Source organism: Apodemus sylvaticus, chromosome 3 (assembly GCF_947179515.1).
Source record: "Apodemus sylvaticus chromosome 3, mApoSyl1.1, whole genome shotgun sequence".
NCBI lineage: Eukaryota > Metazoa > Chordata > Mammalia > Rodentia > Muridae > Apodemus > Apodemus sylvaticus.
This window is the reverse complement of record NC_067474.1, coordinates 113840717-113962935: the sequence shown is the minus strand read 5'-3', so window position 1 is coordinate 113962935 and position 122219 is coordinate 113840717. Positions and strand designations below refer to the sequence as shown.

Genomic DNA, 122219 nt, shown 5'->3' with positions numbered 1-122219 from the left:
GACGTAGTGGAGTCTGCAGCACGGCAGAGGCACAGGGTGGCCTTTTCCAGGTGCCAGCCAAGCTGCCAACCTTGAAAAACTAAGGTGGAGCCCCCAGTCAGCCTCCATGCCGCATGTCACTTGCATGTGCATTTGGCCTGAAGATGGTTGTAAAGAAAGGTGAGGAACAGTGAATGTGGTAGCTGTGGGGGGGAGGGGAAAAGGGGAGGGGGCAGACATGAGACCCAAACCTGCCATTGCCAGGGCTGTATTCAGAAACTCAGACATATGAGGAGAGTAGAGGGTGTCTGTAGTCACCTCTGCTCTCTGTTTCTCTTCTTAACTTTAAGGTCAAATTGGAAATGACACTTTTAAGAAAATTACGGCCAGGCAGGGAAGTGGTTACATATTTTAATTCACTGGCTTAGTTAAGATTGTTTTCTTTTTTATTTTTAAGCATATGCTTCCATTTTCCTTGAGCTGGGACAGCCTCGAACACAGGAAGCATTCAAAAGTATGCAAGCCAGGCCTGCTGGTTTAGGACTGCGTTCCCACCACTGGTAGATAGCAAGTTCAAGGACCCTGAAGAACATTGAGACCTGTGCTGAAATAAAAGGTGAAAGAAAGAAATGAAGGTGGGCACTGATATGTATTGATATGTACTGGTATGCATTAATATGTATTGATATATTGATATGCATTGATATATATTGACATGTGTTGATACGCATTGATAGATAGCTCAGTGAGAGCCTGGCTCCAGGTTTGATCCCCAGTACGGCACATTTAAGTGTCAATGGAACATACAGAATAGGACAGTGCTGCTATAGTATGCACGCTACCTCATTCATAATTGAATTTGAACTCAGAGCTGCACACTCCAATCCTATTCTAGGACTAGTTGTGTCTCAGTCCCTGTAACCATGACAACAGATAACTTCTCTAGCTAGGTCCCCAAGGCCTTCTCTAAGGTTGTCATATCCATCTTTCCAGGTGTAGGTGAGAAGTAAAGATCATTATCAATCAGGATTCCCCAAAGCGCTGCATAAGACATTGTAACGCTGTATCACGGCAGTTGGTAATCATTAGAAAGTGTGAGAATTATCTTGACAAAATACAAAACATCACCATATTCCTGTGCACAGACAAATAGCAAGGTGAGGCTGGTGAGATGGCCCAGGGGGTAGGAGTGCTGGCTGCCCTGCGGAGAACTTGGATCAGTTCTTAGAACCCCCATGGCAGCTCACAGCAACCTGTAACTCCAGTTCCAGGAGATTGGATGCCCTCTTCTGGCCTCCATTGACATCAGTCATGCATACAGTACATACATGTAGGCAAACACTCATACCTATTAAAAATATAAATAAATATATTTTTAAAAGTATCATCAAGCAATGTCACACAGTAGCTAGGATATTGAAATTACATTCTATTCTAGCCAGTGTAATACATTTGTCATATATTCCAACATGCAACCTTTTGAGGTGATACGATTATCACCCGCAATGAGCAAATAAGGAAACCAGCAAATGATTGCAGTATCTTTCTAAAGAATTTCCAAGTGCAAGAGGCCACATTAGCACTCAGACCTGTTTCATTCTTCATATATCCAGATGGGCCAAATTCTTGTCTTCCTCCCACAAACCTCAATATTTTAATACTTGAAAATATATTATGTCTCAGTTCCTATTTCTCCTTTATTTAATTTTAAACAGGGCTGGAAGTACTATACAAAGCAATGGCCTGCATTATTTTTTTATTCTAAGTACCATATGACCGGACACATTATAGTCAGGGGAAGTAGGGATCAGCGTCACCTTCAGGGGTGGGAGAGGAAGTTGGAGTACCAGAGTCCACCACTCTGTGAACTTGTTAGTGATGTAACCAGGACCAAGGTCTGGGTGGCTCAACTTCCAAGTTGAGTATTTCCTGAATTCTTTTTGGGAAAGGTGTGAAGAGAGGCTGTGAACCCAACACATTAGCCAAATCGGGTATGCAATGAAAATTCATATTTATTGAGCACAGAACATTGCTAAGGTATTTTAGTGACTTTTTATATTTTAACTTATTTAGCAAAGTTATTTTGAGCAAATAATATGCCTGTGCCTATTCTTCATACATACCTGGCAAGTGCCTGGTACTTAAAAGTACTCAGTTATATTTGTTCAAGGAAGTAAAAGTTTATAATTCGCAGGAATATTTCTTCTTCTCTATTTTTCTAGGAGAGAGGGAGAGAAAGAAGAGTGGAAAGAAGGGGGGAAGGGGAAGAGAGGAAGAGAGAGGAGAGAGACAGGGGCAGAGAGAAGCAGAAGAAGAGGAAGAGAAAGAAAGAGAAAGAGAAAGAAACAGAGATAGACAAAGAGAGAGAGAGAGACAGAGACCCAGGAATACAAACAGACCCCAGGATGAAATGATCTAGACTGGGCCAACTTTGCTAAATGTATTTCAACTAGGAAAAAAGGGGTGACAGGGAATGATACAGCATACTGACTTGTGGTGATACTCCCTAGTGAAATGCTCCTATAGCCACTACTTTATCACATCAGGCATTGCTAATGGATCACAGCAGTTTCCCTGCTAATCCTGGAGTGCTCCCAGTGACTCCCAGTAACTTATAAGAATTGATACATATACTGACATCTATTTGTCATCCCTGTTAGAGAAAGGCTTGTCTCTGTGGCCCTAGTGGACCCAGAACCACTTTAAGCTGTTTGTTTATTTTTTGACTCTAAGAGGTCAAGAGGTTATGATCTCTATCCTGTGGGGTCTGAATAGATTATTCAGAGGCTGTGAACCCCCTCAGATACCTTACAAATAATCTTGGCACTATTGCTCAGAATAAGTTAAAATGGCCTTGCCCCTGAAAGGATTGAAACAGAATGTTCCTAAAGCTTGTCTGGGTTCTACATCTGGCTTTTATACCTACACAGGGCTAAGAAGAAGAAGACCTCTGACACAAACCTCTGGTGTTCAAAAACTCAAAGAAACCTTGACTTCAAACTGGTAGTTGAAGAAATTGGGGAACCTCTTTTGCTTACAACCAAGGCAGGCCACATGTACACAATTAATTAAGCATTCCTAAAAAAAAAAAAAAGACATTTATAGTATATCAGGATTTTGGAACAGAACTTTTTGTAACTATAGATTAGGCCATTCTTAATGTGGTCACATACACTAAACTTTTAGACAATGCAATACCATTAACCCCTTGAGCTGATTAAAATTAGGGCAAAACTTTTTTATTAATATACATAATAGAGGAAAACTGTTAGAGAGGGCAGTAAAAAGCCACCTGATGGTTAAACATTGTCCTGGCTCACACTGTATCATTATGAGTGCCATTATTTAGACCAAGTGTCTACTGAGAGAAAGATATTTAAATCATAACTGCTAAGCAATACAAGAGCTCATCTCTAACAGCCCAGACGGGGACAGCAACACGGGTACATAAATGTTACTTGAACAAAAGGCAAAGCATCCAGAACTTCCCATCCAAAGTGAGGCTGAGGAATTTAGCCAACCTATAAGCCAGCAAGACAGCCCAGTAGGTGAAGGTCCTTGATACCAAGCCTGCTGAGCTGCATCCAATCCCTAGAACCCAGGTGGTGGAAGGGCAGAACTGACTCCTACAAGTTGGCCCTGAGGGTTTACAGAGTTTAGCTAATTTGGATGAATGTACACACGATGCTTCTGCTGTTCTTCAGGGAGTATGGAAACGTACCTAGCACAAGCTTCAAAAGCAAGTGAGAATGATGTACTCCTAGGTACAACTGAATCCCCCAGCAGAGAGAAAGCGAGATGGAAAGGAGTTGAAGGTGTTTGCTTTTGTTTGTTTGTTTGTTTGTTTTAGACAGATTCTTGCAGTGTAGCACAAGTTGGCTTCAAAGTTGATTTTCCCCATCCTTCCCTCAGGAGTGCTGAGATTACAAGCATGTGCCACTGTGTTCTGCTCTGTTCTTTTTTTTTAAATACCAAACATACTTAACAGACTTTCTAGAATCAGAATAACTTTCATGAACCCCAAGGAAGAAAAAAGTTGCACTTCAGACACAATTGTTAAAAAAAATCTATAAGCCCAGCCAGGCAGTGGTGGTGCACACCTTTAATCCCAGCACTTGGGAGGCTGAGGCAGGAGGATTTCTTCGTTTGAGGCCAGCCTGGTATACAGAGTGAGTTCTAGGACAGCCAGGGCTACACAGAGAAACCCTGTCTTGAAAAAAAAAAAAGAAAGAAAAAGAAAAAGAAAGAAAGAAGGAGAAGAGAAGAGGAAAGGAAAGGAAAGGAAAGGAAAGAAAAGAAAAGAAAAGAAAGGAAAAGAAAAGAAAAGAAAAGAAAAGAAAGAAGAGAAAAGAAAAGAAAGGAAAAGAAAAGAAAAGAAAAAAAGAATGAGGCCAAATATGTGTTCGTCATGCTGACCATCCGGTGTGTGCTCAGGTGCTGGGTCCTTTCCTGAGCATTTCCCACAACAATCCTGAAAGGCTGGCACTCAGGAGTGAAGAAAATGGGAACGAGGAGGTGGAACACTTACCCCAAGGTGCCCCCTGGCTTCCAACAGCTTGCTCTACTGACATCACACATTTCTGTTTTGTTCTGTTCCAGCCGGAAAAGAGAACCATGACCTTTTTTCCTTCTGCCTGCAAACTAGGAGGGGAAGGAATTTTCCATCCCATCATCCAAAGTCAGTTAAGCAAATGGGTAATTTTTCTTCTTTAAAGCAAAGACAGAACTAAGCCATCCGGACACCGTCTTTGAAAGCTGTGTTAGCAAAGTCTGTAATAATCTAAACAAAAAACGATGACCTCGTCTTTTACACAATTATGTCGAGGCTGGCTTGTACAGTTCTAACGTGGGAAGAACCGCACCACACTCAGACGATGCAGACTGTCAGGCACCATCATCAGCTGGCCATCCTTTCTTCATTCGTGGAAGGTTTCTGATGTCTGCTTCCCTATGTCATTGACACTACACAGTCCCTGGATAAGTCACACTGCTGTCAGACTTGACCAGATCAAAGCCGTTCTCTTGACAGACACCAACACATTAACATCCACTGACTTTAGCACTGTGAAGCTTCCACAATGAAAGTTCATATGCAACAGGCACATGAACACAGTCGCACCAGATAGGACTAGACCGCCACCGTGATAGTTCCTGTGTGGTTGGTTTACATGTTATTAAGCCACCCATCTGATCTCTAATGACAGCCTGCTGACACTGTCTGACCTAGGTTGACAATCTGGATAGAAATTGTAGGGTTGACTGTTCAATGGCTGTGACTTTTTACCAGCACTGCTTTTGGGCCTCAAATCAATTCTCTCTGTTTACAGACCATTTCACAGCCCTTTACCTGCAACATCACTGGTGTCAGCCTCATAAATACTTAGGTGTATATAATGCTTGAATTAGCATAATAGTCTAGGCTCGAAGCTCTTAGCCCAAAGAAGGACACGTCAACACGCTCTCTTCACTTAAGCAATTAAGAGCCATTATGCTGCTTCAGTGGAAATATCATCAAGGTTAAAGACAATCCCAAACAGCCCTCTCACCTTTTTATTCTGAGTCTAATAAATGAGCCATAGAAATTGAAATGTTAGTAAACACTCCTAGTTGCAAGCTCTTTCCGGACCATGCTTAATCAGATCCTCGGTCAGCAGTCATTTGCAATAGATTTAGAAGCATGTATATTGAATTGTTCATTTACCGCAAGAAAATTGAGTTTACTGGTTTAATTTCCAAGTCACAGTGGACACCTAATGCATCTTTTGCCAGATTTAAATTTTTCTCGGCACCAAGTTAACATAAAAATATTCCTGCACTGTATTCCTGGCTACAGTAGCTATATTTCTGAATGTGATAATGATGTTGTGGCTTTTAAATGTTTATCTCTTGTGTGTGTGTGTGTGTGTGTGTGTGTGTGTGTTCTTGTGTGCACGCGCACACACAGAAGTCAAGACACAACCTTAAAGAGGTAGCTCTTGCCTTTCGAGTTGAGTTCTGGTGATCGTGCATGGTTGTCAGACTTGCTCAGCAAGCACATTGGTCCACCAAGCCACCTCATCATTTCTGTTTTGAGTTTTGAACAAAGACATTTCACATGTCTTTCCACATTGTTTTCTCATAATACTTTTTAGATGACATTACTGAATTGTAATTTGCATCTAATACTTAATGTTAGGTATATTGCTTTATAACCCTTGGCAAATGCATACAGCTGAGCACTTACCATTCTGGCCAATACCTCATAACCGTGCCTTTACTTTTGTAGGACTTCAGATAACTAGAATCACACAGTGCCCATCTTGCGCACGCACTTGCCTCCTGTGTTTCTGTATATCTTTTCTCTCGATCTTAGTTGAGCAATGCCATCGAAGACACGAGTTGGATGAACTCTAGCATGGGGCTAGCCTGCTGACAACCCCAGGGCTGCAGCTTCCTCTTCTACAGATTAGAAGACTCCGCAGAGTTGATAGGAGGTCTGAATCAGTCAGTGAGCCAGTCCTTAGACAAGGCTGCATAGGTGTTAGGTCCCTGATTGACCACGCCCTGTCCAGCCTTTTGACTCATTTGCCAGCATTCACTCACTACTACACCTGATTCCAGCAGCTGCCGAAAGGCACAGAGAGCTTCTGCAGACTGTGACAATGTTCTGTAACTTGACTGCAATGGTGACTACCCAACTGGATACATTTGTCAAAAAGAATCAACTACACACTTAAAACTGAACAAAACTTAATTACATAATATATTATATATTATAAGAAATTATATTATTAATTATACTGTATAATAAATAATATTATATTAAACTTGGGTTTTATAAGAACCAAGAACTAATAGGTATGAGAAGTGCCTGAGCATATCCCTGGGGAAGAGTGGCATGATAAGAAATAAGTTTGGCTCTTGGCTTCTCAACAGAACTTGCTGCTGTGGTCTAAGGAAGGGTCACAGTCTCCTAGAAACAGCAGTGTATACAAATCACTGTCTTTGTGGACTTGTTTGGGTTCTTTTTCACATTTATTTACTCGATGGAGTGGGGCATGTTTACAGGTCAGAGGATAACTTTGTGGAGTCGGTTCTCTCCTTCTCCCACATGGGTTTAGGGATCTTGGTGTCAAGAGCCTTGGCCAGCTCAAACATCTCACTGGCCCATGTGTTGACTTTTTAAGATAAAAAAAAAAAAAGTAGTTGTGCAATGTCTGTGTAAGTAGTGTGAGGATACCCAGGTGTGTGTAAGAAAGAAAATGCAATAAATAGCCACCAAATTCATCATTCTGAACCATCAGCTTCAGCATGTTCGCTTATAGAAAGTAGAATATATACAAGAAACCCTAAGTCAAAATCAGTTTCTCCAGTGATGGCAGTAGAGGAACATACCTGTAATTCTAGCACTCAAGAAGCTGAGGCTTTTGATCACAAACTCCAGGCCAGCCAGGGATACATATTAAACTCAAGGCAGTCTTGAACTACCAGTGGGAACCTGACCGAAAACAAACAAACAAAAACACAAACAAACACAAACACAGGTCTGGGGATATAGCTTGTCTGGCATGTGCAAATTAAGGCTTGATTCCCAATTCTGAAAAAAAAATTGATTAACCTTTAATTGAAATACTATTTTCCTTGGGACATTGTCCCCAGATGTCACTAACATTCTGTTCCCAGTCTGAGTTACGCATTCACTCTCTCTGGTACTACCTTTCCTGGACTCGCCTCCATCACAAATGCATTTTAGCTATTGTCTGTGTATCTGTCCTCTTCAGATTGCAATCCTTAGATATAAAGTCCTTATGTCTTATTTGTACTCTGATGGTCTAGTGTGATTTGAGGGCAGTCTTTGTAGTCAAACAGATAAAATCTGATTTTCTTTTTTTTTAACTTATTTTTTTTTATTGAATATCATCTTCATTTACATGGCCAATGGTAAAACCTTTCCCGATATCCCCTCTCCCCTAAGACCCCCAACCTCTCCCCTTCCTCCTTCCCCCTGCCTCCACATATATGCCTCTCTACCCAACACACTCCCACCTCCCCCCCACCTCAGTTTCCCTTTGTTAGGGCCTCTGTTGAGCCTTTACCTGACCAAGGACCATTCCTCCCACTGATGCCCAACAAGGCATTCCTCTGCCACATTTTTGGCTGGAACCATGTGTACCCCTTGGTTGATGGTTCAGTCCCTGGGAGTCTTGGGGCGTCTGAGTGGCTGAAATCATTGTTCTTCCCATGGGGCTGTAAACCCCTTCAGCTCTTCTGGACCATCCAGCTCCTCCATTGGGGACCCCATGCCCAGTCCAATAGTTGGTTGTTAGCATCTGCCTCTGTATTTGTAAGGCTCTGGCAGGGCCCCTCCAGAGAAAACCATAACAGGCTCTTTTAGACAAGCACTTCTTGTCATCCCTAATAGTGTCTGGGTTTAGTGACTGTTTATAGGATGAATCCCCAGGTAGGGCAGTCTCTGGGTGGCCTTTACTTCAGTCTCTGCTCCACAATCTGATTTTCAATTCATGCCAGTTCAGCTCCCCCATTGTCTGTGGGGATAGACAGATTACTTAGACCTTCAGGTCCCCCCATCCCTCCCCAGCAATGGTTCCCGGTCATAGGATCATTTCCGTGTTACATGCCATAGCCGCACTGGGACTCGTGTGCGGTTGTCCCTCCAAAAGCCTCGCCCAGTAGGCAGTAGCCTTACTATTACTATACAAAGCCCGCTCCTCGTTCACTTCAGTCCCCTGTTCTCCGTGTGTTATGTGCTATTCTCACTCCTCTAACGCTACTACTTGTGCTACGGCTACTGGACAGCAAGGAGAGCAACAGTTTGGAGGCCGAGTGACACGGGCTTTAATTTCTTTATTTTTTGTTTTTAACAGCTTCAAAATATTATTCTCTTTATTTCTCAATGTGAGACATTTTTCAAAAGCAAATATCTCTTTGGATTTTTTTTTTACAACTTACCCTGAGTCTATGCATGTGTTTTGATATCTTTTGTATCATATACACTTACATTCATAGGAAATATATGAACTATTTCTTCTGACATTTCCTGTGTCATTCCACACCATTTCCTTTGTGTTGATTCCTGTTTCCTCTACTGTATTTATATACATCACATTGTATTTATGTACCCCAGTGACCATATTTCTGCCTCAACGTGAATGTCCCAGGACACAGGCCATGCATATTTCTAAAATTTATTTACTTTTTGATTGGATATTTTCTTTATTTACATTTCAAATGTTTTCCCCTTTCTAGGTCTCCCCTTCAGAAACCTATCCCATCCTCCTCCCCCTGCCTCTATGAAGGTGCTCCCCCACCCACCCACTTCTGTCCTCCGGCCCTGGCATTCCCCTCCACTGGGGCATCAAACACCCTCAGGCCCAAGGGCCTCTCCTCCCACTGATGTTCAAAAAGGCCATCCTCTGCCACATAGGGGGCCAGATGGACTGAGCTTGGGGGTCCCTGATGGAGGAGTTGGAGAAGGGACTGAAGGAGCTGAGGGGGTTTGCAGCCCCATGGAGAGACCAACAGTGTCAACAGGCCAGACCCCACCCCAGAGCTCCTGGGGACTAAACCACCAACCAAAGAACGCACTTGGGGTTTTAATTTCTTAACTCCATCTGAGGTGCTTGGTCTCTGAATGTTTCCACCCATGACGTGGAGGATCGTATGCTCCGTATCCTTAGCTTGCTCTTAAGAGTACATGAGATCAAGCACAATATAAAGTGCCTAACAGATGTCCTATTGAACACATTTTAGGTTCAAATCCACCCTCTTTCTCTACCCAATCTGGCTTACTTGCCCTCTCTATAGACCTAGACACCATCTATCCTCCAATATACACCTAACTATGTATATATATACATATATATAGTTATATATATATAGTTATATATATAGTTATACATATATATAGTTATGCACATACACACACACACACACACACACTCTCAAACAATTTCAAGATTCTACTATCTGTAAACCCCTGGCATAGGCTGAGGCCCCCCTGGCGTGATGGCTATGGTGCTCTGAGCATCTCTTGTTGAAGCTGCAGAGGCCACAGGGATGGCCACTTGATAAACCTCCTGCAATCAGAAGGTAGGGAGAGGCAGCAGTTCCACCAGAAGACATAAGAGCCACTTGTCCTCAGTCCCCACAGCCTTCTTCACACAACTTGGTGGTCTCTCCCAGAACTGACCCTAGATGACCATGAGACCATAATGATTCATAGCTGAAACACAAGAGATATATGTGGGAAGGCCTGGGGGATGGGTTTTAATGGTTCAATTATTAGCATATGGGAAGCTGCCACATCTACCACATAAAGTTGTCTATACTTAATATACTTAATAGGGGCCAAAGAGGTGGCTCTGTGGATAACTATGGTTGCCACCAAGCCTGGTGACCTGGGCTTCATCCTCAGGGCTCACATGACAGAAAGAAACAACATGCTATTCCATTTGCATTCACACACATATGCACACGCACAAATATAAAAAATTTTAAAGCATACAGGTAGATAGCAATGAACATAAGCTTTATTTCTTTTGCAGTTCAAAAACCTGAACCTTCTTCTACTCAAAGCTACAAAAGGAAAATCTGATCTCTCATGGTTTTCAGTTTCTGGGTGAGGGGAAAAAATGAGAGTAGTGGGTCTAGACGAGTGAAATATGTATCTTTTAGATGATCTATTGTGCTCCTTCCTGTAGCTGTATAACAAGGCTAATAAAATGAACCGATGGTATAATAAAGGTCTTCCTTGCTTTGATGAGTGTCCTGACAGAAGATTATCACCAAAACATCTCTGATATTCTAGTAGTGGAATCAAGCCTACATCAAGAAGTGGGGAGCCTATGAACAGCCGGTTTCTAATTTTATTCTGCCTGCTTGGACGTATGCTAAGAGGAGAAAAGTGACAAATAGACACAGAGATTTTCTTGACATTGTACTTAACTGAAATTTCAAAATAAATCAGTCAGGCTCATTTTTTAAAGACTTACAACTAAATTATCATTGGGTCATTTTGTTTTGTTCCTGACCGGGTTTCCAAGGGACTCGTGGTGAGATACACGGAGATCTGAAAATGGACCACAGTGCGCAAACATTGCACTTTGGTTTGATTTAGTCTAACTCTTGTGTAATAACTTTCTTTGAAGTGTGGGTTGAGGAGCAGGTTAGGAGCCCGAGGCCACAAGCTCATCTTGTTCTTGTTATAACTCGGATGCCCTGCAGTCCCCGCACTATATATCAGAGGCTTGGCACAGGAGTCCCTGGGCTCATCACGAGTGCAGCCCTCAGTCCCTGCACAGCAGAGCTGTTGAGAGACAAACAACATGGTTGTGTTTGCTTGGGAAATCCTGCTCCTTAAAGGAAACAGAGGGGTCTTGGAGGAGCCTGTGAGTCAGAGGAAGCCAAGGAAATGTGGTTAAAAATAATCCACTTTACAGAAAGGCCAGTGGTTTCCTGATCTTGGGAGAGGCGGGACCGGTTTTCTGAATGCCGGTGCCTCTGTGGAATGATGACTTACAAGCAGCTCCTCTGGCATGGAGAGCTGTCGTGTGACAAGGACCCTGTTGACCCTGTGACCCTGGCAGTCTCAGGTCTCATGTCTTCATTGGCAAAACGGAGGACTGTGCCAAGTGATCTCTCAGGCCTTATCCTACCATGATATTGGGCAGTTCTGACCCTGGAACACCTAGAACCCACCTTTGAATCCATGAGCATCAGAGTCTGCAGGGAAAATCCTGTGTGAAGAAGCAATAGTCCAAAGAGAAGTCACAGAGGCTGGATACTTCTACGGCAATGACTCCTGGGCAAGGATAGGGAATAGATTTGTTCTTCAACTCCTAATGCCATAAAAAGATAAAAACAAGGGCCGAGAGGGAAGTCATCTTAAGTAATGAAAGGCCACCAGTTCAAGCCAAGAATACTGTTAGAAGGTGATACTCTAGGCATTGAGTACTGTGTGCCCACCTCCCAACAGGGCTTGCAAAGATGATATATATCTCACATTGTCTTTTGGCCAAGGCTTGAATCATAGTGAAATCAATTGGGTCTATAATAAGTAGATGCTTACATAGTCTCTCACTGTGTGTCTGTCTCTGTGTCTGTCTGTATCCCCTTCTCCCCTGCTCCACATTGTGGGATATGAATTTAGGGGAATGAAGGTTTCCTCATCCAAACACAGTACCTGCTGTTACTGAGGAAATTATATGCTTGGTGTAAAAATGAACAGTGAGACTCAAGTGACAAGCCTGAAATATATCCAAGTCAGCCAAGAATGACACAGCAGGATTGTGACAGCAAGAGCTGAGGCTGAGGGCAAGGGATTGTGGGTCCACGTCAGTGGCTGCAGCAGAGTGCATGGGCTAGGCTACTCTACCAGCAGGGAAAGGTTAGACAAGAAGGGAGTACAAACAGATGCATTCGCGTTTGACACAATAGGGCTGACATGATCATCTTGAGTCTTGGTAAACTTGCTTAGCTGATGTTCATGAACTAAAAGTACCACATATAAAAAATGTGTTCACAGATTCTAAAAGTCAATTGAACAGAATAGGATTAAAGGAGTTAAAAAAAATGTTTCAGGTTTGGTGGCCAGAGACTGTGCCATCTATCTGCTAAGAAACAAAGCACCCTGGGATATGGAGTTGAAAATGCCCCTGAAACCATGGCTACTCCAGCTAGACCTCATTTGCAGTATTATGATGGACCCCTGGGAAGGATCTTAAGAAGGACACTTGTATTTTGTTTTGTTTTATATTTTGGGACAGGGTTTCTGTCCAGGCTGTCTAGGATAGCCCTGGCTATCCTAGAACATGATCTGTAGACCAGGCTGGCCTCGAACTAACAGAGATCTGACTGCTTTTGCCCCTCAAGTGCTAGAATGGGGGCCACCACTGTCTTTCACTTGTATTTCAAATATGTTCGAGGATTGTGACCAAGCTGCTGATAAGGAACCTGGAAACTGTTTCCCATGGAGAAACAGCTCAGCTGTGGAAGCCTGAGGAGACAAACATCAGCCTCAGCTCCTAAGTAAGACCTTCTCACGGTTTTGTTAAGTCAGAAGGTGGGGTGTAAAGAACTTACCACCTCCTGGGTGAGGGTGAGCCAGGCATCAAGTTCTCTATGACTGAAGGTGGATCTCAGCTGGGGATGATCTTCTACTCAAGAAGCTCCAGAGATGGTTCTGATGTTAGTGGGAGCTTGGACTAAATGATGTCCAAGATTCTCTAAAGCTGGGCTCTGTCCTGATAAGCCATCCAGTTCTGGAGAAAGAGCCCGGCCTACAGTGGCCTATGAACTGGGGAATGAAAACCCCGTCTTAGCTAATGATGAAACACCAAATTATTTAGACTTAGGGGCAGAAAATGAACCTTTATGCTACAAACACGGTTCTGGCTTCCTCATGCTCCCAGATTAGTTTTGCTTAAGTTTCAAGAATGTCCCAGAAGCCCTTTCTTCATTTCCATTTCTGCATCCCTTGCCTTAATTCAGGCTACCTCCATCTCACCCACAGATTCTTCTCACGCTTTCCTAACAGACCTGTCCACTCCATGTAACTGTGTAGGGCAGGCACAGTTGTTTCAGAAAGCACAATCATTATAGATCCATACTCCTTGTTTAATAGCTCATGTTCAAACAATATCAGCTCTCCATGCATAGAAAGCCCTAGAGCCTAAGAGCCTTCTCACATATGCATCCCCAAATACACACACACACACACACACACACACACACACACACACACACACACTGTGCTTCTACAATGCCAAAATATGAGTAATTTTCTGCACATGGTATGCTAGAGGACCTTTCCCTCTACCCCTCCCTTCTCCCTCCCTCTCTCCCTCCCCCTGTCCCTCCTGAGTGCTGGAACTAAAGGTTTACACCACTACTTCTAGCTACATCTTTCTTTTCAAACACTCTTCTCCTTGTCTCGAATGCCCTTGACCCTCCTTCAGTCTCCATCCTACAAGGTGGGGTGTTGGAGGGAGAATCTTATTTGTATGTTTTTAGATAATCGTTTTGTCTAGGTATAATCTTTTCTTCTTTCCTTTTTTTTTAAATTTTACTTTTAAAAAACGAGAACTCCAAATATCTGCATGACAAGAACTTCAAGACTCTGAAGAAGGAAATGGAAGAAGACCTCAAAAAATGGGAAAACCTCCCATGCTCATGGATCAGTAGAATCAATATAGTTAAAATGGCCATTTTGCCAAAAGCAATATACAGATTCAATGCAATACCCATCAAAATCCCAACTCAATTCTTCACAGAGTTAGAAAGAGCAATTATCAAATTCATCTGGAATAACAAAAAGCCCAGAATAGCTAAAACTATTCTCAGAAACAAAAGAAATTCTGGGGGAATCAGTATCCCTGACCTCAAGCAATACTACAGAGCAATAGTGTTAAAAACTGCATGGTATTGGTACAGTGACAGGCAGGAGGATCAATGGAACAGGACTGAAGATCCAGAAATGAACCCACACACCTATGGCCACTTGATCCTCGACAAAGAGGCTGAAAACATCCAATGGAAAAAAGATAGCCTTTTCAACAAATGGTGCTGGTTCAACTGGAGGTCAGCATGCAGAAGAATGCGAATTGATCCATCCTTGTCTCCTTGTACTAAGCTCAAATCCAAATGGATCAAGGACCTCCACATAAAGCCAGACACTCTGAAGCTAATAGAAAAGAAACTGGGGAAGACCCTTGAGGACATCGGTACAGGGAGAAAGTTTCTGAACAGAACACCAATAGCGTATGCTCTAAGAGCAAGAATTGACAAATGGGACCTCATAAAATTACAAAGTTTCTGTAAGGCAAAGGACACCATCAAGAGGACAAATCGGCAACCAACAAATTGGGAAAAGATCTTCACCAATCCTACATCAGATAGAGGGCTAATATCCAATATATATAAAAAACTCAAGAAGTTAGACTCCAGAAAACCAAACAACCCTATTAAAAAATGGAGTACAGAGTTAAACAAAGAATTCTCACCTGAAGAACTTCGGATGGCTGAGAAGCATCTTAAAAAATGCTCAACTTCATTAGTCATTAGGGAAATGCAAATCAAAACAACCCTGAGATTTCACCTTACACCAGTCAGAATGGCTAAGATTAAAAATTCAGGAGACAGCAGGTGTTGGAGAGGGTGTGGAGAAAGAGGAACACTCCTCCACTGCTGGTGGGGTTGCAAATTGGTACAACCACTCTGGAAATCAGTCTGGTGGTTCCTCCGAAAACTGGGCACCTCACTTCCAGAAGATCCTGCTATACCACTCCTGGGCATATACCCAGAGGATTCCCCACCATGTAATAAGGATACATGCTCTACTATGTTCATAGCAGCCCTATTTATAATTGCCAGATGCTGGAAAGATCCCAGGTATCCCTCAACAGAAAAGTGGATGCAAAAAATGTGGTATATCTACACAATGGAGTACTATTCAGCCATTAGAAACAATGAATTCATGAAATTCTTAGGCAAATGGATGGAGCTAGAGAACATCATACTAAGTGAGGTAACCCAGACTCAAAAGGTGAATCATGGTATGCACTCACTAATAAGTGGATATTAACCTAGAAAACTGGAATACCCAAAACATAATCCACACATCAAATGAGGTACAAGAAGAAAGGAGGAGTGGCCCCTTGTTCTGGAAAGACTCAGTGAAGCAGTATAGGGCAAAACCAGAACGGGGAAGTGGGAAGGGGTGGGTGGGAGGACAGGGGGAGAGAAGGGGGCTTACGGGACTTTCGGGGAGTAGGGGGGCTAGAAAAGGGGAAATCATTTGAAATGTAAATAAAAAATATATCGAATAAAAAAAAAAAACCGAGAACTCCTCCACAACCCACACCACATTCCAGAGTTAATTATTCCTTCCTATTTGGCACCTCTACAACTTTCTACATGACTCTGTTATAGCATTTCAGTTCTTCTGAAATGCAGTTATCCATCATCAGAAGTCCTCACGCGTCTTCAGTTCCAGATGCTACCCGATGTGCAACTGGGGAGTTGCCGCCACTAGCCTGGGGAGGTGGGAAGCATCCAAGCTAGAGTTCTTACCTCGGGAGTGGCTACTGGAAAGAAGATCTTCACAGCTGCGAGCCTGGAGGAAGTCATCACGGAGAATAACACCAAAACCCAAGCCGGAAACCCAGAGCATCTCAGAGTTACAGAGTGGAGGAGAAAGTGCGCCTGCAGAGGAAAGCCAAGAACTGTGGCAGCTCAAGCCAGGGATTGGAGACAGAGCAGGGATGAAGCAACACAGGCCCGGTGGGCCAAGTGAGAAACAAAACAAAACAAACCAACAACTAAGAACTGATCCTCATGAGTGGGATTGAAGTGCATGGTGTGAAATTCCCAAAATATCAATAAAAAATTATGTTTTTAAAAAGAACTGATCCTCCCACGTAATCTACTCAGAGACACCAGAAGCTGGCGGATGCTAAGAGCGGGGTCTCCCCTAGGATCCCCAACAAGCCTCCATGACCAATACAGACCACTTACTAGAGATGGAAGAGAGAGGTTCAGGAAGACAAGTATCAGCACAGACCACACAGCAAGGGCAGGCCTGGCAGGGTCGTGTAATTCAGAAGTATACCCTGCCTGGGAAGATAAGAAAAACCAGAAGCCTTTTACAGGACATTGGCAGGTTGTCAGGAGAGACCCTGAGATGCTTCTAACCTATTATAGCAGAACTCTGTCTCTGTTTTCAGCACAGTCTGCTGTACAGCTTGCTACAAGATGCACGTTCAAATGCCGTTCTTATAGGACTTAAGGATGCTTACAGTGTTTGGCGTATGGTGGACTGTGTTATGAGGCTGGCTCTTGGTGAGGGAGGCAAGGGCTTCCCTCACCAAGAGCCAGGCAGAGTTAGAGTGCAGCTCTGTCTTGTGGGCATGTCCTACGTGCTTGGTCCTGAATAAATCTCTAATATGCAGGTTCAATGTGGCCATTTATCTCCTGGCAGGGAAAAAAAAAATCTGTGTTGTATTGCTAAGGCATTAAGTCCTCTTATCTATTTGGTAATTTTAAGCTGGGTGTGTCAGCATGCACGTAAATGTCACCCAGCATTAGAAAGCTGAGGAAAGAGGAGTCTGAGTCCATGTCTTTCTGTCACAGGCTACACAGCAAGCTCCAGACCAGCCTGGCCTCTAATAAGGCCATCCTATGCTCCTCCCTCAGTGTTGAAGGGTGGTGTACTTTACTGTGCCCACATAAGGAACACCATCCTCAACAACTCTGATTTTAGAGAAATACTTAGATTTGGGGGAGTACAGAGCTGTTCTTTATAAATGGGAGGGGTAGCATCAGATGAACACCAAGCCTACACAAAACATCAGCAAAAATGGGAACCCACTAGCAAGATGGAGCTGTGACTAACAGCAGGGAAAGAAACTGAGAACTGTTGAAATCAACTCTATCTTTGGAGCGAATATTACCTAGTTAGTAACATACTCAACCAGCTGGTTCTAGATGTTAAGAACGTTCGGGTGAGCTGGGCACTTTCAATCCCAACACTCAAGAAGCAGAAGCAGGTGAGTCTCTATGAATTCAAGACCAGCCTGGTCTGCAAAGTGAGTTCCAGGCCAGCCAAGGCTACATAGAGAGACTCTGCCTCAAAACGAAATCACAGCTCAAAGCTTCTAGGTGCTAGTGATTTTACCTCCAGGCCTTGCTTAGAACATGTAATAACATGATTCCTCAGACAGCATTCTAGGCCAGCTTTTATTTTTTAAACTTGGAAAGAATGCTGATCTACAAAAGACTCCATCAGGAGATTGTGAGCACACAGGAGCCTGTGTCCCACTGATGGATAGAAAAGCTTTGCTACCAAGTTTATGGAACATTTCAAAGTTCTATCTGATAATCCCCCTCCTCCCTTTAATCAACCTTTGAATACATCAAGTGCACAGACCTGGGTGGTTTATAGTCTGCCCACGGTTGGCAGGTAGTGCCACCTCCACCACGAAAAGGCTAGTTTCCCCAGTACCTCCCCAGCAGTACATGGACGGAAATAAGGATTTTTCTGTACAGCACAGAACTTAAACATAATCATATTACTATCCTAGACACCCATTAAATATGATTGAAACGACGCCCATTGGAAGTCCTAAAAACCTTAACCACCAGTTTTACTTCTAAAATGAAGTAAACTGCCAAAAGTTCTGATAAAAGTGACAATTGATATTTTTAAGTAGTGGAGCTGAAATTTCCCTATAGCAGGAGACAAAGGAATTCTTACCCAGGTAAGTGGAGAAGCACCAATAAATTTAAGGTAGCTTACGCAAGTTAGCAGTAATGAATGTCATCCTCTGTTTTGTCATGAGAAAAGATCTTTCTGCTGCTAAAGGAGACTGATTTAGATTATGAATAGCTGTAGTGATTTGCAAAAAATGGCTCCAGAGAGAAGGAGCGAGGCTCCATATACTCATGGCACTTGAGGTTTCTGCCCTTTTTGTTGAAAATTAATTTGTCCTGTGGGTTATTGGATTCTAGCTCAGCCAATGTATATTGCTCAGTCATCACAAATTTACTTAAAATTTAGTGTAGCTGAAGTTCATTCAACAAGACAAAAGTCTACAGTTGAAAGCTTCTAAAAATCTTCTTTAAAAACTGGCTAACAGTGTAATTGAAAGTGCCGGAGTCTAAGTAGATTCACATAATGTTTTGCAGGTATCAATATATACTATATTACCGTGCTCAAAATGGATTTTTCTCTTGTTTTCCGAGGGAAAAGCAGATAGAGAGAATTTATCATCCTTCAGTGAGGAGACAGGGGCTTAGGCTGAAGTGTCCCCATTCCCCAAATCCATAAATCCCTGCACTGGGATTGGATTCTGTAGTACATGTCATGATATCTCATTTGTTCACATACTTTTAAATTTTAAAACAAATGTTTTGAAGGTGAATAGACTGAGAAACTTCTACTTCTAAACCGTAAAGATGTTAATGGTGAAAACACTGAACTCACCGACATTCTGAGCCCCTGCTTGGTTAGTTCTCTGCAGACAGCTCACGGCTAGCTTCTGATGCTGCAGTCTAGAGATCCAGCTCAGAGATGGCCAGGGTCACAGAAGCCACACTTCAGATAGCACTGTGCAAAAGGACAGTGTTCCTCTACCCAACAAAACCAAGTGGAGAAGAAAGGTGGACATTGCTCAATCGAGTCTCTCGGGAGAAGACGAACAGATGAGACCATGGCATATAACAAAGAAATGGAGAGAAATAGCTTTGGGTTAATTCTTCTTTTAAAGTGATTTTCCTTCCTGTTGTTTGTCTCTGTTTCTGGCTTTTACACATATAGATATCCTTCGTACTTAAAACACACATAGATGTGTTTGATAATCCTTTTCCCCTTTGAAATTTTAGATAAATGTCAAAACCTATTCAATAGTTAAAAATCACACTGTAGAACCTCAACAGGAATGAAGACCATGGGGGTTGCTCCTAATTAAATTAATGAGACACAGGCAGCAACAAACATTGTTTGTTCATCTCATTTACAGATGAAAGATCACTAGGTAACAAGACTGTTTCCAACAAAACGTCGTGTTATATGGTAATTAAGAACTAAACCCAGATGATAAAAAACATTAGGCTGTGTGTAGTCATTAAGATAAGAAAGCAAATGCTACACAGAGCAACCTAAACCACAGCCAGTCGGGAGGATAAGGGTTTTGTTTCAGCCCTAAAACCTGATCTGTAGCTGACTACACAACTGAGACACTCTAAAGAGAGCAGCTCATGGCTTGAGGCACAGCAGGGCAAAATGAGATCAAGTACTAAGCTGATTGCAACACTCTGGACCGGAAGTGATATGTCAAAGGACCCCTTCCGGACCTGAAGAACCTTCGCACTTTTGCCTAGGACCCCTTGTTCCTCTGAAGATTTACCGGCCTTGCAACAGATAGGCATCTTATCTCTTACTTTCCGGATTAAAGATTCTGCACCTGCTTCTGATTGGCATAATGTGGAATTACAGATGATCTCAATTTTTAAGTGCTAAGATCGAATTTTTGGGAAAAATGAAAATGACTGTGCATGTCAGGTACATGCAGGGGAGGATCTGCAGGCAGTCCAGCCATCTGAGCTGTTGCTGATACTGATCCCTCTGCCCTAACCTGATCCGCCCAGTGTAATCTGTACACCCTTAACCAGGAATTAAAACTCTCTATGCTGCTGCTGCTGCTACTTTAATTGATTGATGCTAAAAGTTTAGAAAATACAGCCTAACCCTCGATCACAGAGCGCCTTTAACCAAGCCTTCTCTTTCAAAGCAGCACCCTCAATTGAAACTGGCAGAGCACATTTTTAGCTTTCGAGCGGCTCTGTCACTCTACAAGGAATGTGTCTGCCACTTCACAGGATAGCTTGAGCTGAAAGACATGTACTTTGAATCAGAGAATCAATAGAACGCTTAATGGACAATTAGGAGAACAGCTGTAGGTCTGTCAGAGGCCCATCTGTACACAGCTCAAACAGCAAGCCTGGACAGGGCCGGCAGACAACGTACACCGCTCCAGGGCACTGGCCCTGGGACAAAGCCTCTCTCTCAGCTCTCATTTAATGTGAATATAGTGTTCTTTTTCATTACAAATTTTAACACGTGTAGAAAATTATGGAAATTGCTTAAGCCATTTGTCAACTTATATCATGTGAATTGATCAATAAATTTCACGACTTTGTTGTTAATGTAGATAAATTTTGGCATTTAATTAAGCACTAGTGAAAATGTGGCCACTTTTCATTTCAGCAGATGCATTTGTAATACAGAACTACAGGGGTAAATACAACCCAATCAAGGGTTATCCCTAAATATTTATAGACAATGTAGCAATTCCAAAAAAAAGACACAAAAGATTTCTACAATGAAACAATTGCTGTGTGCAAAATCTGAACTTAAAATCTGAACTGAGTCCGGATGAGTCTACAGGAGCTGTGAACAGAATCTCAACATTTTAACTCCACTGAAGAACTGTTTATGTGTTTTTCCTTCATAATTCTGTCCCTACAGTAAACCTGTAGTCTGTAGAAATAATTTCAAATTCTCTTCACAGACTGAATCTAAAATTAAAAGATGGTTCTCTACGTTTGTAGACATGTATTAAGATTTCCATGATAAAATAAGCCAATCCTTTTTATATTTCTGTTAGTAAATTTATTTGAATATGAGCTGAAGTCCTCTCTTACAGAAGAGAAGGGAAATCTCGGGATGCTAATTTCTTGAACATAAACATGATTTTGGTTATGAGGCTGGTCAAGAGCACACTGGGGTAGTAACTAGAGACAATATGCAAACAATAGAAATGGCAGGATAATCTTTTTAGGTTGCCTCCATATGACCTGAGGGGCCCCAAGATGAAACCCTTGCTCCTGACAGCCAAAAGCCCCATAGCCTTAACCCTCCGTGGCGGGATCTGACATGATGAACGGCTGTATCTCATTTGAGGGGGGCAGGCGCCTCTTGGTGATTCTGCTGCTGCCTTCAGGGAAAGGGGGATTCAGAGTCACATGGCTGTCTTTACAGCGCAATCCACCCCAGAATGCCGTTCCCACCATTGTCTGCCGGCCTGGCTGGCTGGGCAGTGACTGCATTTGCAGAGAAAAGTCGGCATGGTGCCTGGGTGTAAAACCTTTGTAAGTATTTCACAAAAAGTTTGGGGAATTCAAAGCTGATCTCTCAGTCCTGTTTTTATAATGCTTCCATGTCAAATTGGCCACCATGTCTCTGGCAGCTTGGTACTTTCTGTTGTTTTGGCAGAGCAGGACCTACCAGAGATGATTCTCTAAATTCAGACTCTAATAGAGAAATGAGAATTAAGCAGCCAAGGAGAAAATGGATAGGGTCTTTTTGCAGAACAAAATTACCCATCTAAAGTCCCAGCCAAAATTCTTTTTTCTGGAGCAATCGTGTGCTCATGTTTCTTTTTATACTGAAATTTAAATTTCCTAGGACTCAAAAGTCATATTTACACACCTGAAAGGAAAAGAGGTGGGAACCTGTACCCCAGCTCTCACACAGGCAATTAGGAATCCTCTGTAATCTCTGAAATGGAGGCTTCGTGAAGTCATAATACAAGTGGTTTTTCTGAGTAATGTACATCTGAGACGTTGAGGGAAACTGAGGAAAGATGCTCTTGCTGATGCTGAAGAGATGCTGGCATTTGTTGAGTATTTTATGTGGACACTGAAGAGTCAACAAAGTTAAAACATTGTTGTAAAAGAAACATTAAGATCCCCTAAAATCACAATTTCAGAAGGTTGAACATGGCTGCTTCTCCTGACAGTAAATGCCACCCCCTTCCCTTACGCCTGAGCCTAGGCTGGCCTTTAGAGTTGTTTTCCTGAATTGTTTTATAGCAAAAGAGGCATTATCCTAGCCCAAGCCTTTAAAAGGCCTGGAAGCTACTGTTTTGGCATTTTTCAGAGTCAACTGTTATGCCGGGGAAACATTTAGGTGGACTTCTAACTAAAGAGAGGTCGCCTGGAAATGCTCCTGAGTGACACTCCCACACTCCCCAAGGAAGACAGCTGCATGAGTGACCACAGCCCAGCAGAGGAGACTCACAACTGAGCCCAGCCAGCCAGCAGAATCCTGAAGAGCAGCAACCTCTGTGGTTAATAGCTTGCATTTGTAAGAACGCATAGAGCTAGAGACTTTTACATTCCTCACACAGTGCTTCTGACGTGTACAGGGAAAAACTAATGTGTTTGGAAATAATGCAATATGGTATACTTCATTTTGACTTATTCCAAAATTACAGATCTCCTAACACTGTAGCATGAATATTAGAGGGGGTGCGAGGGAGAAGGGGAGGAGTGGGGGACAGTAAGTTTAGGGGAGATTTGTTTCACTGCAATGAATAACTGAAACTTCCATTCTTTCTCAAATTCCTCATCCCTTTTGAAAGCCTGGTAGCTCGAGCCAACACCCACACTCCTATGCCTCTTGAAATAGGAACCCAAAAAGAAATGGAAGTCAAGACATAAACTGGCCCGGAGGTGGGCAAGGATGTTTCTGAAACAATGCTTAGGCTAATTCTCTCTTCTATTGGCTCACTATTCTCTATGCAGTATCAACTCCCCAACTCTACATCAATGCTCCAACTAGATACCAACGCAAAGCAGTTTCTAAAACAATACCATCTGCTGTTAGGAGTGTGGGCTTGAAAATCAATCAATGACCCAGTTTACTTAAGCCTTTTTCTAAGATGCCAGGAAATAGGTGGCTAGTTTGTACTGGTAATAGTAAAAAATGCTAAACAAAAACTAAACTGTTCTTCTTGCTGTTGTTTTGAAAGGTTCTGCATTTTATTACTGGGCAAACCACACACCCAATTTAAACATGACCAAGTCTCTAGGTTAAAAATGTTGAACTCCATCTGGTAGGATTGATCAACGACCATGATTTACTATAAACCTTTATTGCCATTGAGTGAATCCTTACAGACCCGACTAAGTTCTCCTTCAGCGTCTTCACAGACACTTGTGTCTTCACAAGGACTTGTATCGGATTTTGTTACCAGTTTTCTTTGGAATCCATTAAGGAATAGGACAGGTTTGCTTTTGTGTCTTGGGCCTAGAATCACTTGATTCTGAAACTTGCGTGAGAAGCCTAGTCAGGTGTGTGGTGCCTGATGGTGGAGGAAAGGAGAAGAGGACAACTGAACCCTTTTTAAGAGATTTATTATGTTATTTGTATTGTCTTACTAGTATGTGCATGTATACTAGTGGCATAGCTGATGCTCACAGAAGCTAGGAGATGGTATTGGATTCCCTGGAAGTAGCGTTGTGAGCCACCATGTAGGTGTGGGAACCAAATGTGTGTCCTCTGCAAGAACAGCAAGTGTTCTTAACTGCTGGGCCATCGCTCCAGCCCCAGAAACTACACTCATTAAAGTAAATTTTCTGTGAGATACATGGATAAATTAGACCAACAGAGCAGCCCTGTCATAAACAGGTGCATAACTTCAACAAGAATGATTTTACCATTGGAGACTGATTGGGTTGAATAATTTTTAAAAGTCCTTTAAAGCTCCACCACCTCTCAAAGGCATGCCATTGTGTTTCAGGCTGCCCTAACTAATTCCTTATTGCAATCACCTTGGTACTAATCCAAAATTCCTTCTCTACTGCCCAAAGGCAGAAATGAATATATCCTTAATCTAATATTTTAGCTCTAATAATCTAATATTCAAAACCCCAGATGGTTGTGTAAGACACTTCCTGTGAGAGCATCCTCGTGGCCCTTTTCACTCCGCTGGGCTCCAAGAGGCTCCAAGAACTATGACCATTTGTCTTTCCCGTTAGGTCTCCGAGAGTTCACAGCAAGTTAGTCCACCCTTTGCTCGTGGGAAAGCCCTGAGAGGAACTGAGAAAAGGTGACCACTGCAAACCCACTTGTTCCCATGTTATGTCTGATACTGAAGATGCTGCCACTAGAAGTGACTCTGAACTTCAGGGTATCTCAGCAGAACCCTGAAAACATTCACCTGTTTCTAGGAAAGGAACAATGTGGCTCACTGATTCCAGAAAACCTCAAACTTGGTAGCAGAGTCATCAAACCCTGATGACTGAATCCTGCACATGTTATCACTGGCCAGGTATTCTTGGGCAATCTTTTTAACCTAAGCCTCCATGTTCTTCCTTGGAAAGCATAGATAACATAACCTAACAACATGCATGCAAAGTGTCTGGGTTATACACTCAATGCAGGGCCCAGAACAGCGAGAACAAAACAGATTATACAATTATGTAATTAACTATACAATTAAATAATTAGGATGTGAGCTTCAGCAGAACAGGAGCCCTGTCTGATTTCTTTTCCTCAAGTGCAAACATGATGTCTAAAGAAAGATTCTTATTCTCGCCAATGTCTCTTCGCTATGTAACCGTGTTACACTGTTTATCTCATAGAAAGCACTTGGTTTGAGCTTTGTATCTTTTTACCTCCTCTTCTCACTACTAAAAGGCAACAAGCCACCCAAACCGGGGCAGAGGATGAGGAGTGTACCTACCACTCACCAGGGCTGACAGCAAGTTAAATCTTATGAGCCTGAACAAAGACATCCACGTCCCACATGGGACAAGAGGCTTGGAAAGAAGCTAGTTTGGGAATTTGGGCTTGGCAAAGCTACTTGCCTTGACAACAGGCTTCAGAAAAGCTTTCTTACAGAGCCAAAGACCTTGGGCTTTAAGGGACCCGTGGAGTTGTAATAAAGTTTGGTAAGGAAGAAAACTGAGAGAGGTTCTAGACAACTTGCTGCAGGTCAGTCAGTGTCAAAAACAAATAAAACAAAAAACAAAAGACCCTCAGAATTCACATGACTAAAGTCCTTCATTCATTATTCCACTATTTACCACACATTACCTTACGACATACATCTGCCTCTCACATTAAGAAAGAGTGTGGTCAGTGGCATCAAGCATTATCAGAAAACAAGGTCTATAACACATCATCATCTCACGCTTTCTTCAAGGAATTCAGGTTGATTTTGGAACACACCAGAAGATCTATAATCAAAGGCCGGTATCCCTGGGCAGCGAAGCACTGCAGCCCACCCTGCAGACTTACCTCGGGTCCACATCCATGTGATGACACCTATGGTGTTGTGGACATCCAGTGAGGGTAATCCTGTTCCAGCTCTAACTTGTGTCTGGCCAGCCATCACCAGCCAAGAGAACCAGTTCAGTTGGTCTCTTCATACTGTGACACAAAACCAAACAAAAACACCCACGTTCCACAATAAACCGACCGTAGGGCAGACTTTATATAATTTTAATTGCTATCACCATAGTCACCATGGCTATTAGCAGAGTCATCACCAATGAAGATACAAGTAAGATAATCAGGCCTGGGGAGAGGGGAGCATTGAGAAAATTTGTCGAGAGGAGGACGAACCACACATGAAACTGCTGTGAAGGACATTTTCTCGGGAGCTAAGAACATGCACTTGGCGTGACCACATCAGAGCCTCAGTGACTTTGTCATTTTTTCCCATTCCTACTTCTGCAAGCAGCAAGATAAGAAGTGCACAGAGACCATTCATTAGCATTAGGGCTCATTAGTCTAATCTGGGCTAAAACTTGAGCATCTTGCTCTTGTTCTGAGGTTAGATGTGACCTAAGACCTTCCAGAGAGTTCTAAATCTTCTTCGCCTTTGGTGAGCTTGTGGCTTTGATGAGGGTTTTTGTTTGTTTGGTTTTTGGTTAGTTTTTTGTTTTGTGTGTGTGGGGGGGGTTGTTTTTGGTTTTTTTTTTTTTTTTTTTTTAGATTCTAAAAGACACTCTACCAAGATACAAGGAATTATATAGCAGCTTCAGTTCCTTTTCCTTGTAAGATAAAAAAAACATTAAGAATGTATACTGGATTTTGTGGTGAGCAGGGTCACCAGAGCCATCAAGGTCTGTCTCTAGCATGGGCAGAAGCAGGTTTGAATAAGAGGTGTGAGTTTGGCTCTGTTTTCAGAGCATATCAAATAATTTTAATAGAACACAGAGAGCCAAATGCTAGTCCTTCAGAATGTGATATGTATACAGGCACTAAAATGTATATTAGAAGTATATTAATACAACTCTATTTCAACACATTTAATTCTTAAATGCTACATATACTTGTTTAATCTCCCATTTTAAAAGTAGAAAAGGTTAGATTATAACATCAGGTTAGCTCTCTTTGAAGCAGGTAATAATTAAGTTGATTCACGGTTGCAATTACTGTCAAATCCCCCTTAATTACCACAGACTTTATAGCGGCTTCATTACACGTCTGCCATAATGCATTGTGGCCCTAAGGAGAGGTGTCGCAGGAAATTCTGCATAGCATGGATAATTCTAACCCGAGGTTACAGCTTCCAGCAAAAGCTCCCACACTGAATTTATCTTTTTTTGACATTTCTCTCTGTTACTTGAGCAGTTAAACTGAGGTAGCATCACTAAAACACCTACCAAACTTTAAAAGTTACAATTGATTTCTCCACAGCCATTTAAAACAAAACAAAAAGAGATGGGGAGAGAGAGAGCGCGAAGGATGGAGAAAGGATAAATTAGCCATCAATTACTGCCCCCACAATCATTCCATTATCTTAATGATGTGGCTTTCATATAGACATCAAATCTACATACCTAAATCAGACCTGTGCCTCCTCATATTCCTTCTTCTTGTGGATATTTTTTTAAAAGATGAAGACAAAAATTCAACTGAACTCTAACAGATAATCCTGAAGAGAAATTTTTTTACTTTATTAGTGATTTTTTTACAACTAATTTCTGAGGAAAATAATCATTAAAATACAAAGATCATTTTGAAGTTTTCCTAGCGCTGCTTGTATTCACTGGAAAAATCTTTACAAACCTTAGCCTGTGTATTGAACCAAGTTCAATACAGATAACAGAACGCCTCTCAAAGATTCATTTCTTTAAAGCGAGGAATTTGCCCCACAGAATATGTTTGACTCGGAAGAGGCCTCTGCGCTGATGACACTATCGGCATCTGTGTTAACAGCTAAGGGCCTGACTTTGTACAGCAACACAGTTATTAAATTTCTCCAGAGAACATGACTCATTAATCAAATATTCATACATCTCTGTAAATACGGGCTGAAACAGAGAATACCCTCAGAGCCGGGCAGCCCAACACAAGTGCTCTTTCATGTGACACTGACAAAATCCTGAGAACATGTGGTCATGTTTTGCATTTCTAATGTACCATGTACTTTCAATACTTCATTTCCTAAAAACAGAACACAAGCGATCTTACTCATTTCAAGTGTTAGAGACAGCCACAATTAAAATGACTCCGCTATTGCTTCATAGCGTCTTTTTTTAAACGAGGACAGTGAATTGGTTCTTCTGTTCTTTGTTTACCATCAAACAAGTAATTTTTTCCCAGGCGGATGAAGAAACCCAGGGCCATGCTCCTATTAATACAAGAATTTGTATTAGCATGAAAACAACAAATCGCTACTTAGACTGGGAAGGCCAAATGGCTTGACGTATTAGCAGACATGAACTTGCTATATTTTGCAAAGCCCTGGGTCTGTTTTGTGACACCGGGTGTTTCCTCACTTTGTACAGTAACAAAAGGTCTTTCCCCCCCCCCCCCCCCCCCCCCCCCGTTCACAGTGTCTGGAAAAGTGGGGTCTGAGAGCCAGACACAGATGAGAAAGCACAAATGTTTCCTCATAAGGCTGCTAGGATCGGGTCCTTACCTCAAGGTAGGCAAGATGGACCATGGAAAAGCAGAGGGAGAAAGGAACATGTAATAGAAACCTCCTCCTAGCGTGCAACTCACTTTCCCAAAACAGACACTGGATTCTCAATGGCCCCTAGAGAGAAACAACCCTCTCAAGGGCACCTCATCCCTGCCATCCTCCCATCCTCCCATCCTCCCATCCGTCCCAGCCAACTACTCACACTGCCTGGCCTTTAACCCAGGATTCCTCCTAAGCTTAGGCACAAGACTTCGTTCCCCACCACCATGTTCTCTTCACCCAGAAGGGCCCACTCCTCCCCCACACCCTTGTGCCACTGTCTCTAGATCTCCCCTCCGTCCTTTGGAACGTCTAACTCAATATGATGTGGGGACACCTTGACTCAGCAGCGGAATCAGGAGGGTTTAGATCCCAGGTCTGCAAAAGACCAGGCATTTGATGACCCTCAATTTTTTTTATTCATTTATAAAAGTGGAGATAATGACAAGATCTGCGTCCCAGGGGGGGGGGGCGTTGAAGAATGAAGCGGGTGTGTGTTTATAACCCACGGTGCATGGCAAATCATACGCCTTGGCTGCAGTCCTTCATACTCTATCTCTTCAGGCTGATTCCGACTTTTCCTTTGTCTGAGGATACCAAGTCCTTTCCAAACGTATCCAACAGATTCCTCCTAGCATTTACGTCCCTCTGGTAAGCACAGCCTCCATATCCATTTCCAGCACTGGCTCCAGCATCTCTCTGTGCCTTTTCCTGTAGGGCTCAGACTCCCTACCATCCAACACACCCAGCCCTGCACACCAGCTGCAAAATGGCTGACGCTTCCGATGGCTTCTACCTCTCAAAAGCTCCTTACACTTTGCAAGTGTAGTAAAAACCCATGGGATGCCCAAGAAAACATTAAGTTCAAATGAAAATAAATGTATGTTTAAAGCAAAGTTACTCGATTTTTTAAAAGCGTGATATATAGTAAAAATATCTGCTCCTTTATCAACACATCAATAAATCCGAGCCACAGCCCTACCTTCATTTCAAAGATAGGTAATGGTTTCAAGACCTCGGCATTAACTAGCAGATGAAAACATCAGATTCCCATCCCTGACAAGGTTATAGTTACGGCTGATAACACTGTACTTTGCTTTTGACATTCCTAATAAAGAAATTCACAAAATAAAAATAAAATAAACTCTATGTTTAAATTGCATGTTAATGGAAACGTAGACGCAAGCTTTTCCATCCAAGTTCACAGATCCCTGGGGACTATTTAGAAGTTTATCGCATTAGAAATGAAATGCAAGCCAGGTGTGGTAGCGCACGCCTGTAATCCCAGCACTTGGGAGGCAGAGGCAGGTGGATTTCTGAGTTTGAGGCCAGCCTGGTCTACAGAGTGAGTCTCAGGACAGCCAGGACTACACAGAGAAATCCTGTCTTGAAAAAAACCAAAAAAAAAAAGAAAGAAAGAAAGAAATGCATTTAGTGACCTGTTCTTTGCCATACGTGTGTGTGTGTGTGTGTGTGTGTGTGTGTGTGTGTGTGTGTGTATGTTCAGTAAGCATGTTCACAGAATCTGTAGACTTATTCCTAGGTAAAACTATAGAGAAGGGCTTGAAGAATCTTCCAGCTTTAAATTTTCCTGGACAAAGTGTGAAGACTCAACCTTGATTCTGACTCCCATCCTGTTTGTCCTTCACGGTGCCCTTCCTTCTGTGTCTTCTTCCACGCATCCACCCTCAGCCCCACCCCTGGCATTCAGCTGAGGGTCCAGAACCAAATCCTTTTTATTCATGGTCAACTGAGTTTCAGTACCAATGCAAACACAACATTGGTACAGCTGGGTAAAGGAAGAGTCCTTTCAACAGTGCTGCTCCCACACCTCCACCACAGTCAGAGGCACAAGGATGGATCCAGATGTCTACTTCACAGCACACATAAAAAAATCAGCTCAAAATGGATACAATGGAAGAAATAAAATTATAAAACCACTCTTTTTTATCACAGATTAAGAAATGGCTTCTCGCCGGACAGTGGTGGCGCACGCCTTTGATCCCAGCACGTAGGAGACAGAGGCAGGTAGACTTCTGAGTTTGAGGCCAGCCTGGTCTACAAAGTGAGTTCCAGGACAGCCAGGACTACGCAGAGAAACCCTGTTTCAAAAAACTGGAAAAAAAAAAAAAAGAAATGGCTTCTCAAATATGACCCTGATAACACAGACTGAGGGAAGACAGAACACAGAGAAATTAGACTAGGATTCAAACTGGAACTATTTGCTGTTCTTCCTCCACTGTGCCCTCCCTCCATTTGGTCCTTTGTCACAGTACCCAAAGCAACGGGGCCAACTGACCATAGACAGAGACCTTTATCATGAAAATAAGACAACCCACAGATTGAGTGGAAAAAGTCTAGAAATCATACAACTGGTCAATAACTTAGACCCAGGACATGGAAAGAACCCTTCCCACTCAGTAGCACAATGACAAATGACCCAGCTTAGAAATGAGTGATCAACAGGCATTTCCTCCGTGGTGTATGAGTACTGAAAAGCACACAGCCAGCTGCCCAGCGCTGTCACTAACTGGAAAAATCCAGGAGGGGAAGGTAGGGGAAAGTGGAAGGATCCTACCTCAACCATTGCTCTACCTACCCTGGAAAACATTTTAGTAGTTCTTCAAAGAGTTAAACACAAATCTCCCCACATTATTAGCAATGTCAACTCCTAAGCATATGCCCAGGAGAATCAAAATATACCCCCACATAAAATCGTGGACATGGCTGGCCGCTGCCGCACTGTACCCACGAAGGCCAGAAAGTATAAATAATACAAACGTCAATCAATTTGTGAATAAGCAAAATGTGATTTATCAATCTACAGGAATATTATCCAACCACAAAAGGAATGAAGTACACGAACGTGTAAAGAAAAAAAAAAGTCGTGCTAAATGAAGAAATCAGAAGAAATACCCAGAAGAGGTAAATTCATATCAAGTAAATCAGCGGCTGTCAGGCTAGATGTGAGAAGCGAGGACGGAGAACTGAGTAGAAGCAGGCACAGAGCTCCTTCTCAGGAGAATGAACACGAGCTGGCATGACACAATGCTGATCATTACAGCTATGTGATGACATTAAAAACAAAAACAAAAACCAGGTGGCCAGCGATGGCTCAGTGGCCCCCAAGGCAGACTATCTGAGTTTGATCTCTAGTACTCACAAGATGGGAGAAACAAACCGACTCCTGTAAGTTGTCTTCTGACACCCACACATGTACAGTGGGACCCATGTAATCACACACAGGTGCACACACAGGCACACACACATGCACACACACACACACACACACACACACGCACGCACCAATAGATCTAACAAAAACGTTAAAGCCATTGAACTGTACATTTAAAAAACAATGAGTGTCAATAGACAAACACAACAAAGCTGGGGTTGAAACCAGGTACAGCGCCCACACCTTAAATCCCAGTACTCAGGAGGCAGAGGCAGGCAGATCTGTGAGTGCTCCAGGCCAACGGGCTCCACACAGCCAGTTCCAGGGCAACCAGGGCAACAGAATGAGAACCTGTCTAAAAAAATGAGGTTGGAGGGGGGGTGTTGTTTGAAAAAGAAAACCGCCTGTGAGCTGTGAGATGGGCATCTCACATCACCGTGAGGACACTCCGGTTAAGTAAGTAAACCCATACACCAAGTGTTAAAGGCTTGGGCCCAGCCAACTGGAGGTACAGCAATCCTTAGGAGGTGGGGTCTAGTGGAGAAATTACCTCTGAAGAGGATATTACAACCTGACCCTCCTCCCTTCTCTCTGCCCACATCTTATCACAGGCCAAAAAGCAATACGGGCAACTGACTATGAACAGAAACTTCCCAAACTATGAGCTAAAATAGGCCTTTCTACTTTTTAAGTTGATTGGTCCAGGTATTTTGTTATAGCAATAAATTGCTAACTCAAATGACTACAATAAATACCCTTATCTGGGACGTTGATGTCCATTAGATATATAATCCAGTTGTAACACATACACACACACACACACACACACACACAAACACACCATCTCCACCCCTGTAACTTCCTTAAATAACAGACTACACAATTTTTGGATTTTATTACCAGTTATTTTGTAACTATGTCATGAAGACAGAAAAATAGGAGTGATAAAAACTACTGGTAAGAAATGCAGATCTCATAAATCTAATTAATGTCCAGACAGAAATAATCAGCCTCTGTGAAGTGCTCAGGCGAATGTATATCTACTTTAAAGTGGACAAGTATATGTTCTACTGTGCAAAAGGGTAAGAGGAGAATGAGTTACAGCTGTATCAAGATCATGTCAAACCAATATGATTAAAAATAATTTGAGCTTCAAATATTTTCAAATATTTTAAATTCCCTTTTATAATATTTTAAATCTTCTTAAACTATTATTTTAAAACATCTATTATTCAGGCCCTTCAGATTCAAGTATCTCAAGTCCTTATAGGAACATATTATATGCAAAAATTGGAGTGTCTCTGAGTGTCGACATGGGACAGCAGCCAAAAGGGTTGTGGCTAGAAAGCAGCCGCAGGTCACACAGGTCACAGGTCACAGGAATGAACCCCATGCAAGCCAGAGGTTAAAATAACACTGCCCATAAATAAGAGCACGAAGGTGGAGCACCTGGTGGCCCCTTCACCAAGAATAAACAGGCTAATCAAAAACCCAACTCAACCAACTGGACATGCTTCCATGATTCAGTGAACATGACATACAGAGATGAAAGCAACACATTCAGGCAGCACAGCGTGGGTGTGTTTTCTCTAGGGATATCTAGTAAATATAGTAAACAATGTAAATGCATACATGTACTATCTCCCCACTGAAACCCCTGTTCCAATCACTCTCGGCAGCAGGCTTTCCCACCCAGCCTAATTTCCCTGCATCCGTTTGCTCTATTCTAGTGCAAGCAAACTGCTCTGAACACTGCCAAGTGAAAAAGCAGGCCCTGTGCAAGCACGCCGCTCACACCGGGGAGCAGGGGTCCTCTACACCGAGTGCCTCTGCAGCTGCCCAACTGGCTTTGGGGGGAGAGATATGCTTTTATTCTTATGGAAAACAAGAATCCCTTATCTTTCCAAGAAACCTCGCTTCTCCTGTAGTCTTTGTTGTGAGGGAGGGGGGCAGCCTGGTGGTTGCCTAACCATGCATGCAAAGGCCAAAGCAGGACACTAGGTGTTCTACTCCCCTGGTCTCTCTCAGCCACAGTCTCTCAAGACAGGGTTTCCCACTTGTACTGTCTGGTTTTGTGTGTCAACTTGACACAGGCTGGAGTTATCACAGAGAAAGGAGCTTCAGTTGGGGAAGTGCCTCCATGAGATCCAGCTGTGGGGCATTTTCTCAATTAGTGATCAAGAGGGGAAGGCCCCTTGTGGGTGGTACAATCCCTGGGCTGGTATTCTCAGGTTCTATAAGAGAGCAGGCTGAGCAAGTCAGGGGAAGCAAGCCAGTAAAGAACACCCCTCCATGGCCTCTGCATCAGCTTCTGCTTCCTGACCTGCTTGAGTTCCAGCCCTGACTTTCTTTTGTGATGAACTGCAACATGGAAGTGTAAGCTCAATAAACCCTTTCCTCCCCAACTTGCTTCTTGGTCATGATGTTTGTGCAGGAATAGAAACCCTGACTAAGACACCACTGAACCTGGAGCTTGCCACCTCTGCTGGCCAGCAAGTCTCGGCAATCCTGTCTCTACTTCCAGCAGTGCCAGGGTTACAGGAGTTTGCGGCCATACCATCTTTCACGTTGGATGTGGGGATGAAACTCAGGTGCTCAGTACTGTTCAGTAAGCACCCTTGCCCTGAGCCGGCTCCCACCCCTGCTGCTGCCATGAAGACTCGTGTCTAGGTTCTTTCCTCTCAGTTCTTTAAACGTAGCTGCTGCCTCACCCCATGCCTACTTTGAAAACAACTCATTTAGTAATTCTGTTTTCACAAACTGTGTCTTCATCATCTGTCCTTCCCACCCGTGCGCTCATTCACACCTACACACCACTGAAGACACTTTGGGATGCATATCATTATCTCAAAGTTTCTGATTCTAGACATCTATTCCCTGTCAGGTAGCGGCTGTGTTGTACGATGTATTTGTTTTGACTGCACGATATCCTGAAACAGCATTTTAAAACAGAATTTAACATCAACAGCGTGCTACCTCCCCTCTCCTTACCATTCCCCAGGTAGAATTCTGTCTTACTCCAATATTCTACTTTAATATTATCTTTTTAAAAGCTAGGAAAGCGATGAGCGGCAACTGGAACAAGCTTTTCCTGGGGTTCTTCCACGGGACACTCGCAGCCAGTGCTGACGCACAGGAAGGTCTGAGTCTACGCTGGGAGCCGCGGCCTGACTAAGCACAGTGAGGCAGAGAGCCCAACACACGCGTGGCCTCTTGTTCTACTGCCGCTTTGACATTCTAGGAAAATCAGTATTGAACTTAATTTGTCCAGGTTTATCGGGGCAAATGGAAAGTTGAGATTTTAGACAGCCTCAATTCAATACGCCATCCTCAGTGGGAAATGTCAAGCCTGTTTTTTTTTTTCACTCTTCAGGCTTCCTGAAGCCTCCCTCAGTGGTGGCTTTCCTTGTATCTGTGAACAAGGAATTCTCTGGTAAAGGAGGTCAGCGTCTACACATGATACGAGCTTCTGTATCTTTAAGTCATCACTCAACACTGAAACACAAGAGCTTGGTAAAACCGTTAAAGCCCTACTTCCTGGGCAACAGCATCATTTCCATTCATCAGAAATAAATAAAATTCATCCAAGATAACAATTTTTTTCAATGAACTAAAATGATCCCAACATTAAAACCAAAACAAAAGTGTCTTATGTTCTCATGTTTTTAATTAAAGTATTTTGTTTTATAATCCTAGCTTGGTAATAACTTTTATATTCTTATATCACAAGTTTGTCTTTAAGTAAACTCACAGCACACTTAAGGCAGATTTAACCTGTACATAGTCTCAGCTCCTAAATGCCATAACATCATTTTATATAAACAGTAAAAGCTGAAAGCATCCATATTTTTCTTGTATTCATCATTTGAGTTAAAAATTAAGTAATACATTGGATTTCCATAAAATTTCACTTTTAAGATAGGAAACAAAAGCTACAACAATTCTGTAATTTCCTTTACCTAATTAAAATAAATATAGATGCTACCAAAAATTTAACTTTTAAATATGTGGGAAAAAAATCAATACTTTAGGACAGCTCAGAGGTAGAACACCTGCCTATCATATACAAGGCCCTGGGTTCAATCCCCAGACCCAGTCCTGAAAGGAAGAAGCAAAGAAAAGAAGGGAGAAAGGGAAGGAGGAAGGAAGGGAAGGAGGGAGGAAGGGAAGGAGAAAGGGAGGGAGGGAAGGAAGGAAAGAGGGAGGGAGTGAGGGAGGGAGAGAAGGAAGGAGGAGAAAGGGAAGGGGAGGAAAGCAAATGTTTTGTATTCATTCCTCATACAAGACTCTGCAGAACGCATAAAGAGTAGCTGCTATAAAAATCATATTGGTAAGTATTGCCTTAAAATCCTGCTTACATAATTTTATGTGTCCATTTCATTATCCAGATACATAAACCCAAAACGTCCTCCGGTTACTACGTTAAGAGCAGGAGGTTGGGTAGCTCTGAAGATCCAGTCTCCTGTCGTTAATACAAAGTGAGGCTTTAAAAGTAATTTGGTGATCCAAATCTTTGAGGAAACATGTATCATAAAGCCTTCAGGGGACCAATGGGCTCAGGTAGAAAATGCTGGGGACCGAAAGGCTTGCAGTCAATGTAGTGTTGCTAGCCTGCCTTTGGGAAACAGGAATGAAACCAGAACCGCTTGTTATTTATCACTGGAAAGCAAGAGCCGTCGAGTCATTTAGAAAAGGTATTCAGAAAAATACCTTAAAGTCTAGGTGTTTTCACATGTTCACTGGTGACAGGATGTGCCCCGTCAGGGTCTCTAGTTCACTCCTCTCTGCTGTGCTCAAGCGCTCCTTGCAAGCACAAATGTCACACAAATGTCTTCACCTTTAAAGGAGGACAAACTCTTCTGTGCTAAATCTTTTGAAATTCTTCTTTTCATCTTCTGAGAAAAGGTCTTCTTCATTGGCTGCAGTAGACGTAAAATCAAAGTCTCTGGAATGGCCATTTACAAAAGTAAATAATGGATATTTCTCCTTAGAGGAAATTTTCAACATCTGCAAGAGACAGCACAATGAATCATTCACCGGATGCAAGTGTGCATAGTAGGGCTGAGTGACACAGCTACGCGCTCAGCCCTTACTTGTTCTGTTCCTTTCTTGCACTGACCCTGTGCTGCTGTTTTAACTGTCCTGCCTACAGGCTTCAAGTTGATCAGCCCCACATAGTTTACCCATAAACATGCAAGCTGGGTTATGAGTCCTGTTCACCCCAAGGTCTCTCACAGTCTTCCAGTCCTGTTATTCTATAGTCATGCTGAAGATCTAACTCACATTTATGTTCTTTTTGCAAGTAACTAGAACATGACAAAATGGCAGTGAAATTTTGGGAAGGATTGCTTGGTAAGGCCACACACGTAAAAGCAGTGTAACATAGAGTCAGAAGGCCCAGTCTTACGTCAGGTCTGGAACTACCTCAAAGTGACCTTGGGCAAATGACTCTCCCTTATCCTCTATGAGAGACTCTAAGTCAGCCAATTTCCCTACTTCAGACTTGTTTTTTAAAAGATTAAAAGCAGCACTAAAAAAGCTCTTTTAAATATTCAGTTTGAGGGTCAGTGAGATCGCTCAGTGCGTAAAGATGCTGGCCACCAAGCCTGACAAACTGAGTTCCATATCCGCACCCATGTGGTGGAAAGAGAGAACTAATTCTTACTAGTTGTCCTCTGATTTCCACATGTATACAATGGCATGTGCATACTCACAATTTTTTTTTAAAAAAAAAGTATAAAAATGTAAAAAATAGGTTTGGTCTTTTCAAAGACTTCTTTCTACACTAAAATTTTTGACTAAAATACTTCTGCTTTAATCTAGTCACCATGAAAAAGTGATCTCTTCTTCAGTAATGCCAAATTGCCTCCTTACAAAAAAAGTAGCCCCTAAAATCTTGTGGGAGACCTGCAACTATTACATGATATGCTTGTTTATAAATTGCAGATTCAAGTGTATTTGAACAATTTTAAATCTTTTTGTTAAATAAATTCTATTAAAATGTAAACCATGTTCATAAAAACGAATAGAAAACTTTCTCTGAAGATTGTTTAGACAAAAACAAAAATTCTTTCTCATTTTTGTTTTTGAGACAATATGTAACTTGTCCCCAGACTTGCCACAACCTCACTGCCTCTGCCTCCCAACAGCCGGGGTTAGCAGCATGAGCCAACAGACCTGGCAAGAAGCAAGTGTTCGTTGTAAATAAGGAGCATTGAAACTCTGCAGAGTTGAAGCTACAGAGTGAAGACTGTGAGAATATCAACTGTACACATCCACATGACTAATCACCGGTTTAAAGATGGCTTGTTATCACCTGTAGATTTATCACACACAGGCACAAGCACAAATGCATGCACACATTACATTTGTAGATTCTCTTGAAACTGTGGCTTAGATAAGTATCTCTTGCAAAAGAAACAATGTTAAAAACATTTCAATGAGAAAGTTAACATAATTCACATTTTTCCTTTGTGGTTGCATAGAAACAAAGAATTTTTTTAAACAACCAAGTACTAAAAACATTAGTTGATAAAAACTAGATCTTATAATTCATTTCAGGCTTCTATTTTTTTCAGTGCTCTAAATTATTTGATTTGCGTTCTCTAGAACAAGAGGTGTTGGGCGAGAATATTGAAATAAAGAACAAAAGGCAGAAAGGATTGCATCTGAGGAGCCACCTTCCACCAGCCAACAGCTAGGATACACGCCAGACCTGCTTGTCACTTCCCATCCGTCTCCTGTCACTTGTAAAGTCCAGTATCCGATGGGCAAGCACCGATATCATATTGCCTTCAGATCAACAAAGCAAAGCTAATGTTAGACTCTTCCAACTTTCCTTTCAAGATCAGAAAAGAGTCATTGGGATTTGTTATCTATGAGCAAGATGCTTGTCAATTATCAATTAAATCTGCACCCCAGGGGAAGTGTCAAAAAGAAAACCTTTGCCCCTTGTAAAGTGCATCTCCCGTAATGCCACCTCAGGCCTCTTATATAAAACCTCTTGTATCCAGCTTTGAGAACTGTCAGTGGCAAATCTTTCTGAGTTTATTAAATAACACTGATAATCTTAAATGAGAACAGGGCATCTCAAAAGAAGACAGAGGTTTATCCAGGGGGCCGGGGAAAAGTCTCAGCAGTTAGAACACTGTCCCACATAGCAGCTCAGATCCATCTACGGCTCCGGTTCCAGGAGATCCGATGCCCCCTTTCTGCCTTCCACTGGGCACACATGTGGGGAAACACCCATACACGTTAAAATTAAAAAGAAGGTTTATATCCAAATTAGTTAAAATTTAATGTCCACATAAAGCCTGCAGCCTATGATTGGAGAGGTGACTCAGGAGTTACGGGCACTGGCTGCTCCTGCAGAGGACCCGAGTTTAGTTCCCAGTACCCGCACGGCCTCTTTGACCACAGGTAACTCAAGTTTCACAGGATCCAACACCCTTTCATTTCCACAGGCACCGGGAACACGTGTCTTGCACAAACACCCATGTGAAGAAATACCAAGGGTCATAAAATAAACATAAATGCCCTTCTTTAAAACGCCGCATGCGTGTTTATATCGAGTTCCTTTTCGCAGTGTCAGAACCCGGAGGTGAGCAAGATGCTGCTGCTGTGTCTTAGTGAGCGAGCGCAGCAACTGTGGTGATCCAGACAATGGGACACTGAGAGGCAGCAAGCCGAGAAAGCACACATGAATGCTTCAGATGTGTGGCGGCGTGGAAAAGGCCAGTCTATGGGACTGCACACTGGATGGCCACAGCTATGAGACATTCTCAAAAAGGAAAATGATGGCCACAGTATGAAGATCAGTGCAGCAGTGTAGGGCAATACCAGAACAGGGAAGTGGGAAGGGGTAGATGTGGGAATGGGGGAGGGAAGAGGGCTTAATGGGACTTTCAGGGAGTGGGAAGCCAGAAAAGGGGAAATCATTTGAAATGTAAATAAAAAATATATCGAATAAAAAAAAAAAAAGAAGATCAGTGTCTAAAAGAAGAAAGGATGGACGGGCATCTGACAGTTACACTATTGTTTATGACATCATAATGACATGTGTCTCGATATGTCCGTCAAAAGCCACCGAATACACAGCATACAGAGTAAATCTTAAAAATTCCAGACTTGGGACAATAGCAACGTGTCAATCTGAGCATCCTGGTAAGGAATATACTCCCCAGGGAGGACAGACTGGTAGTGGGGAGGGGGGCGTGTGGGCAGTTTCCTGCTCATTTTTTTTAAGCCAAAGCTAACCCTTAAAGGTTATTCAGTCTATTAAATGCACTATAATGGACATCTGGCTAAAAGATGAAACCAAGTGAAAACTTACCAGCACATCAACATGGTAGAGCAGCTAAGATGTCCTTTCAAGACAAATAAAGACTGGAACACCAAAGGGGCTTTGTAAATTATCTAGCTCATTCTTCTCTAAATCTACACATTCAGAACCAAAGGACTCAAATGATTATTACAGTCTTCTCTAAATCTACAGAACACGACTACACCAACAATTCAGCATTGGTTCATGCGTCCCCAAAGGCCTGTCAACAGATTTTCCAGGAACTTCCCACAGGGTAGCACCACAGCAAGGCATCTTTAAGAATATGAAGAACTACGGGCTTGAAAACTTGGGGACTGGGAAGATGGCTCAGTGGTGAAGAGCACTCGCTTGTCTTCAGAGGTCCCAGGTTTGGCTCCAAGCCCCCACATCAGATGGCTCACAACACCTATACGTCCAACTTCAGGGACCCAATGTCCTCTGTGTCTGAGGTGGGACCCACACAGACAAACACAAATTCATAAATAAAAATTACAAATACATTTAAAAATAATCAATCCTGAATTTTTTTTTTAAGGAAAATCTGACATTCTAATTAGAACAATGGCAGTGTTGTCAAATCTTGAGATTTTCCAAAGTGGATAATATAAAACCTACATTTAAAAGTTCCAAATTAGAGAGACAAAATGTCACTAGCTTAACACTAATCAAAGTAAAATGCATGTCAATAAATTAATGATTTAGGGAAATATTTATTCTATAATCTTTTTTTTAGGTATCCTTCTATATGTGTGTATGAGTGTTTTGCATATGAATGCTGTATTTGTGTATGTGTATGCTGTGTTTATGTATATGTGTGACATGTGTGTGCATGTGTATGCTGTGTTTGTGTATGTGTGTGCCATGTGTGTGCACAGGTGCAGGTAAGGCGAGATGAGAGCATTAGATCCCCTGAAGCTGGAGTTACTGGTGGTTGTGAGCAGCCTGAACTCAGGTTCTCCAGAAGAGCAGCAAACACGCTTAACTGCTGAGCCATCTCTCCAGAACCCAAATTTTTATTATATAATCTTTTACAAACTTATTATATATGTGTGTGTGCACCTATGGATGTCAGAAGAAAACTAGCTGGAGTCAGTGCTTTCCTTCAGCTGCATGGGTACTCAGGATGGAATTCAAATCATCGGTGTCTCTTGAAGACGCCCTCACCTGCTGAGTCATCTCCTAGCCCTAAATATCTCTAAAAACAGGATATAGATCTATTTATAAAACTCTAGAAGCAAATATAATGAAAATATTATTAACACATGTCTCTAGATGGGAAAAGTAACAATGAGCTTTTCTTCTGTTGGGTGTGTGTGTGTGTGTGTGTGTGTGTGTGTGCCTGTGTGATTTTCTAAACTTTTAAGCATGTACTTTGTCCATAAATTAGGAAAAAAAATCTCATTTTTAAACTTTTAAGATAGTTTACAAAAGCAGAAGTAATTTTGCAATGGGACTTGAGCAGCCTAAATTCTATTCTGTTTTCACAGCAGAGCTAAATGCATACTGAAGCTGCTTTATTGCCTGAAAAGGCAAGTCATAGAGTTCTTTACAGGAAAGAAATACAATCATACTTTATCTGTGTACTGGGTTGACGGGCCTCAGAATTTAGACGGGAAAAATCGAGAGGACAAAGTTGAGTAACTGATTTGATCATAAAGCCAGTTAGGAGGACGTAAGTAAAACAAGGGAATGGTGTCTTTCCCCATGCCCAAGCCCTTTCTACTATTGCCTACCACCGAACGCGTAAAACCATGCTAGTCCACAGCACTCTGTTGATATTCTCCATGGTCACTATACTGAGTTACAGCATATGCGTTGGCCACATCCTAAAACCAGCCAAAAAATGAAAAATAAAACATATCAAAATCACCTTGAAAAGCCACTCAATTGTTTAAAGCATGTCAGTCTTAATACTTTATGGACACCCTCTTCAGTGACGTGTGTAAATGTATACTATGTGACCAGAAATGGTGACACACACCCCTAAGTGTGACACACTCCCAAGTACCCAGGAGGATCAGGAGTTGGATGCTAGCCTGAACTAAATATATCAGGATACTGTCTTAAAATGCCACAAGTAAAATTAAATATATGTACATATGAACACACACACATAGATATAGACAAATAGATGATAGATAGATAATAGATGATAAATAGATGAATTAAATAATACTAATAATAACAAATGGAAGGAAGATAGATACACAGATAGACAGATAGATAGATAGATAGATAGGCAGGCAGGCAGGCAGGTAACTGTGAAAGAATGGCTGGAGAGATGGTTCAGTGGTTAGGAGCACCGGCTGTTCTTACAAAGGACCAGGGATTGATTCCCAGCATCCACATAGTGGCTCACAACCATCTGTAACTCCTGATAGCACTCTGGCTTCTACAGAAGCAAGCACACATGATACACAGATATTTGCAGGTGAAATGCTCACACACATAGAATAAAATAAATAGACACATAAGGAACATGAGTTCTTATTACTACACGAGCCCCGTTGTTGAACTGTATTAAGGCTGCTGGTGCTGTTAACTCCCTCACATCTGTCTCCTGATACTCAAAGCAACAACTTGTCATTAGCTCTTGTCCCCATGACAATGATCACCTGGGTGCATTGCTTTCTTTTCTTTTCTTTTCTTTTCTTTTCTTTTTTTTTTCTTTTTTGATTTTTTTGGGTTTTTTCGAGACAGGGTTTCTCTGTATAGCCCTGGCTGTCCTGGAACTCACTCGGTAGACCAGGCTGGCCTCGAACTCAGAAATCCGCCTGCCTCTGCCTCCCAGAGTGTTGGGATTACAGGCGTGTGCCACCACCGCCCCGCTTGGTGCATTGCTTTCTTAAGCATCACTCCCTCGGGCCCTGCAGCACCTCACTTCCCAGTGTCTTTTGGATAACTCTTTATTCACTTACTGTCTCCATCTAGTTCCACATCCCAAAACACAGATAGAAGATCTTCATCTCTCCTATACATTAGGTCATTCTACACTCACCCTCTTAAAATATTATCTGCAGGCTGGAGAGATGGCTCAGAGGTTAAGAACACCAGATGCTCTTCTAGAAGTCCTAAGTTCAATTCCCAGCAACTACATGGTGGCTCACAACCACCTATTCTGAGATGTGGTTCCCTCTTCTGGTGCACAGGCATATAGGCAGGCAGAACATTGTATACATAAAAAATAAATCTTTAAAAATAGATATTGTCTGCCCTCAGCTTCAGCTATTTCTCTACCAAGCACTGTTCCCATCCATGTGCAGAGATGAGGTGGGGAACACTGGAGGATCGGGCGAGCTCTATGGTTTCAAGGCTAAAGCGAGCTGACAAAGCCAGGTTTTGAGCATGGCAGCTTAATCCTAATATGCCTAATACTCTATCCAGCCTTCAACAGCAAATGAAGGCTCATTGTAACATCAGATCAAATCAATCATAATAGAGTAGAACAATTTCTTTCTCCCCAAATTAGCTCCCTTCAAGAATTTCTATTAATTTGAAGTGAAGTTGTTGCAAATGACAGATACTAAACAAAACAAAAAAAATTAACAAAGGTTTTAAATAATAGGAACTGTTTTATCAACAAGAAGTCTTTCTTTTTTTAACTTGGATTGTTTAGTTGACATTAAAAGACAGTCTCTATAATTCCCTGGCCTCCCTCTCCTAATTACAGTAAGATTACTAATGTCCCATATGTTTAGTTTGCCTTCAGGGTAGGGGAAGTGGATAGGAGAGAAATGACGTTGCATCTCTATCCCATTTCATCAGTGAACATCCCTGAAAGTCCTAGTGCACAGCCGCCCGGCTTCACCACCCTAAGTGTATCTACATGGCTAAGACGGCAGGGACACGTGTGAGGGCACGTCAGCACCATAAATACAATCAGGACCCTTCCTGTAAAAGGGAGGGAAAAGGAAGAGATGGGGATTAAACAGGTACCCAGCGCTTACGTGCCATTCACAGACAATCAAGCAAGGCCATGGGCCAAGCACATCTTCAGGGTCTGTAGTGAGAAAGGGCCAGGCTGAGACCCGATGACACTGAGGTGACAAGCCCTGTCAGCAAATTCTCACAACACTCTTCCTGGAGCTTCTCCCCACAGTATTTTCTGGTTCTTCTTCACACTTCTTCCCTGACTTCCAGCTCCAGCTCCATTCTACTGACTACCTCAGACCACACGGACTCCTCCAAGGCCCCGCGGACACGTCCAGTCAAGCATAAAGAGACCTAACATTGGCTGTGGCACTGGGCAGACTCAGCTCTGAACCAGATACCTGAGAACTGGGCCAGCCTGAGCGAGCTACTTGACCAGACTGTCTCACCTTGTTCAGACACAGATGCAGCATCTACCCCGCAGAGCGCCTGTGCAGACCCAATCTACTAACATGTATAAAGGTCTTACAAGATTGTCTGGTACCTGACGTGTTGGCCATTATTATCACAATACTAGTCTTCTGGCTTTCAGTCTCTATATGTTTATTAAACATATAGTCATTTGCTGTTAATGTCTATTCTTCTCTTTTTAACGAAACTATAAACCTCTGAAGATTATACAGAAAATCAAGAGTTCTCATCACCAGATCCAGGAGGGAAAGGATGCGGGTGGAGATCACAGAGTTAAAGGAAGGAGCATCTCTGGGAAATACAATCATGAACATGCGTCTAAACACAAAAGTGATTTCACAAAGACATTTTCCAAGACAGCAATGGGCAAGGAAAGAGAAAGCAGATTCTCTCTCTCTCACTCTGACTACTGAGGGCACACACACAGAGGCGGGTTCCAACCCAATATAAAACAAGCAACAAAAAGCAAACAACTGCTCAACAACAGAATCTACCTGAAAATTGAAGACTTTCAAGAATGTGTTCTCTGCCACTGGAAATAAAGATGAGCTGGTGTGCCAAAGGGAAGGTGACTTCTCAGGAAACCAGGAGACCAGGACAGAGAGGATGAGCAGCCTTGAGCTGCTGCGAGGGCCTTGGCTCAGCACCACTACTTACCAGTTGTCCCCATTTTTCCTAAAGACTTATGCATTTTATGTGTATGAGTGTTTTGCCTGTATATAAGGCTGTGCACCACATGCATGCCAGGTGATGGCAGAGATCAACGATCAGACACCCCTGAGAGGAGTCACAGACAGATGTCAGTGATCACGTTGGGTTCTGGGAATCGAACTGGAGTTCTTTGCAAGTCAGCTCTCTATCCCCAATCATTATGACTTTGTGAAAGTTATTGAGCTCCCTAGAACTTCCCTAGCTGTGTAAGCAATGTAACGGCATCTACCTCATAAAGTTCAATTAGAGTGAGATATGTAGGGTGCTTGGCAAGGGACTCGACAAATACTAGAGATACATCTCTGTGATCTCAAAGTCCATGAATGTAACTTTCTTTTACAGCTAGAGGATGACTAGGCATAGAATTTTTTTGTGTTAACCTCTATTCTATAATGAAATTTCTTAGTTTTATTAATTTATTAATAAAACTTAATTATAATTAAGTTTTTTAATTTATTAGTTTTTATTGATTTATCATTTATTTGTGTGTGTGTGTGTGTGTGTGTGTGTGTGTGTGTGTGTGTGTGTGTGTGTGTTTCTTTGAGTTATATAGGCATGCAGGATCCCTTGGAGAAGAAGAGGGTGCCAGATCTCCTGGAACTAGAGCTACAGACAACTGTAAGTTGCCAGGTGGATGCTGGGAATTGAACCAGGTCCTGTGGAAGCACAGTCAGTGCTCCTAAATACTAAGCCATCTCTCCAGCCACGATGATTAATTTCTTAATATTCTTGGGTTTTATGTGATTTTTCTGGCCTCAAACAGTAGCACTATCAGGTAATATGCTTGCCAACTGTACTGGCTGTTTTTGTGTGTCAAGTTGACACAGGCTGGAGTTATCACAGAGAAAGGAGCTTCAGTTGGGGAAGTGCCTCCATGAGATCCAGCTGTGGGGCATTTTATCAATTAGTGATCAAGGGGGAGGGCCCCTTGTGGGTGGTACCATTCCTGGGCTGGTATTCTTGGGTTCTATAAGAGAGCAGGCTGAGCAAGCCAGCGGAAGCAAGCCAGTAAGGAACATTCCTCCATGGCCTCTGCATCAGCTCCTGCTTCCTGACCTGCTTGAGTTCCAGTCCTGACTTCCTTTAGTGATGAACAGCAATGCAGAAGTGTAAGCTGAATAAACCCTTTCCTCCCCAACTTGCTTCTTGGTCAAGATGTTTGTGCAGGAATAGAAACCCCGACTAAGACACCAACAAAATAAATATCTTATTTGATAATCAGGTTGGGAACAATTGTTTTAAAAAGGAATATGAGAGAAAATGCAAATACTCCCATTACACCCTGCCCAGGACAGTGGAGCAGAGTGCATGCTAGCTAAGTCCCTAGGCTAGGCGGCTGTGTTAGCGGAAGCTACAGAAAGTCCTCAGGTCTGCCCTGCAGAACTCAAGAGAGACACAGGATCCAGATGCAAAGAAACAAAAAAGCAGAACAAATAAGGAGAAATGAAATTATTTTCTCAGCTTCAAGAAAGATTCTTAAACAGAGAGAAACTAGACACCCAATGAACAAGGTCCCAAATGAGGACATGTGATGCCAACACTGTCACCAACTTACATCGAAACAGTAAACCAGGCCAAGTACACTTCATAAACCCCACTGACTTCATCTCAGTCTTCAGAATGGTGTTACAGGCATATCAGAGAGGGAAAGAGCTTGCTCACTGATGCACAGCATATCAGATCTTAGGTTGTAGCAGTTAGAATTCAAACCTGAGAACTGCCAAAGAAAGATGCTCCCAGCGGGGGCCGGGGAAGGACAAGAATTTACAACAACATCACACTTGTCAACAGCCAACTCCCTACAGGAAACAGAAGTGCAGGCCTCCAGAGCAGAAAAGAGGAAAGACAGATAATTTGAAGTTGGGCTTATCACTCCCGGGAAAGAACTGGAAACACAGAAGGGGAGGGCCCCCAGGGAAACAGGAGTGGGAAGGGGAGTCAGCCAAGGTTGGTGTTAACCCCACACCGGCCATCACTTTGCTCCTGAATGGGGAATCTTGGGCACAATCAACAGATTTTTAAGATATGTGTACATATTACCTTTACATATACACATATACACAATTACATAGAGAAATTAGCTTTCTGAAAAGTATATTTTGAGTTATACATGCTAACAATTCTAAATCAATAGACCATTGTAAATTTTAAGGTAAGACCACAGCAATTGAAGGAAAATAAAACTGGAATAGACGGACATATACTGAAGACTATATAGCTCAATCATTGAGCTCTTGGATAGCTTATAAGAAAAACATTTTTACATATTTTATTTATTTGATATATATGATGAATACATCTTCAGATACACCAGAAAAGGGCACCAGATCCCATTACAGATGGTTGTGAGTCCCCATGTAGCTGCTGAGAATTGAACCCAGGGCCTCTGTAGGGGCAGCCAGTGCTCTTAACCACTGAGCCATCTCCCCAGCCCCTTAATCACACGTTAAAAAAAAAAAATCACTGTGGTGGCTGTGTTGGCAACAGACCTGTGGCAAGGTGACTGTTAAGAAACTAGAGCAGACATTTCTTTTTTCTTTTTTCACCTGTAGCCCTCTTCCTCCGACATATGCTCTCATACAGTGTAAGTAGACACAGGGATGTCTCAGTTTATTTACCCATTTATTACTTAACTACAGTCCCCAAAGTTGACTTTTTATTTTCAGACATGGGGATAGGTTACAAAATCAGTCATTGTCAGGTCCAGTTGAGAAGTGAAGGAACAGGTTCTGGGACCTCACACCCCGGTGACGTCAGCAGTAAGCAGCAGTATCTCGCAGAGAGGACCCTAACCATCTAGAGTGATGTCAGGAGATGGTATTCGTTTGTGTTCGTGGCCGGCTCTGCCCAGCACGCTAAACAACCTCAGAGGAGAAATTAATCGCTGTCTTTTCCCGCCACGGAAGTGGTGCTCCACTGGGCGTTCAAGAGCAGCTTTCAAAGGAGGGAGTGGTGCGGGCTGTAGTCTTGTTTAATCTGGGGTTTCCAGAGTCTGGACTTCCTTATTAAAGGCTGTCAACTGAGGGCTTTGACCACAAAGGCTTAGCATCGTGTCTTTAAGAGACATTTCAAGGAAGGTGTGGGGATGGGCCAGGGTGATGAGAAAGGCCAAGATGAACGCTCAGCAGGCACCACTCGGCATGCACTGGGCGGAGACGACCAAGATGCCTGTGCAGCACACACGGGGGTGAGGTGGAGAAAGACCCAGTCTGAGGGCGAGGCCCATAAAGGCAGCGTTGCTGATTTATAGGACAACCAAATTCCCTCTCAATTGCTCTGCCTCGCTTTAGCACTTTTATAATTTACTTTAGTGTCCACATTCCTTTGGATGGGTAGTAGATAAAACGTAACAGGTCTCCTTCTATACACAGTACCTGTGGCAGGATTCTAGTGAAATAAAAAAAAATAAAAATAATTTTACAACTTTTAAAATGGATCTTTTTATTTTATAGTCAAGTCTTACTGCTTTAAAAAAAAAAATACCTAAAAGCCACTTTATAAATACCCTTGTTAGGAGAGCCTGATAAAACAGTGTGTGGCAAAATAACTCCATCACCAAGAGCAACCGTGAGGAGGGATAAAATAGATAAAAGCACCACTGAAAAGCTTCTGGAGACAAGCGAGACGAGTCCATTGTGAGGAGGGAGAACCTGGTAGGGTGCAGGGATGCCAAAGGCGGGAACATAGAAAGAACCCTAGGTCCCAGGAAAACACCTTCAAGACAATTCACCTCTGCAGCCAGCAGGGGGAGCTGGGCAAACCCCGCTTCCACACAGGGCCAGGGCAGTGTGTCTCTACTAAGTGCACTGAGGCAGCGGCATCACCTTAAGTGACAGAAGTTAGGTACCAGCCAAGGGACAAACTGAAATCATGTGTCAGCCACTAAAATTCAGTAGGAAGGCAGTATTCTGTGTCATCTGCTGTAATACACCAAAAGGTGTAAGACCTGAAACGGAGGACCTGAAAATCACAAGGAAACATCAGGTAAACCTACTATTAGGTTTTACACGTCTTGGTTTTTTGTATTTTTGTTTTGGGGGTTTTTTTGTTTTTTGTTTTGGTTTTGGTTTTGGTTTTTAAGAAAATCTGGTCATCTTTAAAAATAGAAATAAAAATAAAGTGAGAGTCACAGAAGTTAGTAAACTCCTCTAGATGAAAGCGGATTCAATATACATAGATGCCTCGTGGTATCTCCTGAAGCCCAGACGCTCACGTGATAAACAGCGTCACTTCCCTGACTGGGCTTAGGCAGGAGAAGGCCCTTGTTTGTAAGACGCACACACTCCACTCTTCAAGCATAATGGGGCATCGTGCTAGCAATTACTCTCACATGGTTCCGGGGCAAAGTTAACTGTATTACACCTTCAACTCTTTTTTAAAATGTCTAACTGTCTCTTTTAAATGGATGAGAAATAAAGACATAAGCAAACACAACCAGTATTTGTTCATCAACAAAAAGCACTATAAGAAATAGCCATGGAAACAAGAGTGACACAAAATGACCCCACACAGAAGCAGCGTGAGAAAGAACAAAAGAGACATCAGGAAGACGCCACTCACTACAACACAAGGAATTCAGAATCCTGCAAGACACAGGATCTGGACAGTGAGGCACAGAAACAGACAAGAGTCAGGGAATGCTATCAGAGTCAGAGGAAGCAATTGCAATTACATAACTGTAGATGATTCCTTTGGGCCAGGCGAGGTGGTGCAGACCTGTAATCCCAACGCTTGGTATGCAGAAGGGAGAGAGTCAGGGACTTAGACCTTGAGAATGGCTCAGTGGGTAAGGGGGCCTGCGGCCAAGTCTGACGGTGAGTTAGGTTGTGGAGATCCATGTGGGAGAAGGGAAGAGCTGACCCCTATAAGTTGTCTACTGACCTACATATGGACACACACACACACACACACACACACACACAATAAACTCACATAAATAATAAATACAACAATTTGAGGGGGGTTGGGAGGGAGGGGAGGAGAGAGGTGGAAATGGAGAGGGAGAGAATGAATACCAGGCTAGCCTCAGCTACATAGCTTCAAGGACAGCTGGAGATACATTCGGATCTGTCTAAAAACAAAAACAAAAACATGAAACATAAAACAAAAAACAATCCAGGGGCCGAAGAGATGGCTCGGTGGTTCAGAGCTTTGGTTGCCCTTCCTCACGACCCAGGTTTGATTCCCCGCACCCATATGGAAGCTCACAGCCATCTGTAACTTCAGTTCCAGGGGACCTGATACCCTCGTCTGTCTTCCTCAGGCACCAATCATGTCCAGAGCAAACACGTCATGCAGCCGAAATAGTCACACATAAGATAAATAAATCTAATACAAAATTGTGATCAATAGAAGCGATTGTAGTCAATCAGTAGATTCAATTGAAGAGTAAGACCTAATAATCAAATTTGTACATAAATTAATGAGATTGCCAGAAAATACATAAAACTAAGTGCAAGAAAATATAAAGAAGAATCAGAGAATTCTATCCTCACAGGTGGGAACTTATCCCACAGTCTAGCTCAGGCCATCAGACCTGGCAGCAGACTGCCACCGCGTCCTAATCCTCTTGCCCCTATATTGACATGACTCATTGCTGTGACAAACAGCTGGCAAATGTACTGTGGTAGTTTGAATTTGCTTGGCCCAGGAATGGCACTGTCAGGAGGTGTGGCCTTGTTGGAGTAGGTGTGACCTTGCTGGAGGAAGTGTGTCACTGTGGGTAATGAGACCCTCCTCCTAACCTTACATGGGAGCCAGTCAATCCTAGCAGCCTTCAGATGAAGACACAGAACTCTCAGCTCCTCCTGCACCATGCCTGCCTGGATGCTACCATGCCCCCATCTTGATGGTAATGAGCTGAACTGTAAGCCAGCCCCAACTAAATGTTGTCCTTATAAGAGTTGCCTTGGTCATGGTTCTCTTCCCAACAATACAAGCCCTAACTATGGCACACAGTAAGAATGACTTGAGTTCATGGTTTCGGTTCATCATGGCGGGAAGGTATGGAGGTATGAACAGCTCTGCTCCCAGTGTCAGGGGTGTATGAGGAGGTTGGACCAGGAAAAAGAAAGGAGCCAGAAACAGGACCCGATTGTAACCTTGAAGCTTCCACCCCTAGTGACCCCTCCCCACAAGCCAGGGTTCATCTCCTAAAGCTTCTGTGACCTCTGCTGCCAACACTGTCACCAGCTGAACTGAGGACATGAGCCTATGAGGAATACCGCAGATTTGAACCATGCAAGTCACTTAGCTTTTGATAATAAATTTAAAAGCTTGTAGGAAAACAAAGGATGTAAAAAAATATAAGGAGGGAAAGGAAGGAAGGACAGTGGATGACAGAAAGACCAGAGACGGGGTTAACGAGAGCTACCCCATCGAGTCCTGAGAAGGCGGCAGCTTCTGCTAATTCATCTTCAGCAAACCTGACTGTGCAAAGAGAACTGGGTGGTAAATGCCTGTTAGGACATGAAGAGGAACGAATGAAGTTAGAACAATGGGTGTGGCTACGTGGAATCATGGACTTTGGGGAGTTCTATAGGATGGGAGGTGTAAAGCACTCAAATGACTCTTGACTGGATGAATTCACCATCATCTAGGTGGTCAACGTCACTATCAGTCAAAGAAAGACGGATTAAACTACAAACGGATACTAACTCTGTCTAGTAGACTGACTTTATAATTTTTCAGTCAGGCAGTCTCAAGCATCATCACATGAGGCGCTGGGAATTCTTGCACACTGCTTTTAGGATTACTCTGGGCAGCATTTGACCACAGGAGGCAACAGAACTGCACACCCTTTTGCTCAGTGTTTCTACTCTATGTACAGAGTATATCTATTACAGGTGTGAAGAATTAGATATGTACAAGGATATTCTTTAAAACACTCTCTGTAGGGCTGGGCAGACGGATGGCTCAGTGATTAAAGCCTTTGCACAGAACCTAGGTTCAATCCCTAGCACCCACATGGGAGTGCTGTCTGTAATTCCACTCCCAGGGGATCTGACGCCCTCTACTGGCCCTCATAGGCACTGCAGTACATGTGATATACTTAATTACTTGCAGGTAAAACATCCTTCCTGACACACAAAAATAAATAACTCTAGCCAGAAGGTGGTGATGCACGCCTTTAATCCTAGCACTCAGGAGGCAGAAGGCAGGTAGAACTCTGTGAGGTCAAGGCCAACCTAGTCTACAGAGCTAGTTCCAGGACTGCCAGGGTTACACAAAGAAATCCTGTCTCGAAAAACAAATAAATAAATAACTTTTAAAAAGAAAATACAAGTAATAGAATATTATTTGTAACCAACACTTGAAATAAACAATTTTAGGTTCTTAGAAACAACCTAAATGACCACCAACAAAATAAAGACTGAGACCCTAAGGAACATACAAAGTAACATATGATGTTTATTGATGTATCAAAATGGGTGGGATTGACTGATCCAACATGTAAGTTACCAGTAACAAGCAAGAAAAGGAATGCAGTCTGAGAGAGAGCCACTTACACTGGGTTTATAACCAATTATAGTATATGTGTCATTTTTCATGAGCTTGGTGCTAGAATACAGGCATTTTTCTTCGTATGTCTATATGCCTGAAATTTAAATTTTAATGGCGTAAAATGCATTATTAACGTGCTGCTCCAGCCTGACATTCTCGCTTCTCTACAATATTATGTCAGCGTACGTTTCCAGTGTCTCTTACGCTGTGCTGCTTCCTAGTTCAGTGTGTCCTAAGCCGCAGACACTCCTACACGGCCTTCACTGCTTCCCATGCATGTTCCCATGTATGTTACCTCTACATGATCAATGAGCACGCCTCTTTTCATCATTTATAACTTAAACAATTTTGTACAAATAAATGAAAGGGGGAAACCGTGTTCACTACACCCAAATGCTTTCTAACATGAAGGGACATTTTATATACACACACACACACACACACACACACACACATACACGCTTGTCTTTAGTGCCACGCTCTGGATTAACTTACTAGTCGTTTTCCAATGGTGTAAAAGATTGCTTTGGTAGACCTGAGGTCTCCAGAGCATACCCTCACACCCTTTGGGGCTCTGCTCAGATGGTCGGGGGGACAGAAACCCTACCCGGTATGTACACTGGACAAAGTGGACCTGCCTGGGCGTGTGCACCATGGTGTCACTTCTCTTGGCCTTCTCCCCAGTCATTTCCTTGGCTTTAAGAATATCCCCTTCTTACTAAGCAATGAAAATTACGCGTACACTTTCAGGCTCCGCTTAAATATCACCATCACAATAAAATACTTTGACTTGGATATGCCATCTCTCTGGGTTCAACTCACCTCCTTCCTCATCAATTTATCTCTAGATTCATATGGACGCTTATCATATTCAATGTAATATATGTCTGCTTGCCGTGTTCCCCTCCTTCAGCATAAATGTTACTCGAGTCTAGAAGCTTGATGTCTTATTCGAAGCAGGAATTCCATCCCGGCCATTTTACGCTTTGTATACAGTAGTTATGCACATACCTGGAGACTGAGCGCCATCCAATAATTACCTTAATAATTTTTATTAACATTTTTCAATCACACAGCATACAGAGACTATTCACCCATAGAACATTACAACTGAACATGGCACTCTAGACTGCCTAGCTTCGTTTTCAACCTGAGAAAACAAAAAATAAATCCTATTAGAAAAAAATACAGAAAACAATTGGGTTGGCTGGAAATGCCAGGTTCCGGTGTCACGGTGTCTGCTCAGCTTACAACTGCCCAAGCGTCAGTGATTGACAAAGCCAGGCTTTGACATCACTCTACAGCCATTAGCTTAAGAGGACAGTTTACTGGTTCTAAAAAATTCTCGACAAAGTTTCCTTTCCCCTTCTCTCTGATACATCAGCAATAATTCTAATTGCTTTTCTGGTGAAGAAAGCCATAATAGCTATTTTTGATCAGAAAGTCAATATGCAACTCCTTGGTAAACGCTTCGGTTTACCTCGGCCACAGTAGCAGACGGCGCTCCTGTTTCAAACACACTTATTCTGATCCAAATAGAAAGCAAGCCAAAGGAAACAGAGAAATTCACCCTTCTGTAGGAAATATCTATCAATATCAACATCTATCACTAGTTTGCCTGGATTTATATATTTTAGGACAGACATGGTATTTTACAGAGACAAATGAGTATCAAACCAGAATATACACTGTCAACCGTGATTTCAGGACGGGAGCAAGGGGAGCCCCACGCTCTGCGCTGCTCTGCTCACTGGCCTTGCTGTCACCAGGGAGGGAGAGGAGGCGAGGACTGCGGGTGGACAGAGGAGGGGCCCGCGGGCTCACCCTCTCCTTGCTCACTTCTTGGTCACATTCCTCTTAAATTTCTCTCTTTTTTTTTTCCTTGGCAGGTCTAGTAAACTAAAATTCCCATCTGAGACTTTGCATTTACCATTTCCATACAATTTTTACATCGTTGAAGTAAAATGTTAACCTACTGTGTCTACCTTCCTAAATGAATAAAATCAACTGGATATTGAACAGTTACAAAATCTCTGTTACATCCGAGTACCAGCTCCCAGTGCCTCACAGTGATTCTAGTCTGTTCTGGCTTACCATGAAAGGGCAGCCTACGCTAACTCCTGGCCCCATAAAGACACCCATCCACTTACTCCCACTGAATACAGGAAGCATTACAGCTCTGTGTGTGGTTCAACAGTACCCACATACCTAAAACATGGACCAGCTTAAATGTAGCAAGTGGCTGGCTGGGTAACTACTTCAGTGAGCCCTTATGTAGACCAGACCAGACACAGTTACTGGAAGGTAACAACACACTTTGTTTGATAAAGCAATTCTAAGAAACCCAAAAATATCACTTCTCTTTAAAAAAAATAAATAAAAGAACCACTTGGTCTAAAAAGAAATGAAATTTAACTTGATCAAATACTTCATTATTTTTTTCTACCCCTAAGGGAGTGCCCTTTAAAATCCTCTTCAAATAGGATGTAACCTAATTGCTTGCCCAGGGCCACAGTTGACAGGATTTTTATTTCAACACTGCCACCTAGTGGAAAATACTAACTAGTCACTGGCTCCATCTGTCTCAAAGGCTGGCTCCCCAAAGTTAGTAATAGTAACATGCAAGGAGGAATGTTATACATATGTACATGTAACCGTTTACCTGCTTATTGTCATGGAATAGAAATCATGTAATTTATAAACATTATTACATAGTACTTTGAATAAGGTACCTTAGAGATTTCTTCAGATGCTCGTTCAAAGTCCTGGACATTTCGACAGTAAAATCCAATCGTACAACTAGGATCCATTTTTCGAAACGACATCTTTTTAGGAGATGGACAGTGGAATGTCTGTAATTTTTAAAATAATTTGGAATTAATTTTCCCTTACTTGATGGACTTTTTCTCAAAAATATAATAAACACATTTTCTAAGGAGCATTTTAGCCCTTACCATTCTCTATAAACATGCAAAACACAAGAACCAGCGTTGCATATATTTAACCAAACCTTCATCCTCACAACACTGTGCTGTCCAGAAAAACAAAGCCAGTTCATCCAATATGGGATACATTTCTAATACCAGAAGAAAAGAAGAAACACAGACCACAGGGGCCAGCACGTAGAGTCTAACCTAGAACCCTGTTAGCCAGCCATCTCTACGAGACTGAGCTAAGTCTGTTTGATGAGAGACTCTTCATTGTTTATAAATTCATAGGAGTTTTATCCATATAACCGAAAGTGAAAAATGAACCAAATATCTATAAACAGAGGGCTGAATTAAAACTGTTATGTTAGGGGGCTGGAGAGATGGCTTGGTAGTTAAGAGAACTAGCTACTATTGCAGAGGGCCCAGTGCCTACAAAGTAGTTCCCAACTGCCTGTAAATCTAATGCCAAGGGATCCAATGGCCCATTCTGGCTCCCATGGGCATTGCACACATGAAATGCACATACACATGCACCTAATATAAAATAAATAAGACTTTCCTAAAATGTAAAAATTCATGTCGTACCATAGCTGTTTGGAATTAAAATGGAACAATCACTAAGAGTGTACATGTGGACAAAGGTTCTTTTTAGTCTTGTGTGTGCACATGGATATGTGAGGGATCTTCCTAATGCTTAAAATTCTTTTAATAAGATTATTCTTATAATCTAACATGGAAACCACAGGCTTGTGTAAACGTCCTACACTGATACAGTCAGCTTCAGAGTTTTTGTTTGTTTGATGTTGTTATTCTTGTTGTTTTGTTCACTTATTCTTTGACACAGGCTGTCACTGTGTAGCCCTGGCTAGCATAGTCTTGGCAATGTAGATCAAGTTGGACTCCAACTCACAGAAACCCACCAGCCTCTGCCTCCTGAGTGTAAAATTATTAGCCCATAATTGAATTTTCTTCCAATTTTCTTTTTAATGTTCAGTCCCATAAAGAAAATGAGATGAGGCAGGTGAAACTCACCCATGGGAGCTCTACAAAGGATATACCTTCTGAGCAGGCCAGCTCTGTGTTAGAGTCAACCAGAATGCCAGTAAACACGCACCAAACCCTGAGCTAATTAGCTAAGTAAACTTAGCTAATACTGACTTTAATTAGTAGGATCCAAGCTAGCTACAGTACATCTCTCTGGCACTACCCAATACAAGCACTGTTTCATTGAACTTTCCCTAATATGGTTTCAGCTATTCTATTTTAATGAGATTAAGAAACAGATCTGAAGTACAGAAAAGCCAAGAAAACTCTAAGCTGCAATATGGAGGAGTGTGTCGGAGTATACAGCACAGTTCTAGGTCATATTTATGAGAAAGTCTTTTACATAGAGCATGTCTAAAAATAGCCATTTGCCCAATTTGTTGAAAATAGTTAACAAGAACTGATTCTTCCGTTCTTACTGCCTGGTAAGGAAGACAGTCAAAAGATCTGTACAAGGTCTAGTGGCAAGGGTTACCTCACCTGGGACCATGTCCTTCTCGCCTGTCACACAGCACTGACTAGAGTTTTTCCTAGAATCAGTTACTATAATGGCACATGCCCGTTCTACCAGTCTCCATAGATAAGAACCACAAACACTAACCTGTAACTCGTGGTTTTCTCAATGTCTATACCAAGATCTTGTTAATTACCCACAAACCACAGGTAAAGTCTCTGATTTCACTCCAAAGTGAAGCTGCCTCTCACGAGTGGTAGGACTCGGAAAGGCACCTTAGACCAATCTCTATGTTTAAATCATGTTTTGTGTTTACCTAAGATTCTGAAGTCAAAACAATATTAATTTAAATTCAGAATCATTTCCACTTACTGTGAAATAAGTCTACCTTTTAAATATATTCAGAAGAGGTATTGCTAGGCTATGTTCATTTTATGATAAACTCTTTAAGCAAAATACATATAATTTAATTTTAAAATTCTGATGTCAGGTAATAGAGCCTCTATCTACATACACAATTTAGGTAGTAATTACTACTTATACTTCCTTCTGTAACAGTGAAATATATCTCTGGGAAAAAAAGAATCAACTCTTATTTATTTCATTTTAATGCATCATTTATTCATTGCCTAAACAAATAATTATTAGGCACCTATTAAATTCCAGACATGATTACATGTTTAATTAAGGAATTCATTTCCTAAAAGAGATACCGTGGGTTTGTACTCTTTATATATGCTCTACAATAATAGTCATTGACATAATGGATTTTATTACCTAAACATATCAGGACACCAGAACAATTGCATTTAGGGACGCCCATGCTAGTCTGGAGTTTGGAATAAAGCTTCCTAAGCAGTAAGAGAACACGCCTACTAACTGCAGCTCACATGTGATTTAGAGGACATGCCTGCTAACTGCAACTTACATGTGTAATTCATAAAGAGGGTATCTTTGCCTGACAAATGCACCGTCCTCACTTGTCTGCCCAATAACTTTAATGCCACTAATTTCTCTCAAATTACTGGTGATGATTGAAACAGTTACCACTGTATGATCCTTCTAGGGTCTGGAAGTTGGAATTAGGGATCTAGGAGTTGGACCAGATATGTATGTCCATTAACGGGGCTTCTCTTACCTTTAAGAACTTAGTATTTGCCAGCAGTGTTGGCACATGCCAGTACTCTCAGCACTTAGAAGACAGTGGGTCTCTGTGGGTTCAAGCCCAGCTACAAAGTGAGTTCTAGGCCAGCCAGAGTGACCCTGTGAAACCCCATCTCAAAACATAATATTAAAAAATTAAAATGTCATCTTAAAGAACACAGTCTATAATTCTGAGGTATATGAAATAAGAACTTGCAGTGTCTGATTTAGGAAACCTTACTTCCCTAATAATATATATGTAATATTGCCCTAGTCTGGGTTCTGTTGCACGATTCCAGCAGGGCCAAACATAACTTGGGAAGAAGTTTATTCAGCGTTTGGGTCACAGTTGGTCAATGAGGTTGCCGGGGCAGAACTCGAGGCAGGAGCTTGCAGCAGAGACCACAGAGGGGTCCTGCTCACGGCCTTGCCGCCCAGCTGCTGCCCAGCTAACTTTCATAGACAGTCCAGGGCCTCCTGACTAAGAATGACACCACCCAGTCTTCCCATGTCAATTAGCAACCAAGAAAATGCCCCACAGACATGCTGGCAAGCCACAGTGGTGATGCAATCCCTCCCACCAACCAAGTGAGGGTCCCTCAGGTAACCCTGAGCTGAAGCTGAGTAGGAGAAACATTGTATATACATTTCATGTGAGGACACAAAAATATGTGTACATAAAATTATATTTGTAAGATACACATATGGGCACATGTATAAATGCATGCCTAAACATGAGTGTATATGTGTATTATGCTCCTCCCATTCCAACAGCTTAAGAGTCAGTCTTATTCTGGTCACTGACAATGAAAACCTGCCACTCCATCTGCACTCGCTGCCAAGGGCCCAGGTCCCCCTCCTTCTCTTCTAGTTTTTCACTGTCTTTTCAACTCTAAGGTTGTTAAACTGCTCCACTGTCTCCTTGGAAAATCACATGTGTGCTTTATACATTAGCAGCTGCCCTCAGCTGGGCGTAATAATGCCCACCTTTAATGCCAGCACTGACTGGGGCAGAGGTAAGTAGATCTCCATGAGTCTAAGCCCACCCTGATCTGCATAGCAAGTTCGAGGCCAGCCAGGGCTAGAGAAAGAGAGAAAGAGAGACAGAGAGAGAGACAGAGAGAGAGAGAGAGAGAGAGAGACAGAGAGAGAGACAGAGAGAGACAGAGAGAGACAGAGAGAGACAGAGAGACAGAGAGAGAGACCTTGTCTCAAAAAACAAACAAAAAACACAATAAAGATAACTAAAGTCGGGAAGATTCTACTCAATTACACAAGCTAAATCAACAATATATCCTACATATTTATGAGATAATATCATAAAATTGAATGAAAATTAAATAAAGACATAACAAAAGCATTTGAAGATACAGGAAAGAGTTCAAGAGAGGTCTACAGACTCTCATCTAGAAAATTTAATAAACAACAGTTCAGAAAGAAAGAGGTTGGCCTAATTTAATTTCAAAATGTTAAAAGTTCAACTCTAAAAATGTAAGAAATTGGGACATAAGAATAATAGCAATGGATATATTTAAACATATTCTCCAGTTAAATCTTGTATTTCAAATTTCACAGCCCTGTTAGTCTTAGATCACTCATTTAAGACATCAGGATTACAAGTAATTATTTACATGGAATTGGATAAAAATGTTTGCAATTTAAAATTTCTTCATCTGCTAAAAAAAAATCTACAAAAAATGATTTTTAACAATTAAAGTATAAAAGAGGCTTTAGATTACGAATGTTATTCATTGTCTTTCACAAAGTTTCAGTGGCGTGTACACAAGCTATCAAAGCAAGGACGCCCGGAAATGCAAGGCAGTTAATCGTCACTTGATGGACTAAAGCAGAACGTGAGGTCTGAGGGGTGGAGACCGAGGTCAGCGGCCACTCTTGCCTAGCAAGAGCAAGGCCTGAGCCAGCTTGGCCCAGCAGACCTCCTAGGGTTCATTAAGGCTCACACAAAACAGTCTATGAACTGCGGGACACACAACTTACAAGAGGGGCTAGGCTGTTCTATAATACATCCTTGTAAACCAGACTTTAATCTTGCAGTGTGTCTTCATATTGACCCCCTTGAATAAAATACTACTAAATGTTAATATCAGCTCAAGAGCCACTTCTGAAACACAACGTTTAATGCATTTCATACCCGTCCTGCCCTTTATAACCCCTGCCCTAGCCGTTCTCGATCAAAATCGTCCTGGTCTGATAGTTAGCCGTCTCACTTTGGAACTCAAATTTCTCTGACTAAACTACTGGATGACAAAATGACCACCTACAGGGAGAGAAAAGTCTATGAAATGAGCTTCAGTGTTGGCTAGAAATCCAAATAAACCCCTGAAGACAGAGGCAGAGGCAGAGCAGGCCTCCAAGACCTCATGCCACCGCTCCACGTGAAGCCGTTGGCTTTTCTCTGGGAAAGCGTCCTTTTGTCTCTTCTCCTTCCTGGACAGACCTAACCCTGGGAAGTCTTGTCTATGTGCCGCTGAGACAGCTGGCTACCGAAGTCCTCAGAGCCTTGATCATTTATTTCAGTACGATCAAGGAATCTAAGGAGTTAGAGACGGGCATGAATGAAGACAGCAAATCACAAATCAAAGTTCAGCAGCCCAGTTTGCAGCCTGTGACCAGGGTTGACTACATTTTTTCAGACTGGCAAAATACTGACTTGTGATTGTAATACCGGAAAAGCATGGCCGCCTCGTGAACCCCTAAATAACAGCCTGCTTCACACAGTAGGAGAACGATGCCAGCTCTCTACGTGCAGTACCTCGAGAGGGAAATCCTTTATGCTGACATCCACAAAAGACTGGCAGTAATGAGGGTCCATGTAAATCAAACTGTCATCTACAAGGACAAAACAGAAGACAAGTAATTCACAAAACACCTTATTATGACACTGCTTACAATCCAATTTCTATGTAGAGCAGCTGAAAAAAGGGCTAGGTGTAACTGCCTGGCAGCCCGAGACTCGCCGGCGGAAACGCGGGTCCGCGCAGCACAGATTAACTTTGCATAATCAAATATGCTTGTATAAGCAGAATTTTATAAAGCGATGAGACTGTCATTTAATTTTTGGTGATGAAATTACTTTCACAAACACACAATTATGCTCTACAGTTTGCATATGAAAAATGCATCGGCTTCTCGGTCCTGACAGCAAGAACATATCGCTTGTCATTTCATTACCAACTAGCACCGCTAAAAACCAAGGGAAAAGTAAATATGTAAATAGCGGCTGCCGGAATGTAGCGGTGTCTGCTGGAACTCGGGGAAACCAATAAAGTGTGCTTTGTTTGCGCAGTAACATAAATGAAGCACACATTTTAAGGAATCCAATTACGCTGTGGACCAAATGGCCAGCGCCAGTGGCTGAAAGGGACTGACGACGAAACGAGGGACGCATTGGTCTCCGTTGGCCATCTCACTTCCAAACAATCTCATAATAACGTAACACTTTTAAAAGAAAACAATTAGAAAAATCATACTTAGTCACTGACCTTGAAATCCAGCAAAGTAATATGACTGTTTAGGTTTGCCGCCGATGATACCGACACAGTACTCGAGGCTTAAAACACCCTGTCAAAGGAAGTTAATAGACTTAGATCAAGAGGCAGGCGGACAGGACCTGAAGCAGCCGAGTCTGCACTGCCGATTTCATAGGCGCCCCAACAGCTCGCCAACAGTTGCTACTTTTTCACATTCGCTCTGTGTCCTGGAATCCTTGTCTTTCCACTGCCTTGCTTTTTCTTTTAACCACTCAGTACTAATTCACATCGAATACTTGTATCAGGATGTTGCTTGACAACATGGACAGGCCACGATGTGCCACAGGGAAAAAATAAATAATATCACAAAGCACAAGAAGTCTTTCCAAAGCAAAGCTCTTGTTCTTCTCCTAAAGAGAACCTTCTCTACGAGCTAGAGCAGTGGTTCTCAACCTGTGGGCCGCATCCCTTTGGGGGGGGGGGGGTCAAATGATCCCTTCACAGGGTTACCTAAGACCATCCTGCATATTGGATATTTACATTATAATTCATAACAGTAGCAAGATTAAACATAACATTATGAAGTAGCAATGAAAATAATTTTTCGGCTGGGGGTCACCACAATATTGAAGAACTGTATTAAAGGGTCGCAGCATTAGGAACGTTGAGTCCACTGCACTATGCAGCTCATGGCCATTTGTTACTATGCAAAAGTTGTCATACGTCAGAGCACACACTTGGAGATGAACACAGTGACCACCATCCCAGTTCTCAAGAGACTGAGGCCACACATACCCTCCAGGCGAGTCTGGGAAAGCTGGGATGAGATGTTATCACTTAGAGAAGAACCAGAGTTCCTCCCCAACTGTCTACCCAGAGAAACTGTAGACGCTGGTCAGTGAGCAGACACGGCTTAACGCTGCAAGAAACTCAGGAACAGCCCCCGCCACTGAGGTGGTGCGGCTGGACTACCGTAGTGTTCCGGGGGAAGAAAACTCCCTAAGCAGCCTGTTATCGTGAATGCCAAATTCTTCAGCAGGACTGAGAAGACTGAGGGTGTTGGAGGTGCCTGTGTCCTGGTACTGACTGCGCCCTGTGTTCTGACTGTCGGTCCTTTGGTGACATCTCTATACACAATACCCAAAGGATCATTTTTTTTTCATTTTTGAAACAATGTCTCATGCTGTCCAGGACAGCTATAAGCTTACTACATAGCTGAGAATAACCCTGAATTAATCTCTCTTCCTCCCCTTTCCCAGATGCTGGAATTACAGGTGTGTGCCACCACACCTAGCTCAGAGCTCATTATTAAAATTTGGGAGAATATCTCCTTGGCATCTTCCAATGTTACATGTACATATTTACTAGTACAATCTTATGTGGCTAAACACTGTGTTTGCTACTTTCTTTTTCTGGATTAAAAGAAAATTATGTGCATATGTATACCTGTGTGGGCTTATGTGCAGCACATCCGCGCAGGTGCCTGCAAAAGCCGGAGGCCATTAGGCTCCACGGGGCTGGAGGCACAGAAAAGTGTGAGCCCCTTGATGTGGGGGCTGGGACCCGGGTCCTTCGGTAAAGCAGTAAGTGTTCCTAATCACTGAACCATCTCTCCAGTCCCGTGCTACTTGATCTTTTTGGCACTCATTGTGCCATGGACAATTTTCATATCAATAAATGGATATATCTCTTTGATAACTAACGGTTATAGTCTACGCTTACCCTCATAATACAGGACTTGTTCTAGGTTCCTCACTCACTGACTGACCAGGGCTGCCTGGCCACCAAGTCCAAGTCCACATCCCCAGTGCCATGCCGCCACCTTTCTGTGAGCATGTGGGGTTCAAACCTGGGTCTTCGTGGGACTTGACTAGCCAAGCCATCTGTCTCCCTGGCCCCACTTCTGTTTTCCTTTGAGACATTGTAAAAGCAGTGCTAGGACTAAGACACAGTAACACGGAGGACACTATATTTACTTTGGCCATAAAAAGTAACTGGTAGGAAAGTAGAAAGCAAGGTCGGGGTCCTTTGTATCCTGACCGCTGGTGCAGTGCAAAGGGAAGGCAGCCGTGAAGCATGGTGGGCAGTGCAGGAGAGGAAGCAACCTTGATCATCAAGTAGAATGCTACTCTGTCTTCTAAGTGACGGGAGATGCCTACATCCGCAGTGGTAGTTTAAAGCTTTACTGGCGACTCGGGCTGTACTATTCCAGTCACCACCAGCACACGCGCTGGGTGGTGTTGCAATCAGACTGTGTGCACTTGGAAGACACATACAGACATGCAAGCAGAAGATTGTGTGCACCCACATCTGTTCTGCGTGACATTGCCACACAACATTGTCATCACCAAAGTTCACACTAAAGGGCCACGCAATCCAGTTACCAAAGGAAAAGGGAAAGGAAAATAAACATCACATAGTGTTTTAAGTAAGCTTCCAATCTGTGTAGGTTAGCAGTCACAGCTAACCTGGGCTACATGTCACCTGCAAGCTAAGGACTGAACACTTCTGCACTGTGAGTCACAACAAACTTCAACCCCCTAAAGTTTATTCTGCCAAGTGTTTCATCACAGCAAGGAGAAAAGTCATTTTATTAAAGCTGAAATAAAAGAAAAGCTACAAACTTAACCAGATACTCAATACCGCAAAGGCATTGCTTCACAAGCGAGTATCTTAATGCCTAACACAAGGCAGGTGCTTTTGGCTCAAGAAACACAACTATGTGCTATGGGGCTGCAGAGACTTTAACTGGCTCAGAAGAAAGGGAAGCCAGGCCCTCCATACTCTCTCACTTCTGTTTATATAATCAATTTCTGCCTGGCACCACAGTGTCATGATAACAAATTATGAAATAGAGTAGCAATTGTAAAAGTTAGTTTTAACAGTTAGTTTGACATAGTATAGTGTTAGTTTTAAGAATAACTAAGATAAATACATTTTTAATCAGAAAAGGATACTAGAGTATCCTTTTGCAAACCTCACTCCTGCAATGCCATCAATTAGTACAAAGACTAAACGGTTTTTCACTCTGTCATAGAAGGATGCTCTTTGGACTCACACATGGTCTCTCAATGCCGAAATTTAAAATGTCTGATGCCAAACTTAACAATGCATGGCTGTAGGGTCACAACTAACTTGTGGAAAAGAGACTGCAACTCTTCTCTATTTTTTTATATTAGGTACTAGTGCCTTGAACATAAAACAAAGAGAACTGAGCACCGCTTACCTTCACAAACTCCAGATAGTCAGTATTGGTCCTTTCTCCACCGAGTCTAACAGGAACTAAAATAATAACAGCCTTGTCTCGTGCATCTCCAGCCGTCACGGAATCAGTCTGCTTATCAATCACATCAGAATTGTAAACTGGGAGAAACACAATGAATGTGTATGTATTAAATGTTATAAAGGTGACTGCATAACCATTCCTAGTCTAATTCCACCCCTCTGATGGCTGGTCATCCGTCTCCACTATCACTATCAAAGTATCAACAAGTTCAAACTTTCATACTCATGGCCCCTGGAAACTCAGCCATAGTGAAGACAGTCTTGGCCTCCCTGAGCATATGTTCTGGCCTGGAAACTGATGACAGCAAGTAAAAGTGTACAGTAAGTCACAGAGTGTTTATCCCGGTTAGGTGACAAACGCTGGCTAAGCAGGAAGGCGCCGCCCCCGAGCCTGACAACCTGGGTTCACCACCAGAATGATGGGAGATGAGAACAAATTCCTACAAGCTGTCCTCTGCCCTGGGCATGCCCACCACTCCCACACACAGTAAATACACGTTTTAAGAAATACAAAATGGGCTTGAGAGATGGCTCATTGGTTAAGAGCACCGACTGCTCTTTCAGAGTTCATGAGTTCAATTCCCAGCAACCACATCATGACTCACAACCATCTGTAATAGGATCTGATGCCCTCTTCTGGTGTGTCTGAGGACAGTAACGGCATGCTCACATATATAAAAAATAAATAAATAAAATCTTAAAAGTAAAGTGTGCTTTGCAACATATACACCTTCATTCAAAATATTTTTAAAAAAAAAAAAGTACAAAATGGGGTTGAAGAGATGGATCATCGGGTAAGAGCACTGACTGTTCTTCCAAAGGTCCTGAGTTCAAATCCCAGCAACCACATCATGGCTCACAACAATCCGTAAGGAGATCTGACACCCTCTTCTGATGTGTCTGAAGACAGCTACAGTATACTCACATATAATAATAAATAAATCTTTTTTTTTAAAAAAAAAAAGAAGTACAAAACGCCAAATGTAGACTAGTCTTTCCATGGGCTGAGCCGTCATTGGTTGTCAGGTTTATAGATATCTTCATATTAAGCCTTGACAGACATATTTCTTAATCTTACTCTCTAAGGCATTAATTTTGTCCTCTTAATAGCTTTTCTGCAAAAAATTAATACAGCATGGGGTGGCTTATTTTATTTCAGGAAGTTAATAGAGGCTCTATTTCTCACCTCTAGTTCCAAGATGACTATAGATATTGGGTATCAACAGAAGACCCCAAACAATCATGAGATGATTTATTGGTACACTAGTAGGAAACATGCTTCTAAAGGAAATTGTCTATCCTCAGATGTCTGACCTTCCTGCCCTGGCCTCCCTGGGCCAGATTATAAGCAACAGTCATCTTAACTGGCTTAAACTGGCTAACCAAAAAGGAAGGTTAGATCAGGTGTGCTGATACACCCTCAACCCTGGATGCAGGGGTGATGGGGTAGTTGAACTAGAATTATAAAGTCAAGACCTGACCAGCCTACATAGTGATGGCCTGTCTGGGGGGGGGGGGTAAAAATAATAGCAAAATAATCATTTTAAGTGCTCAAAAATTTTCTGGCAAATATATTTAAATTAGCAACTAAGATATTTATTCAAAAATACTAATTCCTATGACATGAGGGGAACCTCATGAATCCTAGGAACAATAATGAATTAGCTATGACTGTCATCTTCATAACCATTTGCAACATAACCAGGAAGAGATGAGCTATGTGCACATGAAGGGTCTGAGCCAGTACAAGACCCCGCTAGAGTGCCACCCACTCCGTACCTGTGCAGTCCTGGGCAACATAAATGGTTAGCCCTTGCAAATCCGGATGCCTTGCTTCTTCAACTGCTTTTCTAGGAAAATAATAAACATCCTTTAAATCCTACATAAAATTTCCTGTTGTCACCAAAAGATTTAACTTAAAAAGCATAGCATTCTATAGCCGCCCTTCCTTTCCTATGTACTCTGTATGTCTGCTGTCAAATCTCTCACCTGAAGATATCAGATATGACCTGCACTTTCCAAAGCTGAACACGATGCTCAATTACCCAAAGGCTCTACATGAAGCTACAAAACATGCCTGAGAATTCCTCCCGGCCCTCAGAGGTTCCCTGAGTAGACGCCTATCTCCCAGCCCTCAGAGGTTCCCTGGGTAGACGCCTAACTCCCAGCCCTCAGAGGACTACCTACCTTTCTTCGTCAGCTCCCTGGCTGCACGGAATGCTCTCTAAGCAGTGAGTCACACAGCTGCAAGGTTTGCTTCCCAGTTAGACATCCACCACAAAGGCTGCACTACAGTGCTTGCTCCCACCCAAGCTTGGCAACGTTCCCCTCCCCCTTTGAACAACAGTTCATTCACACTTAAAAATATCAGTATGGAGGGCTGGAGCAGAACTCAGTGGCAGAGCACTCGCCTGGCATCCGGAGGCCCTGGGTTTGATCCCCAGCACCACAGGACAGGGGAGGAAAAAGACACAACTATCTGACCTGAGCAAATGACTCTCCTAATTTAACGTGTCAGAATTCTGCAAGCAAAACTGCAAACCAGAAGGCACTTCCCAGCAAGACTGTTCTCAGTGGCATGAGTTGTGCCAAAACCCAGCATCTGAAAAAGGACTTATGCAGATGTGCCAAGTAAAATATTTAATTTGACTATATCTTTACTATGCATGCTCCTGCATATTAAAGTTTGGAAGAAACACCAGGTAACTATGGCCAAATACAACCTGTAGCCTGTTTTTATACTGTAAGCTAAGAATAAATAACAGAAACATGTAGGTCTACAAAGCCCCCAATATTTAACATTTGCCTCCACAGGAAAGCACACTGAGCCTGGGGATGTCTGGAGGGTTAGAAACTATGCCTTTGTGATTATGCTTTTATAAATGTCTGCTTCATGGTGTACCACTCGTAGGAATTTGACGTGCGCATGGAAATGCTGAAAAATAATTCTAGCTCCTGACATCTCATTAGATATCAATAAATTGGTTATACTAAAAAAAAAAAAAAAAAAAAAAAACTAATACGGCCTGCCTTCCACCTCCAGGTTAAAAGAAATGGTAGGTAGCTTTAAGAACATACAGAAATATAATCTAAATGAGAACCTACTTAGAAAGAGCCCCTGGATGTCTGGCAGGAAACTCTGCCTTTAGGTAAAGGCAACCATAGTCGTTAAGTCTTGATCTCCCATTATCGAAGAAAAGCAGGTTTTCATGTAGCTGGTCTTAAGAGCTTTGGCTGTATACACTTCCTGTCAAGGTTGGTATTTCTAAGCATGAAACAGAAGAGTTGGAAACAATGATACCTTAAAATGTGAGCGACCACCGCTGGTCCATACCAATCGCCAGCTTTTTTCCCAGACTTCTTTCCAAACTCTATCAGTCGGTGTAAGCCAAAGACAGCCACGGGGGAATCTCCAAACCAGGAGATGATTTTCCTGTGGTAGATCTCATTCCGGACTGCATGGTCATCAGAATGCCTCCCAGACGTTTCCTTCAGAGAAACTGCTGGAGTCCTGAGTTCTCTTTCTCCTGAAAGTGATGCTTCAAATGATGCGGTAAACTTTCTGACAGTGTTGGAAGTCCATGAGTCAGAGTCTGAATTCTCAATATGCAGTGCATCGGGCCAGGTCCAAGCTATAGCAATTCCAAAGCAAGACTCAGACTTTTCAAACAGACAGACCTTGACGACTGTACTAAATAAATATGCAGCATTTAAAACTGAACAGGTTATTGAAACAGAAACTCAAGTCTGTGCAAAGGCAGAAATTAGAGTGAGGGTTGCTAACGGTGACATACAGGGTAGAATGGCTGCCAAACGGTTCTCTGTGCAAGAATAAAAATATTCTAAAAGTGGATATTGTGATGACTACAGAACTCAGTAAGAATACTAAGAACGAATGAATTGGTCACTTTATATGAGTACATTTATTTAATAAAATTAATTTAAATGAGATAGGTTATATCCCGATAAAGCTGTTTTAATATTTTTTTATTTTTTGAAATTAAAATATAATTACATAATTCCTTCTTTCTCTTTCCTTCTTCCAACCACACTCTTGTATGCAGTTCTTGGCTCTCTCTCTCAAATTCATGGCCTCATTTTTTTTAAAGTTGTTGTTGTGTATGTGTGCATGCATGTGAGTATGTATGTATGTATGTATGTATATGTGTGTGTGTTTAAAGATCTAAGTATAACCTGCTCATTTCATGCAGTGTTACTTGTATGTATATGATTTTGGGGCTGACCACTTGTAAAAGCTGCTTTGAAAGAAGAAAAAAATATATAGGCATGGAGACACACACCTGCAATCCCAGAACTTGGGAAACTCTGGCAGGCGCTCTGTGAGTTCAAGGCCAGCCTGATATACATAGTGAGTCCCTGTTTCAAAAATAAAACAAAGAAAAGAAAAAAAATCTAGGAACCCAACAAGGTGATTCAAGGCCCTAAGCCCAGCACATTCGAGGCTAAGGCAGGACAACCGGGCAGAGCCTAGCCTGCACAGGGAAACCTCCCTCAGAAAAGAAAAAAAACAAACGCAGAGGGATGGGGGCATAGGTTAGTGTTTGTCTAACAACTCAAAGCCCTGCAATCCGTCCTAGGTACTGAAGGGGGAAGAAAGACAGAAGGGAAATGGAGGAAGGAGCAACAAAAGAGGATGAAAGTGGGGCGAGGGGCAGGAGCTGTGCTCTGGAGACCTAGGCAGGGGCCCGGGCAGGGGCCGGGGCAGGGGCCCGGGCAGGGCGGCATTCTGGACCAGACTGGGCCACAGATATGTTTATAAAATGAAACAATAAACATATCAGCAAAACAATACGATAACATCAATGACATGCTTAGATCTGACTGTTTCAGAATTACTCTGTGATTTCTAACAAAAAAAGTCAATAAAAAGCTGCTAAACTCAGGTACAAATGGACAGTCCTTCAGGATGGCCTGCCTTCCTTCCTTCCTTCCTTCCTTCCTTCCTTTCCTCCCCTCTCCTCTCCTCTCCTCTCCTCTCCTTTCCTCTCCTTTCCTTTCCTTTCCTTTCCTTTCCTTCTTTCCTTCCTATCTCTCTTTCTTCTTGTCAATCTTCAGTTGAAATAAAGATTCCTGTAATCTACTGCCAGTCTGTCAGGCTTCTAGGCTTTCCAAAGGTACAATAAAAAAGTAAATAAACAAATAAAAAGTATTCTTAACATTTATTGTACTGAGTAGATATCTTTAGGAAGCAGATACATTTTGATAACATGTTTTAAAAAGAAAAAGAATTAAAGCTGCTAAAATTTTAACTTTCAGTATCTTTCAAAATATTTTTAAATTTAAAAAAAATATTTTTAAAATATCTTTTGTTCAAGATATTTTCTGTATATCTTCCTTCGGAATACTCTGGTGGTTTGTTAGACAACAATAATAGCAGTTCTCCAGCAAATTAAAACCTAATGAATAGAGCCAGGGAAGATATCAGGTCTAGACGCAGCAAGTAGAACCATGGTTTTACTGTTCAATAATGCGGCAATCTTCAAACATTATTGATAAGTCAGTGAAGCAAAGCCCTTTACATTTATCTAGCCCTTTAGATTAAGTCATGGGTCCAGAGACCTGCTCAGGAATAAACATTCCATCCCTGTTTATGAGTACACAGGACCACAGGTAAATCACCCCCAGAAACTTGTCTAAACTAAGCCTTAGTTGGGTTAGTGGTTAGAACACTCTTCTGGCATGAAGCCAAGGCCCTGAGATTAATCCCCAATGTAAAAATAAATAAAAATTAATTTTTAAAAACTACCTTTTTCCTTGTATTAGTCACACTACTTACAAACTTATTTGCTAAATGACTTTAACCATCTCTATAGAAAAGTCACTAGTACAGGGGTACTAGCTAACACTTTAAAGAAATGTGATAATATTTAGTAGTATCTAAAGATGACAGCCTGAAAACGATAAAACAAAACTCTCTTACAAATGTATACACCATAAAAAACATAGGGAAAAAGGCAGAGACAGGCAAATCTCTGAGTTCGAGGCCGACCTGGTCTGTAGAGAGATTTCTAGGACAGCCAGAGAACTCCTGTCTCAAACTCAAATATACACACACACACACACACACACACACACACACACACACACACACATAAATGTCTAAGCAAGCACTAGGGCTAGAGACGTGGATCAGCAGTTAAGACTGCTTGCTGTCCTTGCAGAAGAAGCAGGCTCAGTGCCCAGCACTCATATTGGGGGGTTTATAACTGCTTCTAACTCCAGCCCAAGGGGATCTGACATCTCTGGCCTTCACACATACATACACATATTTATTTATTAATAAATAATACAATAATACATATTTATTTATTTAATAAATCTTTTTAAAACTCTAAATATAATGTTCTCATTAATTAGAAGCCTAAAATGTTAATATAAAGAATTATAGCCAAGTATGGTAGCATATCCTAACACTTGAGAGACAACCAGGTAGGTCTCCTTGAACCCAAGGCCAGCTAAGTCTACATTGTGAGTTCTAGGCCAGTTAAGGCTACATAGTGAGATCCTGTCTCAAAAAAATAATAAAAATTTAATTTAATTAACACAGAGAATTATAGCTTATTTATGGTGACTATATATGATAATATATAAACTATATAATTTATAAATATAATGATATAGTATAATTATATATTTATAGTATTAATTAAATATATAATTATATTATATAACATAATTTCTATATAATATATTGCTATATTATATATAAAATAATCTATAATTATATACAATGTCATAATTTAAATATATCACAATATATAATATATAATTAATATATACTGTTAAATGATATGATATATAAATATAATAAGTGATAATTATGATCAATGTAATTATTTTAGGATAAAAATTTCAAAATACTACTGACATGTACAGAGAAAAAACAGAGTAAAAATTTTTCTGCCCAGGGCTTAATGAACTTAATGTGGCACTCTAGAAAACTCAACCAAAACAATGAAATGTGAAGTAAATTCACTGTGGTGACCAGACAGCCATGTTGAATCTACAGTTTTCAAAGGAGAGTCAGGAACATGTACATGTAAGACACTCAGCTCGGTTCAGTACAGATGTGACAGATGTTCTGAGGTCAATGGGACATCTTGACCTCAGCCAGGTGGATGTGCTATACAAACCGATGCTCAGAGTGAACACAGCAGCAGCCAGAAACAGAGAGACTTGATTTACCTCTACCAAGAAAATGTAGTATGAGTCCTTGAGCCAACAGCATCTGGCCAGTCCGCAGTGTACAGCCCCAGCCACAGTCTGTCGTCAAGGCTGACGCTTCTATTTGGGGAAATTCCTCCCTGTAGGTCAGCCATATTCTAGAAATGAAATCCTTACGGAACTCTTCCACATTCCCTGCAATTACATGATCTTCAATGGCACATCCTGATCTTGCAGGCAACATCTTGCTTTCATCTACAAAATGTTTAAAATGTAAGTTATATAGTGTAAAGATAGGTGGCCACGTGCACAGGACGGTGATCATGCGTGTCCATCATTACTGTGTCATCTCATTTAAGAGGACTATAAGCCTTCTGCTGTCTAATCAAATGAGAATGACCCCCGAGGTGGTTTGTACACTAGGGAACAATACAGGATCTACAGTAACACTGCTATTAACAGTGACCGTCTGCAACTCTGTAAAATCCCTTCTTGGACAAGAGGATCATTTAAGACATCTTCTTTTTTACCTTGGTTGGCTCAGGACACATACATTCAAGCTCTTTGAAAGGTGACAAGCAAGTAAGATGCCATGACTTGTCAATATGTAAAGATGTGTTGTCACATGAGCTGATGTGCTCATTGTATTGTTGTGAATATTTATACTCAAATTATAAAGTCAAAAATAATAAGCTACAGAGTAAGAATATAAAATTGTTAAAACGTGGTGTCCTCTATGTTCATGTACCATTTTCCAGAATCTGTTGCTACCCACACATATCATTTTAAAGGCCTTTGCAAACTGATTATCTCTAACACAGTTACTATGAAAAAGCCATTGTTAGCCCAGTAATTCACAGGACTCTATTCTCAGTGAACTACCATTCCCACATCACCTTTCCCCTGCAGCCAGAGACACTGCACTGCATTAGTACCTCTAGGAGCACCAGTGCTGCCTGGCCTGGATGTGCAGGCCCACGAGTGCCGCGATACATCTAGCTACAACTCTCGGGTCCAAGAAGGCGCCATCCGAAGCCTTTCTGCGGGATGCGGCAGGCTGAGAGCTCTAGGCTGCAGTCTGTCTTCACTCTTCCTCAGTCCATCCCTTCTGCTCATTGTGAAAAATCCCCATCGCTGAACCTTCGTCTGTATTCCGCAGACGGTAATAAACAAATGAGCTCCAAGCCTCCCCTGGCATGGCTTTCTCTCAGTATTATACAGACCTCGAAGCCAGTTACAGATAAAAGTACCTGGAAATTAAACATGGCACCACAGTCTGTCTAAACAGCCCGTTGACATTCGCATTTGTTTTCAATGTGATTCAATAGTCCCTGACTCTCATGCCTCATCCTACACACAGAGCCGCAAGCTCCTCTCTAGAAGGCAAGTCATTCCTTAACCTCTTCAGGCCTAGGTAACACTCAATCCTACAGGGAAACTGTCAGGACTGAGAGAGCTTTGTCGCAAGAGCTTTAAGAAAAATGAGAAATAGTTCAAGTAACAACACAATAGAAAGAGGGGGAGGTAGCAAACAAACCAACATAAAAAAGAAAGAAAATCATTGATAATACCGGAGGGCTTAGTAGAGGCTGACTACACAATTCTAAGAAATACCAAGGACTACAAAACCTATACAAATAGGTGGAAACTGAACAATACACTTTTTGATGACCGAGGGTTATTCCACCGGATGGAAAGAGTTTTCAGAACTCCTGGATCCAAATGAAAATGAAAACACAACTGCTCAGAACCTCTGGTATATACTAACACCATTTACGAAGAAAACAGACAGGCAGCTACGAGGGGTGGGGAGGCTACACGGAGAGGCAAGGGGAGTGAGGAGCCATGAAGGGGGCGGGCAGCCGGGGAGAAAGCAGCAGGGACATGAAGCCCGCCAGCACGGGGGAAAGGAAGGATGGAAAAAGGAAGGTGCAGAGGAAAGTTCCGGAAAGTCCGCACCCGCAAAGCCTGCCTGCCTGGCAGGAGTTTCGATAGAGAGCTTGAAATGTGCTCCCTGGGCAGAAGCTTGGTGATGCCACTGGGGTGACCCTTTCCTTTCCCATCATTCCCTCAAGTCACCAGGGAACTTAACAAAGAACACACGCACATGTGTAGGTAGCTAACACGACAAGGCAGTTTAACATGGAAATAAAAGAGAAAACGTTTAGCAATGGAAAGTCTCCAAAGATGTTTTTAATGCTTTACGTGTTTATCACTTACCTTCATATTTAAAATGATAACATTTTCCAAGCAATAAAACAGGCGAATTTCTACTAAAATATGTCTTTGTTTTCAACACCCAACCTGCATGGAGAGAAAGAGGGTTCTGGCGTTAAAATTTCAAAGCAAAAGCCCCGCAGTGTCTCTTTCCTCTTAGTTGACTACAAGGCGTGGTTACCATGAATATGCATGTTTAGAAGTTACAAACTATTTAGACAATGAAACAAAATTAGAGGCTAGTTTAAATAAATTTAAAATTTTTTAAATAAATAAAATTTGCTAGCTTAAATAAATTATGATCTCTTAACCATAATCTCCTCCTTATAAAACACAGAGGGGCTAGTGAGATGGCTCAGCAGTAAAGAGCACTGTCTGCTCTTCCAAAAGTCCTGAGTTCAAATCCCAGCAACCACATGGTGGTTCACAGCCATCCGTAATGAGATCTGACGCCCTCTTCTGGTGTGTCTGAAGACAGCTACAGTGCACTTACATATGATAAATAAATAAATCTTTGGGCCAGCGCGGGCAAGGCCAGAATGAGCAGAGATCCCAAGTTCAATTCCCAGCGACCACATGATGGCTCACAACCATCTGTACAGCTACAGTACAGTACTTATATACATAAAAATAAATAAGTAAATCTTTTTTTAAAAATGGAAGAGGAAAACAGTGACTTTGATTTATTCTGACAGGTCACAACGCTCTCCCAACACAAACTGAAAAGGCAGGAACTCTACTCCTGTTTCCCTCACAGTAGCTTCTACTCATCAAGAAAGCAAACATTATCAATGTTTTGAACTGCCTTCCATCCCAGATATTTTAAAGGTACAAGTACTTGAAAGCCCCTGGAGAGGAACTCGAGGAAAGCACAGAGTGGGCTAACACAGCTGGTAAAATCAGTCTCTGCTGAAATTGTCTGGATGCCCACAAGGCACTCAGACATCCTCATCTGGGTTTTCAACCCCTGGTCCTAAGCCCCAACTGAAGTCACGAACTCTTATTGTCAGGTTTCTTCCTTCCCGTCTGTCAGCAATGGGAGACAGAGGTGGTGTTCTTGGCATCCATGATGGCAGCCCTTTGAATCTCTGGTGAAGAGCAGTGGTCCCCTACAGTGCTGAACACTGCCAAGCCTGAGAACTCTGACTGCTAAGGGAAGGGTTGAGCACGTCACAGTGGCACATGCCAGTCAGGCCTGGACTTGGGAGCCTGAGGCAGGAGAATCACAAATCTGAGGCCATCTTAAGCTACACAGAGACACTCTCTCTAGAAAGAAAGCAGAGTGTATGGTTTTCTAAACACAAGGGCATGTAGAGACAGAATTAAAGCTGACTGACATGGGTCTAACAGACTATCTGCCTTTACATTATACAGAGTTACTAACAAAAGTTTAAAACAAGGTTTTTATATTCCTTAAGGTACTTTATACAAATAAAAAATGAATTAAAAATTATGATAATAAATGTATTAAAATTATGATAATGCAAGGGAAGTTCTCTGCTGGACAAGGAGAGAGATGGAAGTCAGGCTCACTGCTCGGCCTTTGTTGGGTCTCACTTGATTTACCGTAAGGTGTCAAAGACAGTTACCCTGCTCCAGTCTTTCCCCTTCCTCAAAATGTCACCTATCACTACCAAGTTAAACTCCCGGTGGCGCAGCCTTAACTAGACAGATTTTCTGTTCAGAAGCATCTGATTGGCCCAGTGAGATGGCTCTACTGCCAAGCCTGGCGACCGTTTGAGTCCAGAAACCACATGGTGAAAGGAGGAAATAAGGCCCACAGCTGTCTGCTGACTTCCACTATGAAAGCCACACATAGACACACACACACTGGACACACACACAGACACAAACTAAAAACTCAAAGGGACAGAGAAACAGCTCAGGGGTTAAGAGCAGTTGCTGTTCTTGCAGAGGGCTCAAGTTCGTTTTCCCACTCCCATGTCAGGTGGCCCTCGACTGCCTGTTACCTCACTGCCCTCTTCTGGCCTTCACGTGCACAAAACCACTCTCAGACACACATACATACATATCATTAAAAATATAAAATAATTTAAAAATAAATAAAAGCATTAAAACATACCGTTAGTACTTATCAGACTTAGCATAAAGCTCTGAGTCTCAGTGAAGACTGGGGTAAAATTAGAACCCTATTCTCCATCCTACTGGGCTGCACTACCTGCCTCATGCTATCGTGTGATAAAAATGTCTCCCAGAACAGCAGTCTATCTAAGTTCTACTCCTTTCAGAGTCATCTCTGGGGATGTCGTCCCCTTTTCCACTTAGATCTGGTTCTCTTCTAAACTCCAGCAGGACACGGGTGTTTATCTGCTGTGTGCACACCAGGAGCTAGACTAGGGCTTCCCATATACCATCTTTTATAAATATTAGATCAAAGCCCACAACAGCAGTCATCTTTTCTCCCAAAAAGCAACAGGTTTCTGAGAACTCGGTATAAACCCACTCTAGCAAAGAAACCAACCTTTAAAAAGAAACTCCTCACCGCCTCCCTCCCCGTGCTCTACTCTTTACCCACAGCTTCTGGCCAGTCGAGAGCTCTCCAGCCTTTCCTCACAAGAGGGAGAGAACGTGACCTGAGGCACTGCAAGAGCTCACATCCAACAAGAACTTAGGGTCACAGTCAGGGGACACCTTCTCTCAGCTCTTCTCTTCCCTGTGAGACATCACGGAGGACCGATTTGCTCAATGCTCGGTACAAAAGACGGTCCAGAGAGCCTCAAAGGACCTGACATTTTTCTCTTTTTCCACAGGTACATGGGAGCTTGCATAGTTCAACACATCAAAAGATTAACCCACACACTGGACTCTCTAACTATTTAGTTGTAGTTAACCACTTTCCAGTTATCTTTATAAATGCGTTTGTCCATTTTTAAGAAACTTCTTGCCTATGTTTGTTTTAACTTACTGATGCTGAATCAGGATACTATGGGGCAGACAGGGAGAAACTGAAGATATAAAAAACCCAGAGCCAATAGGAAGCCGGGAGGCTTGGAGGAGGGGCAGTAATTAGCACTGACACAGGTTTGAAAAAGCTATATGGAAACCTAGTATTTTATACACACACACACACACACACACACACACACACCTTCCCCTATCAGTAAAGAAGGAACAGAAAGACTTTACAAGAGGAAGTTGGGACAGACTAGGGCAAGACAGTATGTTTTAGACATGGCGGAACCACTGCACTCATGACCTCACAACAGTTGTAGCTCACAACACCTCACAAAATCACAGCAGTCCCCACTCCAGCGTGGAGGGCTCACAGGCCCTCACCCTAGCTAAGGAGTTTACAGCTGCTGGGCAACGGTTGTGTATGGTTGGTTTTTTCCAGAGCTGTGATTCCTCGGAGTAGGCTGACCATGCACGTCTGTGCATATACGGACAGCACAACACTACCTGGACTTAGTAGGTTATTTAAAAAAAAAAAAAAAAGGAGTAGGACGGAGAGCCGAGTAACCAAAGAGAGGGAGATGGGAGGTAAATTGGATTAAAATATATTATGCACATGTATGAAATTCTCAAAGAAGAAATAAAAATATGTTTAAAAAATTATACAGCCAGGTGTGGTGTCACACACCTTTAATCCCAGTCCTGGGGGGTAGGGGGGTAGTAGGCAGATCTCTGTGAGTTTGAGGCCAGCCTGGTCTACATAGTGAGTTCCAGGGCTGCACAGACAGATCCTATATCAAAAAACAAAAGCAGGGAGCCAACAGATAAGAGCCAGAAATAACCATCTTTTACTTACAGTATTACTTATTTATTGTTTGTGTGTGGATATGTGAGCGGAGCACACATGCCACGGCACAAGTGGAAAACAGAGGGCAACTCGGTAGAATCAGTTTTCTCAATCAATCATATAGAAACTATTATCAATGGACTAGATAGAGCAGAAGAAAAATATCAAATTGATATGGAAACACAAATGTTCTAGAATAAGCAAAGAGACCTTGAAAAGAGAAAATAAAGTTGGAAACTGAACCTCCAGGTCTACACTTGATGGCAGACCTACACAGACGGCGACGCTGAGACGCCGGCGTACAGACTGACGGTGAAATCGAGCTGAGAGGGGCAGAGATAAACCATCCTGATCAGCTGATGAGGATCTCAGAACTCTCAGACCTCAGACGTGCTGGCAGGGATGTGAAATGACACAACCCTTCTGGAAAGCAGTTTGGAGATTCTTCAGAAAGTTACAGTTATTCTCAGCCATTCCACTGCCCGGTGTGACTCAGCATTAAAGTGTCCTCAGCTGGTCCTGACTCAGTCTTAAAGATATGGTCACACACACACACACACACACACACACACACACATCTGTACAAGAGCACCCACAGCAACACTATTCACAGAGACTCAACATTAACTGATGAAAAAGGCAAACAAAATGTCAAAAAACAAAAGCTGAAACAGGCACCCAATGAAATATTGCATAATCAAATAAAAAGGAACAAACAGGCCGATCAAGGTGCCACTCACACGGTACCCTAGTGTTCAGCTGACTGAGGAAGAGCATGAGTTCAAAACTAACCTGAGCCAAACAGTTAGGGACAGCTAACATTAAGTGAGACCTTATCTCAAAAGGGAAAATAATCGGGACTGGAAGGGTATCTTAGGAGTGAGTGTATATGGTATGTGTTTACTATAGATAACTCGCCATGCAGAACAGGCTAGCTTTGAACTCCTGTCTCCACCTCCAATGTTGGGAGTACAGGTATATGCTGTTGTGCCCACATTTCAATATAGAACATTTGAGTCTCTAAATTCCACTGTCTTGGAGAGATTCTCATCAGCACTGTTCACATTCTTCTCATATTCTATGACTATTCCAGACATAATAAGGCATCTCGGTCTCAACAAAGTTTATACAATACTTAAATCACAATACTTACTATATTTCATATTGTTCCAAGCAGAAATAAATTTAGTTTTTAGCTTGTCAACTTCATCTGTTCCTGAAGCCTCCATATTCAAATTCTAAAGAAAAAGCCATCACTTGATTCCATTCTTTTAGAAAATCCAATGTACTGAAAGAAAAAAAAATAAGCAAATAAGTAATCAACACAGATGGCACCATACTGCTGAAGTTACCTAAATTATCAAATACAATTTAAACTGAAAAATAAACAAAACCAGCAGAGGCTACCGCTCCATTAGTTGAGTGCTTGCCTAGCGTGCACAAAATGTGGATTTAATTCCAAGCACCACATAAATACAGTGGTGCATATCTGGAATCCCAGCATTCTGGAGGGAAAGACATGAGGGTCAGAAGTTCAAGTTTGTCCTCAGTTGTGCAGTGAGTTTGAATCTGAGCTACAATGGCCTCGTCAGAAACAAAGGAAGGAAGGAGGGAAGAATGGGAGGGAGGGAGGGAGGGAGGGAGGGAGAAGGGAGGGAGAAAGAATTTTTTCATTTTACATTTTTTCTAGAATATAAAATTTTCTAGAATATAAATATAAATATTTCTAGTTTATAAATATTTTAACTACATAAAGCATAAAATATAAATTATGTAAAATAGAATTACATAAAGCCAAACAATAACGCCCCCAATAGCTCACAAGTGACTGTACGCACTTCGGGCACTCTCAAAGCACCGGAAGAGCAGAGCTCCACTTTAAAGCTTGCTGGAGCTGCCAAGGCTTCCCTGTAGCTACAGAGGCTGCCTGGGATCTTACTGGGCTGCTGCCTGCCTGCCTTCAGTGACTTCCACTCACACTGATTATGCAGCCCTGGCTTCTGTGTAATTAAACTGTGTCTAATTGTTTTGCTTTTGAAACTGTTACATTTTCAATACTGTCTTTCTGTTTCAATACGGAAGCATTTAAAAGGAAGAAGAATAAACAACAGAAAGTGCTTTTGGTTTTAAGTAAGAATAAACATAACCTGAAGGAAAGTAGAGACCCTTGATACAGTCTGAGAGAGGAATAAATTACAACAGGAAATGTTTGTGTTTATCCAGATAGCTCACATTTTGCTTCCCAGCAAAGACTGTTACAAAGGACATTGTGCTTTGGGGATCATAAGTATCTACTGGAAAACACTGATGTTAATTCTTTATTGCCATCCTATTTCACGGTATGAATTAAAAGCTACACACTATAGCCCTAAGGTAGAAGGACCAGGCTAAAGGAAATGTGTCAACAGAACAAGAAATATAAAACTGTACGTGAAGTTTAAGGGTTGAAGGGGTGGGTACACAGGCCCTGAAGACCAGCAGCTGTGTCTAAACAATCAGAAATAACAGCACAGCAGCCTGGAGGAGAGACTGGAAAACACTGAGTTACAACTTCTCCAAAAGAAGAAGAAAAAAAATCAGTAATGACTATATATTCAAATGGTAGAGGTCAATCACATACAAAATGCCAATAATATTTTACATGGAAATCTCTTCAAAATAAAAGCTCTTCCTTTTTAATTTATTATTATTTAAATTGTTGACACTCAGATGACTTTTTAAAAAAAAAATCATAATCCTCTTCTTTCAGCTTCATCTGGGATTACAGGCATGAGGCAAAATGCTTAGCTCAGTCTCTTAAAATAACAAACTTAGTGAGATGCTCAGCAGGTAAAAGGCGTTTGCTACCAAAAACCCAACAACCTGAATTTGATTCCCAGAATCCACATTGTTAATGATCAAAAATCACTTGAGAGTTTTCCTGCGACCTCTACACATGTACTACACACACATAAGCAAAATAAATAAACAAAAGAATAACCAAATTACTCAAAAAATGAGCTGCTGAAATTAAAAGTTAATACATAAAATACAAGCATAACACTGGGTTTGGTATTAAACTCTGTACAACCAAAACCGCCCCAACTAAAGCAGCTCAGAGTGAAACCCTGAGATGAGGAGCCTCGCTCACTGCGTGCTCCACGGTCCTCTGCCACATGCCACCAATGGCCCAAATTAATAAGGTCCGAGACCTCTGGAAGTAGTGATTATAAAGGAAATACTTCGAGAAATCTGGCCTGACACCAAGTGGTATCAGTGAAATAAAACTTCACAATGGTGCGGCAGAGTGCTGGCTGCTCTAGCAGAGGACCCAGGTGCACACCCCAGCACCCACGAGGTGGCGGGCAAGCATCAAACCCAGGGGACCAGACGCCCTCTTTTGACTCTGCGGGCACTGCATACACATAGCGGAGGCAAAACACCCACACGCATAATTTTTTTTCAAAACCTAAAAATTCACAGCTGCTTTTCTATCAATAAGCCCCTTCCTTATAAAGCACTGGGAGTCTATCCAGAAGAATGAAGTCCAGGACTGGCTAAAAGAGGTTCAGGATTTTTTTGTTGTTGTTGTTTGTTTGTTTTGAAAAACAAGTTATAAATCCTGGTGGTGGGCCAGTTTCAAAGGACAACCACTGGAAGCCACGGTATCAGACTGAGGCTGCTCCTGCCGGCTCTACAGGTTAGAGAGTCGAAGAAACCTGGCTTTGAGCAGCTGAAAAGACACCTTAAGGGAAAATGAGGAAAACTGATGGCAACCCAAAAGCAGTGGGAACCATCTCGAACCCTGAGGTCAGGAGGAAGCACTGTTGGGGGTTAGCCTGGGCTAGGTGAGCTGCAGGCCACCTGCAGTGTATGAATAGGACAAAAGACTGGTGCTTCACCACTCTGATAAGAAACCCAACTAAATGCACAAGCACACACACACACACACAAACACGCACGCACGCACACGCACGCCAGCATCTTGCTGACTTTGAAACCTGGTAAAATGAATCCTGGTAAAATGAATTCAGTCACCTTTGAACCTGAAAACCACGAGCCTGGCAATCAAACTACAAAATCTTCAGCTCCAAACAAGCAAAGGCAAGCTGTGAGGAATCTCTGGAGGCATGTCCACACAGACTGTGATCAGAGCCCAGGCTGGAACCACATGTGGCAGGTAATGAGAGATAGATAATACGTCGTCAAACAGGTGTGGCATTGTCGGCTGGTTTACTACTGCCTGACCAAACTGTATACAATTGTTGGTGGCAAAACTAATATGAGCTGGGCATGATGGCACATGGGAAGCTGAGGCAGACAGATCTCTGTGAGTTTGAGGCCAGCTTGCTCAACAGGACTACATAGAGAGACCCTGTCTCAAAAAAAAAATTTTTTTAAATGGTAATAATGGATTGGAGAGAATTTAAGTTCCAAATTGAATCAAGAACAATAAACACTAAACACTATGTACATAAAAGTTGTGTTTGCAAAGTATCCTGCTAAGGATTTCCCAAGGTCTCCCTGGAAGAACTTGGAAGAACAGAACACCAGAAGCTGATGTATGCCTGCTAGTGTCATGAACTTTAGGACCTTCATTGATTTCTAACTGTTCTTAAACATCTGTGCTACTTCTTTTTAAAGCTTGCATTGCGTGCCAACAGAAATAACTTTTTCTTCTTAAAGTAGAACGGTGATCAGAACCTAAGAAGAAATTATAGTTGAACATGGACTATTTTTAAAGAAAAAATATCCAAGACATTTAAATGTGCTTCAGACAGTTGTCTGAGTCCAGCCATCTCAAGCACAATTTCTCCATCTTGCTGGCAGGGTCAAACTAAGTTCATGTTCCCAACTTAAGTGGACCCCATAACACCTCAGAGGTCTAGGACAGCAACTGAGGCAGTCTTCGATGTCTTCAGTGTACCTCACTATGGGTCAGCCCCATGTGATATGAGGATTGTGATTAGTTTCCTTTCTTTTTATATACCAAAATATACACATATTTAATACCTATAATATGAATGATTTGAAAATAGGCATAACTTTGTGAGACCAAAATCAGGGAGTCACCTCCAAAAACATTCTCCTAACCCCCTCTTCTGAAGTAAGAAAACTTGAGAACTACTCTTGCATTTTTCTAAACATTTTATTATGATTATTTTTCTTAAAAATAGTCCAGTCAGGTGTTGGAGAGATGACTCAAGCACTTAAGAAAGAGTACTGTCTGCTATTGTGGAGCAGGTCCCAGCATGGTGGCTCACAACCATCTGTAACTCCGGTGGCCAACACCCACAGCTGGTTCACAAACATCTGTAATTCCAGTTCCCAGCACCCACAGGATGGCTCACAACCATCTATAACTCTGATTCCCAGCACCACAGCTGGCTCACAAACATCTGTAACTCCGGTTCCAGGGGATCCAGCACCATCTCCTGGCTTCCACATGGTGCTTCCCATGCAGGCAGGCAAAACTAAAGAAAATTACTGAGATCTCTTTTGTTAATTCACTAATATAGTTTCACCTTAAGTGTGGGCAACGAGACAGCTGAGTACAGGTGCTTGCTGGGCAAACCTGCAAGCCTAAGTTTGACTCCAAGCCCCAGAGCCAACTTCCCAAAACTGTCTTCTGTGAAGGCACACACGCCTGTACATTCAGCACATGAATCATACATTGTGCGTGTGCAGTACACACACACACACACACACACACTTTTTCAGGAAAACATTGAATATTTGTAAGATTCTGAACTCTCTCACCATCCCCTTTACCTTCTCAGCAATTTCCCTAGGTTTTGTTTGCTTCAATAGAGTCCCACTATGAAGGCCAGGCCAGCCTGGAACTTACCACCCTCCTTCTGAGTACCGGGAAGACAGGCATGTGCCACCCCGTTTGTGCAAGAGTCATGCACCGACAGGGCTGGCCTCTCTGAAGGCTGAAGCAGAAGGGCCACCTGAGTTAGCAGTTCGAGGCCAGCCTGGGCTACTTAAAACATTGATGTAAAGAAGGGGAAAATCATTTCATTAGCCAGAAAGCCTAGGTAACAGAGGCTTTCTGGTGTAGTTCATTCCTCTAATGTGTAATGCCTAGCCTGACGGGCACTGTGTCAGACTATTTTTATTCTATATAGCTGATGTTAAAAACTCAACCTAGAAAAGCATCAAAATAACAACAACCTCACAACTGCCAGATGATTGCAAAATACATCTCAGTCACAGTGCACATGCGCATGTGCCTAGGCACCTTCCCCAACAGGTATTCTGTAGCAAAACAAAATACAAAGGTTGCTTCAGAAATCTTACATTTTATTTATTAATATTGTAGGGGAGGAAAGGGAGAGGAAGAGAAAGGGTGAGGAGAGCAGGAGAGGTGAGGAGAGCCACTCATGCCCCAGAGCCTGTGTGCAGGGGTCACAGGATGAGTCAGAGTCAGTTCTACTGTGGGTTCTTGGGGTCAGACTAGACCAGGCTGGCACAGCAAGCCTCTTACCCACTGGCCCACTCACCAGCCCTCATTTTGAATTGTTCATGTGCTTTTTGTTATACCATTAAATAAAATGAATAGTAAACTCTGCCCCAAGTTTTTCATTCATTAGCACCATTTCTGTGCATGTATTTTAAAGACGTTTTTATTATTTTTAACTATCCTACATGGGGTGGGGGAGTATGCACACACGTGTGTGCAGGAGCCTGTGGAGGCCAGAGGCATCCGATCTTCCTGCAAGTTCCAGGTGATTGCGAGCTGGCCGGTGGGTGGTGGGGACAGAGCCTGAGTCCTCCGCAAGAGCAGCACGTGCTCTATCTCTGAAGCCATCTCTTCACACTCGTGCCTTCCATGCCCACATTCTTATTAATATGTAGCAATCCCTTCTTGGCTATCATCTCTGCTTCCTAATCTCTCTCTTCATCTCAGTTTTTTATTTATAGAGACACTCACATTGCACCCACGTCTACTCCCTCCCACACCTGCCGATCAGCTATTTTTATGCTCTAAGTTTAAACTCTAGAAAATGTAAATCCTCCTTAAATGACACCTGAGAGTCCAGCAGGCTTAGCAAAAAGAGAGGCAGGGGTGTTTACAGCTACAGCAGCTGTCTCCTCTTAGAGCTAATGGATGAGCAGAAGGCACTAAAACCAGAATTTAAAAAATGAAAAAAGAAAAAAGTTCCAAACACAAGATAGGGAGGACTTGTATCCTCACAACAAGCTTAGAAAACAAGTAAAACCAATAGCAAAAGAAATAACATAATAGTTTTACCCCAAGAATGCATCTAGTAAATACTTTGAGGGTTCTTCATATCTTCCATGTAAAAATATTTTGTTGACACATAGTTCTTTCATAATGATGACCTAAATGAAATGCAACACTCAAACATAATCTTAAATCCAAATGGTAGGGAGGAATCGAAGTCTGGAGCAGAAGCACATTTCCCACACCTGTCCTGTGGCTCAGGTGACACCTGTACTGCACTGTCCACACATACCTGTCCTGTGGCTCAGCTGCACACCTGTGCTGCACTGTCCACACACACCTGTCCTGCTCAACTGCACACCTGTGCTGCCCTGTCCACACACACCTGTCCTGTGGCTCAGCTGCACACCTGTGCTGCCCTGTCCACACACACACCTGTTCTGTGGCTCAGCTGCACACCTGTGCTGCACTGTCCACACACACCTGTCCTGTGGCTCAGCTGCACACCTGTGCTGCCCTGTCCACACACACCTGTCCTGTGGCTCAGCTGCACACCTGTGCTGCCCTGTCCACACACACACCTGTCCTGCTCAACTGCACACCTGTGCTGCCCTGTCCACACACACCTGTCCTGTGGCTCAGCTGCACACCTGTGCTGCCCTGTCCACACACACACCTGTTCTGTGGCTCAGCTGCACACCTGTGCTGCACTGTCCACACACACCTGTCCTGTGGCTCAGCTGCACACCTGTGCTGCCCTGTCCACACACACCTGTCCTGTGGCTCAGCTGCACACCTGTGCTGCCCTGTCCACACACACCTGTCCTGTGGCTCAGCTGCACACCTATGCTGCCCTGTCCACACACACCTGTCCTGTGGCTCAGGTGACACCTATGCTGCACTGTCCACACACACCTGTCCTGTGGCTCAGGTGACACCTGTGCTGCACTGTCCACACACACCTGTCCTGTGGCTCAGCTGCACACCTGTGCTGCACTGTCCACACACACCTGTCCTGTAGCTCAGGTGACATCTGTGCTGCACTGTCCATGTCATGCTCACAGGTGGTGCAATGATGGCATCATAACCACCCTGCGTGGGACACACAGGCTGAAATGAACCTAATGGATTACTTAGAAGAATATTAATGAGGAAGCTGAAGAGATGGCTCAGTAGTTAAGAGCACTTGCTGCTCTTGCAGAGGACCCAGGTTCAGCTCCCAGCACCCACACTGGGCAGCTGCAGGCCATCTATAACTGGGACTCTACATCCTCTTCTGGCTTCTATAGCCATGTGCATGTGGTATGCGTACAGACAAGCAGACATGCACATACACATTAAATACAAATAAATACTTTTAAAAGGGTTGGAGAGATGTCTCATCAGTTAAGAGCACCTGCTGCTCTTCCAGAGGACCTGGGTTGGATTCCTCCGACCTACGTAGCAGCTCACAACCACCTGTAACTCAAGACCAAGGTATTCAATGCTCTCTTCTTGCTTTTGAAGGCACCTGGCACACACATGGTGAACATACATACAGAGAGGCAAACACTCATGTATGTAAAATGAAAATACTATAAATCCTAAAAAGAAAAAAATAAATAGTCTTTCCTTCAAAACATTAAAAAAGATACCCAAGGCTATACAGAGAAACCTTGTCTCAAGGGGAAAAAGTTATTAATAGCTGGACTATCTGAAGATAGCTTTATTGTCTTCATTTTATCTCCAATAGCTACTTAGTATTTACTACGTTTTGATTAATATTATGTCAGGATCTCAGTAACTTCTGATCGATTCAAGTCAAATACAAACATTTGAAGATTTTATACTTTAAAATGCAGCTTGCCAAGTTGTTAAATATTCAGTCTATACATAAAAATCAACATTGTGCCAGGCGGTGGTGGCACACGCCTTTAATCCCAGCACTTGGGAGGCAGAGGTAGGCAGATTTCTGAGTTCGAGGCCAGCCTAGTCTACAGAGTGGGTTCCAGGACAGGCAGGGCTACACAGAGAAACCCTGTCTCGAAAAACCAAAAAATAAAATAAAATAAAATAAAAATAAAAACCTGAAGCTTACACAAATCTCCAGACTCAAAGGGAACTTACAGAATATGTAATAACTAGACAGCGTTAAAATCATGAGTAGGTCTCAATCGCTGGTCCTCGAGTGATAACACTCCAGTCAGTGATTTCTCTTAACCAATGATGTGTGTTAGAAAAGAGTAGCAAATGAAATTGTGAAGTATAAAAGGCTTAAAATAGATCCCATGCAAAGCCCCCAGTCTGCCTTCCGGTTCACACTCACCCATCACAAATCATTACCCCAATCAAGAACCCAGCATTAACCCACAGAAAATGAGCCCTCCTTTGTAACACCATCTCTGGCCACACTTCCTTAGCCTCTGACTGGATAATTCCAGATCAAGGTACGGAATGAGTACTGTACAAAACCCAAAATACAGTTATAACCATAAAGGCCCAAAACTGTTTTAAACTGTTCATTGTCCTGTGAACTGTTCTACAGAATTCATGTTACCTTCAGGATATTTGCTCATGTTTAACAACTACATTTCCTGGAAAGATTATGGTGGGCTAGGGAGATGACTCCATTCATAAATTGCTTGCCTGTCAAGTATGAGGACCCAAATTCAGTCTCCAGAAACCATGCGCGATATGGAACCAGAATTCTCCCCTATGATTTCCAATAACTGGTCATGCTTCAGTCCTTAGAAACTAATTCTTCAATTTGAAATCCCAGCTAGTATGTGTGTTTGTGTGTGCATGTGCATTTGCATGTGTGTGTTTAGTTTGCTTTTTGTTTTGTTCGGATTCGGGCTGATGGTTTGTTTTATTGTTTTGTTGTTGTTGTTGGTGGTGGTAGCTTTTTGTTTTTTTGTTTTTTGGGGGTTTGGGGGGGGTAGGTTTTTTTTTAATTTTTTTTGTTTGTTTGTTTGTTTTGGTTTTCTAGTTTTCTGGTTTTTTGAGACAAGGTTTCTCTGTAATCCTGGCTGTCCTGGAAACTTGCTCTGTAGACCAGGCTGGCCTCGAACTCACAAAGATCCCCACCTGCCTCTGCCCCACACCCAGCCCCCAGCTGATATTTTAAAACACCCTACCTAATCCCATCCAATCTTCTCTATAGCTACAGATAATGAAGGCCTGGCCACAGTACTGATGAAGGGTTAGAAACGGGACACCAGCCAAAAGCTGAAGCCGTGGAGCTGACAGGACAGCGAGGATGGGTCACGAAGACACACACACCAAACAGAGTCCTAAATAACACAAGGATCTGACATCTAGGAGGACAGTGGTCACACTAACAGAAATAAGAAACCAAGTGGAGAAGGCTAGGTTTAAAACAAGATACACTGAGGGCTGGAGACATGGATCAATGGTTAGGAGCACTGGCTGCTCTTGCAAAGGACCCAGAAGCCACGTGACAGCTCACAATCATCTATAACTCTAATCCTAGGAAACCAACACCATGTTCTGGCCTCCAAAGGCACCAAGCATGCATGTAGTACACAGATTAACATGCTGGCAAAACACTATTCATTCATACATACATACATACATAATACATAATACACACATACATACATAGATGATAGATAAAATTTGTATGTGAAATAAGACACTGAGTTTGAAATTTATAAGAAATATGGATAAACTCTTCCCCAAGTCATCTTTCATTGGTCACTTTTGCCAAGAAAAACTTCACAAGTGTCAAGGGCAATAACTATATACCATTTAAACATAAAATATCCCACTCATTCACCAAATCATTTGAGAAGCAAAGCACTAAGGGTATAATAAATCAAGCCATGAAACTCAGCTCCTGCCTTCATCTACCTTATATGCTAAAGGCACACCACTGAATGGTCATGTATCACACAGGGATACAAAATATGACAAGGCAGAAATATTTCCCCTTCCCAGTGAGAGCATCACACACGAACAGTATCGCAGGACAAACACAGTTACAACTGCACTGTTCAGATACAATGACCAAAGACATACAAATGCATCTTTCTATTCTGAACATAATACAGGAAAACACTAAACATAACATTCAGGAATGTGTTAGTATCCTCAACAATTGACTCCATTGTTAAATAGTGATGCCTGAATTGTGTCATCTCTCCAAAGAAGAACATTGTTTCGATCGCTTTGCCTTACAAATAGAAATTGTTGGGGTTTTTTTTAATGATTCTTAATCATTTAATATTTTAAATAATATTGCAGCAATTTTGAAATATACCCACAAGTTTGAATCCTTACAAAGGTAAAAACAACTATAAACTACATGTTCTTCAGTGGATATAATTGTTCCTGGATTCTCTATAACTACATACTATGATAAAGTTTACATTATAACATCTACTTTAGTAGTTTTATAGATGACTGATTTTATAATCTATTAAAAAGTAGTTTACTAGGTACCTATTTTAAATTTACAATACTTTTAGTAGAACATAGTCTAGGGTCATAAAATGGCAAAGTAACCTTTATTTCCTAGATGTGTTGTTGGGCACAATGATGAGCTAGTAATCTTAAAACCTTATGTGTGTGTTACAGAATAGAATGGATAAGCAGATATGTTGATATGATTGAGAAGCCCAATTCTCCCTATGGTAAAATAATAATAATAGTAGTAATAATAACTATTATTACAACTATTTTATTATCATTGTTGCTGTTGTTGTTGTTGTTGTTATATATGGGGAGAGAGAGAGAGGTATGAACCTCTTTTTAAAAGAGTACAGACAGGTGGCTATGTAGAACCTATTTAAAAGGTTTAGAAACAAAAAATACCAGTAGCATATTGGACACACAGAACTTGATTTCTAAATATCAACTCACAGTAAATAATTCAGGACTTTATGGTGAAATAGCTGATTCCAGATCCCCAGCAGAAACTGAACCAGACGAACACAGAACATCTTACAGTTCTGTAAGTGTAAGGAAACACTCAGCAACCGATGAGAACACATCCAAAGGGAATGGGAACACGCATGGAGGCTTCCACTGACCACAACTAAGATAATTTATCAGCAAAACAAACAAAAAAGATGGTGGGGCTGGAGAGATGGCTCCGAGGTTAAGAGAGCACTGACTGCTCTTCCAGATGACTCAGGTTCCCAGAATCCACATGGTGGCTGCCAACCATCTGTAACTCCAGTGTCCGAAACTGCACCTGACACTGGGCCTGACACCCTGTTCTGGCCTCAGGGGACACTGCATGCACATGGTGTACAGACATACATGCAAATAAAGCACTCACATTTTAAAAAATCTAAAAAAAAAAAAAAAAAGACAAAAACAAAAACAGAATAATAGTAACAGATTATAACACAGTACAAAAAAATGGAATTCTTAAATCTTGGATGGAAGTCAGGGCAGCAGCTAAAGGCAGGTGGGAACTAAACCAGGTGGGTGGGAACTGAACCAGGCAGTGGGAACTGAACCAGGAACCATGAAAGAACACCAATTACTGGCTTGCTTCTCTACACAACACACAAATACCTGCCCAACAGTAGCACTGCCTGGTTGGATGGGCCCTCCCACATCAATCATCAATCAAGGAAATACCTCCTACACATGCCCATAGGTCAGTCTGTTAAGGCAACTCCTCAACTGAGGTTCCCTCTTCCCAGGCAACAATAAAACTAAACAGGACACCCAGGATCTAATTGATAGGAGGTGATCAGACTTACCAATTCTGGGAGGTACTCTGCAAAAATAATTGATTTGTACTCAAGAACAAATAAAGAAACAATTGTCTTTAAAGATGAGGACAGAAGAGAAGGAGGGAGGGAGCAGGAGAAGGGGAGATGTTCTCTGTAACAGGAAAGAGAGAGGGTGGGGAGAAGCCCATTAGAGGACCACCTGCCCACCTGTGGGAGGCCAGAGACCCTGGGTCTGAGTTCCGGCACTGCAAAAGGAAAGGATAAAGAGAGAAGAAAACAGAAATATGACAACTCAGCCAAGCAGTGGTGGCACACGACTTTAATCCCAGCACTTGAAAGGCAGAGCAGGCGGATTTCTGAGTTCGAGGCCAGCCTGGTCTACAGAGTGAGTTCCAGGACAGCCAGGACTATACAAGAGAAACCCTGTCTTGAAAAACCAAAAAAGATAAAAGAAAAAAGAAAAAGAAAAAAAGAAATGTGACAACTCAATATTCTATGAAGTATAAGGTTAGGGTGCTATGGTATACTAAGGGTGGCTTGGTTGCGAAAGAATGACCTAACTGTTAAGCCTGCATGAGGAAGTGCTTTGGAGGGAAGGTCACAATGGTGTCATCTTACTTCCAAGTAGCCCAGTAAGAAAGAAGCATTTATGAACGTGTAATGCTGAAAGCACATCCTCAATTGTAAAGCTCAGAGAGGGACAGTGTTAGCCGCTAGCAACCTAAGCCTGGGCTTCAAGGGAAAAGGTAGAAATTAGGTTGACCTCAGAGTAGCTTAATTACTTCCTCCTCTACCCAGGAGGGCTCCCAGGAATGACACATTCTAACCATTGCTAAGTAATCACAAATGAATCAGAGGCTTGCCTGAGACCCCTGCGCTAAGTCACCTCAGGACCTGAATAGAAAAGGCTCAAAAACTAAAATGTTTTCTCCAAAGCCAAATACAACAACCAAGCAATACAACTAAAGCACTGTCACCAAAGTCACATGATCTCAGAATGCACATCCTAATAACAACCACCGCGTGCACCAGGGATGCTAGGGAGGCTGGGCTCAGTCTCTCCTGACCCTTCTGACAAGGATAGGGCCGGCGCTACTGCTCTCAGTGTCTAAGCTGCTCCACACATCTCTGCATGGCTGTACTCTAGTATGTAACAAGAGATGCTGAATTTAACTAAACTGACTCCAAAGCCCAAATACTTTGTCATATACTCTATGCTATTACCACCACTGTGAAATATGAATCTAAACTGACTCAGTACTCACCAAAAAGCACACAGTTGAGAAGTTGTGAAGAAAAAAGGCATATCTGTATTGCTCTGTGTTCATGTGTTTTCATATGAACCAAGTAAGTGAAGTTAGAATTTAGCCGGATACCCTATTACTGCCAAATCTCAGGCCAAAAAGGAAAAAAAAAAAAAAAGCTTTTTTAATAAGGTACCACGCAGTATCTTTAGTTAGAATTTTATTGCTGTGAAGAGACACCATGACCACAGCAACTTTTATAAATGAAAACATTTCATTGGGAATGGCTTATGTTTTCAGAGGTTTGGTCCATTATTGTCGTGGCTGGCGAGAAGCATGGTGACACACAGGCAGACATGATGCTGGAGACGTAGCTGAGAGAGCTACATCTGGATCCATAGGCAAAGAGAGAAACACCAGGCCAGGCTAGGCTTGGACATTTGAAACCTCAAAGACTACCCATAAGGATACATTTCCTCTAACAAGGCCACACCTACTTTAACAAGGCCATGTGTCCTAATCCTTTCAAATGATGCCACCCTCTAGGAGCCTGCAAGGGGTAGGGGGAGCTAGTTACATTCAAACTCACTTACACTATTGTAAATGGTCTTAATATGCCACATGCAAATTCAAAAGAGATGCCAACATATATCCAGGTGCTTTCACCTATAGCCCTACCCTTTTGCGTTCAAAGATAAAAGATACCAAAAGAATCTGAGTGACATTCCATTATTCAAATATACTAAACTCAGGAGGCAGAGGCAGGCCAGTCTCTATGGGCTTGAGGTCATTCTGGTTTACACAATAAGTTCCAGGCTTGGATACACAGTGCATTAATAAGACACTGTCTTACATACACAGACACACACATACACACATACTCACACACCACAAGCAATGACACACAAGAAGAAAATTTAACTAGAAAAATTAATCTAGCCAGGCAGTGGTGGCACACGCCTTTAATCCCAGTGCTTGGGAGGCAGAGGCAGGCGGATTTCTGAGTTGGATTTCTGAGTTCGAGGCCAGCCTGGTCTACAGAATGAGTTCCAGGACAGCCAGAGCTATACAGAGAAACCCCGTCTCCAAAAAAAAGAAACAGAAAAAAAGAAAAATTAATCTATAGTATCACTGCACCACAATAAAAATACTAACAACAAAGGTATATGCCTAGAAGCCTGATCTTTCACTGATTTCTATCTCAAGGAATGCAGCACTATCCAGCGTCCAAGGCCTGTGTCATGGAACTACCTGCCTAGGGGTAGTCAGTCAATGACGTCGTCTCCCTCACCTCTCACATCCATTGGCTTCTGCCATGACTACTCTTCTCCAGATGGTCTCAGCCCACACGTAGGCTATTCTGACTCTCCTTACTGGGCTCTCCCATCTTCAGTCTTCCCCTCTAAATTACATTCTTCCTCAGGATAAAGAGCACCAAGTCCTTTTGTAGAGCATTTGACACAGCTGTAATTTCAAATTTGACTATCTGGTGTATGCCTGCCTCCTCTATTACACAGACAATTTGATTGTGATAGTCTAGTTTCCTCGCTGTGCTGGCTAGTTTTATGTCAAGTTGACACAAGCTAGAGTTATCTGAAAGGAGGGAACCTCAACTGAGAAGATGCCCTTAAAAGATCCGGCTATTGGGGCTGGAGAGATGGTTCAGTGGTTAAGAGCACTGACTACTCTTCCAGAGGTCCTGAGTTCAATTCCCAGCAACCACACAGTGGCTTATAACCATCTGTAATGGGATCCGATGAACTCTTCTGGTGTGTCTGAAAACAGCTACTATGTATTCATATATATGAATATATATATATATATTCATATATATAAAACAAATAAATCTTTAAGAAGAAAAAAAATCTGCCTATAAGGCATTTTTTTAATCAGTGACTGATGGGGGAGACCCCAGTCCACTGTGGGCGGTGCCATCCCTAGGCTAGTGGTCCTTGGTTCTACAAGGAAGCAGACTGAGTAAGGCGTGATGAGCAGCACAGAAAACAGCACTCCTTTATGGCCTCCACATCAGTTCCTGCCTCCGGGTTCTGTTAATGTTGGACAACAATGTAGAAGTCTAAGTCAAATAAACCCTTTCCTCTCCAGCTTGCTTCTGTTCATGGTATTTTATCACAGAATAGAAACCCTAACTAGGATGCTCACTATACTGTGACCTAGAAGAATGCCCAGTTAACAAATAAAAGTTATATGTGAGATAAAGACTATTTATGGGTTCATAAATAGTCCTAAAAACAAAAATAAAGTGGTTATAAGGCTCACTTTCCAACATAAGGAATACCTAATGATTTTGCAACTTAACTCTGAAACCAAAACATATCATCTAGTTGACAATTGTAGCTTGTTTAATTGATAACTCATAAAATAGCAAACTTTGAAAATTATGTAAATCCTATGATTTGATTAAAAACAAGTCACCTACCTGGTCTACTTCTTCAAACCTGACAACCAGCCATCCTGGTCTCAAGGCTGCTAGCCCAGCCCCACAATTCAGCAGCAAATACAAGGTATGGGTCATCTCCCAGATTCCTCTCAGATTCCTCTCAAGGTATGGGTCCTCTCAGATTCCTTCCATTCTCGATGTGTAGTTCCACTCAGGAACTACACAGTTCAGCACTTCATGTCTGAGCTCTTGCAACTTGCAGACATTGTATACCTGCTAAGTGCATGACAGCTGATGATGCAAGGCAGCCCGCTGGTGTCTCTCCCATCTCCAGCCTCTACAATTCAGCTTTAGGGATCTGTTCACTTAACGCTTCCTTCCACCTGCAATTACTTTCCTCATAACTTTTACTTAAAGCAATCTCTGCCCATTACTTAAGATATAGATGAAATCTCATCACAGAATGGTAGATGGTAGATGATAAATGTATTCATAGATAGAAGGATACATAGATGTTAAATATGGATGAATAGATATAAAATAGATAAATGGATATATAGAGATAGATAGAAATGGATAGATATAAAATGCCCCCTTAGCACATATTTGCTGAACTGATGCTCTTTATGAATCCCAAGATAAAGAACAAATCTTGGCAGCTTTGGTGTATTGAGAAGCATCAAAAAGACCTGGACTTGGGACTGGAGAGATGGCTCGGTGCCTAAGAGCACTGACTGCTCTTCCATAGGCCCTGAGTTCAATTCCCAGCAACCACATGGTGGCTCACAACCACCTGTAATAAGATCTGATGCCCTCTTCTGGTGTGTCTGAAGACAGCTACAGTGTATTCATATATTTGAAAAAAAAAAAAAAGGAAAGGAAGAGAAGAAGAAACAGAAAGAAAGAAAGAAAGAAAGAAAGAAAGAAAGAAAGAAAGAAAGAAAGAAAGAAAGAAAGAAAGAAGGAAGGAAGGAAGGAAGGAAGGAAGGAAGGAAGGAAGGAAGGAAGGAAAGAAGGAAAGAAGGAAAGAAGGAAAGAAGGAAAGAAGGAAAGAAGGAAAGAAGGAAAGAAGGAAAGAAGGAAAGAAGGGAAGAAGGAAAGAAGGAAAGAAGGAAAGAAGGAAAGAAGGAAAGAAAGAGCGAGCCGGGCGGTGGTGGCGCACGCCTGTAATCCCAGCACCTGGGAGGCAGAGGCAGGAGGATTTCTGAGTTTGAGGCCAGCCTGGTCTACAGAGTGAGTTCCAGGATGGCCAGGGGTATACAGAGAAACCCTGTGTCCAAAAAACCAAAAAAAAAAAGGAAAGAAAGAAAGAAAGAAAGAAAGAAAGAAAGAAAGAAAGAAAGAAAGAAAGAAAGAAAGAAGAAGAAGAAGAAGGAAGAAGGAAGGAAGGAAGGAAGGAAGGAAGGAAGGAAGGAAGGAAAGGAAAGGAAAGGAAAGGAAAGGAAAGGAAAGGAAAGGAAAGGAAAGGAAAGGAAAGGAAAGGAAAGGAAAGGAAAGGAAAGGAAAGGAAAGGAAAGGAAAGGAAAGGAAAGGAAAGGAAAGAAAGAAAGAAAGAAAGAAAGAAAGAAAGAAAGAAAGAGCTGGACTTAAATTCTTTGAGCTTTAGTTTCTCCATATGCAAAACATTGATAATAATAGCTTACTGAGTTCATGTAATGTGGAGCTAATGCTTTGAAATTATATAGTACAAAAATAAGTCATGGAGGCAAGGTGGTCTGATTAATAAATGCCATCATTTCATTAAATGGTACGAATCCATAATTGCCTAGTAAGTGACTAAAATCTCAGGAAAAAGTCAACATGAAACTCAAAACTCTCTGGAAAATATATTTTAAAATTATGTAGTTATGTAGCTTCTTACCTTTTTTCCAATAAAGAATTTTATGAATGAATGAACTCTGAAAATTAATACGTTGGTTCTTGTTTGTTTGTAGAGGTTATTTTGTTTGTTTTGCTTGTTTGGTGGTTTAGTTTATTTGCTTTGTTATGTCTGGAGACAGAGTTTCACTCTATGGCCCAAGCTGACCTACAACAAACTACATACCCCAGCCTGGTCTCAAACTCATGGAACTCCTCCTGCATCAGCCTCCTGAGAGATGGAATCCCAGGCATGTGCCAATTCTAAAATATTATACATTTATAATCATAAACATAACTGAAAGTATTTCAGATTGATTAGAAATAATCCCATCTCAAGCATATGTTTTAATTTTATTGATAGTTATAAATTATATCTCTTAAAGAAGAGTGACACTGGACCCAGGCCTGTAAACCCAGCACTCTGAACACTGAGGTGGGAAGTTGGAGTCAGCTCAAAGCAGTATTAGAAACACTGTAACACAACAATTAGAAGGAGAACTGCCAAAGTCACTTAAATTACAGGGTTCCCAGGAAATAAGACACAAAATATCTTTGTGCATAACACTAGCAAATAGTAATACAAAAATGTTGACTCATGCTATCAGACTATTAAGAACAAAGCTTCAAAAGAGAGTTTCACAAAACATTTTTCAATATATTTGCATCCAGGCTGAAGAGTTGGCTCAGCAGTTAACAGTACTGGCTATTCTTGTAGATGACCTTGGTTTGATTCCCAGCACCCACACGGTAGCTCAAAATCATCTGCAACTCCAGTTCCTAGACATCAATACCCTCTTCTGACTTCAGGGGGCACCTGGCACACACAAGATAAACAAGACATATGTATAGAAAAACACATAACAAAATAAGTCTTTTTAAAAATATATATGCATACCACCTTATAGAAAAAGCATAAATTGAGTGGCCTCTAAACTCATTTTACTAATGTACACAATCCCTCCCAGTGCCCAATTTTTAACTTCAGTTCTCAAATTCTTACGGCACATGAACCAGTCACTTAGCTTCTAACACTAGACTAATTAGGACTCTTCCCAGTTTGGAAAAACAAAAGCTTTATAATTTAAAACTCAGAAAATACATTTCAAAGCCTTTCCATTCCCTCTGGGCACTTCCAAAAGACTCAAATCTAATTAAAAACCACAAACAGCAGGCAGGAAAGATCACTCCTTTTTGTCTATCTGCTATCAGCTGACAAAATCAATTTCAAACTCCCAGGGGAATGTAAGATCAGACAAGGTAAACTAAACGAAGGAAATCTTCACCTAAGTAATTTAAATATTAAAAGGCATAAAACAATATATTCTTAGCTTCGAGGTCGCAAAGAACCCCATGTGGAAAAGTAGTCAATAAAAAAACAAAAATATAAGACAAAAACCTTGAGAATATAAACTCAAGCAGAGCCATGCTGAGCTGACACCAGTGACGTCGGGACATCGCACAGAAGATTGAATTCTGAGTTTCCAACTTCAATAACCCTCAGACGTGGGTGGGCATGTGAGAATGAGCAAAAGTCGGTCCATGAAGTCAGCATTATTAGCACAGCCAGGGTATATAGTGCTACAGATTGCGGTTACAAACAACCCAAAGGGGCAACGAGGCTACAGATGGGCAGATTGAGATCTAACATTACACACACACACACACACCTTTTTGGTTTTAAAAGAAGAGAAACTAGGCAGTGAAAACCAGTAGCACAGGAAGAGTCTATGGAATAAGGCGACTAGGGAGAAAACCTCTCCAGGTCAAGAAGGATAGAACAGCTGGCCACTGGAAGGCTTACAGTTCAAAGGGCGAGGAGAGGAGTCAGGAGATAACCCGCAGGAGGAAGCAGAATCGAGAGAAGCTCCAAAACCCTCCAGGAACCCAGACGGTTGGCCACAGGTCTGTACCTAGGGCAGGGCCCCCCAGAACCCGCCATTCGGAGACTACAAACACCGAGCTCCAACCTTCTCCACTCCGCTAGCCTCAAGCCGACTCCTCGGCGACACAGGATTGGATAACTGTACAGCCGCGCAGGAGTCCCCACACCAGGACGCGCTCCGGCTTCAGCAGCCGCTTCGAACAGCGCGTACGCACCACGGGACGTGCAGCACGCGGCCCTGCGCGGCCACCGTAGCACAGGACACCGAAGTCTCCGCAGGCCGCGGACCTGCAGGAAGCCCTGTCCGAGACCCTAAGCTCCCAGACTGCAAGCTCAGAGCCTAGAGTCGTGCATTTGTGAGCGGCAGACCGGTGTTAGGATTATAGCTGTCCCTCATAACTGTAACTACTGGCCTTCAGTACCAGCCGCCGCGCACCGTGGGCGTCTGTGGTCTCGGGACTACAAGATCCAGCATGCACAGAGCTCTGGGTCCTTAAGACCAAACCCACTTGGATTTAAAAAAGACCAAACCCACTCGTCTACTCCAAGGCAAACTGTGGTATGGGTATTGATTACATCCTGGTGGAGCATTTAGAGACATGTGCATTCAGTTTTCACATTCAGATTCTTGTCAAGAATTGTATTACAAGACCTGCCTTTTAAAAAAAACGGAGAGAGAAATACTAAATTATGTCAGCATGTATTTCTATTAATAACATTGTTTTCAGTAATGCAGACTGTTGGAGAAATGCATAAGAAATAAGAGCAGAAACTACAAGGAAAAAAATCAACAATCTCTGCTACCAGACAGTTAAATAGCAAGAGAATGAAAGCTTTCTGCAATACAAAATATGTTCTTTGAATTTTAACTGTGTTTCACAATTAGAATTGAGTGGTGTTCGTTTTAAGATAGGGTCTTGCAATATGGCCAGACTGGCCCAGAACTCATTATCTTTTTTTAATCTTTTAGTATTGGAATATGAGACCTGTGCTATGACACTGGGAAAATTATTTCATGTTATTCTCATGAAAACTGTTACCTAGATTTACTGGAGCAATTAATTCACCAGTCACATGGGACAGCCAAGTAATCAGTGCAGGGGTAAAACCGGACAACTCCGGGGGCATTCATTAGCATAGATAACAATGTGTCTCCTCCTTTGTCTGTTTAGATAGTTTGTTTCCTATTTTGAAACGCAGAACACTTTCTGATGACTTGGAGAGGTGATAACGCAGATCTCACAAGCCGTCCAGAGTCTTTTCATAACTTCTATCAGGACTTGTATGAGGGTTCTCTAAAGGAACAGAACTGATAGGATGAGTATATATTAGAAGGAGATTTACTAGACTTGCTTACAGATGTTATCCAGGCAGCTCAACAATGGCTGTCTCACATTGGAAAGGCCGAGACTCTGGCAGTTGCTTGGTCCATGAGGCTAGAGGTTTCAGAAATCCCAGTCTGGTGCTGGGATCCTAGAAGATTCCTGGAGAGCTGTCTTTGTTTCAGTTCCAAATAAGTTGGATTTAGTACTGGCAGCAACAGGATAAATGAACTTGCCAGCAAAGAGGGCTGGGCGGTGGGGAACTAATGCTCATAGAACAGCTTCCTTCCTTTGTATTTGGGCTGCTACCAAAAACTCATGGTCTAAATTTAGGGTAGGTCTTTCTACTTCAAATAATCTGATTAAGAAAACTCCTCACTACAGTGCCCAGTAGCTTTGGTCTGAATTAATTCTAGATGTAGTCAAATTGACCACCAAGATTTACAGTCACACACGTTCTACCAGAATGACTGTATTTCAATTTTTGGCATACTATATTAACAAACCATGAGAACTTGGATTTATATGCTAAATACAGAAAATTATGGTATATTATATGTATACCACAAGCAAAGGCTTTCTGTAGATTTATGGTAAAACAAACTTTAATTGGTTAGAAAAGGAAACGAGGATGCCTTACAGTTAGTTTTACAGTCTCACACAGTAGTCACAGAGGGACTTTTTATTCTCTAACACTGGCAAGGAATCCACTACCATATAAACCGATTTCCAACTCCAGTGTGCTAAATTATGCAGTACAAGCAAGTAAATATTTAAAATCTATGATCATGGAAAAACTGCTTTTCATGCTCATGCACACACACTGGAATTGCGGTGGGAGAGAACATCTCCAGTAGTGACTGGGTGGGAATGCTGACAAGCTGTAGTTAGGAGGAGTGGGTGTCACTGGTGTTTGTGGTAAATAAACACTAAGTTACAGTGAGGAAGATTTTGAAATATGCTGCATTTCTGGTAGGCTTATTTCTAAAGCAGTTTTAATATTCAATTGTGCAAATGAACAGAGAGGAGGGGTTTAAAGGTACATAATTTATGTGACAGACTACTTTTCAGAGCTCCTCAGAGCTGCAGCTTCCAGCAGTAGTCTCTCCTGCAAATGTGTCTTCCTCTACTCCAGCTAGTTGCCATATACAGAAGGCTCAAGACTGGACAGGCTGCTCATTTCAACAAATTAGGGGCAAAGCACTTATTATCTGTTTCCAGAACCTGGGTAGATTTGATAACTAGGAGATAATTAGGAGGAATGTCGAGGAGAAAGGAGAGATTCAGCTTTTACAAAGTTTAAAAAAAAAAAAACAATGTATATAACCTTGACTGCACAATCACTTAAACGTTTGTTAAATTGTAACCCTTTATTACCTGATCTACCTTCTAAAAGGCAAGAATTGCATTTTGAACCTGTCTGTCCCTCAGACTCCAAACACTATACTTCATACAAACCAAAAACTTCTCAGGGTCTCTGAGTGTGCACAGTGGTGCCAGAGGCTCTACAGCACCCTTCTCATTAACACTGCCAAGTTTTGTTAACCTGTGGGCTTTATTGTTCTTTTGTTTAGGGACAGGGTTTCTTGTAGCACAGGATAGTCTCTGTCTTAGTGTTTCATTGCTGTGAAGAGACGCCATGACCAAGGCAACTCTTATAAAAGATTTATTTAGGGCTGGCTTACAGTCTTAAAGTTTAGTCCATTATCATCATGGCCAGGAGCACGGCAGCATGCCTGCAGACACGGTGCTGCTGGAGAGGGAGCTGAGAGTTCTACGTCTTGATCAGAAGGCAGACAGAAGGAGATTCTTCTTCTGCAAGCAGGCAGGAGGAAGGTCTCTGTTGTGGATCGCTGTTTGTATTTTCTGGTCCCTCAAGAGGCGTGCCCGGAAGAGAAGTAGATCGAGTACTCGTTGAAATCTTTTTTTTTTTTTTTTTTTTTTTTTTGGTTTTTTTTTCAGTGGGGAGGGGGTTGTTTTATTGTTTTTTTGGGGTTTTTTTTTTTTTTTTTTTTTTGGTTTTTTGGATTTGTTTTTTTCAAGACAGGGTTTCTCTGTATAGCCCTGGCTGTCCTGGAACTCACTCTGTAGACCAGGCTGGCCTCGAACTCAGAAATCCACCTGCCTCTGCCTCCCAGAGTGCTGGGATTACAGGCGTGGGCCACCACTGCCCAGCTTCCAGGTGAAATCTTGATTGGTCAAATAAAGTCTAGAGCCTGTTATTGGGCAGTGGAAGGAAAAGGCAGAGCTGAAAGTTTTAGAGAAGGAAGAGAAGGAGGAAGAAGAGAGGATGAGATGGAGAATGGAGGGCGAAGAAGATGGAGGAAGAAGAGGTTGACGATGGAGCAGACCCATGTGCCCTGGAGGAGTTACAAGTAGCTAGGGATTTCATAGGTGGGCAAAAGAGAAGTGTAGGGTATATTTGTCAATCTAGGCATGCAGCTTTTATTCATATTAAGTTGTGTGCATGGGCATATTGGGGTTGGAGATTTACTGATGTAAATCTGGCTGGTATAAATATAAGTCTCTATTGTTTTCCTTTCTTGGGATTAGAGGGAACTGAGTGAGACCAGAGTGTTGTTGGTTTCTGCAGACCATCCATGGGTGTTGGCTTGAGGAACACAATCGGCTAGCTCTAGGCATTTTCAGGAAAGACTGGTTTTGGTCAGCTTAGCAAGCCAGGTGAAGTAATCAAGGCTAGATAACTGCTTAGGGCTAGCTCTGGAATGGGCAAAACTGGTGTGGTTGGTCCCTAGCTGGAGTTTTCAAGTTTTTTTTTTTTTAAACTACATGCTACAAGTCTCTTCTGCACTGGGCTGAGATTTAGAGCTTCCCATGGGCCAAGCATATTCAAACCACCACAAGTCTCCAAGTCAGAGTGGCAGAGAATGACCGTGAACTCCTTATCCTCCTGCCTCTAAATCCCAAGTATTTTTAATGTACTTGGAATTCATTTCATTTGAGCTATATCCCTAGACACCTACTTGATTTTTCTTTATTTATTATATAGGTCTTGTTGGGTTCCTTAGGCCTTGACCTCACTCTGTAGCCCGGGTAGGTCTGCTGCTTGCAATCTGTCTGCCTCAGCCACCTGAGTATCGGATCACAGCCCTGGCTGACCTGATATTCAACAGAAAACCACCTGCCTCTGCCTCCTAAATGCTTGAATTAAAGATATGTGCTGCCACACCTAGCTAATTTAGGTTATTTCTAATGCTCATGCTTTTCTTTTTATTAGTAATCCAAGATATATGTGTGTGTGTGTGTGTGTGTGTATACATATATGTATGTGTGTATTATAATGATTCTAACAAGAATATATTATTAATCAGAATGCCATACTTGATATAACCATGAAAGAGCAATTTACTGGAACTAGGATTGCTCATTTGGTAAAGTACCTGCCATGCAATTGTGAAGACCTGAATTCAGTCCCCAGCATCCACATAAAAGCCAAAATGGCAGTGCATGTCTACTCCTGTGCTGGAGCAGCTAGGGGCAGATAGGTAGCTCCCAAGAGCTCATTGGTCAGCAAACCTCAGTGACTTAATGAGCTCAATGAGAGCCTTTGGCCTCAAAACAAAATAAGGTGTTAAACAATTGAGGGGGGAAGAAGTTAACCTCTAGCCTCCACATGCATGCATACCCAGGCATACACACCCATATGAATACATCCATGCACACAAACACACACAAAAATACTCTAACATCTGCAAAATACATTTTCCCAGCAGATACGAAATAAATCACATTTTAAGCCTTAGCAAATATTCAAAAATCATTTAATTTCTTGTATCTTATCAGATCATATCTGCATAAGACTAGAAATCATGCAAACATGCGAAGATTGGACAAAATACTTTTGAATGTTTGGTGGACCTGCGGGCAAATCAGCGTGGGCAATGAGAAATTCTTAGATTCTAAGGAGAAGGAAAAGATAATTTGGTAAAACTATAGGGATACAGATTAGGCCATCCTCAGAAGTTTGATGATATCGCCTATATTTGCAATCATGAACCAGGCATGGGGGTACCACCTGCAGTGCCAGCACCTGGCAGGTTGAAGCAGAAGGACCATGGGTGTACAGGCTGCCTCGGCTCCATAAGGAGACGCTGTCCCAAAACAAATGACAATATCAAGGAGGTCTCAAATAAATAAATAACCTCAGGTCACACCTCAAGGCTCTAGAATCATGAGAATAAGTCAGACACAAAATTAGGAAAAAGTAATTTTAAAAAAATCAGGATTGAAATAAATAAAATAGGGGCAAAAGGGCAAAAGATTTATGGTAATTTTAGAAGATGAATGAAGTTAATTAAACTGAAAAAGTGAAAGATATAAAACCATAAAAGTAAAGAAAAGGGGCTTAGGTCTTTAATAAGAGTGAAGCAAAAACCCCACAAACAAAACTGTAGTGTTAGATGGACTTTTAAATATTGTTGCTTTAAATTTATTTTGTGTGTGTGTGTGTGTGTGTGTGTGTCATGGTCATGGTTATATCACAGTGTGCATGCAAAGGTCACAGCTGGACTTGCAGCCCTGTGATTGGAGACAGGCTCAGGCTTTCAGATTTGGCAGCAAGCGTCTCTACCTGCTGATCCGTGTCGACAGCCCAACATCAGATAAGTTTACTGTTGTTCACTACTATACCTTTAAAGATTTATCTCCAATGCCTATCAAACTATTCCATAAAATAGAAAGGAAAGAAATGCTTCTAAACTATTTCTGTGAAACCAAAATTTCCCTGATACCAAAATAACCATCAGAAAAGAATAGAGATCAATTTTCCTAATGAATGTAAATCGTCAACAAAGCATAAAGCAAATTCAATAATACAGTGAAGAAGCATATACCATGGTTAAGTTGCTTTTATTCCAGAGATACAAGGACTGCGTAACACAAGCAGATCAATAACTGTGATCTAGCACAAGTGGAGCCAAGGACAAATCACACGACCATCTCAATCAATGCAGAGAAGGCCTTTAACAAAGTTCAGGAAAGTCTTCATGATAAAAACCATCAAGAGACTAAAATTAGCTGGGCATGGTGGCGCATGCCTATAATCCCAGCACATGGGAGGCAGAGGCAGGTGGATTTCTGAGTTCCAGGCCAGCCTGGTCTACAGAGTAAGTTCCAGGACAGCCAGGACTACACAGAGAAACCCTGTCTTGAAAAAAAACGAGAGAGAGAGAGAGAGAGAGAGAGAGAGAGAGAGAGAGAGAGAGACTAAAATTAGGGCCGAGGAGATAGCTTAGCAGATTAAATGCCAGTATGGAGGCTGGAGTTTGGATCTCTAAGGGGAAAGGCCATCCCGACATTCGTGAGGATGCCCAGGACATGCTGGCTGGCTAGACTAGTCATACATGAAAGCTCTGGGTTCAGTGATGTTCCCTGCCAAAATAAATAAAATGCAGAGCTATTGAGAAGACACTAGATATCAATTTCAAGCCTCTACACACATGGGCATGTACATCCATACACATGCATCTGTACATATATGAATATGTATGTATACATTTATGTATACATCCAAGGGAAAAAAAAAAAGAAAGGACCAAACCTTAACATAATTGTTTATATACAACAAATGTATTGCTAACAAAATACCAACCAGGAAATGTGCTTCTTCTAAGATCAGCAGTGAACAAGGGTGTCCACTCTGCATCTGCACTCTTCTCGGCTTCAATCTTCACCAGACTAATAAAGCGAGAAGAGAAATAAAAGAGCTACAAAGGAGAAGGTAGGAAGTCAAACTGTTCCTATTTGTAGACAGTATGATCATATATTTAAAACCTTAACGGTTCTCCGGGAAGTATCTGACTTTCCTTGGAAATTAGTGTAAAGTATTAAACAGTGCCATTAATTTTTTTAAAAAATAATGTTTATAAATAGCTTGTAATAACCTGGAAATAGGCTTTAAGTTTAAGTTTTTGAATAAGCAAAAACAGGTGGATGATAACAAGATCATTTCGTAGTAGAGGCGAGTGGCTACTTTCTTGATTTGGTTTGTGTCCCATCTGTGATTCGGAGGTATTCATGAACTGGCGTGCTTACACAGGCGCATATGCCGACTGCGGTGAGCAGCCTCCAGAACCGGCCGCCAGCGACCCTGGCTTCCGTGCATTTGATGCATTGTGCAATCGCCTCCCCTTGAACGTGACTTCGGCCTCGTGGATAGTGTCCAACTGCTGAAGCACAAAATAAGTGCTGGTTGCCCGTGACTAGGTTGCATAAAACTGTGACTTCTAGCTTGTTGACCCATTCTCTGAGCTCCTTGGATCACGTGCTTCCATGAAGCAAGTTGTTTTTGTTGGAGAAACCCTGTAGCAGTGAACCGAGGGTGACTGTGGCCAAGAGCCAAGGAGGAACTAAAACTCTCAGCCCAGCCGCACCAGGGAACTAAATCCTGTGAACACGCAGATAGTATGGAGACACAGTCTTCCCGTGCCCACGCCTTCAGATGAGAGCAAAGACCTTGGTCTACAATTTGGCATAGGCCTTGTTGAAGACCGTGAAGCAGAGGCCATGACTGGATTCCAATAAAAAGTTATGAAATAATAAAGGTTTTTCCAAGCCACAAAGAATTGAGGAAGTTTGCTATACAGAATACACAGCTGCAGAGTGGCTGAGATATTTAGGATACTAAGTGGTATGTATACATAGGTATAGTAGAGGTTTGTGTGTAACAAGTTATGAAATAAGACACCAGCTCTTTACATGGACGATAAGACAGGCTTTGAACATTAGCCATGGTAACAGGCTGGCAGTCTAACTGGGCAGGGGAATGCTTGCCTTGCATATGTGACATTCTACATTCCTGTCCCAAAACCAAAGTAAAAGTAAAATAAACATTGAAAATTGTCTGATCTTTCTAAAATGGTTTTTAAAAGATTATGTAAACACTTTTAATATTAAATTTTAATTTTATTTGAGTCATTTTAATTTTCAAGGACTAAAAATATATTTTGCTATTGGATGTTAAAATGATTTCCCCACCCTTTTACCTTCAGTCCCAAGTTTAAAAATTAACTTTTTAGCAGGCATGATGGCAAGCACCCTTAATTCCAGCACTCGGGAGACAGAGGGAGGTGGATCTCTGTGAGTTTGAGACCAGCCTGGTCTATAAAGTGAGTTCCAGGATAGCCAGGGCTTTAAATAGAAAAACCCTGTCTCAGAAAAAAATTAACTTTATAAAACAAGACTTATTCATATTAGGTGGTGGTACTGCATGCCTTTAATCCCAGCACTCAGGAGACAGAGACAGGTGTAACTCTGAGTTAAAGCCAGCCTGATCTACAGAGAGAGTTAAAAAAAAAAAAAAGGATTTATATATTTTTATTTTATGTATATGGGTGTTTTATCTGCGTGCATGTCTGTGCACCACTTGAAAGTTGAGTGCCTACAGACAGTTAAAAACCACTTAGCCAGCTCTCTAGCCCCTAAAATTGAATACCCACATTTCAGCTAGGAATGGCTGAGATAACTGAAGGCCAAGAATCATCATGAAGGTGTTAACATTAATAAATATACACACATTAGCAAAAAACTGTTTAAAATTAGGCATGTCAAGAATAGCAACTTACATATATAATGTGAGATTTTAAAATTTCAAAAATAAAGTAACTGCCCTGTTATTTCAGGAATGTATTCAGTTATTTAGTCCTAAGCTAACCTGTTATTTCAGGAATTTCTAGGGGCAGGTTAAATTCTGCCCAATTGTGTGTGTGTGTGTGTGTGTGTGTGTGTGTGTGTGTTTTGTTTTGTTTTGTTTTGTTTTTTAGACAGAGCCTCAAGAGTACAGGCTAACCTCATAGTCAGTCCTTGAGAATGACCTTGAACTTCTGATTCTCCTGCTTCTATTTTCTGAGACTGGAACTATAGGCATGCAGTACCACAACCAGTCATGTGACTCTGGCATCAGGCCTAGGAATTTTTTGTTTGTTTGTTTGTTTTGTTTTTGGTATTTTTCGAGACAGGGTTTCTCTGTGTAGCCCTGGCTGTCCTGGATCTCACGCTGTAGACCAAGCTGGTCTCGAACTCAGAAATCTGCCTGCCTCTGCCTCCCAAGAGCTGGGATTAAAGGCGTGCGCCACCACTGCCTAGGAATTTGCTCACACCAAGCAACACTCTCCAGGGCTACATCCAGAGCCCATCAGTAGTACTTTCAGATTCATTTTGTTAAAGGCTCGTCTTGATGGCTTAAGAGTCAGTACTAGGGTCCACGTAGGTCAGTAATGTGTGCTACATGATGGATATTCCTTCCCAGAAAATCACCAGTGGGCTATCAATCCTAATCTGTGTTTCAGATTACCCAAACACCAAAGCGTTTGTCGGGAGGGCGCTATGTGTGAGGTGTCATGCTCTTCCTGGACGAGCTGCTGGGATTCCTTCCATCACAGAAATGAGAGGAGACATTCTTCTGATAGTGTTCTCTGTAGGACGGCTGCATCTCATAGACTTGGATACCCCCCAGGCACCACTCAGAATTACCCAGAATGACCAGAAGACTTATATTCAGAGTCTGGGGGGCAGGAAGCAGGAAAAGGATTGCCTCAGGACTGCCGTTGCAGCCATCTGAGTGTTAGCCTCCATCAGGCTAATCATTACACTGTGTGGGAGTCAGTCTGGAGTAAGCGCTCCCACACCAGTGGGAAGGAAGAGAGGAGAGGCCAGGACAGCTCCTGAAACACTTTGAACCTGTGTCCAGTTCAAATTCTCATTTTATACTTTAAAACCACAAGGTGGGGCAGGCAAGCAAGCAAGATTTTACAGGAGCATACGTGACAGTCAGCAGGGTGTTAAGGGCAACGACCCACTGTTTCCGTTGTTTTTCCAGGTCATTCTGTGACAGACAGAAAGTGAGGTCGTGCTTGGCAGATATTCAGTCCAAACAGTGCTTTAAGTAAATCACTAAATAAAAACAATAAATCAGAATGAAATCATTGATCTTCTCTCATGTGTTCTATTTCAACATAAACCAATGAACACAAAATGGTACATAAAACAGTGACAGAAATTAAATACCAAGGAGATAAAACTGCTAATCAACGAGTGGACCAATGGACTAAGTACAGTGTCCTTAAGAAGAAACATAAGTGTCAAATAACTATCTTTCTAAAGTTCAAAATCACTTGTCAGTGGAGAAATGAAAATTAAAACTACTTTGTGACACCACTTCACCCCCGTCAAAATGGCTGCCATCAATAAATCTGACCCTCCAAAAATTAAAAGGACAACTGCTGTGTGCCCCAGACATCCCACTCCCGGGTAATGGCGCAGAGAACTCTATATCCTACTATAGATGCATATGCACATCTGTGTTTATCACTGCTCTGTTCTCTACGGCAAAGCAGTGTAAATGTCCATCCTCAGACCACCGGATAATAAAAACCTGCTACAGTTATAAAAGAGAACATCATTCAGCTCTAAAAGGAAGCGATCCAGGCATGGTGGCACACACCTTCAATCTCAGCAGATAAGGAAACAGGCAGGCCAAGCAGTGAATGAGTGAAGCCAGTTTGATCCACTGGCCAGGCAAGCCTCCATAGACCCTGCCTCAAAACAAAAAACAAGGGCTGGCCAGATGGCTCAGCGGTTAAGAGCACTGACTGCTCTTATGAAGGTCCTGAGTTCAAATCCCAGAAACCACATGGTGGCTCACAGCCACCTGTAATGATATCTGATGCCCTCTTCTGGTGTCTGAAAACAGCTACAGTGTACTTATAGATAATAATAAATACATCTTTAAAACAAAACAAGCAAACAGGAAGGATTAGAAAGGTTTCAGGACTGGAGAGATAGTTCAACAATAAAGCGCAGGCTGCTCTTCCAGAGGATCCGGTCTGATTCCTAGAACCCACTTACAGCTGTAATTCCAGTTCCGAGGGTTCCTCTTCTGACCACTGCGGGCACCGGGCATGCAAGTAGTATACATAACATGCATACAAGCGAAAAACGCACACATAAAAAATTGAATAAATCTAATAAAATTTTAAAATAATGTAACATTTAAGAAAAGATTGCAGACTGGCCTCGAACTCGTGATCCTCCTGCCTCTGCCTCCTTCAGCAAATCCTACCAGTGTGTGCCACCATATAACTGGGAATGATACTTCCAGAGGACCCTGCTATACCACTCCTGGGCATATACCCAGAGGATTCCCCAGCATGTAATAAGGATACATGCTCTACTATGTTCATAGCAGCCCTATTTCTAATAGCCAGAAGCTGGAAAGAACCCAGATGTCCCTCAATGGAGGAATGGATACAGAAAATGTGGTATATATACGCAATGGAGTACTATTCAGCCATTAGAAACAATGAATTCACAAAATTCTTGACAAATGTATGGAGCTGGAGAACATCATCCTAAGTGAGGTAACCCAGTCTCAAAAGAACACTCAATGAATGAACACAATGATAAGTGGATTTTAGCCTAGAAGCTTGGAATACCCAAGACACAATGCACATATCAAATGATGCCCAAGAAGAAGGAAGGAGTGGTCCCTGGTCCTGGAAAAGCTCAGTGCAGCAGTGTCGGGGAATACCAGGACAGGGAAGTGGGAAGGGGTGGATTGGGGAACAGGGGGAAGGAAGAGGGCTAATGGGACTTTCAGGGAGGGGGGATACAAGAAAGGGAAACTCACTTGAAATGTAAATAAAGAAAGTATCGAATAAAAAAATTAAAAAAAGACAAAAGATTTCAGGAAAAGTGGATGGAGTTACATTGTACAATATTAATCAAGGTAAAAGTCACCTGTTCTGCATATGCAGACCCTAGCCTATAGTGTATATGAGGGGTGGGCGTGTGGGGAGTGGGGTGTGCTGCTGCTGCTGCTGCTGCTGCTGTACATGGGACTACAGTAGAAGATTTAGGAAGGCAAGCAGGCATGGGCAGTGCTGGATGACAAGGAAGGACAGACAGCAGCCAAGGACACAGAAGCCATGAGAGGATAGAAGCTAATTAGTTTTCTAGTTTAAACTTTGTCACAGATTTTTCTTTCACGCAATCCCAAGCATGAATGTACTTGTTATAAATTGGGACTGATGTATGAATGACACCCTCCTTAATTACGAAGCATAGTGCCACGTTTCTGTCGAGCAAGCTTCCCCTGAAGTTGGGCTCAGTCTCCCTTACAGCAACAGCAAGCAGGCTCAAAACCCTAACGAATTAAACCTATTTCATCCAGTGGCCAGTAGATGGCGATAGTAACTTGCTATTTGATTTTCAGTTCCTTCTAAGTTAAATGACCACTTAAAAAAAAAAAAGTGGGGTAGACCTACTTCCACAGGAATTATGGAGTGAGTTACCCTGCATTCAAATAAGGCTTAACACTCACAGTAATAAATTCACACATAGAGGTATCTGTCTGTCAAAAGATCCATATTTTAAACAATATTGTTAATAGCTAATAAAATAGATGAGACCATTTTTAGCTGGAACCTGGAATTTCAATTGTTTCATCTGTCTGTCACAAATAAATGAATTCTCTGTGTGTGCGTGTGCATGTGCATGTGTGTGTGTGTGTACAGTGTTTGACTTCAGACCAGGACCTCACACACACGCCGAGCAAATGTTCTATCATCAAGCTATGTGTCTAGCCCTTGGTGTTTTGAGACAGGTTCTCACTATGTAGCTCAGGTTACCCCTGGACTTGCTACATAGCTCAGGCTGGCAGCAGACTGTTCCTCTTTCATCCTGGCTCAACTCACAAGTTCTAGAATTATAGCTTTGTGACACCAAACCAAACTGTTCTATGTTTAATAGACAATAATTTCTAGTCTTTCTGGTCATCAGATTTTTTTTATAATAACTTTAGATCTAGCCGATTCTTCTTACATTTTTCTCTATATTATAAAGGTCTGTGATCATTTACAACCAAAAAGGACGTGATGACTTGGGAAGGATGGGTTTATTTGGCTTCTGTATCCTGAATCGTAGTCCATCAAGGGAAGCCAGGCTAAGAACTCAAACTGGAGCAGAACCTGGAGGCAGGAACTGGTCCAGAGGTCATAAGCGAGCGAGCACTGTTACTCACAGACTCCTTATGACTTGCTCAGCCTGCTTCCTTATAGACCCCAGGACCACAGTGCTCAGGACCACAACCCACAATAGGGTCCACCCCAACAATCACTAATTATAAAAATGTCCTATAGGCTTTCCACAGCTCAGTCTTATGAAGGAATTTTCTCAATTAAGGTTGAGAAAATCACCTCTCAGGTGACTACAGCTTCTGTCATTGGCTTTACTGCTAACTCTTCAGCTGTGGGAGTTATACGCCACTTACCAAGACATCTGTGGCTATTCAGAATATAGCCAATATAGCCACATCTATCAATTTTACTTAGATATGTTTCTAAATACCTGTCAGTCTTATTTCCTCGTACGGAAATCTCTAAGCCTCGAGGCCTGACTGTCTCTGCAGAGGGATCCTCATTTCCAGGCCAGGCCAAGTCGAAGGCCAGACTCTTCACTGGCTTTGCACACACTGTGCACACCCAGAAAGGGTCTCAGGGCACAGCACAAAGCACCCGGCCTTTCACTCTTTGGAACTGTCTTTTGTTTCCTCTCTCCTATCTTATCTAGCACATGGCGGAGGCACCGACAGGGAAGCTGTGGAGGGGAGGTAAGTTCAAACATCACTTCTATAAAAGTTCTACCACGAGTCAGACTCTCTAGATCCTTGGACCCCCTCAACTTATTCCATAGGTGACCTTAAATCTTGGATAGCCCTTCAAACATCAAGACAAGCGTTCAGGCCCGTGTACCCATTTCATGGGTCAGCAGATGAAGGCTGCCCGGGAGAACCTTGAGTGAGGCGCCCAGACAATTCACTCAGGGAGGCCGGACTTGGAGCCAACAATCCCAAGAGCTGAGGAAACGGTGTCTACTCTCAAGGTGCTGGCTGGCTCTGGCACGCCACCAAATCCATTTCAGGCTGGCTTTCGAAGAAGAAAATGAGATCCAAAATGAGAAATTAAGCTGGAAAGAAATACTAAAACCAACTGGAGCCCGCCCATCAGCTTCGCCATGGAATTCTTAATTCCATTCTCCTTACAGTCTGTCTGAAATTGGGGTTTCTGTCCCTTGCAACTGAGATTCCTGGATAGCACTCAGACTGTCTGAAGCAATCCCTGGGCACTGTTTTCTGCCTCCAGCACCTGTCACAATGTCGGTGTCATAAGCAATTTGTTTTCACACCTGCCTCTCAAACTAGACTCTAAAATCCCTTATGAGACCGTACTCGATTGATCCTATCGCACGCATCGACAGCAATGCAAAAATGAATGTCATTAGTAATCTCTTACTGAATTAATACAAAATGCAAAACAATCAACGGTGCCTGGGCATGGATTTGGAGCTCACAGATTGCAGAAAGAAAAATAGTCCAGAATTGACTTTACAGGTACAGTTCTTGGGCTCTCAGACTTCACATTTCTTCTCTTAGCCTGATCACAGTTATAACTCATCCCAAGAGCCTCAGAGCCGTTTTGTTTCTCTCTGTCTGTCTGTCCGATATAACTGAGTTCAGAGGCGAAATGAACTTGCTATGACTTCTCCTAGCTTCTTTTCTTTGATTTTTCTGTTGTCCTTAAAGCTGGCTCATAGGATGGCCACCCAAACTTTCTGTCTTCCTCTGTACATGTCACACAAAAGGAGAGAGACACCTTTGGAGCAAGAAGCTGATCTCCCAGAAGCTCCCAACATATACTTTTTTGTGTCTAATTAGTCTAAAATTATTAATAAGGTCAAGGTAAACTCACCCAGTGAGTTGGCAAATCGACGAGTTCAGTGAGACTGAAGATAATCTCCCAGGACCCACTTTTGGAACTGAGTATAACCCGTGACTGAAACTAGGAAAGGGTGTTTCACCAAAGAACATTGGCAGAATCAACACAAGAATCAAAAATAGATTCAGGACAGCAAACATAACACCTGTTACAGTAATCAACCTTGGGGTCCGGGGTCAAGCCAGAAGATTTTGACACAAGCCCAGAGAGATGACCAAGCCCTGGGCAAGAAGTCAGTAGAGTTCAGAGAAGTGGGCAGACTCAATGATGCCCAAATGCCAGGTGGATGGCACACGATACCTAGCTGGCCAGAGAGCTTCAAAAGTGGATACCAATCACGGCTGACTCCAAAATGGGAGTTTTCTCTTCCAGCCTGACACGGTTAGCCTAAGTGTTTTCAAATGTACTGGCCTGGGTTTCTACAGCACTGGCTAAACTAACCGGAAGCTCTCTCTCCTTCCTATAGAGGCTCGAAGGCTTCCTGCTGTGACATTCTGCTTTTCAGCGCCTTCAAACATCAAGTTCATGTCTACATTAGCTTCTTCATGCACTGTACTAGACAAGACTGACTCGACACTAACCATTGGTGAACACGGTCAAGTTCAAAATTATTTTGAAGTAGATTTTGAAGTGTCAGAAACTGGCTCCTTTACAATCGGCAACACAGCTGGGAGAGCTGCCCCATGGACAACTCTCCTCTGTGGCCCTTTCTGACTAGAGTTCCCATAGGTCAGCTCAACCTCCCCAGACTCCCCGCTAGTCACAGCAGTTCGATATGGCGTTCGGGCAGGTGAGGGGCATAGAGTTCCTTTCTAAACATTTTTCAGTTTGAAGCTGAGGAAAGACAGTCACAGGCTTGGTGGATCAAGCAGTGACAGAGCACTGATCCAGCATGTGTGAGGCCTTGGGCTCAATCCCTAGCATCCATCCGTTCACACTCTCACAAACCCAAGATCAACCAGCTGAAAAAACAGCATGGATGAATCGGGGCTCATGAAATCCTGCCCAAGTCTGAGTAGCTTTGGTTGTTGGTGTCTGCTGTGGAGGTGTGGGTGGGGAGGGTCAGTTTCCTTCGGGGTTGCAGCCCCTGGAGAGGATAACCACGCCCTTCATCCATGCACATGAAGTTGGGAAGGAATAGTGGGAGGGGGGTTAGGAGAGAAATTGGAGGGGAAGGAATGGGGCGTGGGGGGGGGGCTAATAAACATACATCACATCAATGTGTGAATTTCTCCAAAAAAAAAAAAAAATCACTGAAGAAGCATACTCGGAAAGGAGCAGGTCACTGGAAGGTCGATGGCCTTCCTATCCTGGGTCCTGCCATCAGCTATGGCCAGATCTGTTGCTGACCTTTCTGATTCGATCACATACTCCACGGTAGCTGAGATCTCAGGTGCCTGGCCCGGGACCTCCAGGCTCCGGCTTGTGGTTGAGCTAGAGACTCGACTCGAAGGAACAGTGACAGGGGTCAGCTTTAAAAGCCCACAGGAAATAACTTTAAAACCAGACAAAAGATGGGAACCAATCGGCCTCAGACCCTGAGTGGTCACTGATCTCCAGGCAGAGAAAACAACACGCGAGCCTCAAGATCACTCCATTTCACCCGCCTAGAGCATTCTCTACCATGACCCAGAACTGGGGATCCCGTAGAACCTACTGTTCTCTCTGAGCTCAGGGTCTGGGGAGACTGAGAATCTGAGAATCCCTGCAGCTTATTAGAGAGGGGACTGGCCTGAGGCTTACTGATGTCTCCCTTCCATTTCATTACTCAGGGAAGTCTGAGTCCTGTGTGTGTGTGTGTGTGTGTGTGTGTGTCTTCCATGTACCCCAGTCTCCAGATTTTTTTCTAAAAACAGAGAAAACATCTACAACCAGCTGAATAATTCATTCATATAAAATGTTTTATTTCCCCAGTCCTTAGATCTCTCAAAATCATTCGTACATTAAGACAATTCTACACATTGACCAATAATAACCAGTAAGCGAATGACTGCTTTCCCACCACTGTCCTCAGGAAGAAGTATTACATAGTTAAAATGATATGCCTGATAAGATAGGAGAAGATCATTTAAATGCATTTACTAAAGCACATCAGAGCAGCTTTCTCAGGGTCTGGCTGATCCAATGGCTTGGCAAACATTGGCAGTGACCTATGTCCGGAGGGAAAGAGCACATGTCACGCCTAATAATTTGATGTCCCTGATTTACCAGAACAGACCTGATTTCTTTCTCTCTTTGTTTTTCCATAGCTAAGGTCATTCCTTTGTTGGCATTTGACTTTCATGCCCTGGAATAATTTTTCCTGTAAATAAATTAGTTTATTTGAATAAAAATCTGTGGCTATATTACAAGTTATGCTTTAAAAACAATTTTTAGATACATTTTATTTTATGTTTAGGAGTGCTTTGGCTGCACTAACCTAAGTGCGTGCCTGGTGTCCCCAGAGGATGGAGAGGTGTCAGATCCTCTGGAGCTGGCATTACAGACAAGTGTCAGTTGCCGTGTGGATGCTGGAACTAAACCCTGGTTCTTTACAAGAACAATAACTGTTCTTAACCACTGTGCCACCTCTCCAACTCCCAAATTATAATTTCTACCTTTAAAAAGATGACCATCATGGCACTAGGGCTGGAACAATTAATGCCCAGATAGGGTCATTTCATTCAGGTAGATACAGAAGACTTACAAGAAGTATGAATGATTTAGATGTTAAAGATCCAGCTGCAGGTCTGGAAAGATGGCTCTGTGGGTTAAGAGCATGCACTGTTTCTGCAGAGCACAAGAGTTCCTTTTGAGCACCCACATCGGATGGCCCACAACCTCCTATAACTCCAGGCCCAAGGAATGCAACATTTTCTGGCCTCTAATACATGTAAATATACAAGCATACACATAAACAAAAGTAAAATGAACATTTTTTTAATCCATGTGGACCCAGGCATGGTGGCATGTGTCTTTATTTCCAGCACACTAGAGGCAGAGGCAAGAAGATCTTGTCTACATTTGAGTTCCAGATTAATCAGGGCTTCACAATGAGATTCTATGTACTCAATGTTCAGCAACCACCAGAAACCGCAATGCTGAATTCTCAGTTTGAACCATAAATATTTATGATCCAAAACACAGCAGGTGATGATAGTTCATAATAACCTATTATGTATCTTATGAGGAACTAGAAGGCTCCCAACACGGAGACACACAGAGATGCTGATGTTAATTTCTCTGAGTGGGTCAGAGTAGTCCACAGATATGTGTCAGAATGTCATACTGAACCCCATTGACATACAAAAATACCTCATGTTGATAAAAAAAATAAGTTAATACTGTGCAACTTAAAAATAAAGCAGAACTGGTCTTTTTCTTTCAGTGTCCTCTCTCTGTGTGCTCTCTCTCCCTGCCCCTCCCTCCCTCCCTTTCTCCCTCCCTCCCTCCCTCCCTCCCTCTCTGTCCCACCTACTCTCATGTTCCCCATGGTCTCTTCCCTTTCTCTCTACCCTCTGTGTCCCCTTCCTTTCTCTGTCTCCACTCCCTTCTCACCCCCCTCCTCATGCCCCACCAAAATAAAATAATAAAACAGAAAGAAGAAAAAAAAGAGAATAAAACAGAAAGCTGTGCTATTCTGTATAAAGAGGAAATGAAAAGCAGAAGTCTTACAGATTTGGTTTGTTATTCTTGCTTTTATTGACTGCAGGAAAATTAGAATAAGAAAAAGTGGAAGTCTCACAGTTTCCCAGTAAGAGTAACGTCTACTGGAAGGCTGGTATGGTGGGCATACATGTAATTCAGCACTGGAGAAAGGAGTTCTCGGTTATCCCCGCCCATATAAAAAATCCACCCTTCCCCAACTCCCACCCCTAAAACAAGCAACGTCGGCGTGTTCGGCTTTTCCATATAGTGTGAAGAGTCTACTGCGTTTTCCCATACTGTGAAGAACGTCTCAAAGCAAATCTGATCAGCAGAATAGCGTCCCTTTCCCGAGCTGTGCTCGGGGTTAGGAAAGGTCAGAGTCAGGGCCAAGTGTCAAAGTGGAGAGGACAAATGTTATCAGGAGACTAGAGCGCATGGCAGGACAGAGAAGCAGAGACCAAAGGCTGTTGGATATGGAGCTGGTGGAGGACCTGAGCTGGAGCAAGCCGCCTTGGACGACAGCTAGTCACGACTGCCTTCTTCACCAGCTGGAGCTGCGGAGTCTCAAATCTGAGAACCAGAGCACTTTAGAGCATCAGAGTTACTAAAATAATTAAATTTAGGAAGTGTACATTTTGTGAAGCTTGTGAGAAAGATTTTTTTCTTAAAACTCTTGTCATCTAAAAGCTCTGTCATTAAAAGCTCTGACTGCTCTTTCGTGAGTTCAAATCCCAGCAACTACATGGTAGCTCACAACTGTCTGTAATGGGATCTGATGCCCTCTTCTGGTGTGTCTGAAGACAGCTACGGTACACTTAAATATAATAAATAAATGAATCTTTTTTTAAAAATGCTTTGTTTTCTAGATTTTCTTTCTTTTTTTTCCTTCTTTTCTCTTTTAAAAAAAAAATTTGAGGCAGGATTTCTCTGTGCAGTCCTGGCTCTCAAGGGACTCCCTCTGTGGACCAGGCTGACCTGAAATTCAAATATCCACCTGCCTCTGCCTCCCAGAGCTGGGATTAAAGATGTGTACCCCTGCTCCTCAGTATTCTCTGAATTTTCTATATTAAAAATTTGACCACTCTGGGAGGCAGAGGCAGGCGGATTTCTGAGTTCGAGGCCAGCCTAGTCTACAGAGTGAGTTCCAGGACAGCCAGGAAAAAACCAAATCCAAAAAAACCAAAAAACCAAAAAAAAAAAAAAAATGTTGACGGTTGGGCTATTGTTACTCCTACTGGGCAAGAAAATAAGACCATTACAACAATTTTTGAGCCAAATTTGAAGCAAGCTTTATTTTTTTATTTTTATTTTTATTTATTTATTTTGTATTTATTTATTTATTTATTTATTTATTTATTTATTTATTTATTTATTTGGTTTTCGAGACAGGGTTTCTCTGTGTAGTCCTGGCTGTCCTGGAACTCACTCTATAGACCAAGCTGGCCTCTAACTCAGAAATCCGCCTGCCTCTGCCTCCCAAGTGCTGGAATTACAGGTATGCGCCGCCATGCCCGCCTGCAAGCTTTATTAAGTACTAGCTAGGACCAGGTCTATACCTGGGATTCCCAGAGTATGGCACCAAATTGCAATAGTCAGAGGCTTATAAAGACAAACCCCACAAGACTATGTATTTCCCACCTGCATCCAACCAGGAACAAGCATACACCCTAATGTGTTTCCTGCATATATACCTCCCACCCCTGCTTGGGGATATCCTGTGTGTGCAGCTGGGACAACCAAGCTTTCTGACAGAAGTGAAGACTTGTGGCTTGTTCTCCCACTTGAACAACAGTCCCCAGCATTCCAGGCAGTTATCTGTCCTTGGGCTTACAGGTTAGAGACAGTTTTGTTTTAGAGATCTCTTAAGCACAGTAATTTAAGCTTAAAATTTAATCTTATCCATCTCATTCCCCACTTGAGTTGTATGTATCCTAAGTCAAATTCCTGACCCTATGATGGGTACCTGTTCAGATTAAGATCTAATCACTGTTAGCTGAATGGTACCCAGACAGAAATGTGTATATCTAGTTAAGGCTTAATAATGGAAGGGCCAAAAATAATTAGCAGGAGCAGAAAAGCCAAAGACCCTGTCATGGTTTGCATATGCTTGGCCCAGGGAGTGGCACTATTAGGAGGTGTGGCCTTGTTGGAGTAGGTGTGTCACTGCGGGCATGGGCTTTAGCCAGTCTTCTCCTAGCAGTCTTCAGATGAAGATGCAGAACTCTTAGCTCCTCCTGCACCATGCCTGCCTGGGTGCTGCCATGCTCCCCGATTGATGATAATGGACTGAACCTCTGAACCTGTAAGCCAGCCCCAATTAGATTTTGTCCTTATAAGAGTTGCCTTGGTCATGGTGTTTGTCCACAGCAGTAAAACCCTAACTCAGGCAGGCCCTGTGATGGCTAACATCAGAGTTACTAGCTAGAAGAAGTGCAGAAATGAGAACAGGAACCAGTCATTTATTTCATCTAAGCCTCTCCTCTCGTTTTTGCAATATTACAGCTGTCTTAGTCAGGGTTTCTATTTCTGCACAAACATCATGACCAAGAAGCAAGCTGGGGAGGAAAGGGTTTATTCCGCTTACACTTCCACATTGCTGTTCATAACCAAAGAAGTCAGGACTGGAACTCAAGCAGGTCAGGAAGCAGGAGCTGATGCAGAGGCCATGGAGGGATGTTTCTTACTGGCTTGCTTCCCCTGGCTTCCTCTGCTTGCTTTCTTATAGAACCCAAGACTACCAGCCCAGGGATGGCACCAACCATAATTGACCCTCCCACCCTTGATGACTAACTGAGAAAATGCCTTACAGCTGGATCTCATGGAGGCATTTCCTCAAGGGAGGCTCCTTTCTCTGGATAACTCCAGTTTGTGTCAAATTGACACACAAAACCAACCAGCACAACAGCCATATTATCTCTAATGATTCCAAGAAACAATAATTCTTTCTCTCTCTCTCTCTCTCTCTCTCTCTCTCTCTCTCTCTCTCTCTCTCTCTCTCTCTCTCTCTCTCTCTCCTACTCCTATCCCTTTTGGTTTTTTGAGATAGATTTTTCCTGTGTAATCCTGGCTGTCCTGGAACCCACTTTGTAGCCCAGGCTAGCATGGTCATGTAGATCTGCCTGCCTCTGCCTCTGCCTCTGCCTCCGGAGTGCTGGGACTAAAGGCACACACCACCCAGCCAGTTAACAATTTTCTCTTAAAGCCATACAATAACCTCATTGTTCTACATAGAGCAGGTTGAGTGCCCTATCACATTGAAGTAGTTCAGCTAATGAATCTATCTGTTCATAGATCTTAGTCTATTTTAACAGGTACCTTTCCTGGTTTGCCAATAAACTCTATAGGTAGTCACTGTGTCTCTTTTGCCAAGGAGTTTTCCTATATTACTTATATTTTTTATACCTAATATTCCAGCCTTTTGCTAAGGATAAAGGGCTATGTACACCCTTCTGTAACTATTTCCTGGTGGAATTAGGACACCATTGTCAGGACACAGAAAGACTGGAATGCTATCAAAGGCCAGCAAGGGATCCAGACAATGGGGCATTCGTATGAAGCATCTAGTTCACTGACCCAGCTGAAGAGATGGAGCAACCACATTGGCTGGACCGGTTCACATCAGCTCTCAGCAAGTCCAAGGCTCACAGCAGTTTTGGAACAGTTTGACTTCCACAGCTGATTCTTGGGTGGTCTGTCCACCAAGCAGAAATTTGCTGGGACAGATACAAACTAAGGATAGAAGTTAAAGTTTAGGAGCTTAAATAAAAATCTTAAACTTGGAGCTTTCAGGACCATAGTCCTGGTACTTAGGGGAAGGGGAAGAATATCAAGAACAGGGGAGAGAAAGAGATCTCACCCCCGGGAATAGGCAGATGGGGAAACTTAGGCTTTTGATTGAAGGCAGCACTTATCTGGAGTCTGTTTGACTTATGAGAGATAACCAAGTCTTATCACTCCCTCGACTCTTTGAAGCTTACAAGAAATTTATAGATTACAAATAGAGATAAAATGCCTGGCGGTGGTGGTGCAAGCCTGTAATCCCAGCACTTGGAGGCAGAGGCAGGTGGATTTCTGAGTTTGAGGCCAGCCTGGTCTACAGAGTGAGATCCAGGATAGCCAGGGCTACACGGAGAAACCCTGTCTTGAAAAAAAAATAGAGATAAAAAGTTTTAGATATATTTAGATATATCACTGCTTATAATATATTATATATATTATATAATATATATATTATATATATTATATGTCTTGAAAAAAATAGAGATAAAAAGTTTTAGATATATTTAGATATTATCACTGCTTATAATCTGTACTTAAATCCACAATGTAGGAGAAACAAAAAACAAAACGAAATAAAAACAGCTAACAGGTATCTGTAAAACAGCTGGAGTAGATCATGCCTTTCAGTCATAAAGCTATGGCTTGGATAAAAAACCATGAATATTCTTTTCTCTTTCCAGAGAGCTGGATATAAATACTGGACAGAGCTGTTTTTAGCATGACGGGAAGCACCTTTACGTTTATACTCAGATGATAACTGTCTTATTTAGGGTTTGCATTGATGTGAACAGACATCATGACCAAGGCAACTCCTATAAGGACAACATTTAATTGGAGCTGGCTTACAGTTGAGTGGTTCAGTCCATTATCATCAAGGCACGGCAGCGTCCAGACAGGCATGGTACAGGAGGAGCTGAGAGTTCTACATCTTCATCTGAAGGCTGCTAGGAGAAGACTGGCTCCCATGTGGTGCTCACTTCCAAGGTGGCACACTTCCTTCAACAAGTCCACACCTCCTAATAGTGCCACTCCCTGGGCAAGTATATTCAAACCACCACAACAACCAAAGGAAATTTAAAATCTTGAGCTTATAACTACATACCTTAAGGCTCCAACATAATATCACTAAGGAGCAGGCAAGAATGATTGTTTAAAAAATGCCCTAACTGCCTTACCTTTTCTCCAGTTCCTCATTTAGGGATTAATCCACGAGGCCTCATGCCTAATCATATTTGGCAAATGGATGTAAATCATTATATAGAATTTGGAAAATTGAAATATATACATGTTTGTATTGACACTTGTTCAGGATTCTTTTTTGCTTCTCTGCATGTGGGAGAAGCCTCTAGAAATGTAAATGATCATGTTGACAAGCCTTTAATTCTATGGGATTACCTAAAGTCCTTAAGACAGATAATGGGCCAGCTTATACTGGCAACAACTTTGTATCATTTTGTAAGGAATTTGGTACTGAACATAAAACTGGAATTGCTTATAACCCAATGAGACAAGGAATTGTTGAGGGTGCACATCTCACTCTAAAAAACTGGCTTTTAAAAACAAAAAAATGGGGAATTATACCCTCCAAGGTCACCAAAAGCACATCTTGCTTTTGTCTTATCTGTTTTAAATTTTTTGCAAACTGATGCTAA

The 122219-nt window shown here is 42.2% G+C and overlaps 1 protein-coding gene across 6 annotated transcripts; it reads right to left on the bottom strand.

The window, feature by feature from the left end:
• Window positions 1-35636: 35636 nt before the first annotated feature.
• On the bottom strand, window positions 35637-98483 carry Atg4c (autophagy related 4C cysteine peptidase). 6 transcript variants are annotated; one of them, XM_052176819.1, is made up of 11 exons: window positions 98134-98482; window positions 78954-79088; window positions 74044-74127; window positions 71845-72078; window positions 67940-68270; window positions 66418-66488; window positions 64580-64716; window positions 61366-61444; window positions 60636-60712; window positions 55024-55143; window positions 35637-36420 (listed from the first exon to the last, which is right to left on the bottom strand). In XM_052176819.1, exons 2-11 carry the CDS (start codon window positions 79027-79029, stop codon window positions 36253-36255), a joined length of 1377 nt encoding a protein of 458 aa, XP_052032779.1. In that variant the 5' UTR covers window positions 79030-79088; window positions 98134-98482; the 3' UTR covers window positions 35637-36252. The 6 variants fall into 6 exon arrangements, with proteins under 6 accessions (XP_052032779.1, XP_052032780.1, XP_052032781.1 ...); XM_052176820.1 differs by having other exon boundaries at window positions 98077-98146; XM_052176821.1 differs by lacking the exon at window positions 98134-98482 and adding an exon at window positions 97968-98051.
• Window positions 98484-122219: the final 23736 nt, after the last annotated feature.

Coding starts and splice junctions, on each gene's coding strand:
- Atg4c (XM_052176819.1), bottom strand. CDS start 79,029: ATGGAGGCTTCAGGAACAGATGAAGTTGACAAGCTAAAAACTAAATTT. Junction 64,717..66,417: donor TGTTGCCCAGGACTGCACAG/GTACGGAGTGGG, acceptor TGTTTCTCCCAG/TTTACAATTCTGATGTGATT. Junction 61,445..64,579: donor ACTATCTGGAGTTTGTGAAG/GTAAGCGGTGCT, acceptor TTCCTTTGACAG/GGTGTTTTAAGCCTCGAGTA.